Here is a 118,653-nt window from a genome sequence, read left to right as displayed (position 1 = left end):
CAAAAACAGAAATACAAACTTTGGGTAACTCTGAGATACTTTTATATTTTTAAAAAAATACAGGGTTACAACAGTCCACTTTGCATTCTTGCTCAAACAATTGAAAAATCATATACATCAGCCTAAAGTGGTGACAGAGAGCATTCACCACTTGCTGGTGTCTTGTTTTTGAAACCATTCTGCTGTAATTTCAATTCATAATGTAAACTGCAACCAAGTTACTTGTTATAAAACATTTAAGATCCTTGTGGAGTTTTTTGTTCAAATTACTCAGAACGGATAGTCTGAAGCTAGAGTTTATTCTGAGTGCTGCAGGTGGTAATCTTGGAAACACGGGGCTTTTTTTTTTTAAAGTTGGAAGGTTGAACCAGCACATTCTTTGAGGCAGAAGGGTACGAGTTCAAGCCTCACTACAGACTTGAGCACATCATCTAAATTGATATTTCCAGCATATCACTGAGTGTTTTGATTGGCAGAAACTGCAGGCTTTCATTTAAGACATTAACTTGTGGCCCAGTCTGTCCGTTCAGTTGTGCGTAAAATGTCCCACGGTGCTACAAGGAGGAGTGGGGGAGTTCTCCATGTGCTGTGGTCAGCACAATAAACCACATCAACTATCACCACTAAAAACATATGAACTGATCACTGATTTCATTCATTGGGACTTTGCTATGCACAAGCTGGTTGCTTCACTAGTCTGCTCATCAGTGACTGCACATTGAAGGAACTTCACTGGCTGGGAATCATCTCAGGATGTACTGAGGACATGAAAGGCACTATAAAAATGCATTATTTTAAAACTCAAATCTATGGGGTTCACCTAGACTTCACATCTTCTCACAATTACCAATTCATGCTGGGGCTTTTGTTCCACAGCAATCAGGAGGCTCCAAGTAGCTGTTCACGTACGTGCTTCGTAAATGGCAGTAACTATTTGACTGGAGGAGGATACCACAGCCAAGCCCATCCTCACTGGGCATCCCACGCATGCAGACTTTGAGGCAGCAGAAGGCACTGGATGGCGACCAGGAAAAATTTCAGTTCTGATGAAAAGTCACATTAACGTTTCAGGTCTGTGACCTTTCACCAGAACTGGCAAAGGTTAAAAATGTAAAAGGCTTTGGCAAGTGAAAGGGTGGGGGTGGGGGACGAAGAAGAACAAAAGGAAAGGTCTCCAATAGGGCGGAGGGCAGGAGACATTAAATTACAAAGATGTCATGGAACAAGAGGCAAAGCCGTAACAGCCTTAGTAAAAGACAAAGCATTTGTCCAGAGAGTGTTAATCGCAAAATAATGAATAATCTCTGCACAAAAGCAAAAACATGAAAAGCAAGTTTAAGACTGGTACATGGTTAAAACAAAAAATTCAAAATGGCAGTCATAGTCTGAAGTTGTTGAACTCAATGTTGAATCCAGAGGGCTGGTGAGTGCCTAATTGGAAGTAAGGTGCTGTTCCTTGAGCTTCACTGGAATGCTGTCGCAGGCTGACGTCAGAAATGGGGGCATGAGAGCAGGGTGGTAAATTAAAATGGCAAGCAACTGGAAGTTCAAGGTCATGCTTGCAGACTAAGTGGAGGTGTTCTGCAAAGCAGTCACCGAATCTGCATTTGGTCTCCCCAATGTAGAGGAGACCGCATTGTGAGCAGTGAATATAATATACTAACTGAATCTGCGGCTCTCGCAGTCTCTATGACGAAACATCACAGCTGTTGCTGAGTTTTCCCACTAGCTCAATAAGGACATTTACAGCTCATTGTTTTTAAACCCAATTTAAGCACACTCATCAGTGTTAAACAAATTAATAAAAACAGAGTCCCAAACACCTCAGAAAGGTTTTGTAATTTTGACAGCTATGCTCATGCTAGATCGGAGTGTCTGATGGACTCACTGTAAGCACTACACTGCAATCACCAATGGTTACCCTAGTGTAAGTTTTTAAGATGTTATTTGGAGGCAGAAGGCAGAAGTTAATCTGAAATTAACCTATTTCCACCGGTCAACGATGCAGTAAATAGTAGGCAGAAATTTAATCACTGAAAGAACAAAGAAATGGGTTAGACTGTTTTATTGAAAATCTGTCTAGAACATGGAACGCCCTGCCAGCAGCAGAGGTGCAAGCAGAATCTAATAATTTTAAAAGGCAAGTGTTCAAAACTGTGAGAAATTCAAAAAGGGCAGAGGAATTACAACCAAGTGCATAGCTCTTTCAGAGGGTTGACAAAGGTGCAATAGACCAAACTGCCTCCTTCGCTCCTGTAAAATTCTACAATTCTGAATACGTTCAGAGGCAAAAGACCCAGCCGCCACAGCTTGGATGACTTTCCTTCAGAGACACTGACCAACAAAAATGGCCACTGCTGGACAATGAGGGGGCCATTTTATTCTGGATATGAGCACAAGTCAGTGGTGGAAAAATTCAGATTTTCAACTTGCGTGTACCTTCCTCGGATATTGGAGAAGGTCCCATGCCAGTGCTGTAAATATAAGCAACTTTACAGCACTGGAGAGCAGGTTCCCAGATCCCTCAATGCACTGAAGCATAGAACAGGATTAAAGGGGAGCTCTAGCTAACATGGCAGTAGCACCATTACTGATCAGTACTTTCGAGCTGTAACAGTGCCCCTCGTACATCAATAAAGTTACAGCAACCCACAGTGATTGTATACTTCAAGAGTTTTAATTTATATTCTTCCCAATCTCCATCCCAAAAATCATTGTAAGCAATACAAATAATTTAATATTTAGTTTAACCCTTGTAGTATTTTAAGTTTTCAACTCATTGCATCAACTCTTAAGAATGTTAATAATTGTTAGTGTGAAATGTTGCTACTTTAAAAAGGTAGCTTTTTTGCCAATTTTCTTTCTTTCCTGAAGGCGAGAGGCTGGTTACAGTCACTTGTCAGCTTCCAGTATCACGTCCACCCGACCATTCTTGACGGGATAGCAAGGGTGCAGAGGGTCACAAGTTATCGATTCATGGAGGGGTGGGGGCACGTCACACTCATCCTGATCCCGCTCTCACCGGTTATCTACAAACATGCATTTTCCAACAAGGGTCAGTCACCACACAACATATCAGGAGCGGGGGCCCTGGCGGGATTTCTCTTCTCCAGCCCAGGGTTCAGAGGTCTGATGCTGGATCTCTCCTTTAACTGGGATGGTAACTCAATAGAGATTGGGAACTCCTGGTGTGTACTGCTCAGTTACATAACTTTTTGGAATCGAATGAGTCATTGGGGGGAGCCAAAAAGGTTACTCTGCAAAAAGAGTATTTGGAGATAGGATCAGAAATTTATTTTATGTATAAACAAGAAACTTTAAGTGTCCACAAGTTACGTTTGTCAGTTGCAGGTTAGAATAGGTTTCTTAAACAAAAACAGCCCAACTATTCCTCATTACGTATCCTTTCCTCTCCTCTACTCCCCACCCTTCTTCAGTAGAAGGTTTTCATTGGTTAAAACTCACAGCCAACACCCTGTTTAGTAATGGTAAGACAGGCCTGTTGCAGAGTAGTTTAGGCAATCACCTGAGAGGAGCAGAAGGCAGGGGAAGGTTAAACTAGTGTTTTTAAATGAGTTTGGTTTACTTTCATTACCCTCCCTCTGCCACAGCACCTGCAACATTAAAACATAAATGTCACCCCTGCCCCGCACCCCACCATCACAACAGTCACTACACTGTTTGGAGAGCAATCTCTTGGCTTACTGACTAGAGGGGAACAGATAAATCATTCAAGGTTCAGTCCCTGGTATTTGAGGGAAACTAAATGCACAGGGAATTTATTCTCATCAGTCTCTTATTGGTTTATGGCTCCTGTGGTATTTAGTCTTTGTGACTTTACTGACACTCTCAGAATTATGGATTCAAAACTATCACAGGCTTCACAAACTATTAAAAATGATTGCAACACATTATGTGCAGTGAGACCACTATGAATATTTAGCTGTTTATTGACTTTCTTCTCTCAAATTATAAGCACCCCTCCCAAAAAAGTGTTGATTGTTGGGAGGGCAGTGAGCATCCTTTGAACAGCATTCCTGTACTGTGGCTATTCCTCAGGTGTCAGAGCAGCAAGTGATTAGCCAATACCCGTATTACAGGAGGATGAGGACCAGGAGTAGGAACTGTAGTTAATTTTCCCTCTTTCCTTGTTCAGGGTTAATGGAGCCATTGTAGCCTCCCCACCACTGCCCTGGTAGGGCTCTGATCTCTTTGCCAAAGCCCAGGGGTCAATCATTTGATCTTCCTGGTCTGCTGTAGCCTCATTATTTTAACTAGCTGAGCCACCTCAGGAGGTGACACGACAATTAGGTCTGAAAGTATACACAGTCCACTCCCACGCCTGGCCCCAAACTCATGGAAGGTGCTGCAGAGGTATGTGACCATCAATCACAGCTAGAACAGAGGCAGAACATAAAGAACCTAAATCTGGAAACAGACCCAATGCAGCAACAGGAACATATCTGAAAATACCAGGTCTGGGTAGGTTCTTTATAAACCATTTTCATTAAAATCCTTTCCAAATTGGAAAAAAAAAATCCCATAAAACACGGAGAGCATTCAAAGCAGCAGGTCAACATGGGTAAAGTTTCATTTAAGTGTCAGATGCACTAAACCAGAGTTCCCACACCACCAGAACAAGCAATACCAGTTCAAAAGTTGTATTAGGTCTAAAAAATTAAACTTGACCACTGACAAAATAATTAGAGTCTTTTTTACAGCATGCAGTACATTAACATCTCTTATGGGGGGAGGGTGGAATAAGGAACACTCTAATGTAACATTCAGAGGATACATCATTACTGAATTGGTCATGAAAATGAGAACTTGTTGCCTAATATTGAGCAGCAGGCTCCCATTCACATAAACAGTGGGCAACTTTTAACTGCTGCTGATAGGAAATATGGAGTTAGATGCCAGAAACAGAGTTACCGGTCTCAAAGTGTTTAATGGGCTAGCTACACAATGCTGAGATCAAACTCTCTGCCAGCAGCAACTGTAGAAATGGGGGGGGGGGGGGGAAAGGGGTCGCCATTGCTTCCTAGGACAATTGCTACTCTTGTGGTAAACCATGCACTTCCTTTCAGAGGCCATTTAATTGGAGAAACAAGAAAGCTATCCCACAGCAAGTGAACATCCAGATAGCAGAGGATAATTACGGAGGCTGCATTGAGTCCTCAAGTCATTGGCGCAATGAGAGAGGATAGAAAAACATTTGGGGAAAGAGGGGAAGTCAAAGCTTGAAAGCCATTTCCTCTATAGTCGTCAATCACAGAACAAGGCTATAGATCTATAATGCTTCATTCTACAACCCCAGCTTTGACACAACCTGTTGAGACCCTATGTAGTCATTGTCAATTTAAGGAGGTGATATTGCAATGACCAAAAAAACACAACAACTGGCGCACACAATAAATAACATTCACACATCCCCTCTCCATGCTCCTTCCTACCAAACATAGTGTTAATAAATTACAAATCTTGCATTTCATTGCGTCAGTCTCGAAACGGAATGAGGGAAGTCTGTTCATTTACTGGGTGGCTTGTAAGGCTCAAGCAGGAGCTTAGAGAAGGTATTGACTTTGTCGGTGCCCCTGACTTCGTGAGGTAACAGTGGGAGCTTCACTATGTGAAAATCTTCATAGAGATCCTCCATCTGAAAGGAAAACAAAAAGACTAGCTAAAATCTTCAAAAAAAGACATTTAAGATGCAAATGGTGAACTAACTCTCATAATAGGAAGCATGGACTTGGAAATATCTATGTGCTTGACACACTAAAAACTTAAAGAAGCAGGCAAGGAAGTAATTATTCATGCACTGTAACTATATCAAGCTGCCAGATCAGTATCATTCAGCTGAAGGTGTGAAGGGCCAATTAAAAAATCTTTTTAGATTCAACAATCAGAAGCATCCTGAACTCAGGCATCAGAAGGTAATTTTAACTGAATTAAGTACTCATTTTACATTCATAACTGTTGAGAACAAAAGAAAATCGGAGTATTGCTGATAAAGCTTTTCGTCTTGCACTCATCAGGATAGATGCAAGAATGCCAAATTTCAAATGGAGCAACAATTTATACTGCATGAGAAAAGAGTGCTAATTGGTTGGCAAGCCAACTCTGATTGGTTGAAGCATTGCCATGAAGAATGCATTATTGTCCGTCATGCTTCTGTTTACTTCATAAAAGGTGCAAAGCCTGGACAAAATCCTTTTCTCATGCAGGGGCCACACACTTAAACAAATCACCTGCACACTCCAAGAAGATTTAGAGGGCACATTGAGCACAATCTTCAAATTAGAGCTAGGCCATTCAGAAGTGAAATCTAGAGGCAGTTTTTCCAAAGGGTAGTGGAAATCTTCCTCCTCCCAAAAAATGGTTGTGGATGCTGGATCATTTGAAATTTTCAAGACAGATTTAATAGGCAAGGGTATAGATCCAAGGCAGATCAATGGAGTTGAAATACAGATCAGCCATGATTTAGCTGAATGGTGGAACAAGTCGGAGCGGCTGCGTGGCCACCTCCTGTTCCTACTAGCATCTTTTATATTTTGATCGTATCTAGTTTGAAAGAGTAAGTCTGAAATGTCCTTAAATCCTCCCCCGAAAAAGAGAAGAAATTTGACCCAATTCAAACATGTGACTAATATAGTCACAAGTTAGCGGGTCACATTTTCTGTGCATAATATTTCATCCAAATATAAAATTCATGCCCATCTAATAGTACCTGGTCTAAGTATTTTGATTGGATTTTGTGTCGAGCCTCACACATCCTACATGGTTTCTCCCCGGGGTCTGGAAACACCAGTTGGTTTACAATGATGTTGTGGCTATCAATTTTACACTTGGCCAACTCTTGAATTAGTCGTTCCGTCTCATACAAGGACAGAAACTCGGCAATGCATACACAGATGAATGTGGTCTGCTCCTGTGAAAGATAAAAAGAAAAGGCCAATGAGTAGGTTCAGCAGGCAAAGATCACCTCGGATCTCGCCAATCAAAACAATGGCTGCAGTAGAAATATCAGCTTAGATTTCATACATTTCCTTTCACTTCTCCCAACTTTCTCCTGTATCCCTCGCGGCTGTCAGCAATGGCTCAGACAGTAGCATACGTGCCCGACTCAGACAGTTGTGGGTTCAAGTCCCGCTCCAGGGGCTTGAGCACAAGATCTAGGCCGACACTCCAGTGCAGTACTGAGGGAGTGCTGCACTGTCAAAAGTGCTGTCTTTCTGATAAGCCATTAAACTGAGCCCTTGGGTGGACGTAAAAGATCCATGGCACCATTTTGAAGAGCAAGGGAGTCCTGGCCGATATTTACCCCTCAATCAACATCATTAAAATAGATTATCTGGTCATTATTACATTGCTGTTTGTGGGAGCTTGCTGTGAGCAAATTGGCTGCCACGTTTCCTACATTTCAAAAGTACTTCATCAGCTGTAAAGTGCTTGGGAAGGTCTTATAGTTGTGAAAGGCACTATCTAAACACTACATAATATCTACCACCCTTGTTCGGAAAGGTTTCACAGGTATCGTGCATTACAGTATTTCTGCTAAATTACTATTCCTCGTATGTCAGCAAACTACGTTAGTCAGAGCAGCAAGATAAGCAATGTTAAACCTGTCTGCCTCTCATTCCCAATCATCTCCCTAGACATCTATATACAAAGGAATCCAACAAGGAATCACTGGATAAAAAGTAAAATCCCTGTCAGATAATCATCACTGCTCCTTTCAAGGTCAATTATAGCATTCCACTCCTTTCCCAGACAAGATCAGCTAACTGAGCAGAGATCAGACATCTCCTGTCCAGTATAACTCAACAGCACACATGCCCAAGAGAGCTCACAGCCCATAGTCGCATTTGGAAAAAAATATGGTTGTCTTTACATTACAATGGTGAGGTGCGAAATCTCTAGAGATGAGATGTTGTTGTGGTGTAAATCAGTGAAGTCCAGCAAAACTCTCTTCTACTTCAGGCCCCTCCCACTTTTTCCCCAGACTCAGTTTGAAATCAGATTCCCAGATCTACATTACAGCTTTAGCTTTACAGTGGTGAAATTACCATCATTTTTTGTGTATAGAGGCCAACAAACTTGTAGTAAAAACTTGAAGGTCCTCAGTTGGTGCGTGTGCGTAAAACATATGTACACACCCATACACAAGGCATTAAAGACTATTAAGCCTCTGAATCTGTGGGCGCTGCATTTGCTGCCAGATTTCTGACAATATTGGAAAGTGCCAGGAACTTAAAGAGAAACCAGCACTTCACATTTGTAAAAAGCGTACATAGAAATCAGGAATGATAACCAAGACTAAAAGTAAAATGAAATGCATTGGGGGCAAGGGAGAAAAGAGCACAAAACAAACTACAGGGGTTGGCTGGGCATTTTGCTGAGATTATCCCCCCAGTAGGTGGAGACAGGCTGTGTGGAATGTACTGTAAGTCCAAGACACAGGAATAAAGAGAATACTTTTGTGTGATGCATAAACAGGAGATATATGGGGAATACTGCAGTTTCTCCTAATAAAACAAATGTAAGAGCAAAATAGTTATATTCTCACTAGAAACATCTGGGTAATGCTAGTTAATAAGATATGGTAGCCGAGGGGTTATGGCACCCGACTACCAACCCAGTGTTCATGAGATCAATAAATCCGTGGGCCAGCACCAGATATTTTTAAAAAGCTGCCCACAGTGAAATCATAGAAAGTTTAAGGCACAGAAAGAGGCCACTTGGCCCACTGTGCCGGCCAAAAAACAATCTACCTATTATAATCCCACCTTCCAGCATTTGGTCCGTTGCCCTGCAGATTACGGCACTTGAGGTGCATATCCAGACTCCATTTGAATGAGTTGAGGGTCTCTGCCTCAACTACCTTTCCAGGCAGTGAATTCCAGACCCCCTTCACACCCTCTGGGTGAAAAAGTTTTTCCTCATCTCCCCTCTAATTTTTCTACCAAACACATTAAATCTATGCCCCCTCGTCACTGACCTCTCTGCTAAGGTGAATAGACCCTTCACCTCCACTCTATCCAGGCCCCTCAAAATTTTGTACATTTCAATCAGATCGCCCCTCAGCCTTCTCTGTTCTAAGGAGAACAACCCCAGCTTATCCAATCTTTTCTCATAGCTGCATTTTTCCAGTCCTGGCAACAGCCTTGTAAATCTTCTCTATACTCTATCTAGTGCCATTATATCCTTTCTGTAATGAGGTGACCAGAACTGCACACAGTACTCAAGTTGTGGCCTAACCAATGAGTTACACAGTTCCAACATAACCTCCCTGCTCTTGTATCCAAACCTCGGCTAATAAAGGAAAGGATTCGATATGCCTTCTTAACCACCTTACTGACCTGTCCTGCTACTTTCAGGGATCTGTGGACATTCAGTCCGAGGCCCCTTACTTCCTCTATACTTCTCAGTATTTTCTCATTAATCACATTTTATGCACGGCACAGTGGCGCAGTGGTTAACACCGCAGCCTCACAGCTCCAGCGATCCGGGTTCAGTTCTGGGTACTGCCTGTGCAGAGTTTGCAAGTTCTCCCTGTGACCGCATGGGTTTCCGCCAGGTGCTCCGGTTTCCTCCCACAGCCAAAGACTTGCAGGCTGATAGGTAAATTGCCCATTGCAAATTGCCCCTAGTATAGGTAGGTGGTAGGGAATATGGGAGGTAGTAGGAGAATTGAGGGAAGGTGGGGATGATGTAGGGAATATGGGATTAACGTAGCATTAGTATAACTGGATGGTTGATGGTCGGCATAGACTCGGTGGGCCAAAGGGCGTGTTTCAGTGCTGTATCTCTCCGTGTATATATGTATTCCTTTGCCTTGTTTGACCTCCCCAAATGCATCACCTCACACTTCTCCAGGTTGACTTCCATTTGCCACTTTTCTTCCCATTTGACCAAACCAGCAATATCTTCCTGCAGCCCACAGCTATCTTCCTCACTATCTACCACAGAGTCAATCTTAGTGTTGTCCGCAAACTTCTTGATCATGCCCCCTACATTTACATCCAAATCGTTAATATACACCACAAAAAGCAGGGGACCCAGTACCGAGCCCTGCAGAACGCCACTGGAAACAGCCCTCCAGTCGCTAAAACAGCCGTCGACAATTACCCTTTGTTTCCTGTCACTGAGCCAATTTTGTATCCACCTTGCTGCATTTCCCCGAATCCTATGGGATTTTATTTTTTTTAAGCAGTCTGCCATGTGGGACCTTGTCAAAAGCCTTGCTAAAATCCATGTAGACCACATCAACAGCACTACCCTCATCTATCTTCCTTGTTACTTCTCCAAAAAATTCAATCAGTTGGTCAAACAAGATCTTCCCTTAATGAATCCATGCTGACTATCCTCGATTAACCCGTGGCCTTTCTAAGTGACAGTTTATTCTGTCTCTCAATAGATTCCAATAATTTGCCTACTACTGAGGTTAGACTGACTGGCCTGTAATTATTAAGTCTATCCTTCACTCCCTTTTTAAACAGAGGTACAACATTAGCAATTCTGCAATCCTCCGGCTCACAGCTGTATCTGGTGAGGACTGGAAAATGATGGTCAGAGCCTCTGCTATTTCCTCTCTTGCTTCTTTTAACAGCCTAGGATACATTTCATCTGGCCCTGGTTATTTATCAACTTTCAAGGATGCTAATCCCATTAATACCTCCTCCCTCCCTCCCTATGTTTATGACATTTAATACTTCACTCTTCCTCCTTAACTACAATGTCTGCATCTTCCCCCCCCCCCCTTTTGTGAAGACAGACGCAAAGTATTCATTAAGAACCAGACCAATATTTCCCGCTCCTACACATAGGTTACCTTTTTGGTCTTTTATGGGCCCCTATTCTTTCTTTAGTCACCCTCTTACTCGTAATGTATTGATAAAACATTGTTGGGTTCACCTTGATTTTGCTTGCCAATATTCTTTCATGCCCTCTCTTTGCTTTCCTAATTACCTTTTTGAAGAGAAGTGTAGGGAAGGGAAGGGCCCTGTCACCCCTATCCAGTCTCACTATGTGGTTTAATCTTAATGCTCCCAGGGCAACTAGTGACGGGCAATAAATACTGATTATCCAGTCAGTGTCACCCAAAATCTAGGAGCTGGTATATCTGTAGTTACAATTTTACATTCAAGGAACTGAAGCCCAAGACACCAAGCTTGGGTTTTTGAAGATTGCGAAAGGAAGGTGAGAGAGTAAAAAATTGGTTTGAAACGATGCTGCATTATAAATTTATGTACCAGGAGTTAAAAATTCCACAGCCTAATTCTGATTCTGTAGAATAACTACTTCAGTTAAACCACTAAATCTCAAGTCACCACTCATCTTAAATGTTAAATGAGAAATCAATTAAGGGGGTAATTACCGGGTCTTTAAACTGCTCACTGACTGAACGAATGACGGGTAAGGTCTCCTCCAGCTTCGAGGCAAGTTGATCTGCATTCATGTCACCAAGTCCAAGCATACTGCACATCTGAAAAGCAGAAAGTGATTAAATACATGCACAGATTGATCCCAAGAACAGCACTGCCAATGATCATACAGATCACCAACAATTCAAGTGCCATTTATTCAGAACTTAAATGTTTGCAGAACAGTCACCATAACTGGCTTTTCAATTTAAGGGTCACTGCACAAAGCCATTTATACTGTAAGCAAAATATCCGAGCTAATTCAATTCCAAAATGCTGCACATCGTAACATGAAAGACTGACTTGCCAAACACTCATTATTAAGTGTGGAACACTGCCCAGGCAGTTGTGGGTATCACACCAGTGACTCACCAATATGCACAGCAAGACTCAACATGTGTAGCAACTGTTCAGAAAAATCAGCCATCAAAAGTTGTGGCAGATTCCAATCTAAGCAAACTCAACGGAACTACCAGGTTTTAAAGCACTGTAGATACAAAGGAGTTTGGCTAAATTGGAATCTGCCACAAATCTTGATGGCTGATTTTTCTGAACAGGTACTATAGATATGGAGTCTTGCTGTGCGTTTTGGTGAATAATCCAATGAGAGTCTCTGCTGACTTCCAATGTACATCAGAATTATCCACCTGCCACATCTAACTAGTTAGGCCCACATGTGAAGGAGAGAGAAAGTGGGATGGATCTTTCTGAAGATGGACAGCATTCATTCCATCATCATGAGATTTCAATCCCCCCACCCCCCAACACTTTTAGTCTGAGGACACAAAGACCAAGTTCCTTAACAGCCATCACAATTAAGATCAACTAAACCGGCACAGACACATCACCACACTGGATGTTTTGGGCGGCACAGTGGCGCACTGGTTAGCACTGCAGCCACGCAGCTCCAGGGACCCGGGTTCGATTCTTGGTACTGCCTGTGTGGAGTTTGCAAGTTCTCCCTGTGACTGTGTGGGTTTTCACCGGGTGCTCCGGTTTCCTCCCACAGCCAAAGACTTGCAGGTTGATAGGCAAATTGGCCATTGTAAATTGCCCCTAGTGTAGGTAGGTGGTAGGGAATATGGGATTACTGCAGGGTTAGTATAAATGGGTGTTTGTTGGTCGGCACAGACTCGGTGGGCCGTAGGGCCTGTTTCAGTATTGTATCTCTAAATAAAAATAAATAACTGGTGGAAGATCTCGCCTGCCTCTTGAAGTGTGTCACACATGATCTGTCTACGAGGTATTCTTTGATTAAGTAGAGCCGAGACAATCGTGTTGCATAATATCAGAGATATACAAGGCATAAGTGACATCTAAGTTTTACAACAACCCAAACATATGCAAGCTTTAAATAACCTTTTAGGAGACCCTGTAATCAGACAGTGCCTCAGGACTGAATAAAAATTGTACTTTACATAGAACACTTCAAGATTTAGCTTTAATTCTTATTTCTCTCCATCCAATCATGTTCCCTCTTCTCAAAGGCACAATCTTTTTTTTTTTAAACTGAGCAATGGTTTCTACTGGTGCAGCAACCGTCTAATATTTTGAGGTGGCAGTTCTTCACATGTAAATATAGATTAGGTGTTGGGAGGCAACTTAAGCACTGGGAAGATGTACACACTTTCCCATTTTCCAGTGTAGGTCACTAGATGGCACAAGGAGCAGGAATGCGGTCATATTTTATTTTCACCCACTTCCTAGCCCATAGATGTTTGAAAGTACACCAGATGCCCTTACCCGCTCTGGACAGCAAGTACAATCTCGTTCTTAGAACCAATTTACCTTCATTATTTAGTCTAAAAGTTTTAGAACTGATGAAGCCATTAGTTCAGACTACCTGGGAGATGAAAGGGCTGATCTGGTTCTTAATCTGCATTAGTCTCCCAAGCCCTCTCTCAACGATAGTTGGAAAGTTCAGAAGTCGTAGTGTGTGTCCTGTTGGTGCAGTGTCAAACACCACCACGGAGAAATTCATGCCTTTCACCAACCTGTAAAACATGAGCTATTTAACAAAAAGCGCTGCATTGGGCTGTTAAAAATTATCTACAGCAACAGTCACTATGGCATCTTGCTCACCTGCAAATCAGTACCCACAACGTTTAATTTTTATTTCTCTCCATCCAATCATGTTCCCTCTTCTCAAAGGCACAATTTTTTTTTTTGTAAACTGAGCAATGGTTTCTACTGGTGCAGCAACCCTTGAACAACTTATTCTGACAAAGGTTTGAGAATCTGCCCAATTCCATAACTCAAGCTCAACACATTCTCAAAATGCATCAAAATATGTAAAGGCTCAAGCCTTTCACCTTTTTAATGGCCTGTGCAGATTAACATGCACGTGGAGACACAATAATCCAGCCTGTCACTTATCTGCAAGAAATTTGAGAGCAGAGCTTCATTGGTATAACCCAGCTAAGATACAATTAAACAGTTTTAGATTTTTCACAGCAAGATAAACAGTGGGCTGGGGTTCAGTGCACAATAGGGTTTACTATCCACGTAGCTCTAACATTTAGCTTTAGATCCAGGAGATCAGCAAATAGCTCAATAGAAGCATTACTACACACCCCCACCCCAAAACACACCACATTTTCCAAAACATAAAACAGATTTTGAAGCTTCATTTAGATCACCTAAATAAAACATTTAGAAGGTAAAATCTCCATGTCTGACAAAGTATAAATTACACAACAGATGGAAAATAAAAACAGTACATAGTATATACAGCACAAAAACAGGCTCTTTGGCTCAACTGGCTGAGGATGGCATTTATGCTTCACGAGTCCCCTTCCACCCCTCTTCATCTAACCCTATAAGCATAATCTTATCTTCTTGTCTCTCGTGTTTATTTAGCTTTCCCATATTCTCCTCAACCACTGTATTTGGTAGTGAGTTCCACATTGAAACCCCTCTCTGGGTAAAGAAGTTTCATTTTAGCTTATATATCCATAGTTACCAGAGACAAAGTCTCTCTCTCCACCCCGATGCAACATTCAACTGCTCCTTAAATGATTTCAGGGCTGTTTTCTTTATAACTTGATCAGAAAATTTGTTTCACGTGTTGATCACTCTTGCTTGAAGACCGTCTTGACAGCAATCCTTTAGCTTTTGCTAGTCTGCACCCTGTACACATTAAGGGCAAAGTACACGGGAACATTTTAAATTCCCATGAACATACTCACACCCTATACCACAAGGTTTTTTTTTGATTAGAGATACAGCACTGAAACAGGCCCTTCGGCCCACCGCGTCTGTGCCGACCATCAACCACCCATTTATACTAATCCTACACTAATCCCATATTCCTATCAAACATCCCCATCTGTCCCTATATTTCCCTACCACCTACCTATACTAGTGACAATTTATAATGGCCAATTTACCTACCAACCTGCAAGTCTTTTGGCTTGTGGGAGGAAACCGGAGCACCCGGAGAAAACCCACGCAGACACAGGGAGAACTTGCAAACTCCACACAGGCAGTGCCCAGAATCGAACCCGGGTCCCTGGAGCTGTGAGGCTGCAGTGCTAACCACTGCGCCACTGTGCCGCCCCTTCCTTCCATAATTATAGCACTTCCACAGGTTTGCACCAGTTCACGAGACCGAAAGACAGTTCTCGGCTTAATCCCAATCCTATTAAAAGCCAGGGCCCAGGATTTTCCAATCCTCAGTGGGTTGGAGAAATGCTGAAAACTAGAAACCTGATTCATGAAGAAATCATGTACGCAAATTAACAGCTTATCCTTCAAATCAAATGAACCAGGCATAATGTGCCACCAGTATTTCACCTATAATGCTAAATATTAAAGATTTAAACAGACAGAGCTGCAGATAAAAATCAGATCTCTCGAACAATATTATCGTGAATATTATCTTTTGGTGAAAATAACACTGCACCATTAACTTTACATATTTTTGGGTTCAAGTTCTATTTCCTGGAATTTAAAAGGTTAAGGGGTGATGCGATCGAAGTTTTCAAGATATTAAGGGGAACAGATAGAACATAAGAACTAGGAGGAGTAGGCAATTCAGCCCCTCGAGCCTGCACCGCCATTCAATACGATCATGGCTGATCTCATCTCGGCCTCAACTCCACTTTCCTGCCCATTCTCCAAAACCCTTCAACCCATTACTAATTAAAAATCTGTCCATCTCCTCCTTAAATTCACTCAATGTCCCAGCATCCACCACACTCTTATCCTGAAACTATGACCTCCCGTTCTAGAATGCCCCACAGGATGAAACATCCTCTCTACGTCTACTTTGTCAATCCCCTTAATCATCTTACATACCTCAATTAGATCTCCTCGCATTCTTCTAAACTCTAGAGAGTAAAGGCCTAAACTGCTCAATCTCTCTTCATAAGACAAACCCCTCATCTCTGGAATCAATCTAGTGAACCTCCTCTGAACTGCTTCCAGTGAAACTACATCCTTCCTCAAGTAAGGGGACCAAAACTGTACGCAATACTCCAGGTGTGGTCTCAATAAAGCCTTGCACAGTTGCAGCAACACTTCCCTACTTTTATACTCTATTCCTTTAGCAATAAATGCCAAAATTCCATTTGCCTTCCTTATTACCTGCTGTACCTGCAAACTAGTTTTCTGCGATTCATGCACGAGGACACCCAGATTCCTCTGCACCGAAGCACTCTGAAGTTTTTTTCCATTTAGATAATAATTTGCCTTTCTATTCTTCCGAACAAAATGGATAACCTCACACTTATCCACGTTAAATCCCATCTGCCAAATTTTGGCCCATTCACCTAACCCATCCATATCCATTTGTAAATTTCTTATTTCTTTATTGCAACTTACTATCCCACCTATTTTAGTGTCATCTGAAAATTTGGCTGTAGTACCTTCTATCCCTGCATCCAAGTCATTAATATAGATTGTAAATAATTGGGGCCCGAGGACCAAACCCTGTGGCACTCCACTAGTTACATCTTGCCAACCAGAAAAAGACCCATTTATTCCGACTCTCTGTTCTCTTGGTTAGCCAATCCTCTATCCAAGCTAATAAATTGCCCCTAACCCCATGTGATCTTACCTTGTGTATTAACCTTTTGTGCGGCACCTTATCAAATGCCTTCTGGAAGTCCAAATATACTACATCTACAGGATCCCCATTATCCACTTTACTTGTTACAGCTTCGAAGAACTCTAGCAAATTAGTCAAACACGATTTACCCTTCATAAAACCATGCTGACTCTGATGGATTGCGTTTTGACTTTCTAAATGTCCTGTTATTACTTGCTTAATAATGGATTCTAACAATTTCCCAAAGACAGATGTTAAACTAACTGGTCTATAGTTTCCTACTTTCTGCCTCCGTTAGGATAGAAAGAAACTATTTTTGCTGGTTGGTGAGTCTCGGACTAGTCTAAAAATTAGAGCCAGTCCTTTCAGGAGTGAAGTTATATGGAAATTCTACATGCAAAGGGTGGTAGAAGTTTGGAACACTTTTCCACAAATAACAATTGATGCTAGATCAAGTACTAATTTTAAAACGGATATTGATAGCTTTTTGTTAACCAAAGGTATTAAGGGATATGGGGAAAAGGCACATTTATGGAGTTAGGTCACAGATCAGCCATGATCTCATTGAATGGCAGAACAGGCTTGAGCAGCTAAATGGCCTCCTCCTGTTCCTATGTTCCTTTCCCTCCCACATTACCTCATGACTTCGGCGTAGCTCATAGCTTCATCAATGCCTGGGAATGCACTCATCGCCTCCTGCATCATCTTCTTACCCATGCTCAACATATTATCTTCCTCAAAAAATTCATCGGGTAATTCAGCCACTCCCAGGCTTGGATCGATTTCCTGCGCAAAGAAAGGGAAAAGCAACAGCAAAGATTCAGCTTGTTCATTGTTGAAATCTAAGCTCATACAGGATATGAAATTCCCAAAAACTTTCTCCTTCATACAGCAGGTAAACGGAAAACCTTTAACTGTCAGAAGCCCTAGTATGTGTCAAGTTAGTCAATCCCATTGAGATCAGTGTGTTACCAACTGGCCTTAACACCAGTGGGCCATGGTCCCTTCATGGTTGTAATCAAATGACCCATGGTCAAAATCATGTGGATATCAAATGAGAAACAGCAGCCAGCTCAGGCCTACCTCAGTGGGTTTGCTCAGCATCAATAACCACTTGGACGAGATATTGGAGAGCTTCCAGCAAGAGTCAGCATTTGTAGGACGGTAAAATAAAACTTCAGCTTTTTAAAAAAAATAATTTTAAAAAGACATTAATGGACACTATTTGGCAGTGTTAGTACACCACCCCTCTAGCTTAGACTTGGGTTTAAATCTAACCCAGAATTAATACATGAAAACTACTTCCCTCTGCTAACTGTCTCAATCTTTGTCGTCAGTGGGTACAGACACAGCATAAATCTCTCAATATTTCATGTCAACCAGCAATTTCAATTTGTGCAGCCACCAGGGTCCTAAAATTACAGAATGGGATAGCAACAGAGGAACTCTTCATATATCTGTCTAGCATTCATCTCTTATTTTAGCAGTGGCTAATTGATAACAATAAAATCACTGCGAGTAGAATTTCATTGACTAATAGCTTACAGTGCAAAATTCAGCTGACTGGAGTAGATAATGTTATTCTGAAGCAATGGGTCGCACTTCAGATCTTGGAGATAAGGCCCATCATTGAGGCAGATGAGCACACATCACTGATGGCACAGGGGCTGGAATGCACATAAACATAGAAAATAGGAGGAGTAGGCCATTCGGCCCTGCTCCGCCATTCAAAAAAGATCATGGTTGATCGTCTAATTCAGTACCCTGTTCCCGCTTTCTCCCCATATCCCTTGATCCCTTTGGCATTAATATATCTATCTCCTTCTTGAATATATTTAATGACTTGGCCTCCACTGCCTTCTGCGGTAGAGAATTCCACATGTTCACCACCCTCTGAGTGAAGAAATTTCTCCTCGTCCTGGTTCGAAATGGCATACCCCATATCCTGAGACTGTGACCCATACCATTCACCTTCCTAATTGCTTGCTGCACCTGAATGCTTGCTTTCAGCGACTGGTGTACAAGGACACCCAGGTCTCGTTGCACCTCCCCCTTTCCCAATCTATCACCATTCAGACAATAATCGGCCTCTTTTTACAACCAAAGTGGATAACCTCACATTTATCCACATTATACTGCATCTTCCATGCATTTGCCCACTCACTCAACTTGTCCAAAGCACATTGGAGCCTCTTTGCACCCTCCTCACAGCTCACATTTTCTCCCTCGCACCCAGCTTTGTGAATGTGAATAAAGTTAATGTGCGCTATGTCTCACCTTGATAATTATGCATAAAGATGCTCTTTTTAAAAAATTACCATTTTTAAAATGCATATCATGATAATTTACTGTATGGTGAAAACACAAAATCCTGGAGACACGCAGGTCAGTGAACATCCAGTAAAAAAAATGGGGTTGACATTTTGGCGAAGACCTCAACAAAACAATGGGGCCCCATCCAACACATGAACTTCGTTTTCTCATTCTGATAGCACTCTACATTGTGACATTTCTAGCATTTTTTTCCCCCAATATCTTTTATCACTGTATGAAGTTCTTTCTTTTGGGCCTCCTTATCTCGAGAGACAATGGATACGCGCCTGGAGGTGGTCAGTGGTTTGTGAAGCAGCGCCTGGAGTGGCTATAAAGGCCAATTCTGGAGTGACAGGCTCTTCCACAGGTGCTGCAGAGAAATTTGTTTGTTGGGGCTGTTGCACAGTTGGCTCTCCCCTTGCGCCTCTGTCTTTTTTCCTGCCAACTACTAAGTCTCTTCGACTCGCCACAATTTAGCCCTGTCTTTATGGCTGCCCGCCAGCTCTGGCGAATGCTGGCAACTGACTCCCACGACTTGTGATCAATGTCACACGATTTCATGTCGCTAGTAGAGCTAGTTTAAACAGAAGACAGCAACTTGAACTTCTACAGCACCCTTAAATATCAAGAAACAGCCCAAGGTGCCTCACAAATAAGCACAGGAAAGCAGACTTTGAGCTGAAAGATTAGAGCAGATGACAAAGTTTTGTTCAAGAGATGGGTAGAGAACACAGGAATGGGAATAGAGTATTAAGCCCTTCTAGCAGGTTCTGACATTCAATCAGATTATGGCTACTCTGTACCTCAACTCCAGTTGATACCTTTACCGAATAAAAATCTATCAATCCCAGTCTTAATGATTTTAATTGACCTAGTAAGAGCAGCATTTGGAGAGGCAGAGTTCCAGATTTCTAAACCCTTTCTGTAAAAATAGGGCTTCCTGAGTTCACACCTTATTAGTTCACAACATATTCGACCTCTCTCAATCTTTTAAACTCAAAGGAATAAAAGCCAAGTTTATGAAAACCTTTTCACCCTTATGCGCTGGTATCATTCTGCTAAAAATCCACCCCTCCAAGACAAATATATCCTTCCTGAAGTACGGTTCCCAAAATTGAACATTGTACTCCAGATGGGGTCTGACCAAGGCTCTGGAAAGGCTAATCTGTTTTTTGTAAAATGGAGGGTATTAAAAAGATGAAAATATAATCATCACAGACAGTTATTTATACACAACTGTGTATAATATACAATTTATTTTCAATATTGCTGACAAGGTGCAATTGTGCATTCACATATCCTACTCTAAACTCCTTTGTAAACAAAAATGCAGACAAGACTTTACTGCGGTTCAGCTTCTTGAACGCAGGTTGCTATCCTTTCTTTGCCTAGCCTTATCCATCCCAACTAGAATTTCAATACAATCTTCCGTGTTTGACCAGGTGTTATTTGCAGGCACTCTCTTGCATGAAACATGAATAGAAATCTCCATCAAAGCAGCCAATTTGGGTTTCATGAGAATCACACATTTAGCGTACACTTCCAACTTAAACTGGGCGGCCAGCCCTACAACCCTCAGGGAATGCTGCACTCCTCCATCTCTGGCCTCTTGCGCGTCTCCCACTTCCGTAACCCCATCATTCGCTGTGCCTTCAGCTGTGGTCTTTTCTTGCACTAAAACTTTTTTATAAAAAAGAAAACTATCCTCCCAATCTGAATTCCATCTTTGCAGATTGGAAAGCTGCAACATTGTTAAAGACTGCTTTGGCATTCAGTCTCATCTCAGCAAAGAAACACACACCTCAAGATTCACAAAATGTAATAATTCAATCCTCCATGTATCAGATTTGAATAGCAGTCTTATTACAAAGTAGCTGTAGCATTTTTTCCCCTATTAACTGTTCAAATATGGAATCCCTGATTACAATGACAGCTAGGTCTTTATCAGTTATTTGTTTACCTCATTCACTTAAGATAAATTATTTGAGCCATATACACATTTATTTTGTACTGGTTATTCTCCGCTGCTTATAATTTTACTTACCATAGCAAACAGATTGTCGTAGCCCTTCACTTTTGTTGGTACTTTCGAGAATTTCTGATCGAATGCATCAGAGATGTTATGGGCTGGGTCTGTGGAAATGATCAGCACACTCTCCCGAACCTCCGCCAACTGTACAGCCAAGCTACAGCTGTTTTGGAGAACACATTGATAAATTAGATACAACCATATGAAACATCAAAAGTGACCACTGGGGCAAGATTTGAGAGAGATCCTCATTTATTCCTTCCTTCCTTTCCTCCCACAGCACATGTAACTTGTACTGGTTGAACTAAGACAATGCCCTATACTCAGTGACTTTGGTGCAATAATGGAACACAACAGAAAGGATAAGATGTCATTGCCACAATCACATTTTTGTGCTTATGTGTCAATTTTAACTCCTCTCCTGAATTTTCTTGCTAGGGTAATTACACTGGTTCCAGCAATCCTCAGTACCTCACCAACAGTGCAACAAATGGCCACGATGTCTTTTTGCTGTCAAATCACTATCTCAGAGAAAAATGAAGCTGTTACTCCTCAAATCTGGCAAACTCCTACTACAGCACCAAAAAGCTTTGAAAGTCTACATTTTACACAATTCCCATCATCTTTGTGAAGCATACCATTGATAACAAAAAAGGTTACACAAAGCAATTCTTCCAATTGAGATTTGACAAAAAAACCCTTTAATAGGAAAATCTATAGGGGACCAGATTTTTTTTAATACATTCTATTGAAGATACTCATTGAATGGGTACTTGCTCAATTAGAAGAAAAAAGCACTTTAAGATAATCTAATTAAGTTTGGCTACAATTTTCAGCAATTAGGAAGCCAACAGCTATGTTTAATGCAAGGGGAATTGGAGCTCAAGAGTAATGAAGTCTTGCGGCAATTGTACAGGTCTTTGATAAGACCACACTGGAGTACTGTGTACAGTTATAACCTCTGTACCCAAGGAAGAACACACTTAGAGGGGGTGCAATGGAAGTTGAGTAGATTTGATTCCTGGGATGAGAGGGTTGGCCTAAGAGGACAGATTGAGTAGAAAAGGCCTGTATTCTTTGGAGTTTAGAAGAACAAGAGGTGATCTCATTGAAATGTATACATTTCTTAGAGGAATTGATTGGGTAGATGCCGAGAGGTTGTTTCCCTTGGCTGGATAAGGGGTAAGGGGTCAACCATTTAGGATTGAGGGGAAGAGTAATTTCTTCACTAAGGGTTGCAAATCTTTGAAATTCTGGACTCCAGAGGGCTGTGGATGCTTGGTCATTGAGTATATTCAAGACTGAGATTGATAGATTTTTGAATTCTAGGGGGAAAAAATCAAGTTATCAGGCTAGAAAGTTGATATTGAAGATCAGCCACGATTGCATTTAAGGACAGAACAGACTTTGGGCTTGGGATGGGCGGGCAGGGGGGGGAGTCAGTCAATGGTCTGCTCCTGCTCCTATTTCCCATGTGGTCTGCCTGTTTAGACAGATGGAAAAGATCTGATGGTACTATTTTGAACAAGAGCAGGGAAGTTATCCTCAGTGCCCTGGCCAGATTTCTTCATCAACGTTACAAAAACAGATTATCTGGTCACTATCACATTGTTGTGAGTGTTCGCTGTGCGCAAAGTGGCTGCCACGTTTCCTACAATAGTAACTAAGTACTTAATTGGCTGTAAAGCACTTTTTGACGTACGGTGGTCGTGAAAGGAGTTATATAAATATGTTTTTCTTTTTCTTTTCAGTCTAATAACAATTCTATGTGAGCAATCTACTGGGTGCTCCTTCCCTGCTTTTACCTGCACGTGGTTTTGCCCACCCCTCCTTTCCCACCCACAAAGATCCACTTGAGAGACTTCTGCTCGATGATGTTGGCCAGGGTGGGCTCCAGGGGCTCCACGTCAATGGCATCCTCAAACTCCTCATCTATCGCCGCCGCCATCTCAAATCACGTGATTGGGAGCCAAGCCTCGAACCCTTTTCCCTTCTTAATTATCGATATTTCCAGGAAACAACCGTCCTCAGCATCGGAACACCTAATAAGCGGAGCGACCTTAGTGTGAGTAACGGATCGAAACATCCACCAATAGATTTTACATTCCCCACAACTGAGAGCATCACCATGTACCACGTCTCCTCATACCCTTCTCCATCGTCAACGTTAATTGGCGCAGGTCGCTTCAGTAAAACCAATTTTAATTGGTTGGGCTATTTCTTAATCAAATTCCTACTTTAAAACAAATTATTTTACACTTAATGGCTATTAGAATGAAAATTGTCCATATTTTTATAACTAAAGTATATTTATGTTCCAGCACTGTTTAAAGATCCGTCATGCTTTGCGTGTTTCGGTTGACCAACTTTTTTCTTCATATTGAATTAACACTTCAGATTTGTCGGAAAAAGATATGACAGTTTTCCTTTTTTAAAATCATTTGGTTTGCACCATGAGTTGTTTTGTTTAGAGTGCAATTTTGAGAAAAGGTTTTAAGTGAGGGGGGTCTCCTCCCAGGAGCCTCAGCGGTCCCCCCCCCCCCCCCCGCCCTCCCCCCTTCTTCCCCAAGATGGCGGACAGGCGGAGGAACCGTGAAGTTTCTGGAAGCTCCGAGAGGAATGAAGCGGATGGTGGCTCAGAAAGCAAAGGGGTGAACGCCTTTGCCAACGATGGCAGCTTCATGGCGCTTTTCAAGAAGAAGATGGAAGAGGAGAAGCTGAGGAACGAAGGGGGAGCCGCGCCGAGCGGCGGGGATATAAACAATGGAGGCAAGAAGAGTGTGGCCGCTTGCCAAGAGCAAAGTACTGAGGCCCAGAGCGATGGGAAAAGCCAGGCCCAAGCCGATAAGAAGAAAAGCGTGCTGAATATTGTAAGAGCGAGAGATTTTGCTCTCATTTGCCTCCTGGTTACTGAGCAGGGCTGGGGAGTTGGAAGATGCCATTAGATCATTTCCAAAAAAAAAGTTGCCTGAATTTACAAAATGATTCCTTACTTCATTTACCAGTTGTAGGGGCAGTTTAGCCCCTTTTACAAAAGAAAAAAGTGCAAATCCATGTGATATTTTACACCAGCCCTGATTTTTTTTTTAAAGAAAAATCCCCCCCCAAAAAATGCTAAGGTTTGCAAGTCTAAAATAAAAACAGCAAATGCTGGAAATATAGGGTCGGTCAGGATCTGGAAAGGCAAATGTTATTGATGTTGCAGGTGTGACCCATCGGAACCAAGGACTGACGGGCATGAGTCAGACGTTCGTGACTTGAGTCCTACCCCAGAGACCTGTGTATGTATTCCAGGCTGATAGCTTCAGTGCTGCATTGTTGGAGGTGCTCTCTTTTGCATGAAATATTAAACCTCACGTTTATTGGTTATGGAAACTCAATTGTCCATTTTCAATTAGTGAGAACTGGGTATTCACATTCGCAAATCTTTGAAGATGACAGGACAAGTTGATGCTGTTTTAAAAAGCATATGTGATCCTGGACTTTATAAATAGTGTAAAAAGGTAGAAATTGTGCTAAACCTTTAAGTCACTGGTTAGGTCTCAGCTGGAATATTGTGTCCAATTCTGGGCACCACAATTCTGGGCAAGAATGCCAAGGTCTTGGAGAAGGAAAATAAAGGGTTTTTGAAAAAAACATATAACATAATTTCTCGAGCTGCTGGCTGACCTGTACATTTCCAGCATTTTATGTTTTGATTACTAATTAAATTGATCTTGATGTACTCCCATTCAATCTGAGGACCTTTTCAAATAGGTTCTTGCAAAATAATTGTTCCTTCGAAGGACTGAGTTTAGGGAGAATTGTTGCATTTGTGAAGAACATCCTTTCCAGGGGGTGGGTGGGACAGAGAATCTTAATTTAAAAATTGTTGGTTATTTTCAAATAACCTTATTTTCTTAAATAAACACAAGCATCCATTGGTGTTTTTTCTCGCTGTACATGCCAAGTCTCTTGAAATCTATCATTAAATTGTAATGTTAGCATCACTGAGGTTGCAATGTAAATAGTTTCAGAATTTGGAGAACATAAGTAGTAGGAGTTGGAGTAGTCCATTTGACCCTTCAAACCTGCTCCACTATTCAACAAGATCATGGCTTACCTACCTTCTCAACTCCACCTTCCACACTGTACCCATATCTCAATTCCTTTAGTGCCCAAAAATCTATGGATCTGTGTCTTGATTATATTCAACAATTGCGCATCCACAATTCTTTGGGCTAGAGAATTCCAAAGATTCACAACCCTTTGAGTGAAGAACTTTCTCCTGATCTCAGCCCTCAATGGCCACCCCCTTATTCTGAGATTGTGACCCCGTGTTCTAGATTCCGCAGCCAGGGGAAATACCTTCTCAGCATCTACCCTTCAACATAAGAACAGTCTACTCCTGTTGTTATGAATCTGTGCTGCATCCCCTCCAAGGCCACTATATCTTTTCTGAAGTTTGGTCTCCGAAGCTGAATGCAGTGCTGCAGATGGGGTCTAGCCAAGGCTTTGTATGATTGAAGCATAACTTCCTCATTTCTGAATTCCAACCCCCGATAGCCTTTCTGTTTTTTGTACGTGTGCACCAGCTTTGAGATTTGTGTATATAGACACCTAAATCCATCTGTTCCTCCACAGAACCGATTCTGTCACCATTAAGAAATACTGTGAGTGAGACTACATGCAGGAGGCTGTCTCACACCAGAAGGAATGTAATTCCAGTCTGGTATTTAATTGACCTTTAAGTATTTGCTGCAGGGGTGTCCCTGAATACATGCCTTTGCACCCCACCCCTGGCACAACTTGACAACTAGTATTCTGGTTCCCGTGGTTATGAGTAGAAATATAAGTACCCAAACAAGACTTGCTAAAATTTATCTCTGCTGTCGAAAAAAACGTTTATTGTGAGTGGTCGAGTGGAATAGCAATGATCTTTCGCCTTTGTGGGTCTGAGTTCAAATCTGACCCATACTGATAGGATAATACTCTGGGTGTTAAGGATCCTATGGGAAATTAGTTAGGGCCGTTTCAATCCAGTACCTAATGGCACTAATTGTCAATCTTGCTGGTGTCTGAAATGGAAAGATGTCATACCAGTGCTGTAGATTGTCTGCTGATCTTTGGTCTGCGGTAGATTGACACAAGCTAAGGGGAGCTTTATTCTTCAAGTATCTGTAATGCATGACCTGCAAGTCCTTGATGCTGCCATCAAGTGCCTGAAATGTGAAGTGTTCCATTCCCCTGCACTAATATTTCATATAATTCAAAAATTGATAATTATAGGAAATTTGTATTTCCCTTCAACTTCTACCTCTGTCAGCATGCTGGTGGGGAGGGTGGGACGAGGAACAGAAAAATGATATAACTTAGTTGGGCAATACTGCAATTGTGTGTTTGCTCTGCTTTATTTTGGAGTAAGTTCAGGCTTCAATGCACAATTTACACAGCACAGTTTAGTTTCAGTTTGGAGTTGCAACCATTTTGCACTGATGCTAGTCTCGTGTTAATGCTGCTCTCTTTTCCTTCACATTTCTCACAAACAGTGTCAGACTCTGGCCATTAATTGACTTTGAGTGTGAGCATCAGTATCACAGTTGATTGAGGAACAAATGAGATTGTATATTAGCTTCTGTGAAAGGTGAAGTTACATCAGTTGAAGATTAAAAGTTGTCTCTGGAAATCTTAGATAGGAAGAATGTTTTGTTTCAATTCTGGTTCTGTTGAGGGAGCTGGTGGATATGAGTGTGACTTTTGTATCTTCAGTTTTTCCAGCCACTCTTTTGGTTGTGCTTTTCTTTTAAAGATTTCAAATCTTGGGTCAAAAGATTCCTTCAAAGGTTTACTTGGAATAGAACTGTATACATTCAGGCTTTTAATGATTGTATTGTATCCCCAGCAATTTTGCTTCAGTTACGAGGTTGGGCGATTCGTCTTGAGAGCACAAAACTATTTTTCAGGTCATCAGAGAATAGGATTCCCTTCTGCTGGAATAAGCATTCGTTCTTGGGTGCTTTTCGTTGAGTTTGCATCGTGGGAGAGTGGCATCAATGTACTTGCCCCAGGTGTTTGCATTATTAAAACAGGCTGCCTTATCCCAGCAACAGAATCATACAAGTAGGAAAAGTCATTTTGAGACCAGATAGATAAACTAATATTGCTATCTACCTGTGTATACTTACAATTCTATATTTTAGAAAAAAATTTAAAACTGGAAAATTACTGCTGGTGCCTCGATCAGAAAGATAATATATTAGGCTCTAAGTCCCCTTATAAATATACTTTATAGCTTCAGAGTTCTGTTATGCCCTAATATGAATGTTGAAATTATTTTGCAGTTATCTGTTAAATAAGCCAAGTGATGTGGTCTGACACTATATGCCACTTGTTTCTGAGCACTAACACATCATTGCCCTGGTTATAAACAGTCCATTTAATGGACAGGATGTCCTAACAGTATTCGGTTTATTTTGTCCACACTATTCTAGGAAAACTAGAAAATTCTAGATTAAATTTAGTTAATGAAAATGTGATCTTAATTCACAATATATTACTCTGTGTGTTCATGGTGCCAACTGGACTCTAACCAAATACCTGCTCGTTACATAGACTAAGATAAGGTTGGGAATCTATTTGATGCTTGGTATCTCGTACTCTGCATTGCTGTAAAACCTGGTGCGTTATAGTTGCCCATCATGAAGCTGTTGGCATCTATGGTAGCCATGAAGATACAAAACAAGTGAATAATTCTTATTAAAATATTACAGCCACGCCTGTGATTGTTACAGCCTTCTAATGCGAGGACTTGGGCAGTTTTATTTCCCAATGGAGTTGGATTTCAGTATACAAATGTATCCAATAACAGATTCATGGGTCTCATTTGGAGCATTAAAAACTGGTGTTATTGGAAATGTCACTGGTGCTGTACACGATGTTGAGGTAGTGACTCAATGTTGCATTTGATTTACAAGTGCTTGATGCTCACTTACTCTTTATCAACAGATTGCACAGCATATTTCAAGTGTCCCTTTTAACAAGCATAGCTTCAGTTAGTCATAATGTTACTTTCAAAATGTTACAATGTTCTCTCTTGGCTAAGGTGAAGAGACAATTAAAGTGCAGTCATGCAACAAGTAACTGAAATACTGAAATAAAAGCTGGAAATGGCCAACAACTCAATTAGCATCTGAAGAAGAAAGCTAAGGTGAAGAGACAATTAAAGTGCAGTCATGCTAACAAGTAACTGAAATAAAAGCTGGAAATGGCCAACAGCTCAATTAGCATCTGAAGAAAGCTTTTAATACTAATTCAGGGTTTATCCTTCATCTGAACTGAATTGGTGTTTTATAAAGTGGACTTTTGACTTAATTGGATTCTGTCTTGACGTGACCGTCTAGCTATATAGAACCTACTTGTGCAAATTTTGTTTTTAAAATACTTGGTCATGTTGGAATCTAACCCATGGGGTAGAGATATCTCGACGACTCATTAGTGATCGTTCAAACATTATTGAAGTGTTTGTGTGTTGGTAGAGCAGAGACTTTTGTGTTGATCCTGCTGCTAGTTATTCTTCAGCCTTTAATTCAAGCCCAGAAATTGGTGAGTAGTCGGGGTGTGATCATAGCAGTAGTGGAGACCTGCCACTGATATTGCAGTCTATAATCTATCTCAATCACTCTCCAGGCAGTGCTTCACATTTATAACTTTTGAGTATAGATTTGAATTTGTCTCTAGCTTTCAAAGCATTTGGGATTATTTTTTACTGGAGGTTCTACAGTCACTCTTGGGGGTGGGGTGAGGCAGAAACATCAGCCAACCTACTGAGACAGTCTTTGTTTAAAATTATTTTTGGTAGAATATTAGCAAAATTAAAAACTGGCACCCACATATTCCAATATTGGCATTTGGTGAGCAGCCAGCTCGATGGTTAACCATATTCTTTATTTGTAGACTTTCATTGCAGGTTCCCTACTCAACAAAATAAAGCAGAAATAGTGCAGGAGCCAAGAGGGATCAGTTTGTAAACAAATCCTTAAAGTCAAAACACGAGAAATGTGAAGGTCCTCAAATTGAAGTATTTTGGATTTGTAAACCAGCTAGTCAGCCAGAAATAGCAGTCCCCAAGCCCTTAAGCAATGGTCACAAAGCAAAGTTGTCACAAAAAACCCTTTTTAAACTGCATTAGCAAATTCAGTTCCACTTGTACTGAGTATGCGAAGTAAACATATGCATCAAGATTTTTTTCTAAATAACTGAAATAACTTACCCAATAGAAAACCCTGCTAAGTGGTAATCGAGCTGTTCAATCCCTTTCTATTTAATTCCATGTTTCTAGGTTAAGGTTCTCGCAGAAAAAGGGAGCAGGTTCAAAATCATCTGATTACAACATTGCTTATTCATAATGTTTATAGGTAATGCCACCGGATCTGTTTTAGCTCTCTTAACTCAGAGAAATATTCAAAAGTGCAGCAAGAAATCCAGTCTACAATCTATCTCATTGCAAGAAAGCTGTTTTAGATCTATTGATGGGTTTGCAAATATTCGTTTTAAATGTCTGACTAATTCAGCACCGAAAGATTTAAACACCTGTTGGTGGTTTTTAAAATGGTAACACCCATACTGTCACTTTTGCCTTATAGGGAAGTATAAAGAATGGCCTACCTCCGCTCACAGTAGCTTGTGTACTGTATATTAGAAGTGCATTGAGACGTTGACGTGGGAGATGCATTCTGTTTTGGAATGAGGTCTAATTTCAGGATCCCTGTTTTATTACATAGTGGGCAGCATTGACATTGCAGCTCCAAGCGCTCGTGTAATGGTTGCAGTCTTCTGTCCCTTAACCCAGGTGGGAAAGCGGCGAGGTGGGGCAAAGCTAGCCCTCAAGACGGGAATGGTAGCCAAGAAACACAAGGCTGAAGAAGAGGTAAGATTCAGTAGCCTTTTAACTATGATAACTCTACCCTGAAGTGTCTAAATGTGTGCATGTGCACTGTTTCTGTTTGTCCTTAAAGCATTTGAATGTATTCACGTTAATGGACGCCAGTCAGTCTCTTCCCAAGCATATTCCCATTTTATAGGAGAGACACTCTGTGCTGTCTCTAAGACTTCACTGTGTCTAAATTTTATGGTTATTAAGCTCTCCACAATCCTTTTACTGACTTACTTAAATATTTTCACTTTACAGAATGAGCACAGAAGGAGGCCCATTGTGCCAATGCTGGCTCTTTGGTGGTGCTATCCAACTAGTCTCACTATTCTGTTTACCCATAGTCCTGCCAAGTTTTCCCCTTCAAGTAGATATCAATATCCCTTTTAAAAGATACTATTGAAACAGCTTCTACCAGCCCTTCAGGCAGTGTATTCCAAGCTACACAACCTATTTTTTTCTTAATTACATTTTCTCGCCTCTGGTTCTTTTGCTAATAAATCTTTTCCCTCTGGTTACTAACCCTTTTTCCAGTGGAAACCATTTCTTATTTACTTTAATAAAACCATATTCTGCTCGAAGAATAATCCCAACTTCTCCAATCTCTGCACATAACTGTAGTCCCTCGACCCTGATACCGTTTTAGTAAATCTCTTCTGCATCCTCTCTGAGGCCCTGACATCCTAGCTAAAGTGCAATGCCCAGAATTCAACACAATGCTTGTTTGTCCATTCATCAGTATACTATTCGAAACTTCATAAAGTGTAGGTATTGAGAGTTCCGACATTTTTCAGTTGGTGCATACTTTACATTTTCTGTCCATTTCCTGCTGAATTGTCTAATCTCCGCCAAGGATTAGTAGTTGTCCTCAGTACCCCTGGGTGAGGACATCAACCTTTGGTGCTCCACTATTAAAAACCCATATGCTTTCTTGAATGAGGTACCAAAGGCACATGTGGAACCACTGCTGTCACAAGTCAGTGCTTCCAGAAAAGGAGGAAAGAAAAAAATCAAGAGTTTGGTTCATTAAATAACCAGCGAATCTCTTCCGGCATTTTACCTGAATTTGAAACTAGTACTAAATGTTCACTCCTGCGGTTGCCTCAATGCAATTTGATATCTCTACCTTCTGTTAAACACTCATTTCAATCTACCTGTTTTTTTTTTTCTCCGTTCTCTTTCCAGGCTGAGGCACGTGGAGGAGATGCATGGGCCAAATACATGGCAGAGGTGAAGAAATACAAAGCACATCAGTGCAGCGACGACGACAAAACTCGGCCTCTTGTTAAATAGCCCCATTTGCAAGCCCATGCAGCCAAGAACTGTATTATATTTTACAACTGTTAAGATCAAGTCCTCAACCCATTGCCCTCACTGTACAGCCAGTATGAGATTTTTCCTTTTGACAGCCTGAAATATGTATTTATTTGGATTCGTGGTTTGAAAACAACACTTGCAAACAAAAATCCAATGCATTGTTTAATTTTCAAAGTTAAAATCCTGTCCATTTTCAAAGTGTGATTCTTAGTGTACAGTTTCCCTATAGTTATGTCCCACATCCTGTTTTCAGCATACAACATAGTTTCCAGACACTTTTAATCTTTATTTTTATAACATGCACGATATAGCTCCAATTGTCAGTAAAAAAAAAAAACTCCATGCATATTTGCTCTTTTGTGCCTCCAGTTATTAGCTACAAAACTGTAGCCAATTTTTGAAACTTGTATACAATATTGTATATTCCGGCATCCTCGTGGCAAGTGTATGCCAAACTGGCTAAAACATAGGGAGCAGTTATTTTGACCTCTGGCTGGTCTGATGTCTCCCTGCATCTCTGCGAGGGGAGGAGCCCAGTGCTTGACTGGTGCTGATGAGACATATATTTTTGATCAGAAGTATTACATTACTACCATTAACAGCTGAACTGTAAGAGGCAGTAGTAGGACTTGTTTCCAGTGGTCTGTTGGCTGCAGCACTAGTGCTGGAGACCAATGATTTGAATCCTAGTCTTGACTGGCCACGCTGAGTTTCTTCCTGGAATTAGTCTATCCAGGCATCCCCAGGGCAGAGGGACAAAGCTCCAATGGGTCAGCCAAAAAGTGGCTTAATGAGTGGGAATGTCCCAACCTAATTAAAGTGGGAGCAGGCAATGTGGACACAAGTGGCTAATGTGAGCACAGAAAATGGGATAGGACTAGAAAATGTTTCTCAAGTTTGCAAAACTACCTCAAATGTATTCAATGGAACATTATTACAAAGCTGTTGTTACAATCTGCCCAGCTGGGTTTTCACCTGGGTGCTGCTTATCTTCCAACAGTGCCAGTGAGAGATATCACTTGTCTAATGCTTGAATTTCCTTTTCCCATTAGTAACCACTAAGCCTGTTTGTACGGCAGCATCCAGTGCCTTTCTGCCTGCTGGTGTTGGAATGATCTTTGTGACTGCTCAGTCAAAATAAAATGAGGTGGTGGAAAAATCTGATTAACTGGAGCAGTGGAGAGAGCACCTCTGCCTCAGTTAACACATTACAGACAGGTGGAGTGGGGTGGGGAAAGCCGAAGAGTTGATTTAGTAAAACCCCTGGACTATTGAGGTGTCTGCCTACCACTGACAATAGTAGGGGTGAAGAGGGAAGAACTAGAAACTCAAAGATGGCTATATCTTACAAATTGCAAAGCAGTCTACTATACGGTTACTGTTTTTTTTCAGTCAGGCAGAGCTCTTATTTTAATCTGAAGTGTATTTCAAACTGCAGATCCATACTGGATCTCCATAGGACTGTTACTGCAAGCCCTTGATTTGTATAGGATTTAACTATATTATCAGTTACGCTTAGATGTTTGGATGTGAAATGAGATGGAAGTTAAATGGGGCAAAAATAGATAAGGTAGAATAGAACTAGATTGTAGAATATTAGAAGACGTTTCCTTGAATTTAACAATTAGTAATGTTGACTGATATTTAAATTTACCCTCTGAATTATCTCTTGGGTCTTTCTGGCCACTTGCTAGATGTGAGATAATGCCCAGGTTGGGTGCAACTCACCCGATATTTTCCTACCCTTATGGGTCCATCTTGTCCTATTAGGATTTGGCGGGGGTGGGGGGGAATGGTGGCTAACTGACTGGGGGATGGAGTTGTCATTCATCTTTTCTCTACAATGTACTGCTTGTCTGGGTATCTGATATTAGAAGCAGAAGCTCCCTAGATAAATCAGTGGTTACTGAGCCATGCAGGCCAGCAAGTTCATTCTGGTCTGTGCTGTATTAGCTGATTTCAGCTGTATTGGTGGGTACGTGGGGCTGGAAACAGAAAAATCATCCAAGGCTCCTGCTCCTAATCTTTCTGACTGCTTCCACTCAACGATGTGTGCATTTGGGTGTTTACTGAGAATGTCAATAATGCCTTTCATGGTCAAATAGGCATGACTTGCTGTGTGCTGACATGACGAATGGGTATTTGGATGATGTGTTAGTCTTGCTAGTGTTTGTAGAAACCTACCACTGCAGGAGTTGCAACTTTCTGGAAGGAGGGCAGACAGAAGAAACACATTAACAATTTTGTTTTAAAAGGTTTTTTTTTCAAACTTGAAGTAAAGGGACCAAGAAGCACCCACTATCAAATGTAACCATGACATTCACCCCATAAATAGTTCAGCGGTAATTAGCTGAGCCATGTTGCCAAACTCATGTCTTTGCTGAGTTCGCTAATCCTGGCCAGGTCGCAGCACTACAGTTGCCTTCAGCTCCCCTGGGTTAGGGAGGGGGAAAATCGGTCACAGTTCCCCTTCCTGATGGGAGTGAGTGAGTGTGTGTGTGTATATATATATATATATATATATAGTTTGAGCTTTAATGTGATTCTTTGGTAGCCTACTTGCTATCCATGATGGTTTGTGAATAGCAATTTGGGTGAGTTATGAGAGGGTACCTAGATCCAATGGGATCATACCCAACCAGTTTTTACCTGAGTCAGATTGTAGGCTCAAGCGCCACACCAGAGCCTTGAGCATGTAATCTAGACTCATAGCTTGGTGCCGCACTGAGGGACCACTGCATTGTCAGAGGTCCAGTCTTGAGGATGCAATGTTAAACTGAGGGCCCATCTGTCTTCTCGGATAGGTATGTAGGATCCTTTGGCACTTTGGTAAGAAGAGCAGGGGAACTTTGGAGTTCTGTGTTAACGCAAACCAACACTACATCTCGTTGCTTAGCGGGACCATGCAATTTACAAATTGGCTGGGAATCAATTTGGCATGTCTTGAAGGGTGCTATGCAAATACATATTCTTATGGCAGAAGAGAAATAACTTCTCTAAAATAAAAAAAATTGGGAGGTGGTGGATTAAATCTGGACTTCCTAATTAGGTATAAATACCTGTAGTTAATTTAATTGAATCAATGAGGGGTTCTGGAAGTTTGTAATGAATGGACAAATTGCGACTATTTTGACAGTATTTGTTTTGATATTGGCCAAGGGGACATCCTGAGGATGCACTGTGTTGTCATTTGCTTATGAGCGGGACATTTGGGTCGGCCAAAACCAGGTGAATTGATTCTCAATCTCTTCACAGCTTTAACAGTTGAACCTCTTAACGTTGGGTGGAGTGGGGAAGGGGGAAATGGAGTAAGGTGGAGAAACAGACATAAAATGGATCATGGAAACATCAGCAATGGAACAAATTCAAACCTTCCTTTATACAGAATCAGTGCAGTTTTACTGCCAAGTGAAATCTGAGCAAATCTAATGGTTGTGATGAATTTATACCGTTTACTTCATTCATGCTCACTGATCCAAACAGATGATTAATTTGGATTTTGGTGGTGGTGTGCCATTTTTTTTTTATTTGTTCAAGAGATGTGGGCATTTATTGCCCATCCCTAATTGCCTTTGAGCAACTGAGTGGCTTGTTAGGCCATTTCAGAGGGCATTTAAGAGTCAACCACATTGCTGTGGGTCTGGAGTCACATGTAGGCCAGATCAGGTAAGGACAGCGGATTTCCTTCCCTAAAGGACATGCGTGAGCCAGATGGGTTTTTCCAACACAATCAACAATGGTTTCATGGTCACTGTTCGACTGGCTTTTAATTCCAGATTTTTTTTTTAATTAATTGAGTTCAAACTTCACCATCTGTGGGATTCAAACTCGTGTCCCCAAGGCTTTAGCCTGGGTCTCTGGTGGTAGATTATTAAAGGTCAGTTTTCTCTTTTGAAATCCACAGGCATGGCTGGTTCTTCTCTCCCACAACCCGAAGCAATCTTTTGAATACTTTGCCATTCCTGAAAAATTGTTTCTTAATACTGCTTAACTTACATCAACATCACTGCCCATACTCTTCAATTCAGTTTCGCTTTTTAAGACCAGTAAACATTTTTAACCAAGGTGGGGGAGGGGAAGAGAGGGAGTGGGCTGGAGTACTGTAATTTGGTTTTAAGTAGAAGGTAAAATGAACCGCCAGTACCCCAGTTCATTAGTTTGGTTGTTGAATCTTTACTGATATCTAAGCGATTGCCTTCTGAAATCCAGTGCTTGCCTACAATATACGAAGGAGTTGACGATGGTTGTCACATAACCATTGGTGTACATGTCTTGTATCTAATGTATAAGTCACACTTCGCAGTGCCATGATTTGGTTTGCATGCAAAGCAGTCTTTAAAATAAAAAAAAAAGTCACAATATTGGATTCTTCTGCCTGGCAATCTGAATTTCACTAGCATTTTCCAATATGAAAAGTTCCCTCACCAATACACAAACTCTGCCTGACCTGCAGCTGTTAACGATAAATTGTGACCTGACAGTATTGCTTTAACTGCATTTTCTGTTGCGTAATGCAGCACATTTGGTCTTTCACCTGCATCATCTGACCAACTGCACAAGTATTTTAAGAACGAATTAACGTTTAATAGAAATCCACTTTTATTAGATTAGCTAATGTGGTCCTGACATTTCCCACATTATTGCATGAAGGTCCTGCGTCTGCATTTTTGTGCCTCAAGATGGGAAACGACGGAAGAACTGACTTCCCCACGCCTCCCCTTGCATAGCATTGAGTGTTGCAGCAAGCACTGCCTGTGACAATACTGCACAGTACATTGTCTCTTTGCCCCACCCTCTAAATACAATGCGTTTTCAAAGGTAAGGATTGCAATTGGTGCTGTTTATTGGATCTAATTTCCATTTATTTCGTAATGATAGTTGAGCTGCAACAGTCCTCTTTTTGACGGGGAATGAAATTTCTGGAGCTTGTTGAGAACTGGAACTGATAACTGCACTCAACTTTTTTCGAATTTTATCCCTGGAAACTACATGTTTTCAGTGGTTACACATCCAGGTTTGTATTCCATAAATGAGGACTTTTTGAGGTGTAGCCTTTACCTGAGGATCCTTACAGTGGTTCCCCTGATGTCTCAGTGGGTAAAGATGCAGTGCGTTAACTGAGCTTAAACGGACCAGAGGGTCTCGGCATCTACTCAAGAGTTGGCTGATCTAGCTAGCAGGGACAGTAGTCGGACCAGTTGATGCCAGTGTCCCTCGGCTGGGGAGGGGGAAATCAGCTTGCTGATTCCTCTCCAGTGATGTTAATTTTGATGGGGCAGTTCACGTTGCTGTCATCTGCTACCCCTACAGCTGCACTTTCCAGCTGGAGTCACTGGGGTATCGGAAGTGAAATAGTCCCGATCTTCAGGTAACTCACCATAGTCTGGGAGACCCATGTTGGCACGCAGTGTTGTATGCTACATACTTTAATACTCTAGGGGTTTGCTCGATTAGTGTGGTGGCAAGCACTCCAGATGAATTCCTAGCATTAACAGTGTTACCTTAATTCTACTCACTGTACCGTTCACTTTTCTTTTACGATTGATAACAGATGCAGGAGCAGCACAGCTCATCGACCCATATTTACTTTGGACTATTCTTTATTCCAATAGTGATAAAACGGAACATCTAAAATTGTACACAATAGTCGATATATTGATAACTGCTGGTGTTGAGTTTTGAATTTAGTTTGTCCTCCAGCCTGTTCATTTCCACTTGCCGCCTTTACATTGTATTGTCCACAGCCCCTACTTAAAGAACAATTCTTCAGGTGTTAAATACAATCAGTTTTTCTTTGCCATATCTTCTGATCACTGAATAAAGTATTGGAAACAGCCTTTTAGTGTTACTGTGTCTACATATCACCGCATCGGTATCCTGTACCAGGGTTAAATTCCTAATACTACTCTTAATGCAACTAAGGGCGTTGAACATCAAAATCACACTGGAATGATCCACAACTTGTATGATTGAGAGTAGCCGTAACAGTATGTATCTTTTTGACATTGTATTCAGTAAGGGAGCTGAGAAACTTGCAGCACCATCTGTTAAGGTCCCGAATCAGGTGGTAAAATAGAAGTCATCTTTTGAGATGTGACAAAACAGCTGCTTATTGGAACTCGTATTCTCTTCCGAATAGATGTTTCAAAAGTTGTGACCTTTTCCCCTCTCGTGATGTGTTAACAATGCCCCTGCACAATCAGTCCAGCTCTGTGCCTTCAATCCAGTCACTTTATTGTCACACCAGCAGCGTGAGGGTACATTAAATATTATATATAAAACATTAAATGTTGATTTTACTGCAAACCCATTGGAACTAGTCTATCAAATACAATATATATGAACTAAAAATTATTTAATCAGCTCACTTATAAAGACAAGTTGATTACAGAAGTGATGCCGAGTGGGAGAGGAACAAACTAAAGTTTAATTAGATGAAACTCTGCTGGCATTGGTTTCAACTAATTGGGATGAGGTATTGGGGCAAATTTTTATGTACTGAAACGCCCATTCTGAATCATTAAGAACTGGTGTAAATTTCGCTAGGATTATAATGTGCTAATGGCCAGCTCATTATCAAAGGGCAGATTTCCAGTTTCCTCAGCATTTCGCTTTTATATAATTACAACTAGCTCCAGATGCAATGAGGCAGCTTAAGATGGAAGTGGAGCATTATATACGAGACAAATTCAGAGGAACCTGGGCTATTAAAGGGAAGTAGTAGACTAAGAGTCAAAAATCCTTACAGTCTGTTTACAGTTTTTAAAGGGTATGTTATGGTGGTTATGTTACTGGACTAATTATTCAAAGGTCTGCAATAATGAACTTGATATATGTGTTTAAATCCCACCACAGCAGCTGGGGAATTTAAATTCAATTAATTAAATCCAGAATAAAATAATGGTGACCATGAAACTGCCAGCTTGTCATAAAAACCCGGCTGGTTTGCTAATGTCCTTCAGGGAAGGAAATCTGCTGTCCTTACCTGGTCTGGCCTATATGTGACTCCAGATCCACAGCAACGTGGCTGGCGCTCAACTGCACTCTGAAGTGGCCTAGCAAGCCATTCAGTTGCCTTCAATATGATGGCTCACCGCCACCTTCTCAAGGGCAATTAAGGAGGAAAATAAATACTGGCCTAGACAGTGATGTCCACATCCTGTGAATGAATTAAAAAAAAAAGTTTTGCCAACACTCAAGGAGAAGGAGGTGTGAAGCGACAAGTGAAATGAAACCCAAAATTGAGGTATTAGTCTGTAAGCATATGATGATAAAACCCCACATGCCACACCCTGTTGGCTGCTGAAATGGAAGAGATATTCTATAAGAAAGGTATGTAAGACATGGCCCTATTTGTTAATTAATGGCACTATACTCATAGGAACTCATTGGTATAAGGCTGCAAGGAGGCAGAAGGAGTCTCGAGGCTATATCTGACCAGAATTGTCACTGGTTTGGCCAATACCAGCCTGTGAAGTATGCTTACAGCAAATGGAACAACACTGCATCTGGCAGTGCTGAACCAGATTCTTTTTAGATATGGTTCCTGTGTGTCTGCTGTGGTAACTAATGATCATATGTTCATGCAGTGCCAGTAAAAGAATAATATATCATGGGTGCAGGATTTCATGAAGCAGCCAGCATTGTAGTCACTAAGGTCATCAGATACCTTACTAGTGTCATTCAGTCTGCTGTCCCATTATTCCTTTGGGAATGGATCCTCTGTTTTTTTATTACCTGTAGAACATGAGCATCATTAGTAAGGTAAGCATTAATTTCCCATCAGAAGTGGTGGTGGTGAACTGCTTTCTTAAACACAACTGAGTGGCTTGTTGGTCCCTTTCAGCAGGCAGCTAAGAGTCAACCACATTGTCACATATAGACCAGACCAGGTAAGGAGAGCAGATTTCTTTCCCTAAAGGGTATCAGTGAACCAGAAGGGACTTTTATAACAATCTAGTGGTTTCATGGTCACCATTACTTAAACCCACTTTTTATTCCAGATTTACTTAATTAACTGAATTTAAATTGCTCAGCTTGGTGTCTTCGTGTCTTTGGATTATTGGACTGGCGTCTGGGTTCCTAGTCCAGTAACATAACCACCATGCTACCGTACCACAGACACAAATCCCCTATAGAAATCAGGTACCTTTATTTTGCTTTTACCTTTATTTCTGTTTGGCATGCCAATGATACCAAAACATCTCTAGTGCAGTCTGACCTGTTTGGTGTCTTTTTGTTCCTTCAGAAAAGGGGGTTTAGCCCATTTGTGGTGCTGGTGATGGGAGGATATGTCTCAGGGGGAAAAAAACATTTAAGACATGGTACGATTCTGTGCTGTAGTTCTTTCAAGGCCAATATATCATTCTTGAGTTTAAGTTCTCAGTACTGAACACAATACTCCAGATGGGAGTCTGATAAAGGCCCTGTACAACTAAATCATAATTTCCTCACTTGAATTCCAACCCTAAAATAAAGGTCAAGCTTCTATTAGCCTTTTGGATTATTTTTTTGTACCTGAGCTCTAGCTTTTACATGGGAACCTTGCCTCCTCCACAGCCTCCTAGTCCCTCACCATTAAGAAGTGATTCTGATTTGTCTTTCTCAGATCTTCGTGGTGGAGATCACACCTTCCCACATCAACTCCATCTGCCACAGTTTTATCCAATTAGTCTACGTCCCTTTCAATTCATTTGTCCTCTCATCCGCACAATTTTAACAGGCCTACATAACCTTTTACCATCCTCTTCCCCTTGATATATTTTTAAAAAATTGCTCTTATGTTTGATAACCCTAGAACCCTTTTATCGCTTTGTTGCTTTTTATAGATCTCCCAGTCTGCTTGCCTTCCATTTTTTCTTGGCATTTGTGTGTCCTATCTCTTAATACTCTGTCTTACCTCATTTGTTGTTCAAGCTTGCTTATCTATTTCCTCAGCTCAGCACTGGAGTGCCAACCTAGATGCTCCTTTGTCTCTGAACTGGGCTATCATTCCTTGGATGGTGAATGGAGGTTCGACAGCAGGAGACTGTCACGGTGCCATGGGTTCTGCCGACATTAGGATAGTATATTGGGAAAACCCAAGAAAATTTGGGGCCATTCGGCCCATCTGTTCTGTGCCAGTATTTAAGAGCACTGAAAACCCACTTCTACTGCTCTGCTATCTCTCTTGTATCTTACTGGTTAGAGGTAGCATTATTCTACATCTAACTATGCTATACCTGTCCTGGAAGTGCCTTATACTGACAATTGGTGCTTGAAATGAAATGCGCTTAATTATGCAAGCAATCCTTAAATGATAAACACACAATAAAAATGAAAACTGCAGATCGGAAGATCCCAGCTTGTTTAGGCTAGCTGATTTCAGGTAGTATTCTAATGGGGATTCTACAACCAGTCTTAGTGACCATGGGTAAGGGCCAGGGAAAAATAGAGTCCTGATTTAGTCACTTCTTGAGAGTGTGTGTGCAAGGACAGGAAGGGAGAAAACAGGCTAGAGTTTTTAAAAAAAAATTAGTTCATGGCATACAGGAGTTACTGGCAAGGCCAGCATTTATTGCCCCTCGCTAATTGCCCTTGAGAAGATGATGGCAAGCCACAGTCCATGTGGGGAAGGTACTCCCACTGTGGTGTTTAGGGATTCCAGAATTTTGACCCAGCAACAATGAAGGAACTGTGTTCTATTTGCAAGTCAGGATGGTGAGTGACTTGGAGGGGAACTTGCAGGTGGTGGTGTTCCCATACGCCCTTGTTCTTCTAGGTTGGGGGTCAGCAACCTGTGGGCTCCCTGGGGTCCAACGCACAGCTCCAGAAAGAACGCATCTTTTAAATATTGAATGCAACAGAGCCTTTTTGCCCCAATGTGCCCCGAATGCAAAAACATTTTTTTAAATATCAGCTATCTAAAAATTCTTGTCTGTTGAACACTTCAGTAGAAAAGATGATGTTGTGCAAAATCACCCACCATCCAATTACATGGGTTGTGCAGAGTCAGGTACATTAATTACTCTTGCCCCTGTTTTGAGGCTGCTTTTGAAATGGTTGCAGAGAAGAATTGAAGAGGAATTTCAAGAATAATGGACTGATTTCATTCGCATTCATCCCAAATTTGACTGGTCTTCCTGTGCATCTCACTTGCAATGAGAAATCTGTAAACAAGAAATCAAATCTTGAGAGGCATTTCACTGAAAAAGCGCAGTGCCTTAGCCAAAAGTTACCCAACTGGAGAAGCCCAAAAGAAAGTGATGAAGGAGCTGGAGAACAAGGCAGAGAAATCTAGGAACACATTCGCTAAGTGGGTGAAATTATCAGGTAGATTAAGTACTGCTAGTTTTGTGGCATCTCAAGAGATTGTGAAATATGGATAGCCTTTCACAGATGATGAACATGTAAAAGAAAGCATTATCACAGCCTCAGAGCAGTGAATTTAAAAACAAAGACAGAATTATTCAAAAAAATTAGACATGTGATCTGTGAAGACCCTGAGGGACAGAACAGATATAACCAGCCAGCAGACTGAGGGTATAAATTCACTCCAGACTTCTCTATTGCTCGTGATGAATTGTGTGTGTCTGTCTTGTTTCTCGTTATTGACACTTGAGTAACAGCATTGCAGCTCTTAAGATATTGCGTTTTTGACTAAAACATTTTTAAATGGCTCCTGTCATTAATGTTGCAGACTCGTTGTAGGTGGTAGAAATTCACGGGTTTGGAAGGTGCTGTCGAAGGAGCCTTGGCTGCAGTGCATCTTGTAGATGGTACACACTGCTAGCACAATGTGCTGGTGATGAGAGAATGGGCTGCTTTGTCCTGGATGATGTTGAGCTCCTTGAGTTTTATTCTGAGCTGCACTCACCCAGGCGAGTGCCCAAAAGGAGGAATGGAAGGAACACACATATCTCTCGGCTTAGTTTATATCCAACAGACCCAGCCCAACAATACCTCTGACCTCATAAAAATCAGTTTGTGGAATTGATACTTTATTTTTTTTAAAAATATACATACTTTTACATGATTTATGTAACCAGCAGCTAGTATAAACTAACAAAAGATATCATTTGTTCTCAAAACACTGGAGTATTAGGCAGTTCTGAATTGCAACATCTTGACTGAAAGGTGTTTCAGGTCAATCTGGGTTACAAAAATGACAGTGGAAACATAGGCCATTGACCTCTTAAGATGGCAGTCAGTGGGGGTTTTGGTGCCTGTAGGTGCTGTGGCAAGATCCAAACGACTGTGTCTACCAGAAGTACAGCCACATCTTCATTCACTGCCACAGACTCCTCTATATGCAAATAGAGAGGCAGGATGTCTCTGGCCATAGTGGTGCAGAAGATGAGTCGTGCAAGACTGAAGACAGGAAGAACTTGGAGATAACGAGGCATCATTGATATAGAAAGTCTCTGTGCAAATTAAACAACTGCCATTGTAACACTGGAGATACACATCGACTGCAACAGGAAGAGTAAGCCCTTATAACTGAGATTCCGACAGTGTCGCCATCAGAAATGGGGAGCTGTGTATCTTTTTCTTGCTTTTACTTAAGATTGCCACTTCAGTTTTTTTTCCTGATCGCAGTTACTAGTGATAAACAGAAATCCTTGAGCTAACATTGGAATGTCATCTCCAGCCTTGGAGACTCGGGGTTAATTCTGTGACTGTGGGACAGCGTTGGCAAAAAGGCCCTGACTACAATTCCAAAAAGTGCAGACAATATCTGTTTTATTTATATTCTCGAACAAGCTGCTTTGATATTGCTCAGGTATTTCCCCTCTCTATCTGGGGACAGCAACCTCTGTAAATCAGTCATTTTTACTTAACAGTTAGTTGTGCAGTAAACAAGGCACTACATCAGTAGAAACATAGGGTGACTTGCTCCTCCAATTTACTTCTCAAACTGGTGGCACAGCTACCCACTCACATTTAGCTCAGTCTGTGAGGCCATGTGCTTCCTAAACCTGTTATTTTCAGTGTGCATTATACAATATAGAAGCGCTTTTAAATGTTTGCACCTAACATTTTCTCACCTGCGCTGTGTGATTTAATAAGTGTTCCCTCACTGCAGCCTATTCCTAGGCAACAGTGAAAACTCTACTGGAGGCTTCTTTGCTCATGATTCATATAACATGCCAAGTTACATGTACTAGTCGAACTCCTGTGGCATTATACACACCAAATCCTATCTCTAAGTAAAGTGAAGGTAGAGAATGTGGGAGTCATTGAACCATAGCATGCAGCTGTAATTCAGTCCCCATTTTAAAGTCATGCTCTGTATTCTTATTTTTAGATTTCCATTGTAAACTCCTATGTCCACATTTATGATGGAAACTGCCAAGGTAAACCTGTCACGCCCGTGGGAGTGCAATAAGTTTACATAGACAGACACATGATTTCTAATGTACTAAACAGACTGTTACAGTCTTTAAGTATTGCACTCGACCCACACAGACTTCAATCACAGAATCTGAAAGGTTAATTACAGGAAATTTTCTCTTTCGGTTGTCGTTCTCCAGGTAACAAGTGAATCAACCCAGGCGTCATTCTCCCTGACCAACAGAAGAGTCAACCCAGGTTTGCTCCTTCCAAGTTGATGGTGTAAAATTAGGTCGCTCTGAGTAAAGCAGAGCTAGAGCAACACGGATGCTTAGAAGTCAATGACCTGACCATGCTGTGCATATGTAGCAAGACCCCAATATAAAAAGAGCCACAACTTTAATCACAGGTTAGTGCAATCCTAAAAACATTTCAGTCTTTGACAGAGCTCTGGGGCAGTGCATGGGTTAAACAGCACTTCTGAGGGTCCCCCCCTCCCCTTCCACTATTGACCCGTTAGGTAAAGCACCACCTGGTGTAATACGTAGCCAGAGACCAGAACCGTCTCAGGTTTCTTTATCGGTCAGTATTGAGTAAGCAGATCTCAGTTGAGGGAAGAGTTGGGGTGCAATAATTAACCAAGGGATAACAGACAGCTTCAGTCAGTGCTCTCTGCTGGACAGTCAAGGGGTGGGATGCCTGGTGAGAATGAAGATGGTGTGATGACCCTGTTCTGTGGTCAAATAACACGTCGCTGTCTAGGTGTACCCACTGGGGCGAGGTCAGAGCGGAGTCTTTACCAGTGCAATCGTACCCCAGCCTGAGTCAGCTTCAGGAGGGAGGAGGAGGGGAGAAAAGCCAGAGATACTCTTGCATCTCTTCCCAGCCAATGTTGATGTGTGACTGTTATCACCAGAACGCCAACCAACAGCTCTGAGAAATCTTAATACTTAACATTTGAGCCTTTTGGGTACAAATGGTACCACGCAATAGCAGTTTGCAATTTTAACTCTTCCGGTTAACGCCTTCCTTAAAACAGAAGAATTTTCGATAAATGTATTTTGTACAATTTGAACACATTCAGATTTTACTTACATTCCTGCCCAGGCAACAAAAGGAACAGGAGGCCATTCAGCCCCTCGAGCCTGTTCCGCCATTCAGTCAGATCATGGTGGATCTGCGACCTAACTCCATATACCTGCTTTTGCCCCATATTCCTTTAGTTAATAAAAATCTACCAATCTCTGTTTTAACATTAACAACTGACTCAGCATCAATTGCCCTTTGCGGAAGAGAGTGTCCCAAACTTCTACCACCCTTTGTGTGTAGAAGTGTTTCCCAACTTCACTCTCGAAAGGTCTGGCTCTAACTTTTAGACTATGCCCCCTAGTTCAAGATCCCCAGGCAAGTTGTAAACATCCTCCACGTTGGTGACTCACAAGCCAAACGTTAGTTAGAGATACAGCACTGAAACAGGCCCTTCGGCCCACCGAGTCTGTGCCGACCATCAACCACCCATTTATACTAATCCTACACTAATTCCATATTCCTACCACATCCCCACCTGTCCCTATATTTCCCTACCACCTACCACCTACCTATACCAGGGGCAATTTATAATGGCCAATTTACCTATCAACCTGCAAGTCTTTTGGCATGTGGGAGGAAACCGGAGCACCCGGAGGAAACCCAGGCAGACACAGGGAGAACTTGCAAACTCCACACAGGCAATACCCAGAATTGAACCCGGGTCGCTGGAGCTGTGAGGCTGCGGTGCAAACCACTGCGCCGCCCAAAACTTTGTAAATAAATAAAGCTGCCTCCGGATACGGAGCCAGACAGACCAGGAAGATTCTGGTTTCAAACCCTGGTCTGTCTGTACAGGGTGGACAGATCTCAGTTGGGACTAAGATTGCCAAACTTCTTGAATTCTGCTGGAGTCTCCAGGAACGAAGGATTAATCTCCAGAACCTTGCTGCAACCCAGGAGAAAAATCACACAGACATTAAAAAAGTTCATTTTCGATGAACGTTTCCATTATTAGTTATGAAAATATTGGAGATGGTGGGGGGAAGAGGCTGTTTGTTGGATAATTTACTTTCCACTTGGCGTGGGAAGGCAGGACCCCGTGAGGATAGGCTGAGCAGTGACCAATAATTGGAGGTCATGTGATGATAGCTCCTGAAATACGTCCAACCAGAGTTGGCAACCCCTAGTTGGGACACACTGCAATTGGCTGTTGTTCCTAGATTAGGGATTGGATCGTGATCCAATGACTCTTTGCTAGACATTAGGGAAGGGCTGGATAGAGCCCAACCCCATTGTCAAACAGCCCAGCATCATGGTCATGGCAGGGGAGGACAGCAACCATCCTTGGAGAGCCCAGCAGGAGGGAGGCACACTCACAGATGGCACCGAGATACAATGGCACTAGATTCAAGACTGCCTTTAAATTCTTCAAATGGTATAACCAAACAACCCATCTAATACTTATAAATACTTGAAGGGAAAAAAAAATACAGGGCTATGAGGAAAGTGCAGAGGAGTGGGACTAAGTGAGCAGGTCTATCAAAGAGCCAGCACAGGCACAAGGAGCCAAATGGCCTCCTTCTGTCCTGTATCATTTGATTATTCCATTCTGCTGCTACTCCTCAGTTTCTTTTTGGCTCGTTAGAGATTGTACTACATTTCGGGAAATCTCCTAAATCCAATACTTGAGCATCTTCGGTAAAAATTCTCTGTCGAAAACTTCGGGGAAAAGCTCGGAGTTCTGAGAGATTGGGGCAAAAACAAAAGTTTCTGGGTCATTCTTGCACAAAGGCTGCAGGAGCTCATCTCCCCATTCTGCACATCATTTCTGACAGACAGGAGGACTCCCAAGTCTCCGGTGCCCGCTGCCGGGAATGCCTTAGTCCCCTCGAGTATTCTCTCCGACGTACCTTCCCACAGTACAGGGTAAACACACGGGTCTCCACACAGCACTTCCAGCTGTCCGGGATCAGGACTTTTTGTGGATGACGGATGCAAAAATCAACCCTAGATGCTGACACCTGATGTTACTGCCCCAGCACAGGTGCCAGCGAGCCCTGAACATTCCAAACAACAAATCAGTGGTTAAAATACTAACCACAGCCATCACTGTGCTGTCCGGCTTATTCAATCTAGCGTTATGGTGGTCTCAGAATACGTAGCTTTAAAACAGCACAAAGAGCAGCTCCCAGTTCAGTAATGAGCTGGCTGATCTCTGCAGGGGACTACAGTTGCGGTGGGCCGGTACAATATCCGTCAGCATCTCGGTGCCAAGGGAGAATAGTCAGAATTCCCACTAATCCACTGACTGCTCAACAAGTGAGGCTCAGCTGAAGGGCACAGGCAGCAGGTACACAGGAACAATCACCAGCTCAGAGTTTCCCCTCCAAGTCACACACCATCACGACTTGGAAGTATAGCGGTCGTTCCTCCACTGTTGCTGGGACAAAATCCTGGAACTCCTTCCCTAACAGCACACGGACTGCAGTGGTTCAAGGCGGCAGCTCACCACCACCTTCTCAAGGGCAGTTAAGGATCGGCATTAAATCCTGGCTTTGCCAATGACGCCCACATCTCTTGAATGAATTTAAAGAAATAAGATGCACCCTCATCCTCCCATGGTTGAAAAATTTGCCGACAATCACTGCCTAGCCTCGTTTTGCCACAGAGGGAGAAGAGCCCTTTCTCTCCGCAGTAGAATCATTCCACCATCTCTTCTGTTCATTCAGGTAGCCTGTTCTTGCAATTGCTCCAACCCTGCCCACTGCCAGTCCCAATCCCATGTCCCGTTGCATTAGCACCTTTGTGAAGTGTAAGGGAGCTGCTGTTGCCTGTTGGAACTGTGCATCCCAGCTCCTTGAGAGAGAGGAACAATGCAAAAAAAAAAAGTAAAATTCATCTTAAAAGTCAAAAACGTATAAAGCTTTTGCCTGGTTTCACATGAGCAACGCAGATGTATTTCTTGGGGGGAGTGGGGAGGGAGGTCAATACTGTATGTGTAGAGACAGGCAAATCCAAAACACCTTTTTGCGCTGTTAGAGTGGGACTACTGCCCTCACTCTGCTTTTAATCACTTCCCTTTTAGCTGGTCAGTGTTAAGTAGAACATTTGGCCAACTGACTGCTTTCCCAGCTGGAAAAATGCACTGTCTGGTACACACCTAAAAGCTATGGTTCATTTTGGAGGTGGGGTCAGAAGGGAGTGAGACGACGGGATATTTCTTTGGTCTGACTGAGTGCACGATTCTTTCCCCTCCACCCCCACACTCCCCCGCCATTTCTTTCCCCTTTTGGCAGCAAGACATTCAAAGTGCAGTGAGGCTTGACGAGGCCGAGTTAAGTCAGTTGGTCTCGTAGGATGAGAGCAAAGCTGCGTCTACGGGTTCCATGCATGAAGGGCACGTGAAGGACCTCATAAGCCACTCGTCAATGCACTCCATGTGGTATATGTGCATGCATGGCAGAAACCGGATTGGATCACCATACACAAAGTCCATCATACAGATCACACACCTAGGAATGGGAACAAAGCACAAATATTATTTAAATGGTACAACTTTAAAAAGTGGGTGTTTACGGAAGACAGGCCTGGGGTGTGGGGGGGGGAGGGGGTAGGTTCACATACATAAGTTTTTGAAGTTGGAAGCAATCACAGAATCACAGAATAATACAGTGCAGAAGAGGCCCCTCGGCCCATCGACTCTGCACCGATGCATTAAAGACACCTGACATGTCTACCTAATCCCATTTGCCAGCACTTGACCCATAGCCTTGAATGTTATGACGTGCCAAGTGCTCATCCAGGTACTTTTTAAAGGATGTGAGGCAACCTGCCTCTACCACCCTCCCAGGCAGGGCATTCCAGACCATCACCACCCTCTGGGTAAAAAAGTTCTTCCTCAAATCCCCCTTAAACCTCCCGGCCCTCACCTTAAACTTGTGACCCCTCGTAACTGACCCTTCAACTAAGGGGAACAGATGCTCCATAACCTATCCATGCCCCTCAAAATCTTGTACACCTCGATGGTCACCCCTCAGTCTTTTCTGCTCCAGTGAAAACAACCCAAGCCTATCCAACCTCTCTTCATAGCTTAAATGTTCCATCCTAGGCAACATCCTGGTGAATCGCCTCTGCACCCCCTCCAATGCAATCACATCCTTCCGATAATGTGGCAACCAGAATTGCACACAGTACTCCAGCTGTGGCCTTACCAAAGTTCTGTACAACTCCAACATGACCTCCCTGCTTTTGTAATCTATGCCTCGATTGATAAAGGCAAGTGTCCCATATGCCTTTTTCACCACCCTATTAACGTGCCCTTCTGCCTTCAGAGATCCATGGACAAACACGCCAAGGTCCCTTTGTTCCTCGGAACTTCCCAGTGGCAAGTAGGTTTCTTTTTTAAAAAAAGCATACAACATACAGATGCTGAACTTTATAAATAGAGGCACAGAGTAGAAAGTTATGCTAAACCTTTATAAATCACTGCTTAGGCCTCAGCTGGAGTACTGTGTCCAGTTCTGGGCACCACACTTTAGGAAGGATGTCAAAGACTTGGAGAGGGTGCGGAGGAGATTCGCGAGAATGATTCCAGGGATGAGGGACTTCAGTTATGTGGAAAGAGTAGAGAAGCTGGGATTATTCTCCTTAGAACAGGGAAGGTTAAGGGGAGATTGAATAGAGGTGTTCAAAATTATGAGAAGTTTTGATAGAGTAAATAGGGATAAACTGTCTCCACTGGCAGAATAGAGTCAGATGACACAGATTTTAAGATCATTTGGGAAACAAATGGGGGAGATGAGGAGAATGGTTTCATGCAGTGTGCTGTTACGATCTGGAATGCGCTGCCTGAAAAGGTGATGGAAGCAGGTTCAGTAGTAACTTTGAAAAGAGAACTGGATAAGTACCCGAAGGAAAAATTCGCAGAGAGTGGGATTAATTGTAGAAACTTTCATAAAGCCACCACAGGAATGAAGAGACAAGCAGCCTCCTCATGCGCTGTCTGATTCTATGTTTAGAATTTAACCTGAAGGGAGTTTCTTGTAATGAGTGTGCACTTCCTGCCTGCCACAATGAAGGCTTAGGCTGCTATTTAGCAACACCCACACAAAAAAAAAACGGGTGCTGTGTGGTCGAATTTCTAGGTCAATGTCTGTGCTTTCCAGTGAAAAATTAAGTGCTAGATAAAGTAGAACGGGAAACCAGCAATGCGGAGTAGAGACCAAAAACAGCACTGCAATGCTCTGGCCTGTCTCCCGTTTTCTTCATCCAACGCTGTTTACAGTATAAACAAAAATACAGCAAACCTCCTTTAGTATACAGCCAGCCTGTTGACATGCACATGAATAATGATCACTGGGCAAAGTACCAGAAGGATAAGCATCCATGGAAAAATTCAGCCCAGTAAGTCAGCAGTGACCAGGGATGAAGGGAGAACATCAGCAGGTAAAAAATATTTGTTTAATGCATCAGATCAGCAGCCTTTTGTTTTTATCCATTTCCGCACACTTGAAGATTTTTTTTAAAATTCTTTCATGGGATGTGGGCATCGCTTTGCCCATCCTCAATTACCCTCGAGAAGGCTGTGGTGAGCTGCCTTCTTGGTTCAACTAAGTGGCTTGCGGGGCCATTTCAGAACGCAGTTAAATGTCAACTGCATTGCTGTGGGTCTGTAGTCACATGTAGGCCAGACCAGGTAAGGATGGCAGATTTCCTTCCCTAAAGGGTATTAGCAAGCCAAATGGTGATGATAGTTGCACGGCATCATTACTGAGACCAACTTTCAATTCAATATTTTTATTAATTAATTGAATTTAAATTCCACCAGCTGCCGTGGTGGGATTTGAATTCACGTCCCCCAGGACCTTAGTCTGGGCCCCTGGATTACTAGTCCAGTGACATTTCCAGTACGCGACCATCTCGCCTGATACGACACAAGTTTATGCCTACACCTGCTATAATCAGGAGCAACAGGATACACTTACAAAATTTATTGCTTCCCCTGCCTTGACAACAGTGTCGTGCTCTACCCCATGTGAGAGGGAGCTCTCTGATATCTCACCCAAGTCACTGCTCTTCATCCATCATGAAGGCCATCACACCAAAAACCAGATTCACTCAAAGCTCGAAGGATTGTGAATAGGGTAGAAACCTTGGCTGAATGTTCTCTCCCTAGCGCGGGGTCTGTCTGTAGGACCCCACCACCCCGACAGCTAGCCCTGTTGAAATAAGTGGGCATTGAACTTGGCACCTACCTAGTCCGTATTGCTCAGTATCACTCTGGGAAGAGAACCAATCCACTAAGCGATCAGGGAAAATTCAGAAGCTATCACTACCCAGCTGAGTATGTTCCTCATCTGAAACATGGAAGCATACTGCACAGGCCATTCAGCCCATCATGCCTGTGCCAGCTCTCTGAAAGAGCTATCCAGTTAATCCTACTCCCTGTCTTTGTCCATAGCTCTGCAAATTTCTCCTTTTTAAGTATATATCCACGTTAAAAGTTGAATCTGCTTCCACCACCCTCTCAAGGCAGTGCCTTCCAGATCACAGCAACTCGCTGAGTAAAGAAAATTCTCCAAATCTCCCCGCTGGATATTTAGCTAATTATCTAAAATCTGCGTCCATTGGTTACCGACCCTCCTGCCAGTGGAAACAGTTTCTTCCTATCTACTCTATCAGAAGCCCACCTTAGGAAAGAATAACCAGGGTACCCCAGCTTTCTGCTATGCTACCTCCAGTTTGCTTTCCAATGCACTCATACTCACTCCTTGATTATCTTGTTGTGGGTTTCCTTGCCGAAGTCAAAGCTGCCTTTGGGAAGATGCTGGATTAGGCCAAGTCTCTGCGCTATTCGGATCTGTTCTTCCTCTGTCAGCTGAGTTGCCAGGCGGGTCTGACTGGGCGTTGGATGATAAACTGGAATTTGTGCCTGTTCCTGAAATGCATGCAATTCATTTGTTAGGGATTCATCAGCATCACCTCCGGTATGCAACAGGATCCGCAACATTCACTCTGTCCAATGGTACAATGTGTACCATTGACAAGATGCACTGCAGCAACTCACCAAGCCTCCTGCGACAGCACCTTCCAAACCAGCCACCTCTACCACTTAGAAGGACAAGGGCAGCAGGTGCATGGGAACATCACCACCTACAAGTCCCCCCCACCAAGTCACTCAGCATCCTGACTTGGAAATATATTGCCGTTCCTCATCGTGGGTCAAAATCCTGGAGCTCTCTCCCTACAGTAGGATGTACCTACAGCACACGGAGGGCAGCGGTTCAAGAAGGTAGCTCACCTTCTCAAGGACAATTAGGGTTGGGTAATAAGGTGCCCACCTTGCCAGTGATGCCCACATCCCGTGAAGGAATGATAAGATAAATATGGATGAGGCAGGCCTATCGGCCTCTCTTAATTCATCCATCCCGTTGTTCCATTCGATGCTTCTATGTTTTTTAATCTCTACTCTTCCATTTTATTGGCAGGATGGTGGGAACCAGAGGATACAGATCGAAATTGATTGGCAAAAGAACCAGAGGTGACATGAGGAAATCGGCTTGAAAGGGCAGATTCAATGGTAACTTTCAAAATAGAAAAAAAATCGCTGGGCTGTGGGGAAAGAGTGGGGCAATGGAACTAGTTGGATGGCTCTACCAAAGAGCTGGCACAGGCACGATGGGCCGAATGGCCTCCTTCCGCGCTGCATCATTCTATAATTCCAAGATGAATTTTTTCAAAAAGCAGGCATCAGGTAGGAAACGCACTGCCTGCGAGGAGATGATTTATACAGACCGAGAAAGTCCAAGGGTCAATCCCCTGGGTCTGACCAGAACTGAACTCAGGAATGCAACAATTCATCTCAGCACCCACGGGCTAGGAAAGGGGAAGGCAGAGGCAGGAGAAATCAGTTAAGGCCCTGGTCCTGATTACTGTCCAGGACTGGGAAGTGGAGACAGGGGTGTTAAGCAGGCCAAGGCAATACCCTCCAGGGCAAGGGCAGTCTCAGTTCTCAGCTCACACAGATACTAGTTTGCTATCGACAGCGAAGGAACTGTACCCCAGAGAAATCCAGCCCTTTCAGCAAAAGTAGGGGGAAATATTACAAGAGCATCACCCCACAATTACAATCAGGAAGCCCATCATTGTTGACCCAAATTATCAGAATTCACGGCTCAAAATTAGATTGTAAATACAGCAGCACGACTGAAAATAGTATTTCACCATAAGACCTATTAATATTACTTAACTGTGTTAACCAACCCACTTTTTTTAAAAATAAAGTGCTTTTAAGCAAAGAGAATGTAAATTTAATTAGCAAACTCTGAAAGAGGAAGCTCAAAGTAACTTGCAGTGAAATCATTGTTTTCCTTACACCGCTCCTCCTCCATATATTGTGGACATCTCTCAGCTGTTCAGTGCTCTGGTTCCAGCTTATATCATTAGGCAACTGGATTGTGACATTTTTATCCTGTGAAGTGCTTGGTGTAAATGGTGTTTTTAAGATTCTAATCCTTGTATAATACCCTGCTTCCTCCCATGCCCTCGTACACACCAGGTACAGTACTCCCACAAAATACTCGTTCTATCCAGGCTTTAAGATGTTCAGATGCCGTGGCTCAGTGGGTAGCATTCTCACCTCTGAGTCGGAGGGTTATGGGTTCAAAGCCCACTCGAGAGATTTGAGCACGTAATCACGGCTGACTCTCCCAGTGCTGCACTGTCAGAGGTGCCACCTTTCAGACAGGACGTTAACCCGAGGCCCTGCCTGCCTTCTCGAGTGGACGGAGGAGATTCTGTGGCAAGTATCTGAATTCAGAGGAGAGGGGACTGGGGGAAGCAACGGATAGACTTGGAAGAGTGAGGAGTTAGTACAGAGCCTAGCTAGTAGCCATTGCGATCTGCATTTATTGTGTGGTACACTCATGACCATTAAGACTGCTCAAAACTTACAGCAGGTCAGCGAGATCTGAATCCTGGTTTAAGAATAAATGGGTAATACATTGCAGCACCCGATTCTCTCATCCATACCGTGTCAATACTGCAGGTAGATTCAGAGTACAGACACCAACACCAAGCCAAAGGTATTTCTTTCAGTATACAGTAACATTGTGCTATATTAACATGTTTATTAACCTACTTAACATGCTCAGTACGAGGGCAGGGCCAAGAATAATTTAAACCCACAATGTGCCACACTGCATGTGCAAAATTAGCCACATAACTTCCTGAATAACTCCGTCTGCGGCAAAATAAACACAGCATTCAGCACTGCTGAGGGCAGTCAGGGTTACTGGACCCCCCACCCACCCCCGTGACCCTACCTACCAACTTGCTGTGGGTCCCATAGGCATCCAAATCACTGAATATTACAGCACAGAAGCAGGCCATTCGGCCCATCGAGTCTGTGCTGGCTCTTTTGAAGAGCAATTCAGTTAGGCCCATTCCCACTCCTCTGCTCTTTCCCCTTATCCCCGCAATCTTTTCTCCTTCAAGTATTTATCCAATTCCCTCTTGAGGGCTACTATTGAATCTGTATCCACCTCTGCTTCTTTAGCCAGTCACCTTGACTCTGTGTCCTTTGTAAAACGGCCCTACAGCCACCGGAAACAGTTTCAGTTTATTTATCTACCTAAACCCGTCATGATTTTAAACACTAAATGATTCGCGAGCCTCAACAGCGAGAACCAGTGGGCTATTTGACTGCAGGCTTGAGTGGTCCTGTCCTCACTCAATGTCCAGAAGCTTGCACGTCCCAGCAGGGGTTACTGGAAGAGTGATCAGGAGTTGGAACCTCAAATAATTTCATCTTGCCCCACAACCCACAAACCCTACCCAGTCTAACCCAGAGGCCGAGAGGCCAAATATCCTGCTCACCTGACTGTGATCAGATTCCTGCGAGGCAAGTCATCCAATTGTCCCCTTGTCCTAGTTGTTATTCTAATTACCACTGGGGATGCATAAAACATCAGTAAGGATCCCCAAGGCCAAGCATACTGCTGACCAAAGTAGTACAATATGCACTCTAGACATGTGAATTTACATCGCATTCGGAGTTTCACCTTTCTTAAAGTATTGCTGAAAATAGAGACATTTTGTCAAAGCTTTCAATCTTGCACTCATCAGGACAAATCGCAAGAATACCAATGTAAAGCAAGCAACAAATTTATACCGTATGAGGAGAGTGTGCTGATTGGCTGGCAGGCGGACTCTGATTGGTAGAGGTGTTGCAATGGAGAATGCACCAGTTTGCGGTGACTGACTGTTAACTGCCAAGCTTTGTTTGAAATTTAAACCAGGCAGCTTGACTCTGATTGGTCAAGGCATTGCCCTGAGGAATGAACCAGCAAGCGGCTGTCACTTATTGTGTTTAGCTGAAACAGGCGCAATGTGTGTATATGTTCTTTATGTCTGCAAAGAACATGGCCCTGTGTATTTATATACGTAGCTTCCAGTATGTGCAAATGCGCCACACTGCAAGCCCGACTGACCATCTTAAATTGATTGTCTGCGTAATTCTTCGCACACTGAGGATTATTTAGCAAATGTTGTCCAATCGCAGAATCACATCAGATGTTGGACACTGTGTTTTGAGTTTTACAAGCACGGGCTGGTTGGGTACGGCCTGTACCTTGCACGCTGCAAACAGCAGAAGGGACATGTTGTTTGATACGATGTCTTTGGGACGCAAGGCCTACATACCTAGCATTGAAATTCATATATCACATTACTAATTTCTGTGATAGGCAGAATGTCTTTTTGGCTTGACGGCAGCATCCTGTTAGTGGCGAACACCACATGTGTTGCTACTGCATAGTAACAGTGTGAAAGTGCCAGCTTTCTTAAAGGTTTGAGTGGTATTTTGAAGTTCTGAGGCTGCCAAAGCTGCTGTGAAAGCAACTTTAGTAAAGCCACTTTCCCACCAATAAATCTTCCTGTTTCTCACTTACTGTGGTCTGTTCTCTGTGAGCCCTTTTCCCTTTCTGTTCCTCCCGAATTCTGATCCTTTCTTTCTTACTCTCAGCCATGTTGCGCTGTTTCCCTTTGTCTCTAAGCCTGTGGCTTTTTCTCTCTCTCACTCTCTTTGGTTTGTGTGTGTTGCGCACTCTCTGTTCTCCTCTGCCTTTACTGGCTTGACAATTGGGTCTTCTAAAAGCCTGCTCTTTTCCAACTCGCGACAATTCCTTTCTGCAAAAGAGAAGCCACACGGCAGTCAGTGTTGGGAGCTCCTGTGTTTCTGCACTTAGAACATTAAAACAACATCCTCCACAGTGTAAAGCCTGGCAACCCAACCCAAACCCGACTAGACATGACTAGGTGTCGGGTTCGGGTCGGGTCGGAATTCCGAGTCCAGCATTCGGGCTCCGGTCGGGTCGGGCTGGACACTGCTTCCAGGAAGTCACGGGATCAGGCTTACCCAAGATTTCCCACAAGCTCCAGCTGCAGGAATAGCCTGCTGCCGGAACAAATGAAGGAGATTCGGGGTCGGGTGCAAAAAAAGAATTAAAGGGTTCGGATTGGCTGTGGTCGGGTCAGGTTATAATTTTATACCTGAGCCAGGCTTTACCACACAGTAAACAAGCCTTTTTTTTTTACACACTTTGTACAGTGTCATCCTTCTTATAGCAGTGGTACTTATAGCCAATGTCTATTTGTAGCCCCCACCCGTATACAGGTGGGACAAGGTCTTTTTGATCTCACCATATCTCCTCCAACTTTACAGACATCACCCCTGTTAACGATGGCCCTCGACTTGCTGCTCCACAGTGCCTCAAAGCCTTCATTCATGGTCTGCCCGCCTGTGGGATGTTGAATGAGCTGGCGTCTGGGTTCCCAAACATCAAAAAGCCAGAAACCCCAAAGGAATGCCATTAGGGCTACCCCCACGCAGCAAATGAAAGGTCCCTCTATTAAAATAGAGCTGGACGGTGTGCTGTCTCTTCCTATGGGGAAGTGCTCGGAATCCACTTCCCAAAAACTAGCCACAGTGGCACCTTTGAAATCAGAGCTTAGCAGATGGGGAATCACAGGCACAACCCCCCATCGTGTCACTCAGGAAAGCACCATTCCCTGGAGCAGTCCTCAAGCAAGATGCCATCTTGGCTTGCCCTCTGCAAAAAACACCAGTTAGCAGTCAGTGTACAACAGTCCGCAGCAAACATTAAACCAGTACCAGTATGAACAAAGCCACTCTCCCAAAGTAGGAATGAACGAAAAGGCAATGCAATACTGGATGGTCGAGAGAATGTTCACAGGTTTAGTGCTTGAAAATAAAAATGCGGCCTCCTGAATAATTACACTGAGAGAGAGAACACTCTGGATAAACTACGCTGTTCTCCGATAATGCTAGCATTGCTCCCTCGCAAGTGTATAATCAGTTACAGAACCAAGGCGGGAAGATGGAGTTAATCGCGGAACAGGCTCGAGGGGCTGAATGGCCTCCTTCAGTTCTTATGTGGTGCAGTAGTTAGCACCGCAGCCTCACAGCTCCAGGGACCCGGATTCGATTCTGGGTACTGCCTGTGTGGAGTTTGCAAGTTCTCCCTGTGACCGTGTGGGTTTTCGCAGGTGCTCCGGTTTCCTCCCACAGCCAAAGACTTGCAGGTGATAGGTAAATTGGCCATTGTAAATTGCCCCTAGTGTAAGTAGGTGGTAGGGAATATGGGATTACTGTAGGGCTAGTATAAATGGGTGGTTGTTGGTCGGCACAGACTTGGTGGGCCAAAGGGCCTGTTTCAGTGCTGTATTTCTAAATAAATAAAAAAAATAAATCTTCCTCCCTTTCAATCATTTAACCACCTTTTTACACCGGGAACATTTCAAACACACTCATAAGTGAGGCGCTGAAAATACTGCCTTGCAAATCACACTACAGATACATCATCATCACTTTAATATCAGTAACCCGTATCGAAATGAAGCTTTAGGTATCAAATTATTTGAAGCCTTTGTGTGTTTATACATAAATTTAGGAAAGATTATCTTTCAGGACATATGTGTTTGTAGTGCTCCAGGTGGAGACTGGTGACAGTCACCTGAATTCGATGAAACAAAAACGTCTTCACAGGAATTTATACTCAGTAATGAGACTGAACTATTATAATTTCCGAAATGCTTGCCTGCATCCAGTTCAGTACTGTTGATGCGTTTAATTAATTACTGGAAAAACTCTCCTGAAAATGCAGACTCCCGCTGGGAGCTGATTATCCTCCATTCTTTGTTTCGAGTCGGGACAGCAAGCATTGGCAGGCTATTGAGCTGTGGAGTGCACCACAGACGAGGCCTATCCCGTCCTCAAGTGCACTTTCGAGCTTGGATCACTTGGGTAGCTAATAGGTGGTTGATTTCTCTCAGAATTCACCCAAGGGTACCAACTCCAGCAGAGCCGCCAGGCTAACCGGGAATCCAACTTGGGACTTTCTACCCTCTCTGGCTCAGTGACACACCAGCTATCAAATGAGCCTTAAGGTAGAAGGAAACCTGTGAACTCGTAATGTACTCCAGAGACTTGAGCACAAAAATCCAGGCTGACACTCCTGTGCAGCACTGAAGGAGTGTTGCACTGTTGCAGATGTCAACTTATGGTTGTGAAGTTAAACTGAGGTCCTGTCTACCCTCTCAGGTGGATGAAAAAGATCCCACGGCACTATTTGAAGAGCAGGGGAGTTCTCCCCAGTCACTGGCCAATAACTATCCCTAAAAAGAAATGATTCAGTCATGGTCACGTCATTGCGGGAGCTTGCTGTGCGCAACCACATTTTTAAAATTGTAACAATCACTAAACTTGAAAAGTACTTAATTGACTCTAAGATAAAGTGCTTTGGAACATCCTGAGGTGGAGATAGGCTCTATAGAAATGTATGTGCTTTATTATTCGGGGAACATTCTAATGTATACAAATAAGTGGGGCTCATTTTTCTGTTGAAGTTAGTACTTAGGAAGCCCTTTGATGCAGTTGTTGTGATATACAGCAACCCATCGACTTTTTTTTTTCGATCCCTGATTATGATGCTTTCCCCACCCCTCCAGTATCAGTTGTGCCTGACCTGAGTCAGAAGGTTGCGGGTTCAAGCACCAGTTCAGAGATCAAAGCTGACACTCCCAAGTGCAGCACTGAAGGGAGTGCCACACTGCCAGAAGTGCCCGGGCTTTGGGAATAGACATGAAACTGAGAACCCCACCACCACCATTCCCCCTTCCCCCTCCCCGGTGGCACTACTTCAAAAAGAGAAGTGGGGAGTTCCTACATTGCAAAAGGGAGGTTGTGAAAGGCGCTATATAAATGTAAGGTTTTCTTTCCAGTTTAATAAACTTGAGTTGAGCATCCAATTAAAAAGAAATATATATCATTTTTTTTTTGGCTGCTTCCCCCTCCCCCACACACCGACCTGGTAAAGTGGTGAAGGTGGCAGCATTAGCAGCAAGCCCGGGGCCGGCTCTCCCTCCGCTCCAGCTCCCCCGCCGGCCGCTCCCTCTCCGGCTCCCGCTCCCGCTCCGGCGTCACTCGCCGAATCATTCAGCAGCGAGATGTCATCGCCCGACTGCGATTTGAAGCAGTTGCCCATTTTGTTTCCCCCCCCCGCCCCAAAGAAAAACGTTGTGAAGTAAAAAAAATTTTTTTTTTTTTAATAATTTAAATGCTTTATTTCTAAAATCGCCAGTGCGCCACTCTCACCGGCCACCGACATTTTACCGAGCCGCGACGCCGACCTCTCACACTCACCTGATAGATTGATTGACGGTCGGCTTCACCCAATCGCCGGCCTCTCCGGGACGCGCTCTGTTGCGGGAGAGGGCCAATCAAGAGTGAGAAGAGGAGGAGGGGGGCGGGGCGGGTTTTTCTGGTTTGTACACCCGAACGTGCTCGGTGGTTTGATGGACACCTGATCTTGCAAAGTGGGGCGGGGCCGTCTGGGCATGGGGAGGGGGGGGGGGTGTGGAAATGGGCGGAGATACACGTCAGATTGACAGCGACAGGGGCCATTCACGGGCCAGCGTTGGTTAGCCAATGAGCGTTGAGGAAAGGTGGGACCAGTGAGGGGGGTGGGAAATGATGCCATCATTGTCTGAGATAGGCGATGGTTCAATGGGCAACGTCAAAGTCAATATTGGGTTAAGCAAGCAATGTTGACTTTCACTGTGGCAAGTTCAATACCTAAATAAAATTAAAATTGGCAGAAGAACCAGAGGCACCAGGAGGAAAACCTTTCTTTTAAGCAGAAAGTTGTGATCTGGAGTGGCCAGAAGCAGCTACTATGATAACTTTTAAAAGAGATTTTAAAAAAACTTGAAGGGGAAACATTTACAGGGTTAAAGGTAAAAAAACAAGGGAATGTACAGGTGAGGGACATTTACCCATATTGTGCCAGTGCATGCAGGGAGTTTTCTACAAAAATTAGTGTATAGATATCCCCAAAGTTGAAAAGGAGTAGGCTATTCAATTAGAAACTACTGACCAGTACCGCAGCTCTATCTCAAGAAATGCTGGAATCACTCAGCAGGTCTGGCAGCATCTATGGAAAGAGAAGCAGAGTTAACATTAAACGTTAACTCTGCTTCTCTTTCCACAGATGCTGCCAGACCTGCTGAGTGATTCCAGCATTTCTTGTTTTTGTTTCAGATTTCCAGCATCCGCAGTATTTTGCTTTTATATTACCGCAGCTCTATCTCGTTGCTTTGGTTCCATAACCCTAAATACTTTTACCTAACAAAAAATTATTTGAAGGCCTTGTACATGGTCACTGAAAGATTAATGACTTCCAAATTTTAGAGGTCGTGAAACCATTGAGTTTAGAGTAGAAGACAGTGCGATGAATCTTGATTTGCACAGTAGGGGTGGAGGGAGTAGAAAGAGTAGGTATGTGTGTGTTATAGTTTCAGTGCAAGAAATGAAAGTTCAAAGAAGCAGAGACCATGTAGCAAAACGGGAGGGCAAAAAAAAAGTTATCGTTGTACAGTACTTCCATCACAAGCAAATTATGAAGTGTTAGATTTTAAATGTGATTTGTGTTGTTGAGCTGTATAAAAAGGTTGATTAGACACCTCTATCTGAAGATCATCCCTGTCTGAAATACTATTTAGTGTATTCCTGGATAACACAATAATGCAAAAGATATGCTGTGCCTGACTCAGTTACAAATAAAGCTGAGATATTAGAAGAACCGGATTAAATCAGTGGCATTCACAGACTATTCCCTCTAAACAAGACTTCCCCCTGTTGTGAGGAAGCATTGAATAGGGGGAATAGTCAGTGAATGTAAATACTGCATTCTAAGCTGAAATATAGGATGGAGAGCTGACCAAAGCACATGCTAATCAGCAAGCTTGAAATCCCCCATTCTGATTTGAATCTGTTCAACACCAAGTTAGCTTTCCATGCAAGTTCTTTGAGAATGAACGGCTTTCAAAAATTTCTATTGTCCTCGTAATGCTGGACTTTGCTGCGGATTAGTGCTTGCTCATCAGGCAGATAATCTCGGACTGTGCTGTGTTTAGCTATTTACTGATGCCTCTGTGCTTTTTTGGGGGGTCTGGAGGCTCTTCATTACACTAGCCTGATGCTGTACTCATCTCCATTCTGGCCAAGAAGAATGGCGTCACCATATGCATCCCATCTTATGAGCTAACATTGCAATGAAGCACTGAGGCAGTACTTTTCTCATTTATCTCTATTGCTGTATATGGGACCTTGCTGTGTTTAAGTTGATTGTTGTTCTAAAGAAGTGTAGCAATGACTGCAGTTCAAGGTCACACGCAATCATACTGACGGAAAATGTGCACATGAGGCTGGAAAATTGTGAAATTTTGTAAAGGATATTGCATGGTAAGGAAGTTGCATTAGCTTTGTTCTTTTTCAAAAAGAACTCTTACTCAAAAGGCAGTACATTCATGTTCAGGTCCAGAGAATATATGCCAGCAGGCTGTTCCAACCAAGGAAGGCATCACAGTCCCTGACTGTCATCGCTTAATGGGCAATTTCCAACAGGGGGCAGTGGACAATGATAAGAAACAGGATCACAGGATCAAAATACTGCAGCTGCTGGAAATCTGAAATAAAAACAGCAAATACTCAGCAGACCCAGCAGCATCGCAGAGAGAGAAAGGGTTAACGTTTCAGGTTGATGATCCTTCATCAGAGCTGGGAGTTCTGATGGGATGGAAGACAGGAGAGATTAAATGACAAAAGGGATGATAGTGCAAGGCAAGAATGAGATGGTCATGGGACATGTAGAGAAACAAAAAGACGTGTCTAGAGGAGGTGTAAATTTGAAATGATTTGAAAAGAATGATCACCAACAGCTGCCGTCCAAAAACAACAGAACACAAAAAGATAAAAATGGGGGCAGAGGTTAAGATCTGAAATTGTTGAACTGTGTTTAGTCAGAAGCAAGGTGCTTAGTCAAAAAATGGGGTGCTGTTCCTAGAGTTCAGAAGCAGGAGCCCCACCTGGTTTGCTTCCCCCACTTTCTAGCGCAACATCTCACAGGCCAGTTGAGGTGCTCTAGCTCAAGATTAGCCAGCTCAGCTCAGAACAGTGAACGAAACCATCTGTAGAGCACCAAGGCATGATTTCTTTTCAAATTTTATTACATTTAAAATTTGTATGCTGGTCAAAAAGGTACATTCTGATCATCTTATAGAAGGGATAATACAGGATGAAACACTGACACACAACTGGAGGTTGGGTAGGGCTGGGGTGTGAAAGAGAAAGGAGACATGGCAGCATCTGAATTAATAACCTGTAGGTCAGGAGGTCATACAGACACCAACCATACCCTACAAGCTAAATTTAGATTCAGCTGAGCAGTAAAGAAGCAAATTACTTGAGGTACTAAAATGATCGAAAACGCACAGATCCAAGAATTTTCTCTCCACTTATTTCCCCTCCTCTCTAAACAACACATTTTGCATTTATAATGATTTGTACTTCTTAGTTTCCACTAGATCAGATATAATGCTGCCCTTTGGTCCCCAGTCAGAAACAATTCGTTCAAATAGAGCACCAGCTGAGTACCTTATGGCAACATTTTGATTTTGACAGGAGACAAGAATGCGTTTAAATTATCCTTGCCACTATTTTGATTGGAACCACTAATCTGTTTACTGTAAATTGATTAACACACCAAATAAAACAGGAGGATGAAATTGCATGCAGGCACGCTAAGCGTTCCCACAATAAGATTCAGAGACAAGTTTTAAGCCAGGACAACAAAGGCAGACACACTTATAAGAAACTGTGTCTGTAGGGACTGTTACCGGAAAAATATACACCAGATGGCATACTGCAGCAGGACTATGAATCTGTAAAGCAAGCATCATGAATATTACATGGCCATGGCTCACAGCTGGTAGCACTCTTGCCTGTGAGTCACAAGGTAGTGCGTTCAATTCCCAGTCCAGGGCTTCAGCACAAAAATCTACGCTGACACTTCAGTGCAGTACTGAGCAAGTGCTACACTGTTGGAGGTGCTGTCTTTCGGATGAGACGTTAACCCGAGGCCCCATCTGACTGCTCGGGTGGATGTAAACGATCCTGAAGTGCTATTTCGAGGAAGAGTAGGGAAGTTATCCCTGGTGCCTCGGCCAATATTCATCCTTCAATCAATATCACAAAAAACAGACATTGCTGTTTGTGGGACCTGATTGTGTACAAATTGGCTGCTGTGTTTCCTACATTACAACAGTGACTACACTTCAAAGTACTTCATTGGCTATTAAGTACTTTGAGACATCTGGTGGTCTTGAAAAGCACGATATAAATGAAAGTCCTTTTTCATCTAAGGAATGATGTTTAAACACAGTTGAATTAAACTTTTAACACCAATTTCCATGACTTATCAATTTACTCATGCTAAGTTTCTAATATCTTATCTAAAGTAGGTAATAGCATTCAACAGGAAGAAATACTTCCAATTTATGCCATTTCTATGGGGGAGTGCTTCAAACAAAATTCAGCACCCAATAGTACAGAACTGGCAGAACACAAGTGCAAATGACATCGAATCAGCCCTGTTTAGCTGGAAACCAAACATGACTAGGCTCCTTGAGGCTTGAATTTCCAATAGAAGATACCATGTGTCTCCCCTCAGTGGTCGCAGGTTCCTTCCCCAGTCTGTCCTGTGTTAAGTGAAATTCCACTAGTACTGCTCAGGAAACTACAAAATGGCATCAGTGTTCCTGAGCTAGGGCTCCTGATCATGATCCACAGTAGGAAATGTGATGTGCTTAGCTGAGATACTCCAGTGAATACATACGCAATACTCATTGTTCAGGCGCACACATAAAGAACTGCTACTGAGTTAAGAGATTGGGGTGAATGAACAGTGTACTTTAATTTGAAAACCTTTATCCTCACCAAACTTTACCCCAAATTTCCTTATTTGTATCGGAATGAAAACTGTTGCCAAGTACTACACTCCGTGGAAATAATTGCCCAAAAACATTACTTCACAAGGCAGAATTTGTTCACCCTCAGCTCACAGGGTACACGTCTGTCTACTCTAACACCACTGAAAATGATTAAGCAGAATCCCAAAACTGTTTCTCTAGACCATTTGTGAAGAACAAAAGTTAAACTTGTCCAGAACAAGGTATGAACAAGTCTACATGTCCACACTTTTGAATGGAAAGAATTGAGCCCAATCAACTTGGAGACATCAAATTCTGTTCCATTTCAATGGCAGACAGCTAGACTCTCAAGGTGAGCCTTCAAATCTCACAGTAAACCTGGTCTGCCAGTGGCTGTGCAAGATACTGTCTGAAATTCTCAACCAGCTGGAGTGCTCCTTTGGAGGAAGGGAGTTTTATCTTAGATTACATAACGTACCATGAATTGCAGAGTCACCAGATCACAGCAAATTACACAATCGGAACACAAAACCAGTTAAGGTTCAGAAAATTGAACATGAAACAAAACCTCCATCAGCGGGCCAAATGACCTCTCATCCCTGAAATTTCTTCTGTCCTTTCATAATACACTGAACACAAAACAATGCCAATGATAGAAGATAAAGGATCGAGACATTTTATTGGACCATCTGTGATGACAAACCTATTTTTCACAATACCGTTTAAAATAATCTTATTCAGTATAAAATCAGTCTTTGATCGGTTTCCTTTTCTCTTTCTTCTTCTGCTCTCTGATTATTTGTTTAAATTTCAGTTTGCGTGGGTTTAGCCCATACGCCTGCAGTCTCCGACCACTGAACAAACGACCACCCAACTGCACTTGGGAAGTGAGGAGCACATTTTTCTTAGTAAATTTCTTCCCTTTCCTGACTGGATGTTTTGATTTTTTCTCGTGGACAATGGGAGGGGCTTGCGATCTTTCTTCATCCTTCTCTTTGTTGGGTCTTACTTCCTCTGGGGCTGTTGAAATTGTACTGCTCTTCGGTTTGGGAACCAAGATGTCTTCATCCTCTTCACTGTCCAGTCCAACCACCTGCTTATTCTCAGCCTCCAACCTCACTTTCTTTGGCCTCGGCTTGGCGGCCACCTCCTCAGCTCCTTCCCCTCCCGGCAGTTGCGGCTTTCTCAGCTTATCCCTTCTCTTCTTCCCAGGTTTAGTTTTGGCAGTGACTTCGTTCCTCTGCGATTCGTCTTCCCTACAAAGTAGCAAAGTTTTTTCCAGTTAGTACTTTTATCCATTGATCTTTTCTAAAACGATTATAAAAAGGAGACGCAAATATCTTGGTGGGCAAAAAGCACAGCATGTTAATAGTAGGCGCTGGATTTTATCAGTGCTCAGCTGGAGTGACAGCAGGGGCTCTAAAGCTAAGAACAGTACCCTTGAGCTGGGGGACTGGTTGTTTGTTGTGTTAAGACAATTGACTTTTCACCTTTGTTCCTCAGTTCTAACCCAGGGTGATGGGATGAAAGTCTGGATTTAGGAGAGAATTTCAGATTGTAGTCCAAGACATTTGGAACCTAGACTAACAAAGATAGATCTGGGTGAAGGGGAGGCCAGAGTCAGAAGGAAGGTGGTTACACATAGGGCTGAAAGAGGTTTTAAAGCCAAGAAGGGGCAAAAATCATAGAAATATTTGTAAACAAGGAAGATATTGATTATATAAATGAACATTTTCATTGCATTTCCTAGACATTTCATACTAAAAGTCTTCTCTTCCAACACTGGCTGTTGAGACACCTAGCCTTGTGAGCATGGCCCTGTAGGTGCTTTTCATTCAGCACTATTTGGCAATGTAGCTTACAAAGGCTACAGGATGTCTGGTGATGGAGAACATTACACTGATGGGGTAGGACATGCTTTGCTGAGGTTGGACCTTGGGGAGTGTAAAGTTTTACCCTGTATCGTAATTGTGTTGTACGAGAATTGGCAGCGCTTGATGCTGAACTAGAAAAGTGTGCGAACAATTCTGACCTTGATGATAATTCATTAAAAAGTCATTTAAAAAGAAAGGAGGTTGGGGATCGGGGGTGGAAAGCAGCAGCAGGGAAAATAAAATACAAAATCAATAATGTTGGATATCAAACTATTATAAAAGTGGCTCTCCATTCCAGCTGGTGTTTAACCACATATAGGAAATACGTTCTTTATGCCAACTCAGTGGAGGTACAGTTATATAAACTTGAGGTATACGGACTTGGGCGAGTAAACAAAACTCACTCCTTTGAATGCAAAGCACAAAACTGGGCAACAGGCAATTGTTTTTGCCTTAAATGACATGTAGTGTTGTTGTCAAAATACTGTAAACACACCATAAGCACTTAGTCATTACAATAAACACGTTGAAGCCGCCACTTCCTTCCTACGATCAAGTTGCTGCAATTATCAAGATTGCTGACGATATTTGGTACAGCCAGCAGATTACACTTACTGCAGAGTGAAAGACTTGAAGATCTGCTGCTTTTTCCACAGGTTCTGTGCTTTCTGCTTGTAAATCTTCAAGTCATGAAGCTCTTCCTTCTCAGTTCTGTTAAAATAGTATTTTTTTCCCCATTAGGTTCTCATGCATCCTTGCAAGTACACATTTGTGCAATTACCGTACACAGTTACTCATTCACACCAATTTTATGAAGTCATTAAATAGTTAAGGATAAATTCATATATTTTAATATTCACCCAGATCAGCTAACTCAGCAAAATACAGGGTTCAAACCTGGGATCTTCTGGTCTGCCCTCTCCCCTCCAGTACATTTTACCAAACTCCTGGGCGGCACAGTGGCGCAGTGGTTAGCACCGCAGCCTCACAGCTCCAGCGACCCGGGTTCAATTCTGGGTACTGCCTGTGTGGAGTTTGCAAGTTCTCCCTGTGTCTGCGTGGGTTTCCTCCGGGTGCTCCGGTTTCCTCCCACATGCCAAAGACTTGCAGGTTGATAGGTTAATTGGCCATTATAAAATTGCCCCTAGTATAGGTAGGTGGTAGGGAAATATAGGGACAGGTGGGGATGCGGTAGGAATATAGGATTAGTGTAGGATTAGTATAAATGGGTGGTTGATGGTCGGCACAGACTCGGTGGGCCGAAGGGCCTGTTTCAGTGCTGTATCTCTAAACAATCAAGGATGTTCCCAAAAATGAATCAACAACAGTAATAAAAGGTCACACCCCTGCAGGACTTGGGACTATGGCCTTGGGATTATTTAATTTATACCCGAGTCTGCCCTACTGCACACTTTACAATCTACAACATACCAAACACCTAACGTGTCTAGCAGTGTCACAAGTCCTGGTTTCACTTTTACTCACTGACCTGAACTGGCAGGTTTTCTTTAGTGAACACCAAGCATTAAGTTCTTTATCCTCTGCTGCCAAAATCTGCACCAATGAGAAAAATGTTATCTTTACACCATGGGTCCTTAAGCTAAAGACACAACTGAGCACAAAGCTTATTGCAAAGTTGCTTGTGAAGAGGCCCTCAGTTCAGTATGTCAAGTGAAATCACAACAGGCTCTCTTCAAAAACAGGGAGGAGAGGAAATCTTAACAGATGTGTTAACGACATCAATGCACATTGTGACTGGAGGAATCTTAATTGTTTTTGCGATGTGGGTACTGTTGGCATGAACCATCCCTGGCTGCTGAGAAAGTGCTGGAGCTTGTTTCATAGCAATGGTCTGCACAATTGACGAGCTAACTCGCCCACTTCAGAGGATGTTAAATGCCAATCCCATAGGACCTGGATTCCCATACAGGCCAAACCAGGTAAAAGGTGGCACGTTCCCTTACGCAGTAGACATCAGTGAACCAATTAAGGTTTTTATGACCATCCGGTAGCTTAGATGGTAATATTTCTGTGTCAGGCTCAAAATAACTCGATGATTTGGCTTCTATTGACATCAAAACTTGCCATAGTGGAAGCTGAAGTCACTGGGCCACTAGTGTGGTCGCATAACCAATGCATTCTTACGACATTGTTTTGTGGAGGAGAGAGGCCGGGGGGGGGGGGTGGGGGTGGAGGAGAGAGGCCGGTGGGGGGGGGTGGTGGAGGAGAGGCGCGGGGGGGGGGAGGAGAGAGGAGAGAGGCGGGGGTAGTGGGAAGGAGGGTGCGAATGAAAGGGATGGAGGGAGGGACAGACGGAGGGGGTCAGGGAGGGAATTCCAGACTTAGGGCCTACATATCTGATGACATGGTTGCCAATGAAGTAGTGAAGCAAAACAGTAGAGAGGACAATCTTTGCAATCCACCATCACTGGGCATACTTTCAGTTCATATATTCCTGCTTTTGTAGGATTTTCTCTCAAAACCATTTTACCTCCAGTCTTCAAAAATCTCCCTTATCAACTGTGTTCATTCCAGTTCTGCATCCATCTTGTTTTTTAAACCCTCGCCGAGCCCTATACAAACACCAGACTATTGTGACTGAAGCTTTGCATCATCTGACCTTCTGTCTAAATGGCTTTCAGCACATTTGATAAAGACAGTCAGTCAGTCTTCAGAGGGCTACAGCGTTGATCCATAAGAAGGGTACAAACATACCTCGGCTGCACTGAGCCCGAATTCATTAGGCAACACCTGCCTGTACTTGAACCTGCAGGGTAAGTCATCGATGATATCTTCGTAATCCAGCTGGTAGTACTCATCCAAGTATTGCTCAAAGGTCTTGTCATCTGTGATAGTAAAAAGATAATCTAGTCAAAAGCATTCAACCTGGTAAAGGCTTAAGGTGGCCTGTCACCAAAAATACTTTTAAAATGAATTAAGTGAAAATTCACAGCACATCCACTCCCTTCCAACTGGATTGGTCATGTGAAGCAGAGCACAAGTTTAAAAAAAAAAATTATATAGTTGAGCCCAAAAGATCAGTCCCGGTGTTTATGCTGTGCATGAGACTCCTCCCACTCTGATCACCTCTTTCTACCATGTCCTGCATCTCTCTACTCCATTTTCCCTCACGTATGCATCAAACCTCCTCTTAAATGCATCAAATCTATCTGGTTCAACCATTCTACATGGCACTAAGTTCCACATTCTCACCGCTCTGAAAAGAGAAAAAGAAATCAGCACCAAATTACGTGACACTACAAAGAAATATAAAGCTTGCAGGAGAAGTGTTGATATGAAACAAAGAAATAAGATACAAATATATGAGTGGAGTAGGGGAACCAAGCATCAGCCTAGCTCTTAGCGTGGTGTGGCATTTGTTCAACTATGTAAATCTTGGATTAAACTATTTTTTGCTGTTGTCCTCACATCAGATGTGGGACTGGAGAGCTGAGAAATGGAACATTTTACATTTCAGACACTCAAGTCAGCATTGAGCTCTTCCAGGTGAGGTACAGCACAGCCAGAGACAGGATAAATCTCCCTTTGTTCTATCCCATGCTACACCAACAACCCCCTATGGTATCAGTGTAACATTACCCACATAAACTATCCTGTGAATTCCTTGATGGGTCTGATATTTACAAGGAGTAATTTTATGCTGTAGCCTTTCCCCAGTTGATACTGGATTCAGGCTGTCCATTCAGTTTTAAGGCTAGAGAGATCAGCTACCATGAGTAGTGTAGGTGGACAGACCAACTCAGACTGGCAGAGACACTTACTGGGATCAAATATTGGCTTCGACTTGCTAACCGCCTCTGCAAATTTAGATTTCCGCCTTTTCTTGCCCATAAGAGGAGCGTCCAGTTTCTTTTTCTTCTTAGAGGAGATCACTTGCTGACTGGGATCATAATCTGCATCCATCTGTTAAAAGAAATATCAATCTTTCAGTACTTATGCTACGGTCAGAGTGCAGAGCGACAGTACTGGAGAAAAATCACAAGGACACGCTGCAGCACCTCCTCTCCCAAGGTTTTCCATTCCTCTCCCCCAAAGGCACCGATTCAAACTCTGCATGATTTCACAGGCAATGGCTGTTCTCTGGTATCTCATTCTTCATGAGTAAACCCAGATAACAAGTGCAATCAGGAGTGGGGCATCAACCCAGCACCTTCAGGAGAGGAGGGGAGAAAACAGGATTAAAAGTAATGAACATTCCCTTAGCTGCCCATCAGCTAAAATCATTGTGACAAGCATCTTTCTGAGTAGCACAAAAACTTACAGACTTGCAAGTAGACAAATTCCAATTCAAGTTCAAGAGAGTTATTTTAAATGGGTTAACAATAGTGCACACAGGAATGCAATATGATGCCAAGTATTTGTACATGAATTACAATTGGGATTTCTAACCTATAGTCTTTGGGAGAAAAATAATTGAGAAAACCCTTGAAGAAAATCATAGAGCGGGAATTCCTACAGAACAAATTCAATTTTGTAGCAACGTTAATTCACTATGTAGGAATCTAAACAAAGTGCAGCTTACAATAAATTCTGGATCCTCACAGTGTGGCTCAAAATTCTCTTGCTGCCACTGTTCTTCTCCCTCTCCCTCAGTGCAGCCATCTTCCTTTCCTGTCCACATGTCCCAATTCCACTCATCTGGTGTGAAAGCAAATAAGAATGACAATTAAATGATTTTTTTTTCAAAATAATTACCAATAATGCATTCTTTGTTTTCATTACTAAAGTCTCATCTTACACACCCTCTTTTGTCAATGACATTGGTTAGAGACTGTCTCTTGGGACTTGCCAATTTTTTGGCCATTATGAGCATTACATTCAAGCCCTATAGTGTCTTCATTCAATGTCCACATGCACACATTTTTTTTTCAGTAGAAGACGCTTGACAGTAACCAGGAGTGGGAACATTTGCTGAAAGTTACTGTAGTGTCTCGTTGCCATCCAACTTGAAATCAGCTGAACTTGGAACAGAGCAGAGGCCAATTCTGGGAATCCCTTGCCTGTGTGGCACAGCCTCTCACTATAACATATGTTGAAAGGTGCATGGGAATGTCCCATCTGTGGGGTCCTGCCACCCCTATGTCACAGTGCGTTGGGAGTGTTACAGTAATCACAATACTAGCACTCCTCAGTCAGATATCACAAATGAAAACACTCGCTGTAGTAATGGGCAGAAGTGCAAGAATGCAGTCAAGACAAGATAAAATGTTGTGTAAAGTGCTATTTTAAAAGTAAAACTTAATTATGATTAAACTTTTGATGACTTGACATTTATATCCTTTACACGCACACAAAATTCAATTAAAAAAAAAATTACATTGCTCATACCGGGGAGTGCATCATGTTATGAGGAGTTGCTCAGCAGGGAAGGGGAGAAAACATGGTTTTCGAACAAAGCTGAGGATTGAGAACCAGAGTCCAGGCAAACAGAGCACATTGTCATTGCATTTCCAAATCGCTCAATCATTTAACTTACTTCCAACTAAACATTCAAAATTGGCATTTTCTCAACAATTTAGTAACTGGCTAGCAACTTAGTATGACAACCATGCCCCAGATCCAAGACCAGCCATCAGTCATGGTGAATCCACTGGTAATACATTTTAATTGGGTGGCATTGTGAACAAGTGGTCCACCCCAGGATTTTCGAGAGCTTGGTGACGCAAGGATGTTAGTGTGGCTGTACTTAATTTACATCTTTCTATTAAATTTCCAAAAGTTGATAAGTTACCATCAAATTCCTCCTCGTTGTTAAACTGTGGTTTCTGTTCATCTCCCACTCCATAATAGTCATCATTGAAGAATTGCTGCAGGGGGAAGAATTAAAAGAAAATGATCAGGAAAGCTTACTTTCTTTTTGTAACGCACTGAAACTGGATCTGCAAGGTATGGTTTTATTTTGCCTCTGGTGCCAAACCTGCATGAGTTGGTCATGCTTCACTGGGTCGAAGTCCTCCTCCAGGTGCTGCTCATCGAAGCCGACAGTTTCGTTCCCGGTTATCTCCTTTAACCGGTTCAGCTTATTGATTATCTCCATCCTTTTCAGGTTCTTTAGCTGCTTTATCTCCTCTTGCTTCTTTTCCTTCTCCTAAAGAAACCATTAAAACAAAAATAATAAGTTTGTTAATGGATCGTTACTAGGCTGACCAGCACTCTGTAATTTTCTTCTACGCACAGGAGATGCTTGGATGATACGGTGATTTCCCAGGCACAGCATAACCAAAGAACTCTCCACATGCAGAACTGTGGCCACAGAAATGTTTCCCCTCTGTGGTGCAAAGTGCTAGTCCACTGTATATCCAGTGGGAATGGGAGTGGAGGGCTGAGCTTTATACATTGGGTGTGGTCAATACTATTGCTAGGTTAATATGCACTGCCCATAAATTGGATTCCAACTGGAGGAAGTATGTTCAATGCAATCTGTAGGTAATCTGTGGAGAAATATTTCAAACCCTTACACTGGCACCATTCAGCCTTAATGATGATTTTAAATCAACTGAAAATAATTGAAAAACACACTTACTTTTTTCTTCCTTTCCTTAACTTCTTCTCTTTTGTGCTTTCTTCTATCGTCCTTTGCTCTGACTGAGGTTGCAATTGTTCTTGGGTACGATTTTATCTTTAAAAGAGGAAGGAATACAATGTTTTGGAGGGCACCAAAGCCAAGATTATAAAACAAAACTTTATCATCAAAAAGCCCTGCAGAGACTTCCAGGACTGCAGCTAGATATGGCATCTCCCTTTCACTGTTGCCTTGCCACGGGTCTGCGCTAGCAAGGATCGGAGCTGCCAGTAAATCTCCACCTTCGACATCACTGAGCAGAAAGGTGACAGAAAATATTTTTAATTAAAAGGAGAGATTATTGTACAGTACAGATGGTAAATAAAGTTAAAGGAAATTCAATACCTCACATCAAATCTGGCTTGTTACTGTAAAATGTATAGTGTGCTCACATTTACTACTGTAAATTGCTATGTCAACATTTCCCATTGAGTGCTGCATCAACTGTCACATCGATGGGAGAAAATGTGCAGGGCCAAAGGGAACGAGCAAATGGAGTGGGACTAATTGGATAGCTCTTTCAAAGAGACAGCACAGGCACGATGAGCCAAATGGCTTCCTTCTCTTGCCGTATCATTTTATGATGTTATTAATGGCAGTGCAAGTAGGGGGAAGACAGTGACGTAGTGGTAATGTCACTGAACTAGTAATTCAGAGGCCCAGGCTAATGCCATGGGGACATGGGTTCAAATCCCTCCACAGCAACTGGTGGAGTTTAAATTCAATTAATTAATAAAAACCTGGGATTGAAAGCTAGTCTCAGTAATGGCGCCATGAAACTATCATCGATTGTTGTAAAAATCCATCTGGTTCACTAATGTCCCTTAGGGAAGGAAATCTGCCGTCCTTACCTGGTGTGATCCACGTGACTCCAGACCCACAGCAGTGTGGCTGGCTCTTAACTGCCCTCTGAAATGGCCTAGCAAGCCACTCAGTTGTCAAAGGCAATTAGGGATGGGCAACAAATGCTGGCCTTGCCAGCAATGCCCACATCCCATGAAAGAATAAAAAAAAAAGGTGCTGGCCACCAGGGAGCTCTGTGCAGCAATCTGTCGAAATCAATTTACATTATTGTAATATCTATAATTCCCGTTCTATTTTCAAAACTAAAGTCGGTATTTATGGCTCTCCTCCCGCTCCTTTTCAACATTCCTTTCATCTTTTTCTGCATCATACAACATCACAAGGGCAAATAAATCACCTACTCTCCGTCGTCTGTCAGTATCATTCAGCCTCCCGTCTCTCCTGGAAACCACATATGAGTTTAACTGCTATATTGTTTGTTGCCTTCCACCCCCTCCCCACCCCACCTGCTATTACTTTCCTAAAGGCATTGACATGTGCACGTGTATGGTGTGGCAGAAGGCAGCTGGCCTGTGATCTCTCTCCTAGATGGCCATGCCTCATGTGTAAGCCGAGAGAGTTGAATTCTGGTCAATAATTCAACAGCCACGCTGCGGCTGAACCTGATCCTGTCCTCTCCCAACATGGCTCTCTAACAGGGAGGACCAGTGATCAGGAGCAGGAACTCTTGCTGTTTCCTCCCTCCAGCAGCACCATGCCTCTACCAGGGGGTGCTGAGCCCCACTGCAGAGCCCCTTCCACTAGCAGAATGATCACTGAACTTGGGACTTAACTTAAATCTATAAATAAAAGAACAGCTGTTGGTAATTGAGACCAAAAAAGGGAGAGATGAAATGCTATCTATAGACAAAAGGTATTCCGCTTACAAATTCTGCATCGGGTTCTTCAAATCTGAAGTTATATTTTCTTTCAAAGTCTTCCTGTTTCCTTAGAAAATGCTCCCCATCATCTTCGGAGTCGTCCACTTCATCCTGAACTATCTCATCATAAGTAGGAATTCTTCACGATCAAGACAAAAAGGAACAGGAGGAAGAGATAACAAACTATGAGCATGCATCAACCTGTCTACATGGAGGCAGCTTCCCACAAATGTCTGCAGGTTTACAGCAGAGGAAATCCAATTATTATACGTACGAACACATACACGTGTGTGCAAACATACAAGGGTATCCTTCTCTTCTTCCCCCTCACCATCTGAGTCAGCTACTGCATGGTCAAAAGGTGAGCAAAAGCAGTTCAGCTACACTACAGTGGATGCAAGCCGTTTACAAGTTTGAGAACACATCTGAGGAGGGGAGGAGAGATGAGAAGATTTGGGCTGTTGCAAGTTACACACTGGGTTAACACTTCTAGGACTTGGGTTGAAATCCATCCCAGACTGAAGGGTTGAATATTTTCCTCTGCCTGCTGACCAAAAGAATCCTACGTGAAGCGAGTTTGGATAGTCTCAATTCAGTTCCTAATCCAGCATCACGTGTCAATTTCTCAAAGAATAATTAGGATTTTTTTCCTTTTAATTGGCCATACTGGTGCAATGCAAGGTGTTTTTTTGACAATTTGCTCAATATGTTCATTCTCAAAGCTGATCTCTCCTGTTGGACTACAGCTATACAGGCCCAGACATCCTCTGTTGTAGGCCTAGATTTGTTTATTGACAGGTTATCTGATTGCCTTGCAGGGCATTTTCAGCAGAGCCCATAATATGACTTGAACATGGGGGCCAAATTATATCTGCATGCCTTGGTCCAATAATCCCATAACTCCTGAAGACAACGCTCTGTCTTGACTCTGTATGAAATGCCACAGGACAGCAACTAGTCTATTAAAATAAATCTTCCATTTTTTTCTCCTCCTGTCTTAAAGGCATCTACTCCTGCAGATGCACGGTTTCATCTACACCAACAACCCACTAGTATCAAATGGCTATTAGAACATTGGTCAAAAATTGACTTTTGAACCTTGCAGGACATCACAGTCAAGCCTGATATTGTCTTCAACTGCAGTTTACGAGCTGGCAATGAGCAGGAATGATGAAACTGCTATTTAAAATTAATTACATTTTTCCCTCAAAGGTTTCCATGAGCTGTCTCCATACCCTAGGTCAAGAGCAGGACCTGGAGACACCCCACTCAGATCTCTGCCACCATCCCACCTCTTGTTGATGCGAAGAAAAAGGGGAACAGCAAAACTAGAGGCCATCAATATAAGATAGTCACCAAGAAACCAAATAGGGAATTCAGAAGAAACTTCTTTACCAAGAGAGTGGTGGGAAAGTGGAATTTGCTGTACCACAAGGAGTGGTTGAAGCAAATATTTAAGGGGAGGCTAGATAATCCTGTGAGGGAGAAGGGCATAGAGGGTTATGCTGATAGAGTTGGATGAGGAAAGATGGGATGAAGCTTGAGTGGAGCATTAACGGCAGCATGGACTGGTTGGGCCAAATGGTCTGTTTCTGTGCTCTATATCCCATGTAATGTAAAAGGAGCAGCAAGCAATCAGCACTGGCGCACCATGCAACCATGAGCTGTGTAAGTTTGGAAGCTTCCATATTGGACTAATCAAGAAGTTAAATCTTCATGGACTGTTTTCATCTGTAGTCAAGGACTGTTGAGGCAAATTGTTTGCCCCTTAGCATCATCCCAGCTGAGATTAGCTAACTTGCCATAGATCGGGGATTGAGCAAGGAACCCCTGCTAGTTTATACTGTGAGTAAAATACCAGCTAGTGAATTTATCAATTGAACCGTCAGATTCCAAACATTTATACAGTGGTGGATCGGTGCTGATTAGCACTTACATTTATATAGCACTTTTAACATAGTAAAATATCCCAAGGCACTTCACTGGAGCATTTTATTGAACAAAATTTGACACTGACTCAGTCTGAAGTCAATATGCTCATCAAGGCCTTTGAGAGGGTGTAGAGGAGATTTACTAGAATGGTCCCAGGGATGAGGGGACTTCAGTTATGTGGAGAAACTGGAGAAGCTGGGATTGTTCTCCTTAGGGCAGAGAAGGTTAAGGGAAGGTTTGATACAGGTGTTCAAAATAATGAAGGGACTTCGATGGAGCAAATAAGGAGAAATTGTTTCCAGTGACAGGAGGGTAGGTAACCAGAGGACACAGATTTAAGGTAATAGGCAAAAGAACCGGGCTGGGGGTGGGGGGGGGGAAGTTAAGGAGAAATTATTTTACACAGCAAGTTGTTGTGACCTGGAATATGCTGCTTGAAAGGGCAGTGGAAGCAGATGCAATAGTAACTTTCAAAAGGGATTTGGATAAATACTTGCAAAGGAAATGATTTGCAGCTATGGGCACAGAGCAGGGGAGTGGGACTAATTGATAGCTCTTTCCAAGAGCCAGCACAGGCACAATGGGCCGAATGGCATCCGTCTATGCTGTCCACTCATTCAAGTCCCCTCAGGATCTTATTTAAACATATGGAGCCCGAGAGGACTGGATAGAGTGGATACCGGGAGGATGTTTCCTCTTGTGGGGGAAGACTGGAACTCGGGGACACAGTTTAAGAATAAGAGGTCTCCTTTTTAAGACAGAGATGAGGAGAATTTTGTTTTCTCAAAAGGGTCGTTTAGTCTGTGAAATTCTCTTCCCCAGAAAGCAGTGGAGGCTGGGCCACTGAATTTATTCAAGGCAGAGTTAGATTTTTGATAGATAAGGGAGTCAAGGGTGATGGGGGCAAACAGGAAAGTGCAGATGAGACCACAACCGAATCAGCCATGATCTTATCTAATGGTGGAGCAGGCTCGAAGGGCCGAATGATCTATTCTTGCTCCTAAATCCTACGTTCATACACAGAGTCAAAACTGAGTGTTGTCTTCAGGAGTTATGGGATAATTGGACCAAGGCATGCAGATATAATGTGGTTTCCATAAGGAGACAATAGGACAGTTGACCAAAAGCTTGGTATTAAAGGAGCATCAAAGGAGGAGAGACGCAGGAAGGCAACAAGGTTTAAGGAGGGGTTTCAGTGCTTAGGGCCTTGGCAGCTGAAGGCACAGCTTCCAATGGTGGAGGAATGAAAATTGGAGATGTTTAGGATGCCAGAATTGGAGGAACTCAGAGATCTCAGAGGGCGGAAGGACTACAATACCAGAGGCATTCACCCACATGCAACTATTCTCTACCTTGCAGCAGGAGATAATGGCAGGACATGGGAACAGGCCTGAGTAGGATCTGGAGGCATCTCGGAGGGAAAAATGTAATTTTAGACAATTTTAAAATAGCAGTTTCATAATTCCCGCTTGTTGCCATCTTATATTTCAATGGTCAAGTCTTCTGATGACATATATGATTGGAATTAGCCAATTGGCTTTTTACACCAGCAGTCTTGAGTTCTCCAGACCCTCCCCTTGACCAGAGTCAAGCAAGCGCCACTTTTGGAGGGAAAAATGTAATGTTTAACTTTTAAAATAGCAGTTTTCAAAATTACCGCTCGTCACCAGCTAATTGGCCAAGACCTCTAAAGGCAAATTTTTGGAATTGGCCAATCGCCTGTTTACAACAGCAGTGACCCTCCCCTTGACCTGGGTTAAGCAGGCAGCTCTTTTGGAGGGAAACAAAATTAATTATGTGATTTTTTTTAAAAAAAAGATAGCCAGTTTCATAATTCCCGCTCATCCTCAAGTCGTATTTCATTGGCTGAAACATCTGATAACTCACCACTATACTAACACCAACTCATTATAACCAACGGCGGAGTAGCCAATAAACTCACAGCCAGAAAGTTACTGTCTGACTCAGTAAACCGTTATTATTCTGTCATGCAACACTGTATCAAGGTTACACACATTCTTTGCCCCAGATGGCTGACCTACCAGTGCCCCGACCTTGACACACAACAGTTCAGTAGAGGTTACATTCAAAGAATTGCAAGAACTCGATTCGCTGTGAGGATCATAGGAACAGGGAGCAGGCCATCAGCTTCTTGGGCCTGTTCCTCCATTCAAGTAGATCATGGCTAATCTGTATCTCAACTCCATCTGCCTGCCCTGGTTCCATATCCCTCAACACCCTAGCTCTAACAAAAATCTATCTAACTCAGTTTTGAAATTTTCAATTGACCCCCAGCTTTTTATTTGGGAGGGGGGGTGGGGGGAAAGAGAGGGGGCTCCAGATTTCCAAAACCCTTTGTGTGTACCCTGACATTATCCCTGAACAACCTGGCTGTAATTTTAAGGATATTTCTCCTTGTTCTTACATTTTAAATGTTGCTCACATTTTCCCCTGTAAAGACGAGCAAGAAAAGGCCATTTATTTTGGGGGGGGTTGAAATAAGGAAAAGGAGGGAAAATGGTAGCAATACAGGAATCGCATTGGGAACTTTTTTTTTTAAAAACTAAAAAGTTCATTTTCCTTCTCTTCCTCTTAATCCCATTCCTCCAAATCTAGGCGCTGCATGTTGCTGGTACAGGTTCTATAGAGTTCGTATGCCCCCTTATAACTCAATCAAATCTCATGTGCAAGGCCAATGAATTTCAACAGGCTATTCAGCTATTAAGAATATCACAGATAAACAACCCAGACATCATTACCCCCACACTTTCAGTGGGGTTAGTGGATGGTGATCGACAGACAGAGTCATGGCTGGTGGATTTCCCCTCCCCAAGCCAGAGCTCCCGAGGTCAATTTTATAGCAAAACCTTTCACAAGATCTTCGCCTCCAAGTTACAAGTTTTTAAACTCTTCTTTGGAGAAGCACACTCCCAGAGACACCCTACAATTACATACACACTGTCAAAGACACCTTGCAAATATCATACCCCAGCAACACCGGAAAATAAAAATCAAATTGTGGTTTATCCATTATCTTGATTTCCTGCTGATAACATTTTCAAAAGTTGGTCAAACAGCAAGAAAAATAAACAATTGTAGGTGAACAGATACAAATCATGAATGCTTGAGACACTGCTAGTACGATGTGATACACCAGGGACCAAACAGATATTCTTCGAGAATTCTTCAAAGAGCCCTCAGTGTTCCACAGTTTGAGAACATATGCCATTGGCACTATTTCGAAAAAGAGGAGAGTTCTTCCCATCGCCCAAGGGCTGATATTTATCCCTCAATCAATGTCACTAAAAAGTGATTATCTGGTCATTTATCTCACTGCTGCTTGTGGGATCTTGCTGTGTGCAAATTGGATGCTACATTTCCTACAGCAGTGACTATGCTTCAAAACTACTATGTTGACTATAAAGCACTTGGGAGCATCCCGAAGTCATTAAAAATATGATTATAAATGCAGGTTTAAAAAAAAAAATCACTGTGGTTAATCTTTGCCAAATTTCCAAGTACATGCCAAGTGCCCTTTATGTCAAATCCATTCACAATAAGCAATCCTGAGCTCTCTTACTAATACTGTACAACGTACACTGATAAAAACGTTAGCAGTCAACAAAAATACCACTGCTGATATTCAATTTTAAATGGGCTGAAATTGGATTGCGCAATAGAAGCAGTTATTTGTGTTCATAGGTCATCTCACTGTGCAAAATAAGGAAGCTATTAAATAATTTCAGATAAACACCTTGGGTGAGACATGAACACAGTCATGTATTATTACCACACAGCACAATTTGATACCAAATGGGTTCAGGACATCAAATCGTTTTATTTTCAATCACAAAAATGTTAGATGAATAACAGAAACAAAAACATCTGAACACTGGAAACACTGGCACTTAAAATTTATCTTACCTCTCTTCCTCCTCCTCTTCATCAAGATATCTTTTATTCAGAATATAGTCCCGGAGAAACTTTTCTCCCTCATCCAATTGAGGATCATTCCAGTAATCCCTCAGATATTTCTGCAACACAACAAATTAAGAATCAGTATAGGAAATATATTTGGTATAAGTCTAGGTTTGGCAAGCTATGCCCAAACACTTAACAACATGCCACAGTTGTTACAGCATCTTGGAACAGCTAGAAGATAGACTTAAAATATTCACATTCTGTGTTCCCAATCGACATTGCACTACCTTGGGAAAGTGGAGACAGCAGAAGCAAGGCACCTCTCTCAAGGGGAGAATCACCAAGGCATTCCTACTAAAAGCTACCAAATCCTCACATCACAGCACTGCAACAGTCTTGTCATTCAGTGACAGCAGAACTATAGCAATCTTAAAATAATCTAGTACGATCTAGAATTATGCAGGATTACATTTCAAAGTACCATTTGCCCCCCACCCCGCCAACACATTTTCATCAGTAGAAAGTGATTTTCTGAAGGGAAGGCAACCTTTTAAAAAATATATTTTCTTAACAGCCATTGTATGGAGGGCAGATGATGCACTCTCCAGCTAAGATCAATGCAACACTTGAAACAGGTTACTAGTTGGCACAGGAGAGTGAGCAGGGTGACTCCAACGCCAACAGGGAATGCATCTCCCCACCACAGCACACTTAAGTAATGCTGTAAGTGAAGGGAAAAGAAATCAACAGCATGAATCCAAGTCTTTGGTATGCAATTTGGCACAATATCTACTATAAATCCTGTGATTCTGCATATGTAAGATTTGTAGTGTAACCTGCTGCCAGTCTACAACCTTGGATAAAAAGTTCTGGGGGCACAAATGTGCTGGCCTCGAAGTGAGTCTAGGCAACGGCAGAGCACTGTCTCTATCCGTGCATCACCACTGTGTCATCCAGTGCCAAACAGAGAAATTCCCAGAGATAGGCAGCCTCATATTTCAGACCAGGCCATTTTACAAGCCACTCATTTTTTGACAAGGGACAGTATTTTTAAAATAAGGTTTACATTAAAGTAAAATCAGGAAATCATAAAAGCCACCGATGAAAGTTACAACATGGTGATTAACACCATTTATACGGTGCTTTTAATGCAGAAAAACATCCCAAACTGCTTAACAGAAGCGCGAGGTACAGAAGTTACTTTGAATGACATGAAAAGTCATTAGAGCTTGATAATGGTATATAGAGGGTCGGCCTTTCACTGAAAGACTTCACATGGTCCACGGGCCACAATTCGGACACTCCTGGTTTAAAACATTAAATTAGTTGCATCAACGCTAACTTTAAAAAAAAACTACCCTTCAAAGTCACTTGTTTAAGAAGAGTTCAAATGAAAATCGTTCATTTTTAAAAGCAGATAATTTACCAGTGGGATTAGAGGGCAGCTGGTTTTCAGACAAAATTATATTGGTGGGGCCATTTGAAGATTAAGATTTGGCCTGAGCATTGATGAAACCCTCCTGCATCTGATAACACATTCAGCTGTGGTGAGTTGATGGCACTTGCTGACATCAAAAGATCCATTGTTTTTAACTAGAGCCAATCAACCAATTAAAGCACAAGGGAAATGCAAAACCTTGTGACGTTAGCAAATGCGCAGTCAACAATGGAAAGCCTTCACAGGAGAGAAACGCCCATGCATCGAAGCGCAGGAAATTACTGATCTAATCACCGATATTATTTCAGCTTTATGCAGGATAATTAAAAAACATCTCTGGGCTACGAGCATCTGTATACAAGACTCTATAAACTAAAATAAAAACAAGAAATGCTCTATAAACTAAGTTGCTGTACTGCTATGTTAAACTGTAAGAAGGTACGATAGTGGGGCATTTATTTTTTGACACTAACTTCCTTAATACCCCTCCTCTCCTGGAGTGTTGGTTTTCCAAGTGTGGTGGTCCATGAGGGCCCTCCACGTGGTCTGCGGGCTGGTCCAAATTGAAAGTCACTGGCATGCAACGTTATGGCCTTGGCCATACGAGAGAACAGGCCAGAACCCTCATCTCTACCACTCGCATGATGTCACACAAGCAGCCCAGCTCCTGCGTGCACGGTATGAGTTGTCTTAAGTGCGAGCAACAACTATTTGGTTTTATAAGCAAGATTTATGTTACTGTTGATTTTGATTAATATAGATGTAAGATTAGTTTCTCAGAAGATTATTGTGATGGTTTCACATCACATATTCGAATGTTTCAAATAAAAGTGATCTCTTGTAGTATTAATGCTTGTAATATGAAAATGTATATATTTTTGTTTCTGGTATGAATTACTTAAGTTATTTAATTAATAAATTTATGTGCATTTGTTTTCATTTAGTAGCGAAATAGCAGCAAAATATCTAGTTTTATTTTGCAGTGGCAAGCAAAAAGTGGGTGGGTAGGACCAGTAGGTGGTCCTCAGGGTCTTTTGCCCCACCTAAGTGGTCCACGGCCGAGAAACTTTGAGAACCACCATCCCAGAAGCATTACTTTGCTGAGTAACATTAGGAACTAACAACCCTCTCGTCCCTGCAGCCATTCTTTATGTCACAGTATTGACAATGCACTTAGAAAAGCATAGTTTGAGCAGAACAAGTCAACATGGCTTTACGAAAGGGAAATCCGGCTTGTTTCAGGATGTGAATAGATAAAGGGGAATCAGTAGCTGTAGTATGCATAGATTTCCAAAAGGCATTCAGTAAGGACAGAATCCAACCATCTCCCCTTGACATTCACTGGCATTATTATTGCTGAATATCGCACTATCAACATTCTGGGGGGGTTACCATTGACCAGAAACTGAACTGGACCAGCCATATAAGTACTGTGATTACAAGAGCAGGTCAGAGGCTGGGAATTCTGCGGTGATTAACTCACTTCCTGACTCCCCAAAGCCTGTCCACCATCTACTAGGCACAAGTGAGGAATGTGATGGAATACTCTCCAATTGTCTGGATGGGTGCAGCTCCAACAACACTCAAGAAGCTCGACACCATCCAGGATAAAGCAAGCCGCTTGATTGGCACCCCATGCACTACCTTCACCACCGACTCACAGTGGCAGCAGTGTGTATCATCTACAAGATGCACTGCAGCAACTCACCAAGGCTCCTTCTACAGCACCTTCCAAACCCACAGCCTCGACCACCTAGAAGGATAAGGGTAGCAGATGAATGGGAACACACGACCTGCAAGTTTCCCTCAAAGCCCCACACCATCTTGACTTGAAACTATATAGCCGTTCCTTCACTATCGCCGAGTCAAAATCCTGGAACTCCCTTCCTAACAGCACTGTGGGTGTGTCGACACCCCAAGGACTGCAGCAGTTCAAGAAAGCAGCTCACCTCCACATTTTCAAGGCAGTTAGGGATGGGCAATAAATGCTGGCCCAGCCAGCGATGCCCACATCCCGTGAAAAAATAAAATTAAAAAAAAAAGTCTAATTGGATTCTGTCCTCATCAGATATCTACATATGCCTGCTTTATAGCAGGGGTTACTGATATTTATCCAGAGCTGGAATGCTGTCAGTCTTCTCCTACATCCACACCTCAGAGATACTACGATGATTTGTAGCACCCTGAATACTGCCCCAGCCAGAATAGCTAACAAGGAAAGAAACTTGAAACTTTCTTGTGCTGCTAAGTACCACACCAAGTAATGCATTTATTTGAACTATGTAACATTCGTGCCACATGAGTAGCAGGCAATGACCACCACCAAGAGAGAATCTAACCACCTTCCTTGGCATTCAATGGCATTACCAACGTCAACATCCTGGGGGTCACTACCAACCAGATATTTAACAGGCCCAGTCACATAAATACTGTGGTTACAAGAGCATGTCAGAGACTGGGTATTCTGCAGCAGGTAACTCACCTCCTGACTCCACAAAGCCTTTCCATCATCTATAAGGCACAAATCAGGATTGTGACATCTGTGCACTCTGTCAAACCAATTTTAATATTAAAAATGATAATATAAGGTAAATTATACATATGCACACAAATCTCACGTCTCCTCATGCCAAGCCAATGGTAACTGAATAGAAAGTACTCACCATGTCTTGCAATTCCTCCTTCACTTGTAATTCATTTTGCCCTTTCAGCCAGTTAATGTAGGACTCTTCCTCTTTTTCCTTTGAAAGTGGAGCAATTATTGGTTAAATCTTAAATATACACTGTGCACAGCCTTAATCACTGCACTGCCATGGGGAGGAAATGAAAATGTATACAGCAGGAAATTAAAGAGATATCTGGGGCACTTGGCATTTCTGAAGCAATAGCTCCAGCTCAGATTGAGCATAAAGTAACAGAATGTTCATTTTCTCTCAATGTTTCTAGCGTGGCAACTCATCAGGAAACACAATCATACTTCAAATTTTACATTGGGACCTCCTGATTTTAAACAGTGCAGTTGAGAAGAGTCAAGGTTGCTATGTCACCAAAATCAGCACTGACCCCAAAACTCACTACTGGAATATCAAAAGTTGAATGTTATTTATTTATTTTTTTTAAAAGATTCATTAGAACATTACAGCGCAGTACAGGCCCTTCAGCCCTCGATGTTGCGCCGACCTGTGAAACCATCTGACCTACACTATTCCATTTTCATCCATATGTCTATCCAATGACCACTTAAATGCCCTTAAAGTTGGCGAGTCGACTACTGCTGCAGGCAGGGCGTTCCACGCCCCTACTACTCGCTGAGTAAAGAAACTACCTCTGACATCTGTCCTATATCTATCACCCCTCAACTTAAAGCTATGTCCCCCTCGTGTTTGCCATCACCATCCGAGGAAAAAGACTCTCACTATCCACCCTCTGATTATCTTTATATGTCTCTATTAAGTCACCTCTCCTCCTCCTTCTCGCCAACGAAAACAACCTCAAGTCCCTCAGCCTTTCCTTGCAAGACCTTCCCTCCATACCAGGCAACATCCTAGTAAATCTCCTCTGCACCCTTTCCATAGCTTCCACATCCTTCCTATAATGCGGTGACCAGAACTGCACGCAATACTCCAGGTGCGGTCTCACCAGAGTTTTGTACAGCTGCAGCATGACCTCGTGGCTCCGAAACTCGATCCCCCTACTAATAAAAGCTAACACACCATATGCCTTCTTAACAGCCCTATTAACCTGGGTAGCAACCTTCAGGGATTTATGCACCTGGACACCAAGATCTCTCTGTTCATCTACACTACCAAGAATCTTCCCATTAGCCCAGTACTCTGCATTCCTGTTACTCCTTCCAAAGTGAATCACCTCGCACTTTTCTGCATTAAACTCCATTTGCCATCTCTCAGCCCAGCTCTGCAGCCTATCTATGTCCCTCTGTACCCTACAACATCCTTCGGCACTATCCACAACTCCACCGACCTTAGTGTCATCCGCAAATTTACTAACCCACCCTTCTACACCCTCTTCCAGGTCATTTATAAAAATGACAAACAGCAGTGGCCCCAAAACAGATCCTTGCGGTACACCACTAGTAACTAAACTCCAGGATGAACATTTGCCATCAACCACCACCCTCTGTCTTCTTTTATGAATGAACAGAAAGGATTGCCTGTTTTCTGCTCATTTCAGCGTTCCCCCCCCCCCCCCCCCCACACTTCTTGCAATGTTACATTGACAATAGGTAGTGATGGGACATAACATGACATATTTCACATATTTCTACACACTGCACGCAATGCTGTGGAAGTACTACAATTTTGTACAAAGAGTTAAGATAACAGCCAGAATTTTACTGTAGGCAGAAGGGAGTCGGACACTGACCGAAAAGTCAGTGGCGAACCTGCTTCCACCTCGTCTGGGGATCGGACCCATATTTTTTGGGTCCCCAGGCTTCAAATGGTGTGAGGCGGGACTTCCACCCACTTGAGGTAGGAAGTCCCGCCTAACAGAGCTGCCAGCCAATCAGTGGGAGCGGTGGCCACTGCTGGGACTGCAACCCAGCATGAACAGCAGATGCCTGGGAGCCGGGAAGGCAGGTAAGTTTTGGTTGCCTCACCGGGAGTAATCGGTTGGGTCCCAGCAAGGCAAGGGCGGTCGATTTGGGGGGGGGGGGGGGGTGGGGAGTGCTGGGTGTTGAGGTATTGGGGGCAGCCCTCCATCAGTCACCCCCTGGGATGTTCAAGAGCCACGTGTTTCGTTAGGCTGCTTCTCCCGGCTCCAGGACGGCCACTTGCCACGTGTAAAATCCGTGTGAAGGCGGATGAAGGTCCTTAAGTGGCTGTTAAGTGGCCACTTAAGGGCCTTGATTGGCCTGGGGCGGGCAGGCCGTTTTTCGCCACTGTCCTGCAAAAAGTGGTGGCGGAGGTGGGAGTGGGTTGGGAAGGTCTCTCGGTGCCTCCCGCTCCACTTTACGCCACCCCCCACCATCATCCCGCTTGTCGGGGTGGTGTAAAATTCTGGCCAACAATAAAAACGTGGAACTAGCAACAAAATAAATCACTTGCCCCACACACACCAGAAATTTCACTAACAATGGGCATGGCGACATGCACCACTCCAGACTTCATCTTCCCTCATGCATACAGACCAGAAATGCATAATAATAAGCACCTTCTCTTCTTCGGATTTCACTCGCGGTTTCAGAAAACCAAAACCATCATGGTTCCCACTGTCGCTGTCCTCCTCGCTGTCTTCAACAAACTTACGAAAACTACAGAAAGTACAGATCAACAGGAAAAACTAAGCAAAAAAAATTAACATTTAATTTCAGGGCAGGTGAGTAGCATAAAGGGTTAGCGTACAATCTTTTCCCTCTGATCTCTATCTGAATCCTGCTCAGGCCATCGAGGTGATGCAAGTCTCCGATTCTTGCCAGCTGGATGGGTCCTAACCATTTCACATAGCATTAGGAATGATATATTGGCCTCAGAGGGAGAATAGCATAGTTTTGCTAGAATGATAGCTGGACTCCAAGGAAATTACAATTAAATTACAAGGAAAGATTACACAAACTAGGGTTGTATCCCCAGAAATTTAGAAGATTATGGGGAAATCTGATCCAAGTTTTCAAGAAATTAAGGGGAAAAGATAGGGTAGATAGAGAGAAACTATTTCCGCTGTTTGGGGAATCTAGGACTAGGGGTTATAGCCCTATCAGTCTAAAAAATAAAGCCAGGCCTTTAAGGCATGAACTTAGGCTCAGACTGTAATCTTTCAAAATTGGTGCCAAAGTCCTAGACAGTATAAATGTAACTCCCCTCTTCAAAAAAAGAGACGGGTTAAGGCATGAAATTATGGGGAAGTTAGTCCTACTTCACAGACTTGAGGCAGTTAACCAATCATATGGGACAAAACTACTAGGCATTTGGAGAAACAGGAGTTAATCAGGGCCAGATTTCCAAAAGGTCATTATATAATGCATTGAAGGAATATCTCAGAGGACAGATAAAGAAAATGAGGTATTGTGGTATTTATGCATTTTTTAAAAATATTCAAACAGGGTATCACACAAAAGACTTCTGGCAAAGACAAGGGTATGAGAGAGCAATGTGACCACATGAACAGAAAGATGGTCGGAGCACAAAAAGCAATGAGTGGAGGTAAAAGAAAGATTCTTGGACTGGAAACAGAAATTAGATGAACGAACTAGGAAAATTCTATAGTGTATTCAAGCAATGTTTATTCCAAGGACTAGTATCATATGTACTCACTTTTCTCTCAGTTGTTTCTGTTCTTCCATATAACTGGGGGATGTTGCTCTCTGAAACAAAGATCCAACAATATCCATCCCCATCACAAAAGCAAAGGAAAGTTACATTCTTATTTGCAAACAAGCACCTTTAGAACAATGGTCTAGAGATTTCTTGGGATGCCTACAACATTGAAAGCGGAGGGAAACATTACTGGAATCTTCACTGAAAAGTATCCTCACTTGTAAGATACCAAAGCTTGTTTTATCAAAGGAGGAGCTCCCATGATGGCCTGGTGGGTAAAGGTACTACTCTGTGTAAGGTGCCAATGACTGAATGATCACAGGTTCGGATTGAGGTCTGTGCTGAATTAGCTGATTTTAACAGGCAGCAGTGGAAAAACTGCAAGTAACTTTGACTATGTAACAGAAAAATACAGCCAGCCAGACAGCCTACTCGTGACTGCTGTCCAGCAATCCTTGCTGGAAGGTAAACGTGCAATGGCAACAGACGAAAGCAGGATTGCGTTCAGCCAAGGTCACGGTGTGCTTAGGCACAGATGAGAAACAGTTGTTTGGGCAGGGGGCATGGGGTCATAGGGTCTACAACGCATCTCAGCAAATGTATTGTAAAGGCACTATATAAATGCAAGTTAAGTCAGTGCCTCTGAGAAAGGAGGGGAGAGAATTGTAAAAATAGGAAGGAAACAAATAAGCCTTTTTCCTTACACCTTTCCAAACCCACCGCACCAAAACGGTGTGATAGTCAGTCAACTGATAGGATATGTCAAACATTTCCACAGACTCAATACAGATCCCTGCTCCTAGATAATGATCTCACTCAGGTAGTCGGCTAATTTGTACCCTTAATGTTACCAAGTCTTTGGAAACCACTGATAATTTCAAACTGGTAACCAGAATTCCAGGTTTATCCCTCTCCCTTCCCTTCCCCATGGCCACACCAAATCAGAGGGAGAAAAGTAACCAAAAAGTTGCAACGAACGCTCAAAACACATAAAAAGCGTATACATAATCTCCCGTCTCCCATAACACAGGCCACTCCTAATGACAGTAGTGGGACCCATGTAAACACAAGAAATAAAATAACTTGTAGTATTCCTACCTCAATTTTCACTCTCGACTCCTCCTCATCACTCTCTTCATCTTCATATTTCCTTTATAATAAAGATAAATACATTTAGGGAAGAAACTGAAGAATGCTCTGGTTATCCAAATCTTACACATCAAAGATAATGCTGAAAATTGACATCAATTGCAACACTTCGTTAACTGAAGTAGCATATGCTAATTGAAGCCTTGGGTCAGTCGAACTTTTGACTCCTCCTCCAAGTAGGACACTCCTTCCCAGGGTAGAGTGCCTTAACAAGAAATGGCAAAGGACGGATGAAATTCTTCTACGAACATTAAAACAGGAGACCCGTTTGTTTTTTTCCCCATAAGTGATGGCCCTCTAACAAAATGACGGGAATGTATGGCTTTGAAACATGCATTTTTTTTTAATATGGAGAACAAGCAATTGCCAGCTTCCCCTTAAAGGATGTCCCGTCCCCCCCCCCCCGCCAATAAAATATGGCTTCAAACATAGGTGCGAATAAAATTGAGACAAGAGGGTAGCTAGACCAAACTGGACTTCAGTACAGAAAATATTCTACTGTTCCTACATTCCTTGATATGTTCACCAAATATGACTTACCCCTCCTTCTCAAGAATGACCTTCCTTTCATAATCCTTCAGGTACATTGGTTTCTCCTTTTTCCTTTTATTTGTAGTGCTCTCATCACCTTCTTTGCTAGACTCTGCTAATAGAAATGTTGGGAAATTACCATCGGATTTTACTAGCTACACATTACTTTTCCACCTGTCTCTCCTCCTCACCACCCCCCCCACCCCCCGCCGGGGCAAATATTCAAATATTCATAAAAGGAAAACAAATTGGAAATCTGAAGTGAAAAAAAAAACGTTTGAAATGCACAGCCGGTCTGTCTGTGGCTATAAAGAGGAAGACAAGTTAATACTTTGGGTGGAGACTTTTATCACAGCACCCGAGGCATATATGCCACGTTCCTTTTAGATGTGGACAGACCTGTTGTACACTTCTGGCATTTTCCATTGTTGGATTGTTCCATTTTTGAAATATCGGGGAGTTGTGGGCTATGAGAAGCTGGCACGAAAGAGGAGTTGAGGTCTGGGGCAGATCAGTCATGATCTTATTCAATGGCGGGGCAGGCTTGAAGGGCCGAATGGCCTACTCCTGCTCCTATTTCTTATGTTCTTATAGATGAATGCAATCCAGTGCATCGCTCAACCAAATATTTCCAGTGCTTGCTTACCAGCAATACTCAAATTTGGTTACTACCTGCAGGTGTGATGGAAACATTACAGTGATTCTTGGCTTGGTATTCGAATGGATGCATAACCATCACTTCTATAGGTTCCACAAAGTGTCAGCACTTTCTCAGAAGTTAGAGTGTTACAGGCTCAATCCCCACGCCAAGTCTCGAGCACGAAATCTTGGCTGACACTTCAGTGTAATGCTGAGGGTGTGCTTAATTAGCAAAGGTATCGTCTTTCAGATGAGATGTTAAATAAGGCCCTGTTTCAGATGGACGTAAAAAAGAGTCCATGGAATTATTCAACAAAGAGCAGAGGAGTTCTTCCAGTGTCCTAGCCAATATTTATCCCTGTGTTTGTATATGTAATAACAGTGACTGTACTCCAAAAGCAATTCACAGGCTGTGAAGCACACTAGTACATCATGAGATTGTGAAAGGCTCTATTTAAATGAAAATTCTTTTTGTCCTCAACAAAGGGCAAAATACCATAAACAGCAACCTGCATTCATATAGTGAAAATGGCCCAAGGTGCTTCGCAGGAGAGTAAGTGGACAAGAATTGAGACATAAACGAAAGAAGGAGGATATTATGGTGGGTGAATAAAACCTTGGTCAAGCAGGTAAGTTTTAGGGAGGGTATTAAAGGAGGGGGGGGGTGGCGGTTGAAAAAAAGAGTTTAGGGAGGAAATTCCAAAGCTTAAGGCCTACATGACTGAAAGGACAGCTGCCAATGGTGGGGCGAAGGGAGTTGGCGGATGCAGAAGGGGTCAGAGTTCAAGGATCTTAAGAGGGTTGTAGGACTGAAGGTTATAGAGATAGGGAAGGGTCAGGCCACTGCAGGATTTGAAAATGGGGATTAGAATTTTAAAATGATGCAATGGTAGTCCGGAAGCCAATATAGATCAGCGACCACAGGTATGATAACAGCATGTTAAAGAGGTGTGCCATAGATTAGTTGAAACTCCTCAACAGCAGATGTGGGAGACAGGGATGAGAAAACATTGCCATCGCTGAAGTTTCCTAAATGACCTGATAGTGGGAGAAAATATCACAACACTTAGGCACTCAAAGTTGCTCAGATGTAATAAAATAACCAGATAGCTACTATTTGCTCGTCAAACCTCAACAACACCTACCTTCCAATGTATAAAACTGTGCATCTTTTTGGTAGATTTTGGGATCCTTCTTCTTCAACAAAGATAATGTCCTGTAGAAGTTTACATCCAGTTTGGGGTCAGTTTCCTTTTAAATAAGTAGAGAAAGGGCTAAGCATCAATGGCTTATGGAAAAGATCAGTGGTCAGACACATTTGACGTGACCTGAATTCCAAAACCAGGAACCACTGTGGAAAAATATTCTCGCTGCTAAAATAACATGGCTTTGAAACTTGCAATTGTGTTAGTGGGTCATTCATTTGGGAGGAAAAACAACTCTCCTAATTTTAGTTGAAGTGGAATTACTTTCCCGATCTTACCTCATTTGTGGTCAGTTTTAGGTGACGGCATGAGTCCTCTCTGGGAAAGACCTCGTGGAATGGACTGAATTGAAGACTGGCTATTGGCACACAAGCAACTGGAACGGTCATAGCAGGGGTCAAAGAACATTGGCTATCCTGATTGAACAACTTGGTCACGTTTTAATGCCAAAATGAGGTTAGGCATTTACTTCATATCCATTTTGTGGAAAGATATCTCAAAGCTACCCAACAGTTCCATCACCAACTGAACTTGCAAGGATTCTTTACAGTACTGGTGTCATTCAGTGATCACTCTGACCCAAATTACAGGCCAGCTGCAACTTGGCTCAGTTGCAATTGCACGGGAGTCTGAATCAGCTCTTGGGTTCATATCCTACTCCAGCATATAAAGTGGGCTGACACGTCAATACAGTGCTGAGGGAGCATTACACTGTTGGAGTGGACAACAAGAACTTGCATTTATGTTGTGCCTTTAACATAGCAAAACATCCCAAGGCACTTCACAGGAGCGTTATGAAACAATATCTGACAGAGTCACATAAGGAAATTGTAGGACAAATGACCAAAAACTTAATCAAAATAGTAGGTTTTAACAAGAATCTTAATGGAGAGAGGTTGACGGGTGGAGAGGTTTAAGGAGGGAAATCTAGAGTTTAGGACCTAGGCAGCTGAAGGCATGGCAGCCAATAAGGCAGCAATGACAATCAGGAATGCTCAACAGGCCAGAATTGGAGGAACTCAGATAGTTGTAGGAAGTTACAAAGATAGAGAGAGGCGATGCCATGGAGGTGTTTGTGAACAAAAATGAAAATTTTAAAACTGACCTCCGATCCAGCAATGTCTCAATGTACATCAGTGAGCACAGGGATGACAGGTGATCGGGACTTGGTGCTGCATCCTCGTTTGTCTGTGCAGGTGGATATTAAAAAAGTCCCATGGAACTATGTGAAGAGGAGCAGACAGTTCTCCCTCCTCACTCTGCACCCCCCCTCTGCCCACATGCAACATTCTGCTCAAGGAGGCAGACAGAATGGCAAAATTTAGGATAGAACTGGACAGACATTTGAGGATTGGGTAATTGAGAGGTATTCATTCTTGGGACTGCCAGAAAGACTGCAGGCTCTTTTCTCATCTTACACTTTCCCATTCCCTAACCAACATTCCTCCCTCAACCACCAAAAATAGATCAACTGATCATTCAGATCATTGCTGTTTGTAGCATCTTGTCATCTGCAAAATGTCTGCCACACTAACCTTATTGGCAACAGTATCCTTTTAGGAATTTATTCTATGTGAATTGCTTTGGGACATCCGAGAGCATCATTCTGACTTCTTTCTCAACACCTGTTAGTCTTCAGCATCTCATCTCAGGGAAAAATAAATAGAAGGGCGGCAGTCGTCTCCATTGGACCATTGGAAGCAAAGGAAAACAGGGTTCTGTGTTGCATTCAGCTACCCCTACCCCCTCCATCTACCCCTCAAAATTGTAAGTAATCCAGGCCCTTTATCTCAAATACGAGCAATCAGAAATAGAAAACACCGGAAAAGTCACAGGAGCCATCAGTTCTGACTAAGGTTCTCCTGTGAAACATTAACATCCTCCCTCTCTCCATTACTGCTGCATATTTCTGGAATTTTCTCTTTTTGTCCCATATATATTATTTGGTAAGCTGGTGAAGCAAGAAACAATTTTAGCATACTTACCACTTCACTTTCATCATCAGATTCAGAGCTGGAACTCTCTTCCTCGCCTGCCCTGTCCCCATAACGGTCCTTCACTGAAAATCAAAGAGAGAGATCTGAGAGCTTCTCGTTGTAATGACCATAAGTACAATTCTGAAAATATAAAATGCTCTCTTCCTTTTATTCTGCAGATTCATTCTTCCTTCACTCTGAACATTACCTAGGTACAAATCTAAACACGAAATATATACATAAAAAAATGTATATATATATATATATATATATATATATATATATATAAATTTTGTATATGTTAAAGTATATATATATACTTTAACATATACAAAATTTATAATATAAGTTCCTTCACATTTTATGTATACATATATATATATAAACAAATTCTTTACACCTATTTTAGTAAAATATGCAAATATATTCTATACATGCGTTTATCTGTACTGTAGAGATAGGTTATATGTTTATTTTTTCTTTATGTAGATATTTACAGTGTTTTTAAGAGATGTTGAATATTTTCAATGCTTTAATTGAAGCAGGTGTTATTGTTCTGTAAGTTGGCGTCTGTGGCCTACTCCAACAGGCTTTGCACTACGACAAGGCTAGAAACAAAACACGAACCCAAACCATTCCCTCCCTCAGAGGGACACCTGTTTGTTACTCACGCCGTTGCAACTCCTCCTTCTGCCGGTACTTCTCGTACCTGCCGGCGAACCGCTGGTTGATTTTGAGCTCTAGGCCTTGATCCATTGCCGTTGCCATGCACACCACCCGACCCCCTCCTCCCAAGCGCAGCCGGTCAAAGGTCAGGGATCACCACCAGCCATCCACCAATCGCAGGCCGCAAAAGGCCTTTAACGGGACACACGTGATTAGAGTCTTCTTTGCTCAACAGCAGAAATTTAGTCAGCATCAATTGTGCATTGTGGATCTTTCAAATGGAAGTTACTTTGAAATATGATTTCTAGGTAAAGTTCCTTTAAAATAATATTTTTAAAAGCTTTTAAAAACTCCATATTTTTAATAAGTTTGCAATCTACTACCAGTATATTTTTCTCCTTAAGATACTGATGCTTATTGGGGTAACGTTTCCCAGGCATAGCTAAACAGTACTTCACCCACATGGCCATTATCTTTTTATTCATTCTTTGAACGTGAGTGTTGCTGGCGAGGCTAATATTTATTTATACAGTACTATTAATGGTATATATTAATGAAAGAAAGATTTGCATTTGTATAACACCTTTCACAACCACAGGACATCCCCAAAGTGCTTTACAGCTGATGAAGTGCTTTTGAAGTGTAGTTACTATTGTAATGCAGGAAATGTGGCAGCCTATAATATTTATGCAATAATTATTTGTACCTTAAATGAGTCACCTCAGAGGGCAATTAACAGTCTACCACCTAGGTGTGGCCTGGAGTCACAGAGACCAGACCAGGTATGGAAGGCAGGTTTCCTTCCCTAAAGGACAGCAGTGAATCTGTTAGGTTTTTATGACCATCCAACTGTTTACAGGTCACTTTTACGGATGACAGTTATTTTTATCGCATTTAATCATTGCATTTTAAAAATTCTTGGTATGTACTCAAAGTGCAGTAACCCATGGATCAAGAGCTGGAAAGTGGGATTAGATTATGTAGTTTTTTTTGGCCAACACAGACATGATAGGCTGAATGGCTGCCTTTTCTATGTTTATTTCCAAATTCTTTAAACTGAATTCAAATTCTCAAACAGCTGTGGTGGGAATTGTACTTCTGTTTGTAACGGTCCAGAGCCTCTGGGTTACTTTCCAGTAAGACAGCCAGTACACCATCGTAGCCCATTTTCCATATGGGAGATGGTGAGTGTCAACAGGCTATACTCGCATAGAGGAATTTGTATCCAAGCTTGATTTTGCTCTTGCCCAGTGTCTAAACATAAACACACACTTTGTGCAGGGTCATAAGCAGCAGGCCATCACATACAGTGGACAGAAACAAATTTTAACAGTCAAAATTTGTTTTGGAGCAAATTACATCCGTGTCCACTTTATATAAAAGATTTTCCATTAATCAAAATGTTGAAAGAAACGCAAGAGGAAGTCTGGTTTACGAAAACCCCGTCAAGCTTGTCCCTATCATCCAACTCTCCCAGTCTCGTATCCAACTGTGCTTAAAACTTGCCTTTAAATTTGACCACAAACTCAATAAATTATTTGAAATGTTTATCACACCCTTAGTCACTTTTTACCAAAGTCTTTTTAAGTTGCGTTTCTATGAATGTAAAGATGTCCTCTTGACTGACTTTGAAATAATGTTCTATGCTCCACTTACCTACACAATATAACATGTCATACACCTTGCTGTGGTAACTAGCACTCTCAACTGTAGAGTGTAATCCCGTGTAATCTCATTTGTAGAATGGAATCTTGTCTCATCGCTCACCCCCTTTTCACTTAGGATAAATTCTGTTGCAAAGAGGTTTTTTTCATCTCCATGGGGTGTGTTGATCTGTCTCCTCTCACTTAGGTCCACAACATCTTAGATGTTTCAACCTCAGGAAAATTATGGGTGGTGCAAACACAGCCATGTGCCAAAGATAATGGAAAATCCTTCTAAGGTATATCAGTTGATCTCCCATGGTGTACACTGGGAGTCAAGACCAAATATTGTCTTCAGTTGAATTGGCGTTGGAGGGTAGGGATTCATGGGACCAGGGCTCATAAATGTAATTAACTCCCTATTTCAAAGTCACACATTCTCTCCTTTTTCTATAATACATTGATTTTGTGTAATTATATTTACAGTTAAATAACAAGACTTATAGCCATTTTGGAAGCACAGGAGTGGAGTTGATTGGAACATCGCAGAAACTCTGCTAAGAAGGTAGGAAATGCAACATTGAGGTGCTGCAGTGCCACTGCTGGTGGGAGTGTGGAATTACCACGTGACAAGTTGACATAGAAAAAGAAAGACTTGCATTTATATACTTTTCATGACCACCAGACCTTTCAAAGTGCTTTACAGCCAATGAAGTACTTTTGAAATGCAGTCACTGTTCTAATGTAGGAAACGAGGCAGACAATTTGCGCACAGCAAGCTCCCACAAACAACAATGTAATAGCGAGCAGATAATCTGTTTTAGTGATGTTAATTGAGGGATAAATATTGGCTAAGGCACCAGGGAGAACTCCCCTGCTCATCTTCAAAATAGTGTCATGGGATCTTTATGCCCACCAGAGAGGGCAGACGGGGCCTCTGTTTAACATCTCATCCGAAAGTTGGACTGATTTGATTATAAATATTCAATTTATAATGGAAACAATCTGACACAAAAAGATGACAACTGGAAGTAAGATTTTGCAAGCAGGAAGTGTGCAGATGTAAGTTTAAAAAAAAAATTACAGATATCAGTCTATTTATTGTTTTAAACAAACTCAAACAAGGTCTTCATAGTTCCAACAGTAGCTCTTGTTTGGAGTAATTTAATTTTTTAATCTAAAAATGTCACCTGTTCAACGTTACCTCACTTTCGAAAGTAAACTTTTCTCCATATCTCAATAAGATGGTCACCAATAAATCCAATAGGGAATTCAGGGAAAACTTCTTTACTCAGAGTGGTGAGAATGTGGAACTCACTACCTACCATAAGGAGTAGCTGAGGCAAATAGCATAGCTGCATTTCAGGGGAACCCAGATGAACATGTGAGGGAGAAAGGATTAGAAGGTTACGTTAATAGGGTTAGATGAAGAGGGGCAGGAGGAGGCTCATGTGGAGCATAAACACCAGCATGGAACCGTTGGGTCGATTGTCCTGTTTCTGTGCTGTATATTCCATGTAATTCAGTGTAAGTTCATAGATACCACATGCTCTGTGGAGAGACAAGTTCAAAGGGAGCAGAGGTCAGAGACAAGCTAGAACAGTACAACACTGAAGCTCTGATGGGTGCTGTCTAGTGTGGCTCCCACAGGGAGCATGGGATTGGTTAATTTATACACATGATCTGACTCAATTAATTTTACTGCTAACATCTCACCAGGTTTGCCAGTTCTGATGAAGGGTCACAGACCTGAAACGTTAACTGTTTCTCTCTCCACAGATGCTGCCAGACGTGCAGTGTATTTCCAGCACTTTGTTTTTATTTCAGATTTTGAGCATCTGCAGTATTTTGCTTTTATTTTATATTATTGGCAGGTTTACTATTGTGGAACATTCCTTCTTTTAAAAAAAAAACCGCAAGAACAAATAAAACTTTTGTGTAGCGTCTTACTGCGCTGAAATATCTTAAAAGTGATTGACAGTAAATTGTCTTTTTTTTTGCACAGCAGTAATGTTGCAAAGTAACTAAGTGGTGCAGTGACTATTACTATGTAGATAAATGGTGCAATGACATGCTTTGTAGTTAACTGCAAGAACATATTTTAATTTTTGCAATGGGCAGGATTGTTGATACCAAGAATGAGCGCTTCTCCTCTCTCTCGCTGTGCACCTCCCAATTACAAGCCCTGAGTGGAAGCTTAATTATAATTGTGATCTGCTGCTAAAACTCAAGTAATGCCACAGGGCAATGCTAGGACAGAATAATTGTGAAAATTATGGGAACACAAGAGTTCTATGCTTACTCTTGTTATAGCGATTACCTGTCAGGATTCTGGTTTGGCAGTTCTGTAGCAACTTGCCAGTAGGGTTGTCCAAGGTGACTTGCCTGAAGATTGCCTTGTGGGAGCCTGTGCCCTGTTTCTGCTCGGCCACTCGAGTCCCAAGAGCAAGAGCTCGTATGTTTGTGCAAGTCATTTTTACCATATCAGACCACGCTGTGGCTATTCATTGTGCAGTGGTATTGCTGTTAGCTTTTTACTGGGAGGAATATAAGTCTCTTCTAATGAAATTTAAAGCTCCCTTTAATTTCACAGAATCATAGAAACATACAGCACAGAAAGAGGCCATTTGGTCTGTTTTGCTTAATCCCACATTAATGTTTTAGAAGGAGTTTGGGACTCTCTTCCACAAATGGCCATAGGTGCTGGATCAGTTAGTTTTAAAACTGAGATTGATAGATTTTTGCTAAACAGAAGTATCAGATGTATTGAAGGATATGGGACAAGGTCAGATATGTGGAGTTTGGTTGAAAATCAGCCATGGTATCGTTGAAAGTTGGAGCTGGCTTGAGGGGATAAATAACCACCGCCTTTTCTTATATATTTTGTCCATAACCCTATATTTTCCTCATCCTCAAGTAACTGTCCAGCTACAGCCGATGTGGACACGATGGGCCGAATGGCCTCCTTCTGCACTGTAACAATTTTGTAATTCTGTGTTTCCTTTTAAAAATAATTTATGGAATAAGCTTCCGGCACCTTTTCAGGTTGAGTGTTCCAAACCCCAACAATAATATTTGTAGAGCATAATAGTTAAAGATTTGTGAGAATTCTTTCATTTCCATCTGCAATGTTCTCTCACTCTCTCCTACACGTGCTAACACATGCTGGGTACGGTTCTATTATTGCCCCACTCTCAACACCGACACCAACCCCCACCCCCTCCCTCAACAACCCTCCGCAAATGGCCATTGTTCATGTGCGAGCCAAGACTGTGTGTGTTGGCAGGTTGTCCAATCAAAGAAGGCATTGCAGTCAGGTAACAATCCTGTTCTCACCCAAGGGAGGTCCACAAAGGTGAGAGTTACGCATGCAGTAAAAGTCACTAAACCATAATCAGGAGCAGGAATGCTGGCTGACTTTTTTTTCTCATTTTATTCCCCACCACTGCCCACCTCCACCAACACACACCCAGGGCAGTGAAACCAATTGTAGCACCCATCCCGCCAATTCCAATCTGTCAGCATAGATTGTGCAGTAAACCAGGGACCTTCTTATCTGTGTAGCCTGTGTAAAGAAAGAAAATATCACACTCTGGTGCCCATATTAAATTTTCCAACAAAGGTTATATAATTTATTTGCAGATTTTAAAAAAAAGTATAATATCCATCAATCAACAAATTCAATGTCATAAATATAATAATTATGTGCAACATCAACCAAATTACAATCTAGCAACCTATAAAGTCTTCAAACAGTCCCCTCCCTAACTGAGTTTTGTCCCCTATTCTTCACAAATTTCCCTGAGGCCTTCAGTCCAGCTGGAATGCATTTCCACAATTGCCAGCCAGGGCCATGCCCCAAATGACCATTCTTAATTTAGTAGCCCCTTTTTATTTAAAAAAAAAAATCTTTGTACTCTATGCAAACCCCAAATAGTTTAAAACGACAAACTGTTTCACAACAACAACAACATGCATCTACATTGCACTTCTAATGTAAAAACATCCTCATGCACTTCACCAAAAGGGCATAAATGAAAATGACCGGCGAGGCAGAAAGGAAGAGTTTAGGACGGGTAACTAATGGCTAGCTCAAAGAAATGGGTTTTTAGTAAATTTTTCAAAAGGTGGAAAGTGAGGTGCAGGGACAGAGCAGGATTCCCAAAGGACAGGGTTGGAGTGACTGAATGCTGCCCTACTAATGAGGGGATGAAATAAGGAGGCGCAATACACAGACGGTTGGATTAAGTGCCGAGTGGGTGGCAAGAAAATTGAGGGCGCAGGATGCGGTTCCCATGAACAAGGTAAGCTTGGAAAGGGTTGAGGCAGAACAGGAATGGCGGGGAAAGGAAGAGAGATGAACAAGAAACTGTAAAGAGTTAGGGCTAGAGTGACCCAAGATCTAGAAGTCCACCATTAATCTGCTCTCTCTATCTACATCTTGCTAGAAAAGGCAAAATGCAGCATTTAAATTACATCTTTGGTGAAACAGAATGTAAGTAAAATACATTTTTTTTGGATCCATTTCCTAAATTATCATTTGGAATTTTTTTCTCTCATTCTTTAGTGACTATTACAGGAGCAGGAACCTGTTTGATTTCCCCCACTCCCCAACCAAGGGACAGCGAGGCCATTTGTGGCTTTACTGCTAAATTTTGCTGAGATCACTTAATTCAGCACAGCCTGGAATTGAAACCAGGGTGCCTTTCTAGTCTGCATGGCTCTGGGGCCTTGGTGCCATTAGAACCAAGATCCATTTAAAGGCAATGCACCTAGTCCACAAGAAGGAGCTAGTTGCTAAGTTCACCTTTGTGTAGGAGCTGAATTGATAACATTTAAAAAAAAAACTGTTAAATTAACTTTACCTTGCAAACACCTTATTTGAGTAGCACCACTGAGAGACTGGCACACTTCTACCATTTAGACAAAGCTTCATAATCTCCAGATACCCTATGTTGTTGACAGCATCACCCTTCTGATGAACGATCATCATCCTAAAACGTTAACTCTGTTTCTCTCTCCACAGATGCTTTCTGACCTGCTGAGTATTTCCAGCACTTTGTTTCGCCTACAGTATCACTAATATGTTCTGAGGGAAATGTGATTCCCACTTGAATTTATACAGTGCCGTAACATATCAAAAACACCCCATGGTGCTTTACAGGATCATTATAAAGAAAAATTTGACACCCAGCCACATAAGGAGATATTGGGGCAGATAACCAAAAGCTTGGTCAAAGAGGTAGGTTTTAAGCAGCATCTTAAAGGAAGAAAGGCAGAGGGGTGGAGAGGTTTAGGGAGGGAATTCACAACTTAGGGCCTAGAGAGCTGAAGGCTGCCAACTAATGGTGCATCAACTAAAATCGGGGATACTTAAGCCTGGATTAGAGCAGTGTCGATGTCACGAGGATTTTTGGGGCTAGAGGAGATTAGAGTGACAAGGTCATGGAGGGATTTGAAAATAGTTTTTAAAATAGAGGTGTTGTTTGACTGGGAGCCAATCGAGCACTAAGGTGATTGATGAACGGGACTTGGTGCAAGTAAGCAGATGGATGGCAGAGTTTTAGATGATCTCAAGTTCACAGAAGGTAGAATGTAAGAGGCCAGCCAGGAGTGCATTGGAATAATCAAGTGTTGAGGTAACAAAGATATGGATGAGGGTTTCAGCAGCAGAAGAGCTGGTGGGGGTGGAGTTGGGCAATGCCAGTTTCCACCTTTGTAGCAATCGGAGGACAAGGAAATTGAAATGCCAAAATTTCACTTCGGTATTCACTGGCCAAGCTATTTTACCCATTTATTTGTATTCAGCTCCCACATCCAGTTGACACTAGCACTAGATACTAATTCAAAGTTAAAGAAAATCTTGTTCAATAGCCCTTTGCACAGGATAGTCTTTAACCAACTTGCCAAAGGCCCCTCACATTCACAGGACTGTTGTTCACTCAAAGGTTAAGTGTGCTCCCATTTTGGAAAAAGACATTTAAAGAAATACCTTCAGGACAAAGGGTAATTAATTTTCAAATATAAATAAGCTTGAACATGCACTCCCTTAAGTATATACTGAATTATTAAAGCACCAATGACTCAAATTCACTGCTACATTAGCTGCTGTCTGTTTCCTTCTAAGAGTAGAGGGAGAAAACACAAAGCCACTTTAAACCTAATAATGTGTACAGTACAACTCATTTTGCTTTGCTTTTTTTTTTTAACAGTACTTTAAATCATTGTAAACACACATTACTTAAAACAAGGTGACTCTGGCTTTAACTTCCTAATCCATGAGATTTCTTTCTTTTAGAACTATTTTCCATGAGGTGTTCCTGCTTAGTGTCTCATGTGAGCTGAACAGCGGGCTCCATTCTACCTCAAGATTCCCTCAATTAGTGCAGATCTCCGCATCCAATGCTGTGATGGCTCCTGAGTGTTCTGTCCGTAGACCACGTTTTTCCGTCAAAAGGGCAGTCCGTTGTACTTTCTCGTGTAATGCGATTGTAAGTTCGTGGAACTGCGCTGGTGTGATGTGCATTGGAGCTCACTTGCATAAGATGCTGTGCAGAGCTCAAGGCTCTTAAGGTGATGTGTGCAAAACACCCTTGGCTCAAGTGATGTTGGAGGGTTCTGCGCCACTTCTTTGTTCAACCTTTTGAAAAGGAGCTGCGTAATTAGGCAGCACAAATAGTCAGTGGCACATTTTTAAGTTATTTTGGCTAACCTTTTGGTAAGTTGACCACCAAATGTTTTTGGAGGAGTTGCCACAATGGGTCAAGACTAAGTGGGTGAGTTTTTTTTGAAAAAAAGCATATACAATGAGTCCACAATTAGCAGTGCAAAGTAGGAGTCCAATATGGTGGAAAGGAAGGATTCACAGCATGGCTAAGACCATGGATTGAGAGAGGTAACATATAAGCAATGTCAGCATCTTTTAACAGGCCCTGAATCAAACTATGATTTGGCTCTCAATAGCCTGCAACTGCTGCTCCAACCAGGCCACTACTTCAGTTCTGTTGGATGCTCTTGCCAGGTCCAGTGGGGTTTGCCCACTGGAGTTCTTGTGCAAGATGTCTGACCTTGGAGTCAGGTACTGGACAAGGTCCAAGTAGCCCTCTTGGGCAGCCAGGTGAATGGGCAGGCAGCCCGCAGCATTCTTGATATTCACATCCGCCTTGTATTTTGTCAGGACTGTCATGGTATCCAAGAAACCACTCTGGGCCACATCATGTGCCAGGGTGAAGCCCCAATTATTCTGAATATTGGGCTCTGCCCCGTTCTTCAGCAGTTCCTCTGCGACCAAGGTGCTGCCCAGCATCATCACCTGCAAAGAGGAGCATAAAAGGGGTTTAGGAGGCTTTGTTTAACCAAGGAGCTGGCCTTGGTCTACAAGATTTGCCAATGAAATCAATCCGAGCATCAACAGCATGTGCCATGTACAGGAGGCACTGCAGCAACCCACCAAGGCTTCTTTGACAATATCTCCCAAGCCTGCAAACTGCACCACCTAGAAAGGCAAGGGCAGCATATTCATGTGAACACCATCACCTCCAAATCATACACCATCCCAACTTGGACATATATCACTGTTCCTTCATCATCACTGGGTCAGAATCCTGATGCTCCCTACCTAACAGCGCCTTCACCTATGGACTTCAGTGGTTCAAGGAGAAGGCCCACCACCATTTTGAAGGCAATTAGGAATGGGTAATAAATTCTGGCCTTGCCAGCGACACTCACATCCTAGGAATGCATTTTAAAACAGATAAGCAAGTAGAGACAATATTGTAAAAAAGGCCTCTTGTGTGGAGGGTTTGGTACGGTAAGGTTTTCCTTTTTTTTTAAATCTCTGTTGTCAATTTAGTGCAGAGGGTATGGAAGCTAGGGCAGTTGCATGCTCCTCTTGCAGGATGTGGGAGGTGAGGGTCACCACTGGTGTCTCTGCTGACTTCACCTGTGAGAAGTGCACCCAACTCCAGCTCCTCGCAGACCACGTTAGGAAACTGGAGCTGGAGCTGGATGAACTTCGGATCATTTAGGATGCAGAGGGGGTGATAGCTTTGCAATGATAGATCATTGGGATACCTTCTGGGGAAGGTGGGACCTGTACAAGAAGGACGGGTTGCATCTGAACTGGAGGGGCACCAATATCTTGGGCGGGAGGTTTGCTAGAGCTCTTCGGGAGGGTTTAAACTAGTTTGGCAGGGGGATGGGAACCGGAGCTACGGATCAGTGGATGGGGTAGCTGTTGAACAGGCAGATACCGAGTGCAGAGAGTCTGTGAGGAAGGTTAGACAGTTGACAGGGCAAAGTTGCAGCCAGTATGATGGGTTGAAGTGTCTATTTTAACACAAGAAGTGTCAGGAATAAGGGTGATGAACTTAGAGCATGGATCAGTACTTGGAGCTATGATGTTGTGGCCATTACGGAGACGTGGATATCATGGGCAGGAATGGATGTTGGATGTACCGGGGTTTAGATGTTTCAAAAGGAATAGGGAGGGAGGTAAAAGAGGTGGGGGAGTAGCATTGCTAATCAGGGATAGTATCACAGCTGCAGAAAGGGAGGTCGTCGAGGAGGGTTTGTCTACTGAGTCATTATGGGTGGAAGTCAGAAACAGGAAAGGAGCAGTCACTTTGGGAGTTTTCTACAGACCCCCCAATAGCAACAGAGACATGGAGGAACAGATTGGGAGGCAGATTTTGGAAAGGTGCAGAAGTAACAGGGTTGTCGTCATGGGTGACTTCAACTTCCCTAATATTGATTGGAACCTCCTTAGTGCAAATAGTTTGGATGGAGCAGTTTTTGTCAGGTGTGTCCAGGAAGGTTTCCTGACTCAATATGTAGATAGGCCGACTAGAGGGGAGACTATGTTGGATTTGGTGCTTGGCAACGAACCAGGCCAGATGGCAGATCTCTCGGTGGGAGAGCATTTCAGTGATAGTGATCACAACTCTCTGACCTTTACTATAGTCATGGAGAGGGACAGGAGCAGACGGGATGGGAAAATATTTAATTGGGGGAGGGGGAATTACAATGCTATTAGGCAGGAACTGGGGAGCATAAATTGGGAACAGATGTTCTCGGAAATGCACGACAGAAATGTGGAGGTTGTTTAGGGAGCACTTGCTGCGACTGCTGGATAGGTTTGTCCCGATGAGGCAAGGAAGGGATGGTAGGGTGAAGGAACCTTGGATGACAAGAGATATGGAACAGCTAGTCAAGAGGAAGAAGGAAGCTTACTTAAGGTTGAGGAAGCAAGGATCAGACAGGGCTCTAGAGGTTTACAAGGTAGCCAGGAAGGAACTGAAGAATGGACTTAGGAGAGCTAGAAGGAGACATGAAAAAGTCTTGGCGGGTAGGATTAAGGAAAATCCCAAGGCGTTCTACACTTATGTGAGGAATAAGAGGATGGCCAGAGTGAGGGTAGGGCCGATCAGGGATAGTGGAGGGAACTTGTGCCTGGAGTCGGAGGAGGTAGGGGAGGTCCTAAATGAATACTTTGCTTCAGTATTCACTAGTGAGAGGGACCTGGTCGTTTGTGAGGACAGCGTGGAACAGGCTGATATGCTCGAACAGGTTGAGGTCAAGAGGGAGGATGTGCTGGAAATTTTGAATGATATGAGGACAGATAAGTCCCCGGGGCCAGACGGGATATACCCAAGGATATTACGGGAAGCGAGGGAAGAGATTGCTGCGCCTTTGGCGATGATCTTTGCGTCTTCACTGTCCACTGGAGTAGTACCGGATGATTGGAGGGTGGCAAATGTTGTTCCCTTGTTCAAGAAAGGGAATAGGGATAACTCTGGGAATTATAGACCAGTCAGTCTTACGTCGGTAGTGGGCAAATTATTGGAGAGGATTCTGAGAGACAGGATTTATGATTATTTGGAAAAGCATGGTTTGATTAGAGACAGTCAGCATGGCTTTGTAAGGGGCAGGTCATGCCTCACAAGCCTTATTGAATTCTTTGAAGATGTGACAAAACACATTGATGAAGGAAGAGCAGTGGATGTGGTGCATATGGATTTTAGCAAAGCGTTTGATAAGGTTCCCCATGGTAGGCTCATTCAGAAAGTAAGGAGGCATGGGATTCAGGGAAAGTTGGCTGTCTGGATACAAAATTGGCTGGCCTATAGAAGTCAGAGGGTGGTAGTAAATGGAAAGTATTCAGCATGGAGATCAGTGACCAGTGGTGTTCTGTTCTGGGACCTCTGCTCTTTGTGATTTTTATAAATGACTTGGATGAGGAAGTGGAAGGCTGGGTTAGCAAGTTTGCCGATGACACGAAGGTTGCTGGAGTTGTGGATCGTGTGGAAGGCTGTTGTAGGTTGCAACGGGACATTGACAGGATGCAGAGCTGGGCTGAGAAGTGGCAGATGGAGTTCAACCTGGAAAAGTGTGAAGTGATTCATTTTGGAAGGTAGAATTTGAATGCAGAATACAGGCTTAAAGACAGGATTCTTGGTAGTGTGGAGGAACAGAGGGATCTTGGGGTCCATGTCCATCGATCGCTCAAAGTTGCCACCCAAGTTGATGGGGTTGTTAAGAAGGTGTATGGTGTGTTGGCTTTCATTAACAGGGGGATTGAGTTTAAGAGCCGCGAGGTTATGCTGCAGTTCTATAAGGCCCTGGTTCGACCACACTTGGAATATTGTGTTCAGTTCTGGTCGCCTCATTATAGGAAGGATGTAGAAGCTTTAGAAAGGGTGCAGAGGAGATTTACCAGGATGCTGCCTGGACTGGAGGGCATGTCCTACAAAGAAAGATTGAGGGAGCTAGGGCTTTTCTCATTGGAGTGAAGAAGGATGAGAGGTGACTTGATAGAGGGGTACAAGATGATGAGAGGCATAGATAGAGTGGATAGCCAGAGACTTTTTCCCAAGGCAGAAAGGGCTATCACCAGGGGGCATAATTTTAAGGTGATTGGAGGAAGGTTCTTTACACAGAGAGTGGTGAGTGCGTGGAATGCACTGCCAGCGGTGGTAGTAGAAGCAGATACATTTAGGGGCATTTAAGCGACTCTTGGATAGGTACATGGATGATAGTAGAATGAAGGGTAGGTGGTTAGTTTGATCTTAGGGTAGGTTAAAGGTTCGGCACAATATCGTGACTAAATAAATCAAATTCTCCTTTTATTAAATGGTATTTTGGGATGGAATTTCACAACTTTCTCCATTTTTCTGTAAACTGTAAATGTGAACTCTATTTATATTCCTTGATCTATGTGTTTAATTGTTAACCCTTACCATCTGAGTAAATAAAGAATACACATAGGAACAGGGGTAGGTGATTCAGCTCCTCAAGCATGTTCCACCATTCCGTTCGACTATGGCTGATCTGTATCAGATCAACAAGATTCACTAATTGTGTAGGTAGATATTTGGTACTGGGAAGGGGAAATGAGGTTAACTGCACTTGGGGGGGGGGGGGGGGGGTGGCGGTTGGGTAGTCCTGGGCTTTGATTGCATTGGAGGGATGGTTTTGGGGGGGGGTGGGGATTTTTTTGATATGGCAACACTATAGAGAGGGAATCCAAAGTTAGGCACAACTGGAGATTTAGCTGAATGGTGGATTCTGGGGGAGTAATTACCACTTTAGGCAGGGAGGTGGAAAACTCACAGTAACTGATCAGCTGCCAGTTATATATGCTTACCTGATTTTTCTTTTAATCAGTGGATAGAAGAAAAAGAAAAGTGGGAGGCATGGTGGGAAGGTGTCACGTGTTAGTAACACTGGTTTGTGACTTTCTAAGGGATCTCTGTACACGTTGAAATTGATTTTTTTTTTTGTGATCAGATCCTGGACATGTCTCTGTGTGCCCGTCGATCCCTGTCTGTCTCCTTCCCTGTCTCACAGCTGTAGAATAATGTAAACATTCTAATCATATCTCTCTCCCCACAGCTGCAAGAAGATGTAGACATCGCAATTACTACCTTCACCTGTGAATTTGGCTCCATAACAGGCCTGAGGGCGCTGGGCCAGGATGAAGTCTACCATGGGAATCCAGACACTTGGGAATCAGTTTTAAAAAAAAAAAAAATCCTCTGCAGAAGTTTAAAAACAGCTTCTTTTATACAGCAGTGATGGGCTTTCAGAGTCCAGTGCCTTCCAACAGCCAATGGTAGGGTATCTTCCACATGACTATGTACTAATCTCAGCCAGCAGGAAGGCACAGTGTGAGGCCAGATATACGGTCAAAGGCAGAATGGAAGAGGCTTGGGCACAGATGCCCCTTCATCCACAGCCAGACCTTCTCAGGAGTGAAATTGGGAAACATTTCTACATGCAAAGGGTGGCAGAAGTTGTGAACTCTTTTCCGTGAATGGCAATTGATGCGAGATCAATTGTTGGTTTTAAAACCGGGATTGATAGATTTTTGTTAACCAAAGGTACAAGGGATATGGTACAAAGGTGGGTAAATGGAGTTAGGTCAAGATCAGCCAGGACCTTACTGACTGGTGGAACAGATTTGAGGAGCAAAATGACCTCCTTTTTCCTATGTTCCGCTCCACCAGGACTGTATCTTAAAATAGTAACCCTCCTTAAAACAGTAACATAGCACAGAATTTTGTCCCCCCTACAGTCAGAAACGCTTTGCAGGCAAACAGTTTAATAAAGCCACAGATGCTGAAGTAGCTAATCTCAGTAGCGAGGGGGAGAGGGGCACTGGTTAAGGAATACTGTAGTTGGCACCAGTTTCCCATCCAGTGTTCCTCACCCACCATCAGTGAGTGTGGACACTAGGTGAGGATGTCGTGAGTCTTTAGAATTCTCTTCCTCAAAGAGTGGTGGAAGCAGAGTCTTTGAATATTTTTAAGGCAGAGGTAGATCGATTCTTGATGAGCAAGGGGGTGGAAGGTTATCGGGGGTAGGTGGAAATGTGGAGTAATCAGTTCAGCCATGAGCATATTGAATGGCGGAGCAAGCTCGAGGGGCCGAGTGGCCTACTCCTGCTCCTAATTCGTATGGGATCAGAGTTGGTCATGATCTAATTTGGGCTCACACAGTACTGGTCGGGCGAAGTGGGGGGGGGGGGGAGAAGAGGGAGAGAAATGGAATCCCCTGTTTAAATATAACTTACCATGGTGTGATAGATGATATAAACCCATGATAATCCTTCTGTACACAAAACCCCACCCTTTTTTTAAATTGCATTTATCCCCACTCTGCTTTAAAGCTGACCTTTACTGGTTTCACTTTTAATTAGCAGTATTGCGGTTGTATCGAGCAGAGGGGCATGTAAAATTAGCTGAATTGCCCCCTGGTCTCGTCTTTCTTCCTCCCCCCCCCCCACCCACCCCCCCACAAAAGCAAGCTGGCAGCCGCCCGTCACACATTCCCCCACTTCAGGCTCCGCCCTTTCATAGTAATTTAAGGTGGAGTTGCTATCATATTTCTCAATGATTGTCCCTTTTACTATTTATTAAAAAAAAACCTGTCAGATATTTTAGCTGTGGCTCTAACCCTCCGATCTCCGCCCTGTCACTACAGGCAAAAACAAAGTTGTTGGGAAAGGTTTTGAAGGAAGGTGTTATTGGGTTTCAAAATCGGATTTTCACCATCGCCGAGGGCGAAGCCAGCAGGGAAGCAGCTTCATTCACAAATTGTTACGACCCCCAGTGGGTTAGAAACCAAAACTGCGCCCAAACTTTTACACCTTTAGGCGCTGTCCGTTGCAAGGAGAACTGGTTAATCTTCTGCGGCAGGTTTAACAAGCTGGTGTCTTCCCCCACAGAGGCATCGCAACCCAGAGAGACAGCGGCAGGTCCCAAATGTCTCAAATATCGCTTTGCAATTACGAACTATTCATTTGGTACATTCAGCAACAATACAATTCTCCGAGGACTTTATCAATGCCCAAATTTTCACAAAAATTAAAGAAACTCAAATTACATTTTTGCAGAAGATTAAATCTAGATTTAATTTTCAAGGAGTTTAGCCTAAAACGGCTGAGAGTGTAATTCAGGGCTCCGGCACAGTACTGCTTCCCTGATTATCTTCCAAGAGGCACCAACCTGCAGTGCGGTGTGTCCGTATTCATTCACCGCATTAACATTCACTTTCTCTTGGGTCAGCAGACGCTTCACCTCTTGCCAGTTTCCCAGCGCGGCAGCCGTGGCTAGCCGGTTCCCGCCTCGGATGTTTTTGCTCATGTTTTTATTTTTCTTTTAAACCCCCCGCCCCCGACGCAGTGCGACGGGACCAAAAGCCAACGACTGCAGCCCGATGTTGCTGCTCCAAGTCTCTCCGCCGCCGGGCGGTCAGATCAGCTCAGCTTCCCACCCCCGCGGTGATTGACAGCCGCAGCCGCCAATCAGGGATACCGCTCGGCGACAGCCAAAACTGAAACTCAACATTCGGAGGCCGAGCGTGCCGGCCAATCAGAAGCGCGCAAGGGGGAAAAAAAGGCAACAATAACACCTTACGTCAGACATTTGTGACGCCGTCTGTTTTTGTTACTTCCGCTGGCCGCATGTGCGGACACCTCAGGTACACAGAGCCAGTGACAGCTCCCAGGCGACAGCACCACACTTTTGCACTAAAGTGCCAGCTAATATCACATTACAGGCTGCCTTTCATCCAGTGACTTCATTACTCAGATAATCTAGATCGGTGTGTGCAAGAATCCAGCATCTTCCCACCCGCCACCTCACCACAACACTTGATAAAAGTCCAATTTGATCTTTTAATTCCAGTGTTATACATACCGAGGAAATTCAAGACGCTTGGCTACCCCCTGGCACTCGCTGGCTGGGCTTCTCCTCTCCCTTACTTTCACTCCTGCTCACTGTGCATCAGATCCAGGTTGAGTGCTGAAATTGACCGTTTTAACTTGAGGTTGAAGTGGCTGGAACTGCCGCTTGGTTTATCTAGGCACGTCGAGTGCTGAATTCGAGTCCTGCGGTGTTAGGATGTCAATTTTTTTTCTATTTCTGTTTTTTTGTCTATTTGCAGACTTTGTCTCATAATTGTTAAAATAGCAGAAATTTCGTATGGACACACTAATAGGTTACTTATGAAGAACATAAGAAATAGGAGCAGGGGTAGGCTATTCGGCCCCTCGAGCCTGCCCCGCCATTCAATAAGATCATGGCTGATCTGATTGTGGCCTCAACTCCACTTTCCTGTCTGCACCCCCCCCCCCCCCCCCCCCTCCCATATCCTTGACTCCTTTGTCAATCAAAAATCTGTCTAACTCAGCCTTGAATATACTCAATGACCCAGCCTCCACTGCTCTCTGGGGAAGATGATTCCAAACACTAAAGACCCTCTGAAAGAAGTAACTCCTCCACGTCGTCTTAAATGGGAGACTCCGTAATTTGAAACTGTGCCCCCCCCCCCCTAGTTCTAGATTCCCCCACAAGGGGAAACATGCTCTTAGCATCTACCGTGTCAAGCCCCCTCAGAATCCTATAGATTTCAATCTTCTAAATTCCAATGAGTATAGGCCTAACCTGCTCAGCCTTTCCCCATAAGGCAAACCCTTCATCCAAGGAATCAACCTCGTGAACCTTCTCTGAACTGCTTGCAATGCAAGTATCTCCCTCCTGAAATAAGGAGACCAATGCTCTGTACAGTTGTAGCAAAACTTCACAACCCCCTTGCAATAAAAGCCAACATTCCATTTTCCCTCCAACAATCGGTATAATCTTTAACCCGGTTGCAGGACCTATGGAATACTTCTCTGCTGAATTACTCAAAGTATATGGCAGCAAATTTACAGGACAAATTGTGTCAGTTGGAAGGTGTGTTGGTTCACACGGTGCAAAATGTAAATCAGGTGATAAGGCCCCCAATATAACTCCAAAATGAAGCCAAATGAGGTATTCTGCTCTGGGAAGTCTAACTCCACTTCATTCTGTTGGCAGGTCAGTCTGACTGTAGAGTTAGGCTGAATTCATTCCAAAACCGCAGCATCACTCTACAGTAGCCTTACTTCGTGCCAACGTTGCAACTGTGTTGTAAATGCCTTTCAAATGGCCCAATTGCATACTGACACCCACTCGGGTACAATGTAAGGGAACAATGAGCTTACTTTATACTCTGTATTGTTATTGCGTTATTTGAATCCAATTCAAGATACGTAAGTCATTTTAGAAACGAGTACTTCTGGTATAAGACTGGCTCAGTAAGTAGCATTCTCTCATGAAAACTTGGGTTCGAGCCCCACCTCCAGGATTTGAGCCAAATAAAATGCAAGGCAGTAACTTGCATTTGTACAGCGCTTAAAATGGAGAAAGTGACTAAAGGCAATTTGCCGAAGGAGGGTATTTGCAAAGAGGTGCAGAAGTGAGGGGATTTAGGGAGGAGGTTCGAGAGCAAGGCAGCAGACCCTCTATTCGCGCAGTTATGAGGGAGTGTTATATTAATGGAGGTGCAATTCTCGGACGCCATGTTTCATTTTAAGTCCTGTGTATCCTGATGACTCGTGAATGCTAAAGTTCCCATGGAACTAGGCAAAGAAGAGCAGGGAGTTTGGTGTCTTGACCACATCCCTCCTTAAACCCACACCACTGGAAATAGATCAGGTGCTGATTCATCGTATGACTGTTTACGAGTTCTTATTGTGCATAATGGTCGCTGCATTTGCCCACGTAAAACCACAAATGTTTACAGTGTGGAATGAGGTCATTCAGTCCATTGTATATATGCCGGTCAATTGCTAGAGCAATCCAAAAAAAAACCTTCTCTCCTTATCCCGGTATGCTCCTCTGTTTCAAATATTTATTCCCATTCCGCTTAAAAGGTGCAACATTTCCTGATTCAAGAGCTCACTGCGTAACTTTTACTGACAATTTTAAATTGATGTGCCCTCATTACTGACCCCAACACCCCCCAACCGGAGGAAATAGATTTCCCTATTAGTTTCCAGAATGTTGAAATTCTGTTAACTCGGCTCAGAGTCTTCTTTATCCACACAAGTGGAAAGAGCTCCAATTCTCTCCTCATAAACTGTAACTTCCCACCCTTGATCAACCTGGTGAATTTGACAACTGCCCTTCAATCAACTGGGCCCCAAGAACTGGAATTCCGTCCCCCGGACCCTCCCGCCTCTCTACCTCTCACTTCTCCTGTAAGACCTTCTTAAATCCCAACTCTTTGACCACAAGCTTCAGGCTACCTCTTCGTGTCCATTTTTTTTTTGGTCTAATTATGCCTCTATGAAGCCCCTCGCGTGCATTGTACAACGTTTACAGGCATTATTTATATTCAATTTGTTGTCGGAACTGCGGCCTCTGTAACAGGAATATTCCTTCTACAATGAGTCAGTCATAGAGTTATACAATACAGAAACATTCCCTTCAGCTCACCGTGTCTGTGCCGGCCATCAAGCACCTCCCTATTCTAATCCCATTTTCCAGCACTTGGCCTATAGCCTTGTATGCTATGGTGTTTCAAGTGCTCATCTAAATACTTGTGTGTTCCAGATTCCAACCACCCTCTGGGTGAAATTTTCTTTCCTCAAATCCCCTCTAAACTTCCTGTCCCTTACCTTAAATCTATGTCCCCTGGTTATTGACCCCTCTGCTAAGGGAAAAAGTTTCTTCCTATCTATCCTATCAATGCCCCTCATAATTTTGTACACCTCAATCATGTTCCCCCTCAGCCTTCTGTGCTCTAAGGAAAACAACCCTAGCCTTTCCAGTCTCTCTTCATAGCTGAAAGGCTCCAGCCCAGGCAACATCCTGGTGAATCTCCTCTGCACCCTCTCCAGTGCAATCACATCCTTCCTATAGTGTGGTGCCCAGAACTGTACACAGTACACCAGCTGTGGCCTAACTAGCGTTTTATACAGCCCCATCATAACCTCCCTGCCTTGTGGGGTATATTCTGTGTCTCAGCTAATGAAGGCAAGTATCCCATATGCCTTCCTAACCACCTTATCTACCTGTGCTGCTGCCTTCAGTGATCTGTATACCAGGGTTCCTCTGACCCTCTGTACTTCCTCGGGTCCTACCATCCATTGTATATTCCCTTGCCTTGTTAGTCCTTCCAAAATGCATCAACTCACAACATCTCAGGATTATATTCCATTTGCCACAGCTCTGCCCATTTTACCAGCCCAACTATATCGTCCTGTAATCTAAAGCATTCCTCCTCTGTTTATGACACCATCAATTTTCGTGTCATCTGCGAACTTCCTATATTGACGTCTAAATCAGTAATGAGGCGCCGAAGGGCTCACTGTGGCCTGGCCACAGTTTTTGTACAAATTTATCATCACCTCTTTGTACTCTATGTCCTATTTATCAAACCCACAATGATGTCACCCTTTTATTTACCTGCACATGTTTTTCCAAAGTAATTCAGTGTGCATGTGTGTGTGAGAAGCTGACTTTTTTGATGCAATAACTCGCGTTTTATAAATGCAATTCCTCAGTAATTGGGGAGATTCTCATCTTCCTCCCTATCCTTTGCCTTTTGTCCCCTCTGTACCCTGTATCCCAATTCTTTAGATACAGACCTGTATGATTAGCGTTTAACGAACGCTTCAAAGCCCACAGTAAATGTTACTGAATGAATTTGAAATTGTTTTAAGCCACTTTGCTCATTAATACAGCCCCCACCCCAACTTGCCTTTTATATTCAGGACTTGGGTAAAATAAAACTGGCCTTGGCTGGGAAAGTAATCTATGAGACATATAAAAGAAAGCAATGTCTTCTTCCACCAGGATGTGGTGTCAGTCCTTTTGTGAATTGCATTGTGATATTCGCGGTGAACAAAGATACCAATCAGTTTTTATTAAGACTTCCCCTCTGACACTCGTCCTGTTATTGATACCGCGGGTGCGGTTGCTACGGACGCTTTGTGGAGAAGGGGAGGCGGAAATGTGGGTGTTCAGTTTTTTAAAAAAAAAGCGACCTTCATTTAATCGCAGACCGCTCGGCCTTCGGCAGTAAGTACAATTATATAGTATAATCAACTTGATTATAACGAAGTTCTATTAAATTTTACTTGTTTCCGTCTAGCAGCTCCGGGGATCCCACGCTAATGGCAGCTGTTAGGAAGCGCGGGTTAAAAAGGGTCTCAGCGCAGCCACCAAGGTTATTTTGTGGTTTCGACAAGTCCACGGAGGGGACGCGGGACGGAGGGAGTGGGAGGGGCGAAGGAGAGGGAGGAGGTAGGGGAGGCGAGAGGGGGAGAAGGGGGGAGGAGGAGGGGGGAAGGGAGGGGGGGAGGAGGGAGGAGGGGGGGAGGAGGGGGGAAGGGAGGGGGGAAGGGGGGGAGGAGGGGGGGGAGGAGGGGGAGGAGGAGGGGGAGGAGGGGGAGGAGGGGGGGAGGAGGGGGAGGGGGAGGAGGAGGGGGGAGGAGGGGGGGAGGAGGAGGAGGGGGAGGAGGAGGAGGAGGGGGAGGAGGAGGGGGAGGAGGGGGGAAGGGGGGAGGAGGAGGAGGGGGGGGAGGAGGAGGGGGGAGGAGGAGGAGGGGGAGGGGGAAGGGAAGGTGGGGGAGGGGGGAAGGTGGGGGAGAAGGGAGGGGGGAAGGGAAGGTGGGGGAGAAGGGAGGGTGGGGGAAGGGAGGGGGGAAGGGAAGGAAGGTGCGGGAGGGGAGGGGGGAAGGGAAGGAAGGTGCGGGAGGGGAGGGGAGGGAAGGTGGGGGAAGGAGAGGAGGGAGGGGAGAGGGGGAAGGAGAGGAGGGAGGGAGAGGGGGAAGGAGAGGAGAGGAGGGAGGGGAGAGGGGGAAGGAGAGGAGAGGAGGGAGGGGAAAGGGGGAAGGAGAGGAGAGGAGGGAGGGGAGAGGGGGAAGGAGAGGAGAGGAGGGAGGGGAGAGGGGGAAGGGGAAGGAGAGGAGGGAGGGGAGAGGAGGGAGGGGAGAGGGGGAAGGAGAGGAGAGAGGGAGGGGAGGAGAGGGAGGGGAGAGGGGAGAAGAGAGGGAGGGGAGAGGGGAGAGGGGGAAGGAGAGAGGGGGAGAGGGGGAAGGAGAGGAGAGAGGGAGGGGAGAGGAGAGAGGGGAGAGGAGAGGAGGGAGGGGAGAGGAGAGGGAGGGAAGAGGGGGGAGGGAAGAGGGGGGAGAGGAGAGGAGGGAGGGGGGAGAGGAGAGGAGGGAGGGGGGAGAGGAGAGGAGGGAGGGGAGAGGAGGAGGGAAGGGAGGGGAGAGGAGGAGGGAGGGGAGTGGAGAGGGGGGAGAGGAGGGAGGGGAGTGGAGAGGGGGGAGAGGAGGGAGGGGAGAGGGGGACGGAGAGGAGGGGGGGAGGGAGAGGGGGAATGAGAGGAGGGAGGGGAGAGGGGGAAGGAGAGGAGGGGGGAGGGAGAGGGGGAAGGAGAGGAGGGAGGGGAGAGGGGGAAGAAGGGGAGGAGAGGAGGGAGGGAGAGGGGGAAGGAGAGGAGGGAGCTGAGAGGGGGAAGGAGAGGAGAGAGGGAGGGGAGAGGGGGAGAGGGGGAGGGAGAGGAGAGAAGGAGGGGAGAGGGTGAAGGAGAGGAGAGAGGGGGAGAGGGGGGAGAGGGGGAAGGAGAGGAGGGAGGGGAGAGGGGGAAGGAGAGGAGAGAGGGAGGGGAGAGGGGGAAGGAGAGGAGAGAGGGGAAGGAGAGGAGAGAGGGGAAGGAGAGGAGAGAGGGGAGAGGGGAATGGGAGGGTGGAGGGGGAGGGGAATGGGAGATGGGAGGGTGGAGGGGGAGGAGAATGGAAGGGGGGAGAAGGGGGAGGGGAGAGCGGAAGGAGAGGGGGCGGGGGAGTGGGGAGGGACGGGGGAGTGGGGAGGGACGGGGGAGGGGGAGGGGAGAGAGGTGGAGTGAGGGGGGAGGGGAGGAGTGAAGGGACGGGGAGGGAGGGAGGGGAGGTGGTGGATACAGGGATGGAGAGGGAAAGGGGAGGAGGGGGAAGAGGGAGGGGGAGGGAAGGGGGAAGAGGAAGGGGAGGGGCAGGGGAAGAGGGGGAGGAGGAAGGAGGAGGGGGAAGAGGGAGGGAAGGAGGAAGGGGGAGGCAAGGGGAGGGGTGACGGAGGGGGAGGAGATGGGGGAGGGAGGAGATGGGGGAGGGGTGATTGTGGGGAGGGGAGGAGGGAGGAGGGGGGATGGGGAAGGGGAGGGGAGGAGGGGGGAAAGGGGAGGAGGGGGGAAAGGGGAGGGGAGGAGAGGGGGGAAAGGAGGAGGGAGGGAGGAGAGGGGGAAAGGAGGAGGAGGGAGGGAGGAGAGGGGGAAAGGAGGAGGAGGGAGGGGAGGAGAGGGGGAGAGGGAGAAAGGAGGGGAGAAGGGAAGGAGGGGGAGGGGGGAAGGGAAGGTGGGGGAGATGGGAAGGGAAGGTGGGGGAGGTGGCAAGGGAAGGTGGGGGAGAAGGGAAGGCGGGGGAGGGGAGGGGGAAGGAGAGGAGGGAGGGTAGAGGGGGAAGGAGGGGAGTGGGGAAGGAGAGGAGGGGGAAGGAGAGGAGAGAGGGAGGGAGAGGAGAGGTGGAAGGAGAGGAGGGAGGGGAGAGGGGGAAGGAGAGGGAGAAGGAGAGGAGGGAGGGGAGAGGGAGAAGGAGAGGAGGGAGGGGAGAGGGGGAAGGAGAGGAGAGGAGGGAGGGGAGAGGGGGAAGGAGAGGAGAGAGGGAGGGAGAGGGGAAGGAGAGGGGAGAGGGAATGGGAGGGGGAGGAGAATGGGAGATGGGAGGGTGGAGGGGGAGGAGAATGGAAGGGGGAGGGGGGAGGAGGGGGAGGGGAGAGCGGAAGGAGAGGGGGCGGGGGGAGTGGGGAGGGACGGGGAGGGGGAGGGGAGGAGTGAAGGGACAGGGGGAGGGAGGGGAGGGAGGGAGGTGGTGGATACAGGGATGGAGAGGGGAAAGGGGAGGAGGGGGAAGAGGGAGAGGGAGGAGGAGAGGGAGGAGGGAGGGGGAGGGGAGGTGGTGGATACAGGGATAGAGAGGGAAAGGGGAGAAGGGGGAAGAGGGAGGGGAGGAGAGGGGGGAGGGAGGGGGCAGGGGAAGAGGAAGGGGAGGGGGCAGGGGAAGAGGGGGAGGAGGAAGGAGGAGGGGGAAGAGGGAGGAAGGAGGCAAGGGGAGGGGATGACGGAGGGGGAGGGGAGGTTGTGGGGAGGGGAGGAGGGGGGATGAGGGAAGGGGGGAGGGGGCAAAGGGGAGGAGGGGGGAAAGGGGAGGGGAGGAGGGGGAAAGGGGAGGGGAGGAGAGGGGGAAAGGAGGAGGGAGGGGAGGAGAGGGGGAAAGGAGGAGGAGAAGGGAGGAAGGAGGGGAGGGAGTGGGAGGGGAGGGAAGGGGGAGGTAGACGAGGTGGAAAAGGGAGGGGGAGGGAAGGGGAAAAGGGAGGTGGGGTGAAAGGGAAAAGGGAGGTGGGGGTAGGGGGGAAAAGGGAGGTGGGGTGAAAGGGGAAAAGGGAGGTGGGTGTAGGGGGGAAGGGGGAAAAGGGAGGTGGGGAAGGGGGAAAAGGGAGCTGGGGGAAGGGGGAAAAGGGAGGTGGGGGAAAGGGGGAAAAGAGAGGTTAGGGAGGGACAGGGAAAAGGCAGAGTAGGAGAGTGGGAGGGTGAAGGGGGAGGGTGGGGAGAGGGAAAAGGGTGGGGAGAGGGGAGGGGAGGGGAAGGGAAGGGAAGGGGATGGGGAAAAGGGAGGGGAGAGGGGATAGTAAGAGGTAGCGTGGGGAGCGAAGGGAGAAGGGGGAGGGAGGGGGAAGGGGGAGGGAGGGGGGAGGAGAGGGTGGGGGAAGGGAAGGAGAAGGGGAAGGCAGGGAGGGGAGGGAAGGGGGGAGGTGGGAGTAGGGGAAGCGGAGGGAGGGAGGGTGGGGTAGAAGAGGGAAGGGTTTGGGGAAGAGAGGGGGAAGGGAAGGGGAGGGGGAAGTGGGAGGGAGGGGGGAAGAGAGACGGAGGGGGCGAGGGAGGGAATGCAGGGGGAGGGAGTGAGGGAGGTGAAGGAAGAGGGAGGGAGGTGAGGGAGGGAGGCCATGGAAGGAGGGAAGGGAAGGAGGGAGGAGAAGGGTGGTGGAGGGAGAGAGGGCGGGGGAAAGGGGGAATGAAGGAGGGGCAGGAAGAGGGTGGACGCGAGTGGTGGGGGAGGGAGGAGGGAGGGAGTAGTGGGGAGAGGAGAGGGTGGGAGGGGAGGGGAGAGGTGGGTAGGAGAGTAGAGTATGAAGGAAAGGGGGAAGGGAGGCAGGGAGGGAGGGGGAGGGAGGAAGGGAGGAAGGGGGTGGGGGACGGAGGCAGAGGGGAGGGGAGGAGGAACAGCCTTGGTAGAATGCAAAGAATCTTGACAGTTGGAGTGCATTTAAGAGTGACTATGCAAGTTGCCAAACTGTGATTAAAAGCCCAATTGGGTTCTTCAGAGAAAGGAACTCTTACCCCAGTTTAACCACATCTCACTCTTTAGGACAACACGAAATTTGCCAGCTTTGAGAATTAAAACAACAAACAAAAGTCATCAACCTCCGACAAAATGGACCAGCAGCCATGTGACCCCTCCA

At 43.7% G+C, this 118,653-nt stretch overlaps 6 protein-coding genes and 1 long non-coding RNA gene across 8 annotated transcripts in view; 3 read left to right on the top strand and 4 right to left on the bottom strand.

Annotated features, from left to right (window-relative positions):
- Window positions 1–1,133: 1,133 nt before the first annotated feature.
- On the bottom strand, window positions 1,134–22,975 carry get3 (guided entry of tail-anchored proteins factor 3, ATPase). Its single transcript, XM_068021161.1, has 7 exons — window positions 22,621–22,975; window positions 20,831–20,978; window positions 17,111–17,259; window positions 13,267–13,417; window positions 11,378–11,485; window positions 6,728–6,928; window positions 1,134–5,656 (listed from the first exon to the last, which is right to left on the bottom strand). The coding sequence occupies exons 1-7, from the start codon at window positions 22,761–22,763 to the stop codon at window positions 5,528–5,530; spliced, it is 1,029 nt and encodes a 342-aa protein (XP_067877262.1). The 5' UTR covers window positions 22,764–22,975; the 3' UTR covers window positions 1,134–5,527.
- A 392-nt stretch (window positions 22,976–23,367) lies between these two features.
- trir (telomerase RNA component interacting RNase) lies at window positions 23,368–36,877 on the top strand. The gene is made up of 3 exons (XM_068021159.1): window positions 23,368–23,685; window positions 29,643–29,720; window positions 30,909–36,877. Exons 1-3 carry the CDS (start codon window positions 23,386–23,388, stop codon window positions 31,014–31,016), a joined length of 486 nt encoding a protein of 161 aa, XP_067877260.1. The 5' UTR covers window positions 23,368–23,385; the 3' UTR covers window positions 31,017–36,877.
- Window positions 36,878–41,998: 5,121 nt separating this feature from the next.
- On the bottom strand, window positions 41,999–59,092 carry rnf11a (ring finger protein 11a). The gene is made up of 3 exons (XM_068021158.1): window positions 58,769–59,092; window positions 51,149–51,318; window positions 41,999–47,893 (listed from the first exon to the last, which is right to left on the bottom strand). Exons 1-3 carry the CDS (start codon window positions 58,943–58,945, stop codon window positions 47,722–47,724), a joined length of 519 nt encoding a protein of 172 aa, XP_067877259.1. The 5' UTR covers window positions 58,946–59,092; the 3' UTR covers window positions 41,999–47,721.
- A 5,291-nt stretch (window positions 59,093–64,383) lies between these two features.
- Window positions 64,384–93,780, bottom strand: kri1 (KRI1 homolog). 2 transcript variants are annotated; one of them, XM_068021156.1, is made up of 19 exons: window positions 93,647–93,780; window positions 92,985–93,058; window positions 90,940–91,045; window positions 89,165–89,270; window positions 88,574–88,625; window positions 87,473–87,522; window positions 86,373–86,472; window positions 83,864–83,941; window positions 79,766–79,875; window positions 73,916–74,048; window positions 72,147–72,242; window positions 71,541–71,711; window positions 71,355–71,430; window positions 70,146–70,261; window positions 69,385–69,526; window positions 68,318–68,448; window positions 67,092–67,156; window positions 66,218–66,313; window positions 64,384–64,984 (listed from the first exon to the last, which is right to left on the bottom strand). In XM_068021156.1, the coding sequence occupies exons 1-19, from the start codon at window positions 93,741–93,743 to the stop codon at window positions 64,477–64,479; spliced, it is 2,307 nt and encodes a 768-aa protein (XP_067877257.1). In that variant the 5' UTR covers window positions 93,744–93,780; the 3' UTR covers window positions 64,384–64,476. The 2 variants fall into 2 exon arrangements, with proteins under 2 accessions (XP_067877257.1, XP_067877258.1); XM_068021157.1 differs by having other exon boundaries at window positions 89,165–89,267.
- Window positions 93,781–93,862: 82 nt separating this feature from the next.
- On the top strand, window positions 93,863–110,341 carry LOC137355708 (uncharacterized). The gene is made up of 3 exons (XR_010970958.1): window positions 93,863–93,949; window positions 95,771–95,849; window positions 107,177–110,341. It is a non-coding gene; the product is annotated as an uncharacterized lncRNA (long non-coding RNA).
- On the bottom strand, window positions 98,884–109,604 carry LOC137355707 (cyclin-dependent kinase 4 inhibitor D-like). The gene is made up of 2 exons (XM_068021155.1): window positions 109,291–109,604; window positions 98,884–102,596 (listed from the first exon to the last, which is right to left on the bottom strand). Exons 1-2 carry the CDS (start codon window positions 109,426–109,428, stop codon window positions 102,222–102,224), a joined length of 513 nt encoding a protein of 170 aa, XP_067877256.1. The 5' UTR covers window positions 109,429–109,604; the 3' UTR covers window positions 98,884–102,221.
- A 3,707-nt stretch (window positions 110,342–114,048) lies between the features above and the next one.
- LOC137355654 (uncharacterized) overlaps window positions 114,049–118,653 on the top strand; it is a 28,606-nt gene continuing 24,001 nt past the window's right edge. Inside the window, exon 1 of the mRNA XM_068021026.1 lies at window positions 114,049–114,174. The gene's annotated coding sequence lies outside the window, so the exon portion shown is untranslated. The remainder of the gene's footprint in view (window positions 114,175–118,653) is intronic.

Source organism: Heterodontus francisci, chromosome 43, assembly GCF_036365525.1.
Source record: "Heterodontus francisci isolate sHetFra1 chromosome 43, sHetFra1.hap1, whole genome shotgun sequence".
NCBI classification, from domain to species: Eukaryota; Metazoa; Chordata; class Chondrichthyes; order Heterodontiformes; family Heterodontidae; genus Heterodontus; species Heterodontus francisci.
The sequence above is the reverse complement of the archived record's forward strand: the minus strand, read 5'-3'. Positions and strand labels throughout refer to the sequence as shown.

Bases quoted from the DNA above. Each gene is read 5' to 3' on its own strand.
- get3 (XM_068021161.1), bottom strand. From the start codon at position 22,763: ATGGCGGCGGCGATAGATGAGGAGTTTGAGGATGCCATTGACGTGGAG. The intron at 6,929-11,377 runs GTAATTACCCCC...TATCTTTCACAG, and splicing joins GTGAGCAGTTTAAAGACCCG to GAGCAGACCACATTCATCTG. The intron at 5,657-6,727 runs GTACTATTAGAT...TTTTCCTTTCAG, and splicing joins AATCAAAATACTTAGACCAG to ATGGAGGATCTCTATGAAGA.
- trir (XM_068021159.1), top strand. From the start codon at position 23,386: ATGGCGGACAGGCGGAGGAACCGTGAAGTTTCTGGAAGCTCCGAGAGG. The intron at 23,686-29,642 runs GTAAGAGCGAGA...CCCTTAACCCAG, and splicing joins AGAAAAGCGTGCTGAATATT to GTGGGAAAGCGGCGAGGTGG. The intron at 29,721-30,908 runs GTAAGATTCAGT...TTCTCTTTCCAG, and splicing joins AACACAAGGCTGAAGAAGAG to GCTGAGGCACGTGGAGGAGA.
- rnf11a (XM_068021158.1), bottom strand. From the start codon at position 58,945: ATGGGCAACTGCTTCAAATCGCAGTCGGGCGATGACATCTCGCTGCTG. The intron at 51,319-58,768 runs GTCGGTGTGTGG...CATGCATTTCAG, and splicing joins CACCTTCACCACTTTACCAG to GAACAGGCACAAATTCCAGT. The intron at 47,894-51,148 runs GTGAGTATGAGT...TCCCATTCCTAG, and splicing joins CACAACAAGATAATCAAGGA to GTGTGTGATCTGTATGATGG.
- kri1 (XM_068021156.1), bottom strand. From the start codon at position 93,743: ATGGCAACGGCAATGGATCAAGGCCTAGAGCTCAAAATCAACCAGCGG. The intron at 71,712-72,146 runs GTAAGTGTGTTT...TGGTTTCTTTAG, and splicing joins TTAAGGAAAGGAAGAAAAAA to GAGAAGGAAAAGAAGCAAGA. The intron at 70,262-71,354 runs GTAACTTATCAA...CTTTCACACCAG, and splicing joins CAACGAGGAGGAATTTGATG to ATGAGTGGAATTGGGACATG.
- LOC137355707 (XM_068021155.1), bottom strand. From the start codon at position 109,428: ATGAGCAAAAACATCCGAGGCGGGAACCGGCTAGCCACGGCTGCCGCG. The intron at 102,597-109,290 runs GTTGGTGCCTCT...TCCTCTTTGCAG, and splicing joins ACGGACACACCGCACTGCAG to GTGATGATGCTGGGCAGCAC.